We start from the raw sequence: 144179 nt of genomic DNA, 5'->3' as shown, positions 1-144179 counted from the left end.
ATAATATGGGCATGGACCCAGATGTCCAATTGACTCCTCCAGGGAGTGATATGCCTTTGCCTAATTACCTTATCCAAAAGCCATTTTCATTGTGACGCAATTACAATGGCTGTCAACATAGTTCATTTAGGCCATGCACTTTCTCTCTTCCTTAAACAAGGATGTTTCGTTTCATTCTGATTTTGAATAAACTCTCATCAATAACTAACCTACTGGAATGAATGGCTAAGCCATCTTGCAGCTCTTTCATGGTCTCCATATTTCCCTCCTCAATGTCAAAACTTCTTCGTTGCACTTGCTCAGATCCTCCTAAGTTGCATCTTGCTTGATAGTGGGGCAACTTAGCATAACAATTGTGCATTTTGTGAGGAAAGCACCAAATTTGGCACACTAGTAGACTATCCTATTATGAACAGATTTGGATATTGGGCCATCTCAAATTCAGCCCCTGATGGCTGTGGCAGCCATTTTCCAAAATGACACCTTCAGCTTGTTCCGACGAATTGCATCGTCAATTGGCTTGGTCCTTTCCACCAGGCATTCTCTGGGTAAAAGCCTGGAACTGCTCTTGGCCAATCTTCTTCACATTCCTGACAGTCTCAACTGCAGCAGGACCTGCAATTTCCTTTGTGTCAAGGACAACCAGATCCATGCTCTCTTCCTCAAAGGGGTTGCCAAGCTCTTCTATGATGCTGACAAGGGCCAGACATCCTTGGCGAAAGAGGTCTGCACACTTGGTGTCTGGTCGTGATGATGTGTGTCCTCTCGCCTAACCCAGTGTTGATGGCCATCTTAGAACTCTTCTATGGCCCTGGCAACTACTGGCCCGGCAATCATCCAACGCCGCAGGGCACTTGGGTTGTCAGTGAGGCCCACTGCTCCACCATCTCCTTTGATGCAGGCGTTATTCTGTTCATGCGCCTGGTCGATTGGGATCGAAGAGAACACCTTCGTCTTCTGTACAGTGAAGTTGCCAGCCCTGAATTCTCTGGCTACAACTGGGTGCTTCATTGGGAGTGCAACCATGTCCCTCAGGTGAACAGGGACCCACCTGGCATAGTGTGTGTGGTCTAAGGCATGGAACCATGGGACCAGTTCCGTCAGGGCATCAAGGTACATCGTGAATGAAGCCTGCCGCAGAGAACGCACGTAGACCAGTACCAACATCTGTAGTTCCAGCACAGTTGCCCAGTACTGAAAGTTGGGAATGTCTTCTCCTCTCTGGTGACACCAGTCTTCGAACTCAGGCAGGTATTCTGCATCATCAGCATATGTCATACAGTGACGTTCATACGCACGGTGTTGCAGGATGTGCAGTGCCGCTGCAGTGATTTGATGAGCTCTTCTTGTGCGGGTGACGTGGGCAGCTCGCAGGAAGGAGTCGGCCGTCCCTGGCGTTGCAATCTCAGCTTGCAAATCTGCAAAATCTGCAAATCTTGCAAAAATCAAATCTCTGAATCTGAGATGGCCCAATATCCAGATCTTTTCATAATATGATAGTCTACTAGTGTGCCAAATTTGGTGCTTTCCTCACAAAATGCACAATTGTTATGCTCCATTTAGCTTAGCTGCCGGACTATGAGGGAAACAGTTGTAACAAACTTTTTGCTCAACTTCCCTCTTCCTAAGGTGCTCTCCTTGTCAAAATGAAATGCCACAGGACATTATCAACGAGTACAGCACAAATAATGCATGGAAGTAAAAGGAAAAACCAGAGTGTCTTTTCTGATCATTAAGGTCTGACAAAAATGGGAATGAAAAAAAGGTGCTCACCTGCTGGAACATCAGATTATGCTTTGACTGGTGATTATTACTTTTACTTCGACTTGCCGCTCCATTCTTATCCATCGTAACCGAAGCCGGTCATTCACACAAGACATGTGAACAACCCAGGTGTTTGAATTTGTTTTCCTGTAGAAGCTGTGTGCCGACAACCACAGTCAGAAAAGATAAGAAGAGGCAAGTAAGGTGCAGACCTAGTGTCAAGAGTTGGGTTTTTTGTATACTTAGTATGGCCTCGTGTAAGAGCTAACACATATAACATATAATAAAGGGAGCGGGAGACAAGAGAGGGAAGTACAACAGTAGGGAACAGGGACATTTGTGGAAGAGAGGGCTGGGGTGGGATACACAGGATAAACAAGATGGACACTGCAGGGAGTTACAGGAAAGAAAATGGGGAATTTGAAGGAGGTGGGTTTGGAGTGGATTAACGGGGGTAGAAAAGATCAAGGTTTTGGATGGGGGAAGATATGAGATGGTGGTGAACAGCTGTTTTGAAGAACTGGAAATAAAAGTGGGATTGAAGAGAGTGAGGGAGTTTGTTCCAGAGGTGGGAGAAAAGAGGAATGAAGGAGTGAAGGTGAGCAGAGAGTCTTGATTTTGGCAATTTCACCAGAGGAGGGTTGCAGGCAGATCTTGTGCGACCTGTAGGAATATTTGGGGCACAGAGCACAGACGGAGCAGGGGGAGCAAGGCTGGAGAGGAGTCGGTAGAAGACAGAAAGACCACCGACCTGCCTGCAGAGTGAAAGGCCCTCAAAATCAGCTTCATCGTGGGAGATTCCAATGATCCTAAAAGCCTCTGTTTTGTACAGCGTGAAGCTGAGCTAGGTGTGAGGCAGGAGCACCGGCCCAGAGGGGAGAGCAGTACTCCATCAACCCGTGGATGAAAGCTTTGTAAGTGCTGAGGAGCTCAGGTGTGCCAAGGAAGAACTGGTGAGAGACTTCGCACGACGGAGGATGCAGAGTCGACGACTGGCTTTGGAGGCCAGCTTGGCAATATGGCTTTTCCAGGAAAGATGTACTGGGATACTCGCTCCATGCAGTTATTGCAGGAATATGTAACTTACCGTATTCTCAGACTATTTTAAATTATTCCTCTTTGCCCAGGTTAATTTCTGCTGATGCCATTAGCACACTTTTCAAGAGCGGCTCTTCGTACCTTCGTTTCTTGGGGGAGTCTTTTTCTGCTGTTTTGTGACTGCATGCCCTGCTTTTTCAGACATCCTTTTGTGGGCCCTTGTGCTCCGTAAATCTTCTGCTTCTTCACTGTCCTCTTACTCTTTATGAGAGTTTGCATTATCCTCTCATTCTCCATCCTAAGATGATTATGTTGCCTGTCTTTCATGTGCACAATTCTCTTCAGGTGCTTTACCTGAAAAACACATCCCGAATAGGCAACACGTATTTGTTATTTTTGTATTTCAAGTTTGTGCATTGGCATTTCCATTGTGCATTGGAACACAGATGGCGCAGTTGACACGCCAAACGGTAAGGTAAGGGTGTGTACCTGAACAGTCCCCGATGAGTGTTTATTGTGACAAATTTACGTGAAGTTTCCGACAAAACCAACTGCTGGTAGGCCTGGCTCAAGTCTAGCTTTGTGAAGGCTTTCACAAATTTAGGAACTGCATTTGGGTCAATATCTAGCTCGACCTCTGTTCCTTTCAGTTTTCCTAGCTCAGATGAGAAAATATCCCCATAGTCCGTGAGGAGTTTCCTCAATTGATCACTGGCATGGAGGTTGTTCACATCCTGCCAATCCAAGCGGATTGACGAGCCAATCCCGTCACAGCAGACTGGGCCCTGAACCTCTCACGACAATTAAGGTCAACTGTGTGCCACAAGTTACAGGGACTTCGAATTCTCCCACAATATCCACTGACTCACCAGTATATGTTCATAGTATGGGCTGACTGGGGCAAATTGTGGGTCTTTTTGGGTCGACTGCCTTCCATTTCTCCCGGGACATATAGTCTAGTAGGAAGACTAGGTCCCCCTGCACCCCCCGGAGATATACTTCTAATCAGTGTTTCTAGATTGGAAAAAATGTGTAGAAAATGACTAGCTATGGCCCCAAGCTGAAAAAATGTCCCACATACCATTTTTATGCAAATTACTGCTGCAAATTTTATGCAAAATTATGCAAATTTTATGCAAATTTTTGATGAGGAGTAGAGTTGAGGGGTCTTTGAGCGCTTCATCGAGGTGCTCTCGGTTGCAAGACTGGGTCATTCTGAGAAGCACAGCAGGGTCAGAGATCATGATGTTCTCCTCCTCAGTGAATCTCTCCATCAACAGCCTCTCCATTGCCTCACACACTGTTTTGAGGCAAAAGAGGGACTTTGCGTAGGCCTTTCCACTGAGAACACCTTTGAGAGATCCACTTGTTACTAGTTGTGCCTCAAAGAGAATCTCTGCATATCCAGAACCACGCATCTTGTGTCCAGTGAGCATCCCGATGTAGTTCATGGATGTGTGGAAGGGTCCAATCGTTACTACATGACTAGCAAATTCATTTGGCCAGCGCCAGATGATGGGAAGGGCTTTCATGCAGACACCCAGATCAAATGTATTCAGGACCCATCTCTGACCCACCTCAGCAGTTGCTGCCTCGGAACGCTTCAGTAGCTCACGAACAACTGCGTTGTCTGTGATCGGTCTGTGCCTGGTGCCTGCATGGCATGGCAATGGCCTGCAGCCTGTGCCTGGGCTAGGGGGTTTCACCTCTGCAACTGGTTCTCCCCCACCCAGCAAATCAACAGTCGACTACTGCACGCCTATCCACCAACCGATCACAGACAACGCAGTTGTTCGTGAGCTACTGAAGCGTTCCGAGGCAGCAACTGCTGAGGTGGGTCAGAGATGGGTCCTGAATACATTTGATCTGGGTGTCTGCATGAAAGCCCTTCCCATCATCTGGCGCTGGCCAAATGAATTTGCTAGTCATGTAGTAACGATTGGACCCTTCCACACATCCATGAACTACATCGGGATGCTCACTGGACACAAGATGCGTGGTTCTGGATATGCAGAGATTCTCTTTGAGGCACAACTAGTAACAAGTGGATCTCTCAAAGGTGTTCTCAGTGGAAAGGCCTACGCAAAGTCCCTCTTTTGCCTCAAAACAGTGTGTGAGGCAATGGAGAGGCTGTTGATGGAGAGATTCACTGAGGAGGAGAACATCATGATCTCTGACCCTGCTGTGCTTCTCAGAATGACCCAGTCTTGCAACCGAGAGCACCTCGATGAAGCCCTCAAAGACCCCTCAACTCTACTCCTCATCAAAAATTTGCATAAAATTTGCATAATTTTGCATAAAATTTGCAGCAGTAATTTGCATAAAAATGGTATGTGGGACATTTTTTCAGCTTGGGGCCATAGCTAGTCATTTTCTACACATTTTTTCCAATCTAGAAACACTGATTAGAAGTATATCTCCGGGGGGTGCAGGGGGACCTAGTCTTCCTACTAGACTAATAGCCTCACCAATCAGTGATACGGAAGATCCAGTATCTATTTACAGACTTGGCATTTAATATGGAATTTTTTTTTTTTCTTGACTTGGGTTTACTTTCTTAACTCATGATATCAATCTGGTGAGTTTCTTTTACACTTTGGTGATTTATTTGTTAAAAGAACCCTGTCACTGATTGTCTGTCGCAGCAAGAAGTCAACAACAGGATTATATCACAGGTGGCGTGGCAAAATGTACGGACAGGTGCATTTGATGATTGGCTTCACAGTCGGGTATACAAGGGTTGTTGCGTTCTGTATTAGTGGAAAACAACTGCTGCACGTCTCCAAAAGTTATTGCCGCTTCCTCTGGAGATGGTCCATCAACTCGACAATGCTGTTTGTCATGGAGTGGTGGCTTTACGAAATTACGGCATGAAACAGCGTGCTATTGCTCGGCAGTATGGCATCACTCAAGGTCATGTGTCAAAGATCCTGAAACGAAATGCGCAGAGGGGTGTCGCTACTCCAATACCGAGGCCAGGACGTCCCCGCAGAACCACAAGGAGAGATGATCGCCAGCTGCACCGGTTAGTCCGCAATGGCTGTACCAAGTCAGCTAATCGGCTTAGGGCTGAGTGGCAGCAACTGACAAATGTGCCTGTATCCAGAAGGCTAGTCCACCAACGACTGGTTCAAGCAGGCTATCGTGCCAGGTGTCCCCTGAGAAAGCCACGCCTGACCAGACAACACCGCCAGTGCCGATTGCAGTGGGCCAGAGAGCACCGTCAATGGCAGCCAGGACACTGGAATCACGTGATCTTCAGTGACGAGTCTAGATTTCTGGTCTATCGTCAAGATGGCCGCGTCCGACTGCGCAGACAAGTGCATGAAGCCTACAACAAAGATTGTATAGTGCCAAGAGTCCAAGCTGGAGGTGTTGGGGTGACCGCTTGGGCTGCTTTGCATGCAGGGGGCAAAACTGACCTGGTTGTTCTGAATGGAAACCTGAACCAGTTCAAGTACAGGGCCATTCTGGAAGAAACATTGCTTCCATTTTCTCGTGCAGCCTTTCGAGGAAACTTTGTCTTCCAAGATGACAATGCACGGCCTCATCATGCTCGCATGATCCAACACTTTCTTGCTGACCGTGGTGTAGAGCATATGGAGTGGCCTGCCATGTCCCCGGATATGAATCCGATAGAGAACTTGTGGGCAGAATTAACGCGTCAAATCGACCACTTGGACCAGCAGCCGACCTCTGCGCGTGAATTGCAGCAGGCTATTGTCACTGCATGGCAAGCGATTCCTGTCCAAACCTTGGCAAATCTCATGAACAGCATGCCTCGACGTGTACGTGCTCTCCTGAATGCTCGTGGGGGTTACACGAAGTACTGAACTGTAATTTTACTGTCCGTAATCCCAGTCGTAATTTAACTTTTGTTAAAATTTTTTTTGGCTAATGTGCAAAATAAAGAGATACTTCTGGAAAACGTACAGAAGTTTAACACAGTACTGTCCATGAATTGAGTTCGATATCAGTTTACATCACTTTCAAGGATCAATTTATTTGTTTCGAAATGTCAAATGTGGTTTTTGTTTCTTTTAAAGGTCACATTAACAAAATCTAGAATAATTTCAACATAATTCCAATGAACTTTTGGTTCTAAGACATCTTGAAAAGTAAGTTCACCCCCACGAAAAAAATATTCCATATTAAATGCCAAGTCTGTACATGGGAACTTCACTGCCTTGTATCTCTAACCTAACAATGAGTGGTCGGGATTTAGATCTGTTGCTCCGATTGACGAGAAAGACTGTACGTCGTGTCCTCTTCGTTTTGCTCCTCCAATTGCTACGTCTGGTATTTCAATTTTTTCCCCGTTCTCTGTGGAGAGCTGTTCCTGCTCCGAGGAATGATTTGGGTCTTGGGTTTCAACGACAAACTTCCAAAATGAGCCTTTTTTGCCACAGACAATGCAGTCTACATTTCTAGCTGAACACTCGCTAGCTTGATCATGAGCCGGCCGTCTTGAAGTCGATATTCCTACCATCTCTCCCCACACTCCATCATCACCTTTCTCAATCTCAGATTTTATTGCATACGTACTAAATAGATGGTTTCGATCTAAAAGGCGCGGCCAGCGTAATTGTTACCCAGAATTCATCAACATGAAGCGACCATTCTGAGGTGCCACCAACGTGACCGTTAGATTATACGTCATATTTTCCCTTTTTTAAAATCTCGAATAACGACGTTTCTTTCGGAGCAGCCTGACGTCACCGGAAGTTCGGCCGAGTGTTGTGCGTTGGAGCCGGCAGGTTACCTAGCAACCTGACGTCACCGGAAGTGCGGCCTGGTGTTTTGCGCTGGAGGCTGGAGCTGAGGTGGTGGGTTGAGGCACGATGACAACCATTCGGCCCTTCACTTGCGATGATCTGTTCAAGTTTAATCGAATGTAAGTCTTCCCTTTTGTTTTCGCCATTGGTCTTCGATTATACTTTAATACTATAAGACACCATTTATGTTCCTATTGCTTCAACGATTTACTTCACGGTTTCTCTGCCTTCAGTAACATGGATCAGCTGACGGAAACTGTATCCTTCTCACGTCATCCACGTAAACTGTTTCTACCTTTTTGGAGAAAGTGTTATAATCCTCACTGGAGCTGTGGAATGAGTTTGTAACTACCGTTTGCTTTTTACTTACTTCCTCGGGAACACTGTACGGCGAATGACTCCAACACAACACCCACCTTGGGCCTTGGCGCAATATCTTCTTAATTACTGTTTTACCTCAGGAAGTGCTCATTGACTACGTTCTTTTTAACTTTTTTTGGAAGTTTTTGCAATATTTTCCAGAATGCATTGTCATCTTCAGGATTGCTGAGCTCTTTCATGCTGAGAAGCTTTCTACGTGTGGAAAATTTTCACTTTCTTGTGGGGTCGGCCCAAGACTTTCACGAACCGGCTGGCAAGGCTTGACATTCGACGAGTTGATTTCGGCGGGAATTTGGAATTTGGCCATGGTGCTGGCGATAACTCGCCTACTATTCACAAAGCACACCATGGGATCGACGAAGCACACCGTGGTCCACAAACACCGCCGTGTCTGGTCGAGGGGTACTCTGGCTTTGGCCATGGTGCTGGCGATAACTCGCCTACTATTCACAAAGCACACCATGGGATCGACGAAGCACACCATGGTCCACAAACACCACCGTGTCTGGTCGAGGGGTACTCTGGCTTTGGCCATGGTGCTGGCGATAACTCGCCTACTATTCACAAAGCACAACATGGGATCGACGAAGCACACCATGGTCCACAAACACCACCGTGTCTGGTCGAGGGGTACTCTGGCTTTGGCCATGGTGCTGGCAATAACTCGCCTACTATTCACAAAGCACACCATGTAGTGGGGCGGCTTAGCCCAAATATTCAAAAGAATTGTGCATTTTGTGATACAAGCACCAAATTTGGCACACTAGTAGACTATCATATTATGAAAAGATCTGGATATTGGGCCATCTCAGATTCAGAGATTTGATTTTTGCAAGATTTGCAGATTTTGCAAGCTGAGATTGCAACGCCAGGGACGGCCGACTCCTTCCTACGAGCTGCCCACGTCACCCGCACAAGAAGAGCTCATCAAATCACTGCAGCGGCACTGCACATCCTGCAACACCGTGCGTATGAACGCCACTGTATGACATATGCTGATGATGCAGAAGACCTGCCTGAGTTCGAAGACTGGTGTCACCAGAGAGGAGAAGACATTCCCAACTTTCAGTACTGGGCAACTGTGCTGGAACTAGAGATGTTGGTACTGGTCTACGTGCGTTCTCTGCGGCAGGCTTCATTCACGACGTACCTTGATGCCCTGACGGAACTGGTCCCATGGTTCCATGCCTTAGACCACACACACTATGCCAGGTGGGTCCCTGTTCACCTGAGGGACACGGTTGCACTCCCAATGAAGCACCCAGATGTAGCCAGAGAATTCAGGGCTGGCAACTTCACTGTACAGAAGACGAAGAAGGTGTTCTCTTCGATCCCAATCGAATCGAAATCTTGCAAAAATCAAATCTCTGAATCTGAGATGGCCCAATATCCAGATCTTTTCATAATATGATAGTCTACTAGTGTACCAAATTTGGTGCTTGTATCACAAAATGCACAACAGGTTTGCTGTGCTGCTACACTAATGAGATCGACGAAGCACACCGTGGTCCACAAACACCACCGTGTCTGGTCGAGGGGTACTCTGGCTTTGGCCATGGTGCTGGCGATAACTCGCCTACTATTCACAAAGCACACCATGAGATCGACGAAGCACACCGTGGTCCACAAACACCGCCGTGTCTGGTCGAGGGGTACTCTGGCTTTGGCCATGGTGCTGGCGATAACTCGCCTCCTAAAAAGGACACAACGTTAAATCTCAAAATCGACCGAAAACAAAAGCACTGAGAGGGAGGGACACCCAAACAACCCTCCTCACCATACTTTTATTTTATTTTAGATTAGTTATCTCTGCTCTCATGACAGTACTGTACTTTTCGTCATGCTGAACAATAACACATAGAAAACAGGAGTTTGCATTGTAAAATAACCTTCAGCATTAATATCACGTGTTGAATGTGTGATACACTGACTGTTACCATAGCGAGTCATTGAACATGAGATGTCCAACACTGGAAAAAACATGCAGATAACTGTGTTGTTATCCTCGATGAAAAATGGTGGTAATCCATCAGTGGAGCTAATACAACAACAAAACAACAACATGCATTTTAAAGGCCATTTTCCCTGCTAGAGCGGGGGTTAGCCTTGCGGTCCCCATGACAATCTTCTCCATTTTGCCCTATTTTCTGCATCTCTCCTTGTTAACCCCCTTTCCCGCATTTCTTCTTCCACCATCTTTAGCCAAGTCTTTCTCGGTCTTCCCCGTCTTCTGCTTCCTTCTACATTCATTTCCATCACTCTTCTCAACCAGTCACTTTCATCCTTCCTCAACACATGACCAAACCATCTCAACCTGTTCCTCTTCACAGCATCAATCACAGGCTCTATTCCCATCATCTTTCGCAATTCATCATTTGTCTTCCTCTCTCTCAACGATACTCCGCACATCCGTCGAACCATTCGCATTTCCACCCTTTCCAACCTTCGTTGCTGCTCTATGTTCATTACCCATGTCTCGCTCCCATAAATCATAACACTTCTCACACATGCAGCATACACCTTTCCCTCCAGCTTCAACGACACTCCCCTCATCATCAGCACGCCACTCAGTTCCCGAAACTTCTTCCATGCACATCTCACTCGAGCAACCGTTGCCGAGTCTGATCCACCTTCTCCATTCAGCATGTCTCCAAGGTAGCAAAATGTTTTCACACCTTCCAGCTTCACGCCGTCTCCAAGATCCAACTCAACATCTCCTCCATCTGCAGCTCCCTCTGTGCACACCTTACACTTGAATGTAGCTGCCACACTGGTTAATGACCCTCTCTGACCACGACATTTTTGATGAACCCACTCAGCGCACATTGTACATTGAATGGAGTTCACTCCGACACCCTTCCTACACACAGCACAGGGCCACTTCCCAGTTCTTTCCACCTCACCACATGCTTTACCACTTGCCATCACCTTCGTCTTTCCGATATTCACCTTCAGACCTTTTCCTTCCACGTGTTCATCTTTTCCTTCAGTCCATCCATACTTTCTGCAATCAACACCAGATCATCTGCATACAACAACTCCCACGGTAAACCCTCCTTTACGTTCTGAGCCAAAACCTCCATCACAGCTACAAATAGTAGTGGACTTAGTACCGACCCCTGATGCACTCCCACCTTCACCTCAAACTCACCACTGTTCCCGTCCTTCGTCCTTACAGCTGTGCGCGCTCTTTTGTACATTGCCATCACTACTCTGATCAACCATTCCTCCACTCCTAACTTCCTCAATGCCCATGTCAATACTTTGCGTGGTACCCTATCGAATGCTTTCTCCAGATCAACAAACCCAAGAAACAACTTCTTCCTCTTCTCAATGTACTTCTCCTGCAACTGCCTCACAATGAAAAGCGCGTCTGTCGTTCCTCTTCCTGGCATGAATCCAAACTGCATTTCGTCGATCTTCACTTTCTTCCTTATCCTCCTCTCCAACACCCTTTCCAATACCTTCATTCCATGCTCCAATAACTTTATCGCTCGGTACGAGCCACACTCCAGAGGGTCACCTTTCCCCTTGTATAGAGGGACGAGGGTACTCAGTTCCCAATCCACTGGAATGCGGCCTTCTTTCACCACCAGATTACAGATCTCTGTCATTCTCTTCACACCCCAACTTCCTGCTGCCTTCAACATATCTCCCACAACTCCCGTCGGCCCTCCCGCTTTTCTACTCTTCATTGCTTTTACCGCTTCCTTCCGAAAGGGGACCGAAAAACAACAACAAACACAGTTCCCGAAAAAGGCCAACCCCCGCTTGCGGGGAAAAAATGGCCTCTAAAGGTGGGTTTTTTTTATTTATTGCTTTTATCGCTTCCTCAATTTCCTTCTCAGTTATCTTCTCTGCCGGTCCTAAAACTGGGTTACTCTCTATGTTGCCATCCCATTCATTCTCTGTATTCAACAGCATTTCCATATATCTTTTCCATCTTCCTTTAATTCCATCTGGGTCGACAACCATTTGTCCCACTTCATCCTTCAAGCAACTCACCTCCATCACATCACACCTCTCTTTCGCTATCTGCTTTGCAATCCTGAATACCGCTCTCTGACCCTCTTCCGAATCCAAGCGTTCTCCGAACATTTTCCTACATGCCTCCTGCGCCTTTGCTACCTCTTTCTTTGCAGCCTTCCTGGCTGCCTTATAACTTTCATGCTCTGCTGTTTCTGCTCTCGTACCCTTCACCTTCTGCCACTCCTTGAACTTCTTCCTCTTCACGTCAATCCTCTTTCCAACTTCATCATCCCACCACCATGTTTCCGAGTGCCTCGGTGGTCCTTTTGTCCATCCACATACCTCACCAACGGCTCCCAACAGAGTAGCTTTCATTGACATCCAACCACTTTCAAGCTCAACCACATCATCCTCGACCCTACCTCTCTTTTAATGCCTCCCTTACTGTCACCTCTTTCAACCTCCACACCTTCATTCTCGGTTGGTACTTCACCCGCCGAGCTCTCCTCGCACCTTTCACCCTTACGTCGCAGACAACCAAGTGGTGCTGTGAAACAGCCTCCTCCCCCGGGATCACCTTTGTGTCCCGGAGGTGCCCCCTATCTCGCCTACGCACCATCAGGTAGTCAACGGTTGTCGTCGACCCACCTGACGTGTATGTAACAAGCTTATTATCCTCTTTCTGGAACTGAGTATTACAAATCAACAAATCAGCTCCATCAGCAAACTCCAAAATCCTTTCACCTTCTCCATTTCTCACACCATATTCGTGACCCCCATGAACTCCGTCAAAACCATCCATACTCCTTCCCACATGTCCATTTAGGTCTCCTCCTACCACAACAACTTCCTCATCTTTCACGTTTTCCATCAGCTTCTCTAACGCACACCAGAACTTGTCCTTTTCCTCATCGCTTCGACCAACCTGCGGAGCATATCCCGAGATGACGTTCACCAAGAGCTTTCCAATCATCATTTTCACCATCATCAACCTATCACTCACTCTAGTCACACTCACCACACTGTCTACAAACTCCTCAGAAAACAGGACACCAACAGCATTCATGCCCTCCGGGCACCCTTGCCACACAAACTTGTATTTCTGTCCCTGCCTACCCTTCACCAATCTCACACCACTTCCCCTCCATCTCGTCTCTTGCACACAACATATGTCCACTCTTCTTCTGACCAATACTTCCACCACTTCTCCTGATCTCCCTGTCATTGTCCCTACATTCCATGTCCTAAACCTCATAAACCGATCTCCACTTCGGGCTGTACCCTGCCCATATGTAGTTGTAATTGTCATGGTTCCCTTTTTGAGGCAATGTTTTTATGGCCGGATGCCCTTCCTGCCGCCAGGAACCAGACCACAGACCTGGAGCTAATGTACATCATTATTTTTATTACAAATACATTGGTATATATATATATTAGTATCTGTAATCTGGTTCTCCAACCTAATGAGCGAACGTCACGACGTCATCGCCATGCATGTCCGCATTGACATGCATATATATATTTGACATATATATATATTTTTTTCATGACAAAGCTTCTGATCAGGGTCGTTTCATAAAAATGGTGCCTTGACTGAGTCCCGTTAGTATGGTATACCTTTCTACCTGCAGTATCTTGCACACTGGCCAGAATACTTCCTAGTGGCAGAGTCACCAACTGGAGACCTCATGGGATACAGTGAGTGCGTGCCTACAGCCCCGTGTGCTGAACTTACACTCTCACCCTAACCCCCTTTCATCGTCAACCCCAACTCTAACACACCGCTTTCCCCTCCCTGTTCTTGCCACGATGTCCAGTCATGGGAAAGGCGGAGGGTGCTGTTTCACGAGAAGAGTGGCACGGACACGTCACGGCACTTTCGGTAGCACCTGAGTACCGGCGCCTCGGTATCGCTGCCAAGCTCATGGACCTTCTTGAGGAGATCTCCGAAAGGTGATCTTGCGGTACTCTCACATTTCCTTTTATACACTTCATTTTGGTGATAAATGAACCTTTAACTTGCAGCATGAGATTTCAACGCATTGCAAGAAAGAGGGGATCATCTCGATATAAGTTTGCAGCCCATCGCTTGAGCTACTGCCTGACAAATCCTCAGCATTGGTTACCATGGTGACAAAGCTTTAATTGTTGCATACAGTCTCACTACCCCGGAGAGTAATCATTCATTGCACTTTTATTTCTCTCTTTACAATGGAGGTGCCACATTTGATATGACAGTGCAGCATACTCACCTTTAGTCTAGCTTGTAGTGCTGGCCTAAATGTAGTCTGTGACTATCAGATATGCAAATCTTGTTACAAGCACCACTCTTGTTGTTTTTTTTAAATATGGTACATAAATGCTGTAAATAATGTATTCCAATTTTTTTATGCGCCAGGAGTATAAATTATAGACCAGGTCTTGATGACATCATTTTCTCTCCAAATCTTAGAATGTTCTCGTTCATTTGCTTTCTTTGGTTAACTTTCAATCTTTCTGCCTCAGAATATATTACAGATGCTTGTTCTGATCTGCAATATAGGTAGAGCCCACAATCTGTCACAAATTACACATAACCTGATCATGTTTCCAAAGCCACAGACCAAAAATATTTATTTTCGTTTGCCAATTATTTTTAGATTTCCGTTCTATGTAATTTTTCACTCTCTCATACTTCTATAAGTTATGTGTAAACAAATCGAGAAAAAAATGCAACATTTAAATTGTCAATTCTTCAAGGCATCGTCTTCATCTGAAACAAATGGTTCTTTCTGGGTATGTCGCTGTTCTCAAAAACTTCACAAAAGAACATCTCCGTGCAGGTTATCTTATTCTTTTTAGATTTGCAGTGAAGTGCACCAAGAATATACGAAGAATTTGGATGAAAATGACATCAATATCTGGACTGCGTATGATAGATACCTCGAGCATCGACAAAATTGGAATACTGTCGGACCCTGCTATTTGTGGTTCCGCTATTTGCGGGTGATAAAATACGACCTGTTTCTCTGTTCGCAGAAAAGTGTCCCGCAAATTCACGGTTTTTTTTTTCTATTCGCAGCTGTGTTCCGCGAAATCACGCTTTTTTTCCCCCCTATTCGCGGCCGTGTTCCGCAAATTCACGGTTTTTCAGGGGCACAAAAAATACATTTCACGAGCCGTTAGCTTCACATACGGTATTTATAAAACCTTAGTGGATTATCAACAACATTCGTGGGATTGTGCCTCGCCATTCGTGGATATTGCCTCGCCATTCGTGGTTTGGTCCTCTATATTCGTGGATTTTTGTGACTCGGGCACCTACAGTGCATTCAGAAAGTATTCAGACCCCTTCACCTTTTTCACATTTTGTTATGTTGCACCCTTATGCTGAAATCGTTTAAATTAATTTTTTCCCCTCATCAATCCACACTCAGTGTCTTTCACGAAGGAGAGGCTTCCGTCTTGCCACTCTGCCATAAAGCCCAGATCGGTGGAGTGTTGCAGTGATGGTTGTCCTTCTGGAAGTTTCTCCCATCTCCACACAGGATTTGGAGCTCAGCCAGAATGACCATCGGGTTCCTGTTCACCTCTCTTACCAAGGCCCTTCTCCCCCGATTGCTCAGTTTGGCCGGGCGACCAGCTCTAGGAAGTGTCTTGGTTGTTCCAAACTTCTTCCATTTAAGAATTATGGAGGCCACTGTGCTCTTGGGAACCTTCAATGCAGCAGAATTTTTTTTGTAGGCTTCCCCACATCTGTTCCTCGACACAATCCTGTCTCTGAGCTCTGCAGGCAGTTCCTTTGACCTCATGGCCTGGTTTTTGCTCTGATATGCATTGTCAGCTGTGAGACCTTATATAGACAGGTGTGTGCCTTTCCAAATCATGTCCAATCAATTGAATTTACCACAGGTGGACTCCAATCAAGGTGTAGAAACATCTCAAAGATGATCAAGAGAAATGGGAGGCACCTGAGCTAAATTTCAAGTGTCATTGCAAAGGGTATGAATACTTATGTCAATGTGATATTTCAGTTTTTTATTTTAAATAAATTTGCAAAACTTTCTAAAATCCTGTTTTCTCTTTGTCATTATGGGGTATTGAGTGTAGATTGATGAGGGAAAAAATGAATTTAAACGATTTCAGCATAAGGCTGCAACATAACAAAATGTGAAAAAAGTGAAGGGGTCTGAATACTTTCTGAATGCACTGTATCCCCCCTTTTCCATTGAAACAATGCCCCGCTATTAACGGGTTTCACGATTCGCGGATTTTCCAGGAACGTATCCCCCGCGAAAAGGGGGTCTGAGGGTACATTTTTATTTTGATCATTAGGTATCATACTTTCAAAGAAAACAAGAGTTGTGCTTGTAACACGATTTGCACACATATTTACATTTACACCCAGACTACAAACACACAACAGGCAATTTAAGGCCATTTTCCCTGCTAGAGCGGGGGTTAGCCATTTACACCCAGACTATTGGGTTTGATTCTCTACCCGACTATAAACTGGCATCCTGGTGCTTCGCAAGCAGGGTCTGGTGTTCTCATGAATAATGGTTTAAAAACAGTTAGCACTAATGTAATTTGTATATATAATATATATATTTGACACCATCTATCTATAATTCCAGCAATCTCTGTGTGTGTGTGTGTGTGTCTGTGTGTGTGTTTGTTTGTCTGTGACCGCTGTTTCTCGACAACCACGGGTCCGATATACTTGCAACTTGCCAGGTATATTGCTGGGGACCCGAGGATGTGCCTTTTCAAGGTTTCATATTAATCGGACAAGTAGTTAGCGAGCTATGTCCAAAAAACGATTCAACCAATCAGAGAGCAGCGAGCTATCACTTGTGCCGAACGTGGCGAACAGACTCTGCCTCGGACGGCACATTTGAGAGCGTATTCATTTATTTCACGTTGGCAAACTATGTTGGCGTTAAACTATGTTTTAAAACTAATTAAAACTACTTTGCGATTCATCGTAACTGCGATATGCGACCTTCCGGACAGTCAAATGAGGACGTCACTTCCGGACTTACGGATAGTCATAGTGACGCTGAACGTGGCGAGCAGACGCTGCCTCGGACGGCACATTTGAGAGCGTATTCATTTATTTGACGTTGCAATCTGTGTTGATTGTTGTAAGGTACGATCGATTGTAGTACATACATATTTATATTTTGTACATATTCATTACGGGCACGTCACGGGTACGGGTACGGTACGGGTACGGTTCCGGGTACGGTACGGTTACGGGTACGCCACGTACGGGCACGTCCTAGTAACTGTAATTTCAACATCGGACCAACTGATTAATATGAAAATGATTTTTATTTTAAATGTCGGTGCACTCTGGAGCTTTACCACAAAAAATAGTTTGGGTGGTTGTGTATGCAGTAAAGGAGCATTCTTCGTTGACTTGTTTGTGCGAGTGTCGAACCAAGTGGCCGTGAACATGTACAAGCGGTTGGGTTACAGCGTCTATCGTACGGTGCTGGAGTACTACTCTGCAAGCAATGGAGAACCCGACGAAGATGCATATGGTAAGTTATGGGTGAAACTTCTTCTGCGTAGCACAGAACTATGTATTTTTGTAACGACCCATGTGGAGGTTTCCGTATTTTCGTCATCAGAAAAGCATGCCACAATTTTTGGGAATTGAGGTGCTATTCTGATTCGTTTCTTAACCGTGTAAATTTGGGTCGATCACGTGTCCGCCAGACAGCAGAACATCTGTACATCGGTAGATGCTGAAATAGCTTCCATTGTTGGAGTTTTGTATCGCCGTTCCCTCCTATGAACTTCACGGGAAATCCCGAAGTACTGTTTTTACATTACACAAAGTAAAGACGGGATTCTGCTGCACACAAATACAAAATCCGATAATGTCTGATGGTTTGTGAGTACTTTGATACTTGTACTTGTACGTGTGTGTGTGTGTGTGTGTGTGTGTGTGTGTGTGTGTGTGTGTGTGTGTGTGTGTGTGTGTGTGCGTGCGTGTGTGTGTGTGTGTGTGTGTGTTAGAATTGTGAGGAACAGACATGACCGAGATGTGTGTGGCATGTTTTGTTGTGGAGTTATATTGGAGCTTTGTGATGTGGAATGTGATACACCAAAATGATCGTCATGATCTCCTGAGTTGATTAGGATAATTCACGACAAATAATCCGGAAGAATTCCCATGTTTCTAAACACGCGCCATGTTAAGAGTGTATCGAGCAGCTTAATAGGTACTTCCACGACATGGCATTATAATTACAAAAAAAGAAAGAAAAATACTGATAACATTGTAACAATTCATTGATATAAATAACATTAACACCAATAATAATAGTAGTATCATTTGTCAATAATAACGAACGTATAATCCCCGCCCCCACCCTGTAGCAAGCATACCTGGGTTTGGTGAAAGGTAAGCTAATGCTCAAGCACTACAACAGGTAGGCATGCTACAAGTCCATGAAGACCAATGAAAAATTGGACCAACCGGCCCACTAGTGTATCAAAAGTCCTGGAAAGGTATTTATGTGGTATTCAGAATTAATTTGTTTTATAATAATGAACTGCTGTACTTATTGAAAATAATCTTCCAACAATGGATGTTCAGGTGAAACAAAAAATTTCCCCCAAATATCACTTTTTAACTTGCATAGTTTTTTTGTTACAATTTGGACAAGGTCACCCCCCAAAATGCAAATTTTGACATCAATTTTGCAACATTTTTCCAGGGAAGCATGCCCCCAGAGCCCCCCAACAAACGAGTGCTTTTCCTTTTTTTTGTTTTAAACTTGTGCAGTTTCACCCATGGCAAGGGTGAATGCACCATGATAATCAATCATTAAGGAGGTGGTGTCGCATTGACAGACTGATAAGGAGGTGGTGTCTAATCTGAGTATGGGTTTATTTTTCAATCCTGTTTGAAATGACATTCCAGTGAAAGCAGTAGTTTGTGACATGCTCTACTTTGAAGGTACTGGTTTTGCCAAGTTTTCTGTCACAGTATACGAGTCCTTTATAAATGGTCTCATTGCATTATATTAATGAGTCGATTCATCAATTTTCTCGATGTACAAAGTGGGAATGTTGAGGTTATTCATGGGAATGGCTTTTTGTGTACATTTATTAAACACAGGTAGACTGAATATAATAAGTATACCATATAATTTAAAATGCTCGCCTTGTGTGTTTTCAAATTCCCTTTCATTAAACTAGCTTTATTTTATATTTTTTAAAGAAGGAAAAATGACGCATTAAAATAACATTCCATCGAGCTTTAAAGCTTTGAGGCTGACTGATAGAGGGCAGCTGTCAGTGTTTAGTTGTGGATAGTTTTTATGTAATTTCAGACCGACCAAGTCCATAGTTGCAGATGGAGGAGATGTTGAGTTGGATCTTGGAGACGGCGTGAAGCTGGAAGGTGTGAAAACATTTTGCTACCTTGGAGACATGCTGAATGGAGAAGGTGGATCAGACTCAGCAACGGTTGCTCGAGTGAGATGTGCATGGAAGAAGTTTCGGGAACTGAGTGGCGTGCTGATGATGAGGGGAGTGTCGTTAAAGCTGAAGGGAAAGGTGTATGCTGCATGTGTGAGAAGTGTTATGATTTATGGGAGCGAGACATGGGTAATGAACGTAGAGCAGCAACGAAGGTTGGAAAGGGTGGAAATGCGAATGGTTCGACGGATGTGCGGAGTATCGTTGAGAGACAGGAAGACAAATGATGAATTGCGAAAGATGATGGGAATAGAGCCTGTGATTGATGCTGTGAAGAGGAACAGGTTGAGATGGTTTGGTCATGTGTTGAGGAAGGACGAAAGTGACTGGTTGAGAAGAGTGATGGAAATGAATGTAGAAGGAAGTAGAAGACGGGGAAGACCGAGAAAGACTTGGCTAAAGATGGTGGAAGAAGAAATGCGGGCAAGGGGGTTAACAAGGAGAGATGCAGAAAATAGGGCAAAATGGAGAAGATTGTCATGGGGACCGCAAGGCTAACCCCCGCTCTAGCAGGGAAAATGGCCTTTAAAATGCATGTTGTTGTTGTTGTTGTTGTTGACCAAGTCCATAGTTGCATCTCAATTTATTATCCACAAGAGGGCCATTTTGTGGGCTGTTCAGAAAGGTGAATATCATGGCTGTAGTTCCACAATAAGTCATGTGGTGGCAGGATCTTTCCACAGAATGATGTCATTAACAACAATCATGGTGAGACATGTTACTGCTCACCCTGAGAGCAACTCAAATTAGTACAAGAGCTAGTACAAGAGGAGCGTGTCAGAAAACTGTGGATGCACTTGGTTGGCAAGACAGGGTCTGTTGATACCCTCTGAGGATTAACGACTGACCGCATCAAAGCCAGGGATAAATGGGAAACTTGCACACCCATCCACTCGACTCTTCGGCTTTTAAGCCATGGGGACAAGTTTGGTGACGTGTTGGTAACTTTGAAATTGTGTCAAAGTTGAATAAGCTCCAGTACTTCATTGATGTTGCATACATAGGACCGAAGCCTGGCACTACCCTGTCTGCTCACCCCTCTCCCCACACAATATCTATTTCCACCCCCAGATCCTTCTCCTGTGTGACACGCTCCAAGCCTACCCCTTGCATTATGTAATCCCTATTTTCATTGTTTGGTACCCATCCCCAAACAAACAAACAAAACAAAGTATTGATCACTAACCTCCTGTTGATAGATAGACTTGAGTAACCCAAATGTGCAAAATAATCTTACAAAACAAATGCATGAAACTGTCTGGGCTTGCTGCACCTAATCATGAACAGGTTAGCCCCTACCCCACATAGCGGGAGAGGTGCGTGTGTCATTGGTTGTTATATCCATATGCGGGTTTCAGAAGATGGAACAGAGTCCTCCCAGGTCTTGGAAGTATCCACCTCCGTTTCAGTAAGGAATCATGTCCAGTTCATAAACCTCTTTTTAACTTTTTGTCATCAAATGTTCAACAAATCTTTATTATGAGAATATAGAGAACACCAAATAATAACGTTTACTTTTTTTTTAAAGCCGTTGTTTTCGTCATAATGTCGTTTGAGTATAAGGCAGATGCGTATAAGGCGTAGACGTGTATAGCTTTTGAATATAAGGCAAGGCGGTGAATTTTTTTAGATTATTTCTCGTTGTTTTTGGTTCTCTTCTTGTGCAAGGTGCTTCACGTTAAACATGCAACTACAGAACATTTACCCACGGATACATGAAGACTCCGATATTTTGGATCATCATTTAGAATGGATATAATTTGTTCTCTTAACTTATTCACACTTTTGACAAATCAAACATGAGCAAAGTAATTGCAAAGCTGCCCATTTTGTATTTACTGTAAATATTGTGGGTAGTGTGAGCAGTGCTACTGAAACTTCCTTTTTCCAAATGGCAGAAGGAAATAGAGCTTCCCAGGCCATAGACGCTGCTTCTTTGTTGCAGACATGCGGAAAGCTTTATCAAAGGATGTTCACAAGAAGTCGATCATCCCTCTCCCCCACCCTGTACGACCCGAGGACATAGAATAACAGCGATGCGGTTCCCTGGTCCTGGATTGTGGCGGTCCAAACGAAGATCCGTCATTCACTTCAATCTTCAAATCCAGCTGAACATTGAGGCGGTGGTTCACCTGGACATTGGATCTTTCGAGAAAATGGAAATGCCATTAAAGCCCAAAGGCTGTTTGGTGTTCGAGTTCTGGGGTACAATGCCATTTATCAAACCATTTGTACCAGGGGACCACGACTTGTGTATTTTTGTTGCTACGTTGATATTGAGTAATAAAATATAAAAAAAACTCCCATATGCAGAACAACACAAATTCACTTCTCTAGAGTGTGGTGCAGAAATTATTTCTCACATCGCCAATAATGTACGGTAAACCACAGAGAACCTGATTGCAAATTCCTCTTCTCCAACAGTTGGCCGAGCAAAGACCTGTCTGATCCCATCTCACATACAATCATTCTTGAATTGCGTTTCACCGCTCCCATTACAAAGACAATTGCCTCCACAACCGCGACGTGACGAGAGGAAACAGAATTCAGTGGAAGGGGCTGTTGTCAGCCCGAGGAAGCTGCTCATTTATTTACGGAACCATTGAATGAGAGGAGGGCCAAGCCGAGGGAGAAATCCTGAACGAGGATATTAAGATGGAAAGGAGAGCATAGGTGCAGTCGTGGCCAAAAATATTGGCACCCTTGCACTTGGTCAAATAACTCAAAATTTTCTCTAAAAATAAGTTGAAATTGACAAAAGTATTTAGTCTCCACAATTCTTTATTTCACTGTTAATATTACAGAACCTTTGCTTTTGATTCAGAACTTAATATATCCTTTTAAATCAGAAAAAAAGAAAGAAATGGCATTGACAAAATTATTGACACCCAAGACTTAATATTTGGTAGCACAGCGTTTGGACAAAATAACTGCAGTCAAGCACTTCCTATAGCTATAAATGAGCTTCCCACACCTCTAATGGCTGTTTGGCCCACTCTTCTTGTGCAAACTGCTCCAGTTCTCCCAGAAATTTTGAAGTGTATTTGGGGTCATTGTCCTGCTGCAAGACCCATGACCTTCGACGGAGACCCAGCTCTCTGACACTGGGTTGAACATTCCAAAATGCCTTGGTAATCTCCTGATTTCATGATGCCATGCCCACATTCAAGGCACCCAGTGCCAGAGGCAGCCCAGCAACCCCAAAACATCCCTCCTCCATGTTTGACTGTAGGGATGGTGTTCTTTTCTTTGAAGGCTTCATTTTGTTTTCTGTAAACATAGAGATGATGTGCTTTACAAAAAAGCTCTAATTTGGTCTCATCTGTCCACAGGACATTCTCCCAGAAGGATTTTTGCTTGTTGAGGTGTGTTTTGGAAAACTCCAGTCGGGCTTTCTCAGCAGTGGGGTCCTAATGTGTCTCCTACCATGGAACCCCTTTTCATTGATTTTTTTTTTTGTACACAAAATCGAGGCTCGTTTAAGAGCTAACGTTAATCACAAAAAAAAAAACGGACACACAAAACATACAATAAAGGGAGCGGGAGAAAATATGGGGAGAGAGGGAAGCACACAAATACAACAGCAGAGAACAGGGACAACAGCAGAGAGTTGGTGATGGATGGTGCGAGTTGAAACTGTCGTACTTGTGTCTGAAGGTCAGCTTGAATCTGTTTGGCAGTTGATTGAGGTGCTTTCTCCACAATTCAAACAATCCTTTGCTGCAATCTTCGATCAGGTTTTCTCTTGCGGCCACGTCCAGGGATGTTGGATACAGTGCCATGGGCCTTAAACTTCCTGATAACATTGCGTACGGTGGGCACAGGAACATCAAGGTCTCTGGAGATGGACTTGTCGTCTTGAGATTGTCCATGCTTGGCTAGAATCTTGTGTCTGACCTCAGACAATTCTCTGGTTTTCTTTCTTTTCTCCAATCTCATTGTGGTACACACAGTGACACAAAACAGCAAAATGACTCCTTTTATCTATTCAAACTGGTTGAATGAGTGATTTTTGTATTGCAGGTACCTGCAACTCACCACAGGTGAGTTCAATTCCAAAGTAAAAGAGAATCACCTGCTTGAAATCTAATTCTTTATAACAACTTCTAAAAGGTGCCAACAATATTGTCCGGGCCATTTTAGGATTTCTGTGTGGAATGAGCTAAGATTTAGTAATTTTTTCAGCTTTTTTTGTTTTGTTCCACTGCAAACCAAAGAAATACAAATGTGGATAGCAAACGATTTTTTTATTTCAACAATTTTCTGGAAGAAATGGTGCATTATTTGAAAAAAGTGCAAGGGTGCCAATATTTTTGGCCACGACTGTATGATGGATTATTTGAGAGATAACAGAAATGGATTGTTGCACCAAGTCACCCACAGGCTACAATTATCAGGACAATCCTTTGAAGGAAGCCATTTCTGAGGAAAAGTGTGCCAAAGTTTGATAAAAAGTACAATTCTTTTTTTTAAACTTCTTGTCAAATTGTAACAAAATGAATTGGTAAAAGATAATATCTTTTTTGTAGTTTACAGCTTCCATTTTTGGTGGTCAGGAATTGTTTCCAAAAATACCACAGTTCGGTTTACAAGATAGAATTTAAAAAAAGAAAGAAAAACCAAAGCACCTTTGATGGGCTGTCATAAAACAAAATCTAAATGCTGTCTCTTGCAGCTAACAAAGGGTTAATCTTGTAATATTTCTGCCATGGGTAAAGGGTATCTGATGACAATGATGAGAATAACGAAGCAGCAAGATGAATGGTTGCCATCCAAGCAACGACATTTTACATTATGGTATCATTCACTTCCATCAGTCCGCTCCATTTTTTCCCCATTTTCCTTTCCCCTCCGCTCTCTTCCACAACCTTCCTGTATGCTCTACATTGCACCTCCACTTCCACCCCTCCGCTCACTCTGTACACCCTTCAACCATCCGTTTTCTCTATGCCTCCTTTTTAACTTTGGTCAATTTTAATCTCATCACCCTCCCCTCACCCCATACCCAAGCACCGATGGCAAAAAACGACAAATTCCTTAAAGCATTTGGACGTTTTCACGATAACTTCTCCAACCCGACACCAATTGTTTGAATCACCTTGTGTACCGAATGCAATTTATATAGTAAATATTTATATAAATGTACATTATAAATTTATATAAATCTACATTTATAGTCGTTTCAAAGAAATAATCAATTTCAGGATAGTTTGTGATTCTTTTGCTTGACCCTCTGAGTATGCTCGACTCTGAATTCCTGCTTTCAACAAGTCATATTTTTAAGGGGAAAAACACGAATCACTGGAGTCAAATCAAAATCGGATGGAATATCTTTTAAATGTGGCCAAGAACCCCAAAATATGACGTTCAGAATATTTCCATTTTGTTACGAATCCAAGGAAGTACGTCGATTGAAAAAATATATATATATACACAAAGAATTAAGTTAAGCACCCCCCCGTTTTTTTACAACCTCGCACATTACAAGTTTGTTGTCGTCAAAACAGTGTAATATACCCATGATATTGCTATATTTTCTGGAGAAGTGATATTATGGTCACATAAAAACATAACAATCATGCCGTTTTCAATATTTTATTCTGAATAATTTAAGGTGAAAATTTTTGGGAATTTTAGGCATATTTTCACCTCAATTTAAGTATGGAGCTATAGGTCCATCACGGACAGTGTGGATGACGTTTATGTTTTCTAACGTACAGTCATTGTTCTGAGAAGACCTCTAGCGATCTTTGCGTCAATAACGTGTGTAGGACCCACGTGATCGGATGGAGCAAGGTGCTGTGACAACCATCCCCTGGCCTGCGTACAGTCCTGACCTGAACCCCCTCGAGCACGTTTGGGACATGTTGGGACGACAAATTGCGAAGATGGTCCCTCCAATAGCCAATCTGGATGAATTGGAACGTGCATTACATCGGGAATGGAACAACCTGCCACAGCAACGCATACGACGGCTTACAGGGTCTATGAGACGTAGGGTTGAGTCAGTGATCCGATCACGTGGGTCCTACACACGTTATTGACGCAAAGATCGCTAGAGGTCTTCTCAGAACAATGACTGTACGTTAGAAAACATAAACGTCATCCACACTGTCCGTGATGGACCTATAGCTCCATACTTAAATTGAGGTGAAAATATGCCTAAAATTCCCAAAAAATTTCACCTTAAATTATTCAGAATAAAATATTGAAAACGGCATGATTGTTATGTTTTTATGTGACCATAATATCACTTCTCCAGAAAATATAGCAATATCATGGGTATATTACACTGTTTTGACGACAACAAACTTGTAATGTGCGAGGTTGTAAAAAAACGGGGGGGTGCTTAACTTAATTCTTTGTGTATATATAAGAATATGAATCCATCTCCAACCTTTAATACCACAACAGGCACTTTAAGGCCATTTTCCCTGCTAGAGCGGGGGTTAGCCTTGCGGTCCCCATGACAATCTTCTCCATTTTGCCCTATTTTCTGCATCTCCCCTTGTTAACCCCCTTGCCCGCATTTCTTCTTCCACCATCTTGAGCCAAGTCTTTCTCGGTCTTCCCCGTCCTCTACTTCCTTCTACATTCATTTCCATCACTCTTCTCAACGAGTCACTTTCATCCTTCCTCAACACATGACCAAACCATCTCAACCTGTTTCTCTTCACAGCATCAATCACAGGCTCTATTCCCATCATCTTTCGCAATTCATTATTTGTCTTCCTCTCTCTCAACGATACTCCACACATCCACCGAACCATTCGCATTTCCACCCTTTCCAGCCTTCGTTGCTGCTCTACGTTCATTACCCATGTCTCGCTCCCATAAATCGTAACCCTTCTCACACATGCAGCATACACCTTTCCCTTCAGCTTCAACGACACTGCCCTCCTCGTCAGCACGCCACTCAGTTCCCGAAACTTCTTCCAACTTTTAAATGAGCTTTTAAAATTTTTAACAACTTTCTTCCAACCTTTAATGAGCAAAATAAATAAAAACATGAATTATTACTTGCTTCGAGTGATGGTGGTAATTCAAATCAATTTAGCTAAAAGGATATATTGTATACATAAATGTAATAGCATGAGATACCAGAACGACTGTGAAATGGTATTAGAAAAAGGGGGTGAGAGGTGGGAGTTGGTCGGGTGATGGAGGGGTGGGGCGAAATGTGGAGATGCATTTCAAGTAAGAATGTACATCAAAATGACAGCAAACGAGGTACTAATTTATATGCTTGGTAATACAGTTTCTCTGGTACTTTTCTGCATGAGAGGGACAAACGCTCGTAGTAAGTCAAGCACTTCCTCTGTGAGAGATACAACAGATTCCTCCACATGCCATGCCTCCAAATCTTCCCAAAATGCCATCTTTCCTGGGAAAATCACATTTCCAAGCAGGCCACCAAAGCCAGTCGCCGACTGGGCATCCTTCATCATGCGAAGTCCTTGGCACACCTGAGCTCATCACTTACAAGGCTTTCATCCGCAGGTGCTCCTGCCTCACACCAAGCTCGTCTTCACACTGTTGAAACCAAAGCTTTCAGAATCATTGGAATCTCCATCGATGAAGCTAACTCCGAAGGCCTTTCACTTACTCACCGCAGGCAGGTCGGTGGTCTTTCTGTCTTCTACCAACTCCTCTCCGGCCTTGCCCCCCCCCCCCCCAGCTCTCTCTGGGCTCTGTCCCCCAAATATTTCTACAGGTCGCACAATAACTGCAAGCAACCCTCTTCTGGCGAAACTGCCAAAATCAAGACTCTCTGCTCACCTTCACCCTTTCATTCCTCTTTTCTCCCACCTCTGTAACAAACTCCCTCATTCTCTTCAATCCCACTCCTCCCTCCAGGTCTTTAAAACACCTGTTGACCACCATCTCTTATCTTCCCCCATCCAAAACATTGATCTTTTCTACCCCCGTATTTTTTTTTTTTTTTTGTATACATAATCGAGGCTCGTGAAAGAGCTAACATTTATCACACAAACAAATTAAACAGACAAACAACCAAAGTATATAAAAAGGGGAGCGGTAGACAAGATGGGGAGAGAAGGGGAAGCACATAAACACAACATTTGTGAGGGACATCGGGAATGTGTGGGAGGGAGAGGGCTTGGGGGGGAGGTGGCGTGGGAAGGGGGGGGGGAGGTGGCGTGGGAAGGGGGGGGGAGGTGGCGTGGGAAGGGGGGGGGGAGGTGGCGTGGGAAGGGGGGGGGGGAGGTGGCGTGGGAAGGGGGGGGGGGGTGGGAGAAGTATAAACACAAGGACACCAAGGACTTCCAGGAAAGAAGCTGGTATTTCAAAAAAGGATTTGGGGTGAAATTAGTGGGGGTAGAAAAGATCAAGGTTTTGGATGGGGGAAGATAAGAGATGGTGGTGAACAGCTGTTTTGAAGACCTGGAGGGAGAAGTGGGATTGAAGGGAGTGGGGGAGTTTGTTCCAGAGGCAGTAGTGGGGCAGATATGTAACAAAAATTGCACGAGATGTTCACATCCGGCAGAAAGTTTGAAATTTTGCATACAGGGGTATTTTGACATGCTGAGTTCAAAAATTGGTGGATCCAAGAGGTCTGACCAATGGACAGGCCGCCATCTTGAATTCCAATATGGCTGCCAAGACGAAATGTTGATAATCCCTATCTTGGGTTCTAAATGACCTGTGGCGCTGAAATTTGGTACACAAGGGTATGTTGACATGCTGAGTTCAATAATGCAATAATTTGAAATGTCTGACAAATGGTATGGCCGCCATTTTGAATTCCAATATGGCCGCCAAGACGAAATGTTAAAAATCCCGGGTTCTTTGCAAAAGCAATACCAATTCAATGGATCCCTAGTTGACAAATCATATAACAAGTCAAAGAGCTCATTTCAAAGTATATTTCGTACCAGTTGGCAGCCGTAACATGCTGCAAGCTTTTTTCCATCCGTTTTACTTCTCCTACTGCTCATCTCGGAAGCATTGTCCAGAGCAGAAACATAGTTCTGTGCATGGTAGATTAGCAGCAAACATTTGCAATTTCCAGCACACCGTTTTTTACACTTGCACTTGATCAGCTCTCGGCACCCTTTTGACATTACTGTCCAAAATGGATGCCAGACATCATCTGCATTTTTAGACCATCCCCAATCTGCAGGTGAAGGCAGCTCTGGGTTAGCAATTTGGGACTGTCCCCAGATGTGACCGGCCTGAAAGACTGCCCTCTTCACATGTTGACGCAGTGCCTCTTTTGTCGGTGGAATATTTTCCGATTGCCGATTTCCCTGAGCAAACAGCTGCTTGCGTGCTTCGTTCACTTTCTTCAGAGGGGAAGTTCTACTGTACAGAACAACGAAGAACCTCTCTATGTTGTCCATGTCATCATCTGTTACTTCCGCTGGTGCATGTGAGAGATGATTGAAGACCTCCCCCAAGTTTGGCATGGAATTCCATATGCTCCACACAGTCTTTTTGCCAATCCCACATATGGCAGAAACAGTATCGCATCCGGAAACAGTATGCAGGAATAGAAGCCCCCATGAGCGTTCAGGGCCAATGTGAGTCGCAATAGTGTGAGCAGCAATGTGCCTGAAATAGTTTCCATGTCCAAATGCCAACCACATTGCACAACCGTCCATAATGCTTGCCATTGTGATAGCCAACACAACCACATCCGTGTCTGTTGCATGAATGACGATACTTCTGTACCCCTGCTGATATGCATGCCAAGCATGTAGCATCATTCGTGAATCAGCCTCTTCATGCGTACATGGTTGAATTTGAGAAACATCAGAAGGGGGCTTTGATTTAACCTCTTCTTCTAAGGTTGTAAGAAGTGTTTTTCCCTCTGGAATAGGCATCGTTTGCAGGGAATCAGCAAGGAAACTGAATAATGTCTTTTTGTTGGAATCTACACGAAGGAAGCTGCTCCAGTTTCGTGGCACGGATGTCTGTTCAGTCACATGGAGTGGTATGCCAGTGCCACGACCAAGCCTGGTGCCTTCTTTGAGACTGTCCGTTCTGTAGGTGTCCCACACCACATCAACACGCATCACAGTCCCCTCATTTAACTTTCGGGCAATGTACGGAAGGACCTGTTTCTGTGCATAGTCACCAAATGTCCTGATCACACTGTTGCACTTCTTAGGCTCCAAATGATGGACTAAGGCAGCCCCATCGAAAATACGAACTTCTCCTTTGGGCGCATCACGAGGACGTTGTGCTAAAGCTTCCAAACAGGGCAAAAGATCAGCCTTGCCGGTTGGTGGCCGCATTGTATTGATACCTTCAGCCAATGCAGGTGGCCACCCATGACACTCATCTATCTATAATTCCAGTAATCTCTGTGTGTATGTGTGTCTGTGACCGCTGTTTCTCGACAACCACGGGTCCGATATACTTGAAACTTGCCAGGTATATTGCTGGGGACCCGAGGATGTGCCTTTTCAAGGTTTCATATTAATCGGACAAGTAGTTACCGAGCTATGGCGATTTAGCCGTTCGCCGTTCGCTTTGGCTTTGCGAATGGACCAAACCATTTCATGTAAATAGAGGGGGGGGGGGGGGGTTCTGTGGTCGTTGCGAATGGACCAAACGGATGCTAATTGCGAATGGATGCTAATTCACCCCAGATCCACCTTGTTTGAAATTCCAACTTCTTTCCTGGAAGTCCTGGCAGTGTCCATATGTTTTATACCTCTCCCACTGCCCCCTTCCCACGCCCCCCCCCCCCCAAAGCCCTCGCCCTCTCTCAGATCTCTCGATGTCTCCATGTCTCTCGGTCCCTGCTCTCAAATGTTGTGTTTGTGTCCTTCCCCCTCTCTCCCCATCTTGTCTACCGCTCCCTGTGTTATATGTTTTATGTGTCGGTTTGTCTTTCTGTGTGATTAATGTTCGCTCTTTCACGAGCCTCGATCTTGTATACAAAAAAAAAAAAAAAAAAACCATTTCATGTAAATAGAGGGGGGGGGGGGGGGGGGGTTCTGTGGTCGTTACTGCCACGTGGTTTCAAAGTTTTTTTTTGTTGTTGTTGTTTGCACGCATGTTTTTTTGCACGCACGTACGGGCACCCACGTACGGGCACGTCCTAGTATTCATAAAATGTGTTAAGATCACCATCTCTAGTTTGGCAAGAAATGTACATTCGTGAGAAGAGCTCCACATTACTTTTCATACGTGTAATCTTCGCCTCAGACTTTCCAGGTGTTTTCTTGGGCTTCGATTTCAACAGTGGCAGATTGTTCTTTGAAATGCTATCTATCTATAATTCCATTAATCTCTGTGTGTATGTGTGTTTGTATGTGTGTATGTGTGTATGTGTGTATGTGTGTATGTTTGTCTGTGACCGCTGTTTCTCGACAACTACCGGTCCGATATACTTTAAACTTGCCAGGTATATTGCTGGGGACCCGAGGATGTGCCTTTTCAAGGTTTCATATTAATCGGAGAAGTAGTTACCGAGCTATGGCGATTTCTTTACCAAACACTGCAAGCCGTTCGCTTTGGACCAAACCATTGCATGTAAATAGAGGGGGGGGGTTCTGTGGTCGTTGCGAATGGACCAAACCATTCATGTAAATAGAGGGGGGGGGGGGGGTTCTGTGGTCGTTACTGCCACGTGGTTTCAAAGTTTTTTTTTGTTGTTGTTGTTTGCACGCATGTTTTTTTGCACCCACGTACGGGCACGCCCTAGGATGTTTACACACACACACCCCTATACAAATTTTTTTTTTTTTTTTTTTTTGGCAAGGAACGGGCACCCACGTACGGGCACGTCCTAGCTTATATATAGTACGGGCATGCCCTAGTCTATCTATAATTCCACTAATCTCTGTGTGTATGTTTGTATGTATGTTTGTATGTATGTTTGTCTGTGACCGCTGTTTCTCGACAACTACCGGTCCGATATACTTGAAACTTGCCAGGTATATTGCTGGGGACCCGAGGATGTGCCTTTTCAAGGTTTTAAATTAATCGCAGAAGTAGTTACCGAGCTATGTCCAAAAAACGATTCAACCAATCAGAGAGCAGCGAGCTATCACGTGTGCCGAACGTGGCGAACAGACTCTGCCTCGGATGGCACATTTGAGAGCGTATTCATTTATTTCCCGTCGGCAAACTATGTTGGCGCTATGTTGGCGTTAAACTATGTTTTAAAACTAATTAAAACTAATTTGCGATTCTTTCGCTTTGCGATGCGATTGCGTTAAACTCGCTCGGGCGTTAAACTATGTTTTTAAACTAATTTGCGATTCATTCGCTTTCCTGCGCATTTGTGCACGCGATGGCGATTTCTTTACCAAACTCCGCAAGCCGTTAGCTTTGGACCAAACCATTTCATGTAAATAGAGGGGGGGGATTGTCACCGTACTCGCAAGCCGTTCGCTTTGGACCAAACCATTGCATGTAAATAGAGGGGGGGGGGATATACTTTTAGATATATATATAGTACGGGCATGCCCTAGTCATAGAAATTGTCAGAAGGATCCTTGATTCGCTGCCCCACAAATCCGTCAAATTGTGTTTTGCCAGTGTCCTCCATGGATCGCACTGCGGCTATCACTTCATCAGGCATGATGACCTTTGTGTCAAGCACATACAAGTCATTACTGTCTTCCGCAAACGGGTTTCCAAGTTTTTCAAAGGAACTGATTGCATTATTGAGATCTGATGCAAAGGATTTCTGGACACTAGGCAATTGTTCGTGGTGGCGGACATCAGTTTGCCTCTGTCTTTGAAACTGGTCCTCAAACTCATTCAGGATTCTGGCTATTTCTGCACCAGCTACCATCCACCGGCGAAGAGCCCCTTCATTCTCAGTAATTCCAATGACTCCACCATCACCTTTCACATAAGCGTTCTGCTGTTCGTGTATCTGATCGTGTGCCATAGCAGAGAACTTGTGTGATGACTTCTGAGTGACAAAGTTCCCCTTGACAAATTCACGATGGATATCCATGGAATCGTTTGAAAGTTCCTGAAGGTCTGTTACATGCACTGTCAACCATCTGGCGTAATGGTAATGGTCCATGGCAAACATCCACGGAATGATCGCCGTGAGAGTCTCCACATAGAGCGTGTAGTTGGCTTCCCGTTGTGATCTTATGAATGCCAAGAGAAGACACTCCAACTGCAGGACTTTATTCCAGTAGCAAAACTGGGGGTACTTTGTAGCCATCTTCTTGCTCCAAAGATCAAATGATTGTAAATCTTCAGTTTCACATGTTTTCCAGTAGTCATCGTATGCCTTTCGCTGCAGAGCGTACAACGCCGCTACTGTGACTTGGTGTGCCCATTGTGACCTCGATATTTGCGAACCTTTGTGAAGACTATCTGCTCTTCCCTCTGTTGTTACACCAGCACTGGTCATTACACTTGCCCAGCCACTCCCCTCCAGGAAGCTGCCGATCGCTTTCAACAAGGCCATCTCTACATGAAGTCCTCCCATCATCACAACAAACTTGTCTTCACCATATATACCTGGCCAAGTCCATTGAATCTTCTTTGCAATTGCATAGAGTGGTTGATCAACGGTCAGAACTGGAACTTGTCCGGGGTTTACTAGTTCTGTCGCCTGCTTGATTAAATTCATTCCATGCTTCACCATTGCCAATGTGTGAGCACTCTCGCGGAACAGAGGTAGCAGTCCTGTAATTGCAGGAGGCCGAGGAACTTCAACCTGCAGATTTGCCATGTATGCTGACCAGGAGATATTATCTTCACTCTCAAGACCTTCCTTCTCCTGCAGACTTTGTACAAACGAAAGCCACTGACTTTCTTTGTCCTGTATTCCGGAGGACACACTTGGAGTGGATGGACCTTTTGGTTTTCTTGGAATGGGATTATTAGTTGGAAATGTTTCAGGAGGCACATCACTGTAAGATGCAGGAAGGGCGGCTATGGTTTTGGAGCGCTGTTTGTTCTCATTCTCAGTGACATTCTCATGATTTCGAATGCTGCCACTTTTGTCATGTGAAACATGTTGTGTCAGTGATAACGCGGTTCCATGAAATGAACTTTGTGCTGATGCTGATGATGGGTTGTGATCTATGTTGTCTAGGTTGCCTGTTGTGAATATTCCACTTCGCAATTTTGTTGGACACACAACGCCGTCATGTTTGTATATTTCTATGACTCTGTTGGCCTCATCTGTGGATACCTCCAGTATGCGATCATAGGAAACACACAAACCATGTTGAAAAAGAACGTCAACGAGATCCCGTTTCCTTGTTTTGCTATGAATGAGAAGACCCAGGTAAAGTGGCAGTGATGTTTCACGTTTCAAATTGTGACGTACTGCTGTAGTTTCCAACCTTCCTCGTTTCATAGTGTTGAATGTTACAAGTTGAGTTAAGGATTGCACAGAGACGCCTCCCTTGTTGTTTGCGTTTTGTTTTTGTATGTTTGTACCAGCAAGAATCATTTCCATCAACGCTGCCAATGATGGTGGTGAGTTGTTATATGATTCGTTAACTAGGGATCCATTGAATTGGTATTGCTTTTGCAAAATATCTTTGCGCACAATCTGGGCAGCTCTCATGAGAATGACCACGTCGTTGTCAGAGCTTTGTCTACAAGCATGCAATAAAGCTTCACCAATGTCCTCCTTGAATGACAGTGCCACTTCATGGTTGCTCTTATGTGCCTCAAGTTGCGGAAGGTGTCTGAGAAGCTCGTCTTTAAGGTGAGTTGAATTAATCCTCTTTGAGATATCACCTCCCAGTTGTGCCAGACGTTCTGTATAAAGCTTTGTGAGATCGGCTAACTTGAAAGTGTAACTGTCATCTGTACACTTCATTTCTTCCAAATAGGCTATCAATTCGGCCAAAGCTACTGATTCTGGTGGCATATTTTCACTTGAACTGGCTTCCTCATTCTTTCTTACAAATGATCTGTATCGAGTGTGGAGAACAGTCATGCACTTCTTGTGATAAACAGCATCTGATGCCGTCATATCACCTACAGACAATCTAGCCAGGAGTTTTGTATCCCTCAATTCTGTTGCCATCAATCGAACATTGGAATCTACATTTTTTGTTGCCGCTCTGTGGACTATTTCTTCATTACTGATAATGCTATCACAAAAGAAACATGTGCTAGCAGTACTCTGTTCAACGGATGGAGATTTGAAACTTGTTCTGAGTCTTTTCTTAACAGGCGAGTAAGTTTCTTCACCAAGTTTAAGGTCTGAACTTTGCTTTCTTTCCCTTGATTCAGCCCTGGCCACACGAGAGCTGCTGCACTGCACATAACAGTTTTTGTGCCATTTGGCAGCATGCGCAGCTAGGGTTTCTGCAATACCGCAACCATCATCTAGTCGGGAAATGTTTATCCCGCAAGGCAAGGCACCTAAATCATTCAATGCCTTGAGATTTTGAGCAAGATTCTCATAGACGTCTAGACACGACTGATTGCTGCCCTTACGTGCATCTCTTAGTGGTTCATTTTCAGAACGTTTCTGGCAAAGAGCGCAAATGTTCCAGTCTGTTGGCATTGGAATTGTTGACGATGTTTTCTTTGATTTCGACATTGGATCTGAAAGAGAAAAAACATAAAAAAAATAAATTATTGGAATGTCATGTGAATGTTCAGTTCCGGCAGAAAGTGTTAAATTTCACATACAGGGGTATTTTGGGGCGCTGAATTTCCCAAATTTCTACTGCCTTCGACAAAATTACAAACCCATCAGTAGATTTGAGATGCAACAATTTTCCAGTTATCATAATAATGCTCAAATGATTTAACATTATGACATTACCGTACACTGTGCTATTAAAGCAATGAAGACATCGATGTTTGTCTTGGCGGCCATATTGGAATTTAAAATGGCGGCCATACCGTTTGTCAGACATTTCAAATTATTGCATTATTGAACTCAGCATGTCAACATACCCTTGTGTACCAAATTTCAGCGCCACAGGTCATTTAGAACCCAAGATAGGGAATTTCAACATTTCGTCTTGGCGGCCATATTGGAATTCAAGATGGCGGCCGGTCCATTGGTTAGATCTCTTGGATCCGCCAATTTTTGAAATCAGCGCCCCAAAATACCCCTGTATGCGAAATTTCACACTTTCTGCCGGAAATGAACATCTTTTTCACATATCTGCCCCACTACAGGAGAAAAGAGGAGTGAAGGTGAGCAGAGAGTCTTGATTTTGGCAGTTTAACCATAAGAGGGTTGCAGGCAGATCTTGTGCGACCTTCAGGAATATTTGGGGGACAGAGCCCAGAGAGAGCTGGAGGAGCAAGGCCGGAGAGGAGTCGGTAGAAAACAAAGACCACCAACCTGCCTGCGGTAAGTGAAAGGCCCTCGGAGGTAGCTTCATCATGGGAGATTCCAATGATTCTGAACGCTTTGGTTTCAACAGCATGAAGACGAGCTAGGTGTGAGGCAGGAGCACCAGTCCAGAAGGGAGAGCAGTATTCCATTGCGCTGCGGATGAAAGCCTTGTATGTGGTGAGGAGCTCAGGTGTGCCAAGGAAGGACTTCGCACGACGGAGGATGCCCAGTCGGCGACTGGCTTTGGAGGTCAGCTTGGAAATGTGGTTTTCCCAGGAAAGATCATGGCAGATCGTGAGACATAAAAGCTTGAGTGACAGAACTTCTTGGAGAGGATTATTCAGAAAGTGGATGGGAGGGTTGTCCAGTCGGTCTTTTCGGAGAGACACCGTAAGAGTGTGAGATTTGTCAGGATTGAAGGACATGTTCCACTTGTTTGCCCAGTCATTGATTTTATCCAGGTCTGCAGAGAGTGAGGAGGCTGCCGACTGCCGATGTGAGGGATGAGGAATGGAGCGGCAGAGAGTGGAGTCATCAGCAAAGAGATAGAGAGGATTATCAAGAAAGTCGGAGAGATCATTGATGAAGACCAGAAAAAGCACAGGGCGCAGAACACTGCCTTGGGGAACTCCAGCCTGAACAGGAAGAGGAGATGAGAGAACCCCATTCAGGGCCACACGTTGACTACGACTAGAGAGGAAGTCCGCCAGCCATGCGTGGAGATTTCTATGGATACCAAAGGAGGAGAGTTTGGTCAGCGGAGCGGGGTGCCAGACCATATCGAAGGCACGTGATATGTTGAGGGAGACAGCTCTAATTTCCTGTTCGGCATTGAGGACCTCCATCCATTGTTGAGACAGCAGAAGCAGCATGTCCAGAGTAGAGTGACCTGGTCTGAAACCAAATTGATGATCAGAGACCAAGCCATTGGAGAAGAGGAAAGATTTCATATCCGAAGCAATGATGGATTCCATGACTTTGCTGATAATTGGGAGAAGGCTGATTGGTCTGTAGTTGCTAGGATCTGTTTTTGCACCTTTTTTGTGTAAAGCGGTGATGTTGGCTAATTTCTAAGCAGATGGCAGTTGACCTTGAGCAAAAGAGCGGGTGAAGAGAACAGAGAGAGGGAGTGAAAGAGAGGAAGAACAGGATTTTAGTACACGATTTAGTACAAAGAGAGGAAGAACTGGCCGTCAGGTCCAGTTGCACAATCAGAGTCAAGGGTTGACAGAAACTTTTCCACCTTGTCAGGAGGAAAGGACACAGAGTCCAGGAGCAGCTGAGTACGATTCACCCCAGATCCACTTTTTTTTTTTAATACAGACTTCTTTCCTGGAAGTCCAAGCAGTGTCCATGTGTTTTATAACTCTCCCACACCCCCCCCCCCTCCTTCCCATGCCTCCTCCCCCCAAGCCCTCTCCCTCCCACACATCTCCCGATGTCCCTGCTCTCCACTGTTGTACTTGTGTGTTTCCCTCTCTCCCCAACCTGGTGTTGGCTTAGCAGTTAGCGTGCCAGCTTGGGATCCTTGGATCCTGGGTTCAAATCCTGGCGATTGCTGAATTAACGCTCGGGGGGGTTGACTCAGCCTGTCATCCTTCCGAGGTTGGCAAATTGAGTACCAGTTCACTGGTAATTCCCTGTGTGTCGCAAAAGGCGACCAACAGGGTTGGCGGCAGGAAGGGCATCCGGCCATAAAACATTGCTTCAAAAAGGGGACCACAGTGCCTGAAAAAGGCCAACCGCTGCTCTGCGGGGGAAAATGGCCTCTAAAGGTGGTTCTTTTCTTCTCTTCTCTTTCCCCATCTTGTCTCCCGCTCCCTTTATTATATGTTTCATGTGCCCGTTTGTTTCTTTGTGATTAATGTTAGCTCTTACACGAGCCTCGATCTTGTATGCAAAAATAAAATAAAAAATCCTCCTGCGTTTACTGGGGGTTGCACCCAAAATGCTGGCATTATCCCACAGGGGAACATGGCCAGCCTTCAGACCGCTTCGGTGCCCGGCAATGACGTTATGCTGCGCCTGGAAATGGCATCGGAAAAGAGCGGTGTACAATAATGTTTGGTCTTGTGGGGGGGGGTGGTGTGTTGAAACATTTTGGAAATTGGCTTTCATTGTGTAAATAAAGTTTGAACTTTTATATCCAAGGTGGAGCCAGCGTTAAGGGAAGAATACAAAACCCATTAACAAGGGAAGAATATGATACCCGCTGCCTGCATTGGGATAATGAATCTTTATTTTAGGTGAGCATGATGTTTGAATAGGAAACGAACTGAGCTTTATAGAAAAGGCTCAGATTTCCTCTCATGAGCTTTTCCTTCTGGGCCAAGATTGAAATTTGCAACAATTTGATGCTTTGCCTCAAGCTGTGGTGAAATCGGACTCGTTGGCTGGCATTGAGCAATTACATATACTAGCAACGGTACCCGCCCTACTGGCGGGGCTCCAATTTGGAGGCCCAAATGAAAAGGCAAAATATCAGAAATTGAAGGTTTTTTTTATTTTAAACGATTCATATAAACATCTGTTGAATCATATCACACGCAAATCATCAAAATCTAAACAGTATCTTTAGAATTTCAATAAAAGCCACATCACTGTTCATATCGGTAAATATTATTCCATCGTGTTTCAAATCGTGATCGATACACTCTGATCGTGATGATCGTCATGGTGAATCGTGATCGATAATCGTGTTCACAATCGCTATGTCGTATGTACTCCCGATACGTGTACCAAATTCCCGATACGTGTAACTGTACCAAATCAACAGTTAAAAGGATTTTGAGCCGATAGCTGTTACGGCCTTGGCAAGATCGATGGAGACAGCAATCTGTTAGCGTATACACCACCCAAATAGCTATGTGGAATTCTCTCATGTGGAGATTAAACGTTACAGCTGTTACGGCCTTGGCAAGATCGATGGAGACAGCGTTTATTATACTTTTAATGAAGGACACCGTCTCAAGCCCCAGTCCCCATCACGGATGGGGCTCAACGGTTTACCCGAGCCTGACGGCAAAGGGCAAGGTACACGCTGGCCCGTCCATTGTAGCGCGTGTGCGGCCCCGGACATCGAAGGGCATTAAACGTTCATTAAACATTAAACGTTCATTAAACATTCAATGTTCATTAAAGGATTACGAAACGAAAACATTACGAAATTACGTTCACACCGTCACGTCAAACACTACCGTGAACATATACATCGTCACAATGAGAACATCGTCACAATGGACGTTATGCGAACGCGAATGTTATGCGGGAGTCCAAACCTGAGAATACTGGCGACTAAAGCTGAAATTGGGAAAGTAAATAGCCTATTTTACTCCTGGAGATCCCAGGATTATCCACACAAAACATCGTTTCAATCGGTTGAGCCGTTTTTGCGGTACCTTCGAACAGACAGACAGACAGACATTTGGTGAATTATAGTAAGATAATAAAAGGTCTTTGTCCGAGGTCACCGAGTTCGATAGGTGCAGCTGTGCAGCTGTGCAGCCGTTTGTGCAGCACCCAGGAAAGCAACATCGTCAAAATGAGAACAATGGACGTTATGCGAACGTGAATGTTATGCAGGAGTCCAAACCTGAGAATGTTGGAGACTAAAGCTGAAATTGGGAAAACTAAATAGTAAATAGCCTATTTTACTCCTGGGGATCCCAGGATTACCCACCGAAAATATCGTTTCGATCGGTTCAGCAGTTTTTGCGGTACCTTCGAACAGATAGAGAGACAGACATTTGGTGAATTATAGTAAGACGTCACAATGAGAACAATGAACGTCATGCAAACGCGAATGTTTTGCAGGAGTCCAAACCTGAGAATGCTGGAGACTAAAGCTGAAATTGGGAAAACTAAATAGCCTATTTTACTCCTGGAGATCCCAGGATTATCCACCCAAAATATCTTTGCGATCGGTTCAGCAGTTTTTAGGGTACCTTCAAACGGACAGACAGACAGACATTTGGTGAATTATTGTAAGATTGGGGGGGAAGGGGAGGGAAGGGAAAGCATCTGCTTCACAGGCCTGGCCTTGGTTTTAGATCCATAATAGGTTATTTCTTTTTAATGGCCATTTCTAGTTAATCTGGTGGCAGTCGATAGTTTGCACAGGTGATAAAGCTCGAGTCGAGATGAACAGATGCACAGGAGGTTGATATAGACTATAGAGTGAAAAGAACCAAAGAAGAACCTTCATAAAGTTGTTCATTTATTTATTTTTGAAAGCTTTTTAAAAAGCGAAGTATTGCAACAGGTACGGGATCCAAAAGTTGGCAATGCGAACCATCTTGATTCCCTCCTCCCTCACCCACCACCCACCACCCCAACCCCAATACAAAACAGGGCAGATTTTCTCATTCACATAATATATATTTACAAAAATGGAGTTCACCAACACTTCATTGGAGACAAATCCTTTTTACAATCAACAAAAAGAAGAAGAAAGTAACAGGATGTGGATAACACAGGTTTGCGATAAACACCGAAAAGAAAACCTAAATCGAGATGAATGAAGATATTCATTTCTGCACCGTGTTGGTCCGTCATCCTTTTTCTCCACCAAGATCAAGCTGCAACCAATCTAACCTTAAAATATAGGGAATTTCTTTGGCAACTGCCCATTTATTCAGGATAATTGGGTTCCCTCTTATTGCAGATATAAATACGAAAATCTTCCTATCATCCATTATTAAAGAGAACAAAATTCCTTTAAAGCAGAAAGCAACGCACTGACCCACACAAGGCTGGATAGGCTTTGGATTCCAATCAGGGGTGATGCACTTCTGTGGTGGCTCCCTGCGGTTTCACGGTGGTGAGCTCCTCGTCGATGCGTGAGTGCTCCGCAGTCACGAGTGCTTCAAACTCTTCCTGAGAGCGGGAATCGAAAGGTTTGATGCATCACCGTGTGTAAGCGATGTAGAGGGGGGAGGGGGGAAGGAATGTTTTGGGGGCAATACACGGCGCAATTGTTGGAATACTTTGAGGACTGTCGAGCACAAGGTCCAGATGGACAGGAGGGTATTCACCAAAAAAACACCCGTGCTCGAATAGCTATTACTCAAACTTTTATGGTGCAAAACATATAATTACCTTCCAGCCGAGCAATTCTGCAAGTGCCAAGCATCCATCATCACATTTTCCCAGCCACGCAACATCCCTGAAAAAAAAGTAATGTTAAAGTCAAAGCGGAAGGATAGAACCGCAAAATTTAAAATGTGCACCAAAGTTGAGCCAGTGTACGATGCTCTTCACACCTGTAAGCATTTTCTGAATCGAAGTCCATTCCGCTTCCAAGACCCAAAGCTGCCATGATTGGATCCGTCTGAAAAGCAAGAGCGAGAATTGTGGAATTAATCTACACTAGCGCGACTCGGTGCGCTCCGCACGCCTCACCACATGTCGTTTCAGAGGGATATAGTAAGGGCATTTTATGAGATATTTCACAAATCTGTTAACTAAATTGTTACCAAAAAATTTCTTCACCAATATGTTTGTAAAGGTGTGTAATAACATGTGTTAAAATGTTGAAGTTCAACTCCCGTGGGAAACCAAGAAAAAAAGCTGTTGAATTCGGGTACCGAAAAATTATTTTCGAGAATTTTTATTTTTTTAAATCGGCCCTTAAGTAACTTATGAGGGGTCAAATAAGGGTTTTTCATGATTCTGAGTTGATTGTTAACATTTATATTTTCACTTTTACATTTACACACAAAGTAGCTTTTATTTCACATACATATATAATACTCAAGAGTTATTTCTCATTCACAATGTCAGAAGTTTCAACAGTCATTGTCTATGTCTTCTTCAGACTCAACAACATCATGACTGCAGTTTCTGCATGTAATGCCATTACAGACTCCACAGGCCGAGATGCACGTGACCCCATTCTTCTTGCAGCTGCATCGCCGGTTGCTGCAATCTCCATGACAATTACAGCTCGTGAACTGTAATAGCTCCTCAGGAGCCGTGGGGTCCAGTGTTGGAACTGGCTCATACCCATGCACACCTATTGTCCATCCATAGTCACTGGGGTTCAGAGACATGCTCTGTAGAAGGATCCAGTCCCGGGTCTGCAGGTAGGCACGGAGTGAATGTTGTGCAGCTGCACCCTCTGTTGGTGGTAGAGTCTCTGGTTTGATCACCCATCCCGCTGCCCAGAGTGTGTCACCTGGAGTGAGGAGTGGCTGATCATGAGCCAGGGAGGAGGAAAGCTCAGCGAGGGGGAGAAACATGATCGCATTCGTTCCTATCTGTTTCCTGTTCATAAATGGAATAATCTTTACTTCAGTTCCTCTCAGGATCTTAGCTTTGTCGAGTGCCTTCAACTTCACCCGGGGGAAAGCTGCTGTTGTCTGTGGATCTGGCAAAGGTGGTGCCGGAGAGGTGACTTCGATCCAACCCATTGAGTGAAAGGGAGTGTTTCCGTGAATAGAGACAATGTTTAAATCTATATTGCCTCCAACAAACTGAGTGACTGCATTGTTTGTTTCCCCAACCTCCATAAAGACCACCTGATCATTACTTGACAATTCACTTTCACTGGCTGGCACTTTGGCTGTCATCACTGATTGATCCTCAAGCGCAGCATCAACCGCAACCTCATCATTGATCTGTTCATCGGTTTCCTCCACAATGGTGTCAAGAGTGCCAGAAGTATCTGGAACATCATCTCCACTCCTACTATTAAGGAAGCAGTATTTGTAGTTTTGTGTCTCCGTAAGACTCAGTGTATCCCAGCCGGTGGAACTTGTTGAGCATCCATTTTGACCCAAATCTATGATCAAGTTGTATGGCAAGCCCCATTTGGTGTGGCAATACTCCAGACCGAGGTCGACAGGCCTTAATAAAATTCTGCCCCCAAACGGCAACTCTTTCGTCTGTCTTGACAATCGGTCTCAAGAACATCTGAAGGCTTGCAGGAACAAGTGTCAGCTGACTATCGATGTCAGTCATACTGTGTGTGGTGGGGTATGACTTTGGACCTAAATCAATCAAGGCAATATCATTGGATATGAACTTGAGTGCCATCTTTATGATCTGAGTCTTCTCATCTCCATGGTCAAGATTAGCATGATGCGCTCGCAGAATATTGTCGGTGCCATCTTTGAGACAGAGTACATCTGCCCTTCTTTCCTGTGTTGTGAAATACAAGGTGTCTTCGTATTTCTCTAGAAGTTTTATCTTTAGCCAATGCTTTGAATAAGAAAGGCTCTTCTCTGGTGACTGATCAAACCCCTGCAGCTTTTCATGGACTTGGTCCATGTTCATTACCCCATGCTCTAATTCTGAGTCTAACCATTCGCAGAATTCAATAAAAACTGCCTCTCGCTCCTCATCAATACTCCTCTGTCCTCTCTTCCTTTTTCCTTCCTCATCAGTCTTGGACAAACTGTCACCTCTCGCAAACATAAGTTTGCATCGCAAATGGTACAGTGTTTCTTCTGCTACCAAGTCGTTGATCCCTTCCAGGCGTCCAGTGACTTCAGTGCCCCAGTCATCCCCGCGACTCCGTGCTGTCTTCAGCAAGCTTGCCTTCAGTGTATCTGCAGTCAAATTATCTGGCACTCTGTATTTCTTTCTAGCTTTGTGCTGGATTATTTTTGTAGAGCTGGGCTGGTTGGTTGCAAAGAATGCATACATCCTTATACAGGAGGTCAACTGACTGTGATCTTCTAGAACTGCAGCCAGTTGATGAACTGAACTCACAAGTAGTGCATCTTCTCTTCAACTTTGATGACTCTTTCTCTGCCTTTGATGCTTGAGCTGACTTCTTGGTGGTTGCAACAAAGTTGTTGTACAGATCATTTTTACACTTCTGGTGGTACCTCAGTTTTCCTTCCTTTTGAGCCTCCTTCATACGTTCCACAACAGTAACATTTTCGACAGTTTCTGCTTGTTTCAATAAAGTTGAGTATCCCTTTGGAGTTGCCTGTATGAGCCTTTCAGCTGGTGTATCCGAGCGTGCACAGATGAAGCAATTGAGCACAGGTGGAGTAACGTCTTCATCCATATTGCTAGACTCCATGTCCTGCAATGTAGAAAATGAGATATATTTAGAAATTATTTTTCCACAAAGGAGTGTCTGTGGTGAAATATAAATGTTAACAATCAACTCAGAATCATGAAAAACCCTTATTTGACCCCTCATAAGTTACTTAAGGGCCGATTTTAAAAAATAAAAATTCTCGAAAATAATTTTTTGGTACCCGAATTCAACAGCTTTTTTTCTGGGTTTCCCACGGGAGTTGACCTTCAACATTTTAACACATGTTATTACACACCTTTACAAACATATTGGTGAAGAAATTTTTTGGTAACAATTTAGTTAACAGATTTTCATATGTTTCCCTTACTAATAGGCATATTTGACTATTACAGTGTCTTTTGGGTCTTCATGGTGTTTTGGGTCTTCAGGGTGTTTTGGGTCCTCATGGTCTTTGGGGTGTTTTGGGTAGTCAGGGCCATTTGGGTCTTCAGGGTCTTTTGGATCCTCTGGGCCTTTAAGGGTATTTTGGGTCTTTGTTGTGTTTTAGGTCTTCGGGATCTTTGGTGTCTTAAGGGTCTATTGGTTCCTCTGGGTCTTTTGGTTAATCGGGGTATTTAAGGGTATTTTGGGTCTTCAGGGTCTTTTGGACTTCAGGGTGTTTTGGGTCTTTGGGGTTTTCATGGTCTTAAGGTCTTAAGAGTTGTTTCTTTTCGATCCTCTGGCCCTTTGAGGGTATTTTGGGTCTTTGTGTTCCCTTAGGGTGTTTTGGGTCGTCAGTGCATTTTGGGACTGGGTCTTCTGGGTTTTCACGGTGTTCCGGGTCTTCAGGGCGTTTGGGGTCTTTGGGGCCATTTGGGTCTTCAGGGTCTTTTCGATCCGCTGGCCGTTTAAGGGTGTTTTGGGTCTTCGGGGTCTTTGTGTTCTTCAGGGTGTTTTGGGTGTTCTGGGTCTTCAGGATGTTCTGGGTCTTCAGGGCGTTTTGGGGTATTTTGGGTCTTCAGGGGTCTTAAAGGGTCATCAAAGGTTTGAGGGGTCTCAGCAGTCTCAACGTAATTAAGAGTTCACGGACTGTGTTTTGTGTGTTAACTTTATTTGAAGAAGAAGAAGAAGACATTACTTTGGGGTAATTTGGGTCTTCAGGCTCTTTTGGATCCTCTGGGCCTTTCAGGGTATTTAGGGTCTTCGGGGTGTTTTGGGTCTTTGGGGTGTTTTCGGTCTTCGGGGCCATTTGAGTCTTCAGGGTCTTTTGGATCCTCTTGGCCTTTAAGGGTATTTTGGGTCTTTGGGGTGTTCAGGGTCTTTGTGATCTTCAGGGTCTTTTGGGTGTTTTTTGTATTTGGGGTGTTTTCAGTCTTTGGGGCCATTTGAGTCTTCAAGGTCTTTTGGATCCTCTGGGCCTTTAAGGGTATTTTGGGTCTTTGGGGGTGTTTTGGGTCTGCAGGGTCTTTTGGTTCCTCTGAGTCTTTAAGGATCTTTTGGGTCTTCAGGGCCATTTGGGTATTCAGGGTCTTTTGGATCCTCTGGCCCTTTAAGGGTATTTTGGGTCTTCGGGGTCTTTTGGGTCTTGGTGTTATTAAGGGTCTTGGGGGACTTAAAGGGTAGTCAAAGGCCTGAGGGGTGTCAGCGGTCGAAACGTAATTAAGTGTTAACGGACCGTGTTTTGGGTGTTAATTTTATTTGAAGAAGACGACGACATTACTTTGGGGCCATTTGGGTCGTCAGGCTCTTTTGGATCCTCTGGGCCTTTAAGGGTATTTTGGGTCTTTGGGGTGTTTTGCGTCTTCGGGATCTTTATGGTCTTCGGGATATTTTGGGTCTTTAGGGATTTTTTGGTCTTTGGGGCCATTTGGGTCTTCAGGGTCTTTTGGAGCCTTAGGGCCTTTAAGGGTATTTTGGGTCTTCGAGGTCTTCAGGGGCTTTTGGGTCTTCGGGGTATTTTGGGTCTTGGGGGACTTAAAGGGTCACCAAAGGTCTGAGGGGTCTCAGCAGTCTAAACGTAATTAAGAGTTTACGGACTGTGTTTTGGGTGTAAATTTTTTTGCAGAAGAATAAGACGTTTTGGTCGCACATAAACATAACCATATACGTTTGCTCTATTATAATAAGATGCATACATTGCCGACCTATCCATTAAAGGATACTTACTAAAAAGCAGAAAGCCTTTGGAATATATAAGCTGTAATGTATGCAATTTCCTGTGGTCACGTAATGTGATCCACTGGACCGACATAACCTGCGCAAGAATAGCATGAAATGATGTAAAAAAAAAAATTGTGAGAAAGCAGAATGATTTAATTTCCTTCAAAAACAGCAGGGCACGATTTCAATTCCTTCAGGCAGCATGTGTCCGACCGACCATGTAACGGATTCGTCCTTCACTTCCACGTCCATTTTCAAAACTTTCGTCAGGCAGCGGAGTTAACCGTGGAAATGAAGGACACGTATGGTGGACAAAAGCAGTTTGTGAACTTCACCTGTCCGCTTCTTTCCATGTTAAGCAGAAGCCTTGGTGTCGTTTCAGAAACTCTGAAAGGACAGGGGCAGGGGGTGGGGTAGAAGAATCTGATAATCTGGTACCTGACAACACCTCTGGATGAAAATGAGAAATCCTCTGGTTTCTACAGTTACCTGTTCGTGAGCGAAGAAAATGGTTGGACAACCAGTGAGGTGCCCATGATTATCAGGAGGTCACAATCCGAGCAGTCCTGTGTCAAGATAGCATGCCACAACAGAAAACAATGTTACTTTTATTTTCTCAAATATCAAGCCCTGATTGGTCATTCACATGATATATGTGTTGAACCAAAGCTTGCATTGAATCGCACTCAATATCCAGCGCTAATTTGGACAATCTAGATCAGGGGTCGGCAACCTTAGGCACGCGTGCCATCATTGGCACGCGGCAGCGTAGTCATTGCCACACTGGCGAAACCAGTGCCCTCTCCGCTGCATGCCAAATCACCTATTGAACAGCCATTGGCTGTTGCGCGTGTTGCACTATAACAGTATTCCGGTGTGATTGTGCAGGGTGATGAGGTAGATGGATCAGAGCAGAGTCACCATTCCAATTCCAAATTCTATTACTGGAATAATAATCAAAGATGCACAACATGCGATGCCGGCCTGGCGCATTCAAACACAATATTCGCGGCAACCGGATGTCCTGTAAGAACAGTGGTGTTGTTCACAGCAGATGGTCCGACGCTGCATCTCCACTCATTATTATTATTTGGACTGGTTTCTGAGTTTTAATATTATTAATCATCATTATTCTGAATTGTATAATAATCGCAGATATAAAACAGGAGATGCAGGCTTGGTGCCTTCCGATATGCCGTCGCGGCAACCTGAGGTGCTGTAAGAGCGACTGTGTGTTAACATCCGGTGGTCAGCGGTTGCATCTCCACTCTTTGTTATCATTCAGGCTGCCTTCTGCGTTTTAATATTGATCTCGTCATTATTTTGAGTTTTTATGGGGTGGTAGTAAGGAAAATGGGGGTAGTAGTTTTTCTCGTAACACGCGGCCTGTCTTATTAGTCCCCTACCGATGTACACCGTAGGGGACTATAGGTTTGCACTCCGTCCCTCCGTCTGTCAGTCTGTCGATCCGTCAGTCCGTCACGCAAAGAACAGCTTTCCAGACTTTTTTTTCCTAAACTCTTAACGCTAATGATTTCAAACTTGGCACAAGGTTTCGTCATGACAAGTTACAGATCAAGTTCCGACTTCACGACGTTTCGATCATTTTTGACAAAGTTATGGCACTTTGAACTTTGGGAATTTCCCCAACAGTTTTCCGGACTATAATTTGGAGTGCGGTGAGTCATAATGCTGGCTTCTATGACAGTCCTACCCAATGCCGGTAGGGGACATGTATTGCAGCGCAATACTCAGAATGCTTGTTTTGTTTGATTGACGGTACGGCCTCCCGCTCACATTTCCCACAGGAATTGCAGTGAAGCGGTTCAGGTTCGGCAGATGTTCGGTAAATGTTTCTTTAAAATGTTGTTGCTATGCATGTAGCCGATATGGATGGAATAAAATTCCATGTCTGTTGGAAACATTTTTTTGATGTGGTGTCAAAATTAAACTTAATGTTAAACTTAATGTTGATATGGCACACTAATTAACAAGAACATTTCAAACTGGCACTTCATGTCAAAAAGGTTGCCGACCCCTGATCTAGATGATCTTGATGGATGGTGTAAGAATATACTAGATGGGTAAATGGGATGGTGCAGATGCAGCGCATGGACCTCTGAGCTATCTAGTCCGGGTTCCATTCCTGAACCGACTATAAACTGTCGGATTGGCGCTTCTTGGGCAGAAGAAGCTGAACAAACTACAAATCCCTGTCCTGATTCCATCTGGGAAGGGTAACGGCAAACGACCCAGTATATTCTCTGCCTGGTATATAATTCGGCGACATTGATGCTCTGGAGAGATGCGCGCAGATGGAACCCCGACACAAGAGGGAAAGAGGAAACATATACATGATCCTTTTCAGAGACAAAGGAATTTACCTTCTGAATGCATTGGAAGAATCGCTGAGGGAGAGATTCGCCAAAAAACACGATATCTGCAAAAAAAAACATTTTTTTTAACCTTTGGAAACGAATATCTACTCGTATTTTTAATTGCTTTATTTTCTTGAAGAAGATCAAGGCTCATGGAAGAACAAGGTGATGGGGGAGGGAATTAGAGAGGGGGATCGGGGAGGGTGGAAGGACAGTCAACAATGCTTACCAGGCTTGACCAAACCTTCACACTCATCACACACTGGGACTTTGTCTTTGAAGATTTCCTCTAAATAGATAAAACAAAGACAATTATTAAACGTTAAAACGACAATTTATTGTTGAACACGTTCAAAGTTTAACATCGATTGAATTTGCATAAAGAATGGCAAGTGGGGCAACATGAAAGTCATGGTCGCAATCAGTTTGGTGTGCAGGTAATGAACACAAGAAGTATGACCCGAGGAGCCAACACCATGAAGAATGAATTCCTTCAACATTTATGGAGAGAAAAAGGACACACAGGAATAACTTTTGCTACTTGTGTGCAAACCTGTTAGCATTTGCACATTTATTGCTGCATGTGCCCTTCAAACTTTGGCCTTTGCTATGGGAATTTACTTCCACTTCCCCAGCCACCCCTCACCCCCTGCACAATGTTCCATTGTTCCAATAGGAATTATAAATAAAAAAAAGACGAGAACACACAAAAATTGAAGGAAAATTCAAACGATGAAGTTATGAATAAAAGATAAACTGAGAGCACCACCAACTAGTAAAGTTGCCAAGAAAGCAAGGTGCAGGTCCAGTGTTTCGGGTACCGAATGGTCTTTGCTAAGGAGGACAATCCTGGACGGGTCGCCAATCCTATGCAGTATACTCAAATGGCTTGTCAGCCCTGTAAGCTGGTACACATTTTGTCGACGACCTCGGAAGAATGACAGGCTGAGTCAACCCACCTGGTGCTTCTTCAATGGCATGGCAGGGGCTCAAACTGAAGACCCTAAGATCTAAAGCCAGCCACCTTAACAACCGTTAAGCCAAAACCAGGCATGCAGGCAACATGTGCCAGGAATTAATTATCCTCCCAACTGGGCACACGTGACTGCGATATACAGATGGTAAGACTGAACACTTTGCTCATGACATTCGGTGTGGTCGGCCTGTGTGTGGATGGAGTCACCGTATTAAATTAATGTGACGTGTTAAATAAGGTGGTGTGAAAGACGTTGCATCAACAGTGGTAAACTTCCGAAAAGATTTTTTCTACAACCTTTCTTCTGATGACGGAGCCGTTTGTGAACTTCACCTGAACTGCCATTATTATCCCACCAGTCTTGTGGGGTCGGCTGGGGGGAGTTTGGCCAGTCTTCACGAACCGGCTAGCCAGGCTTGACGTGAGATTAGTTAGGGCAGGAATTTGGAAATAGGCCATGGTGCCAGTGACTGCTCGTCTACTCTTTGCTAAGGACACCATGGGATCTTTAATATCCATCACCCTACTGCTGGCAGATGGGACACCGTTTAATGTCCTTCCAAGGGACGGCATACACAGTGATGAGAATCACCCTGCCTGTGAAACACCAGGAAGACAGTTTATAGACAAAACAGGCTAAATGGCTTAGAGGCAAGTGTACGTCCCTATAGTTCTAGGCCATCCTATCAGCCATTTTTTCTACAACCCAATAAAATCTTTATTTTATTAGTCCTCGTTGGATTTGGTACGAAACAGGGTCTGTCAGTCCGTCCATGCATGCGTGCGTGTATCCACAACCATATCTCGGACATGTATGGACCGATTTTGTTCATACTTGGCAAAAAGACAATACATGATGGTTATACATATGCACATCAGTTTGTTTCGTGGTGCGATCAAAGATGGCCGACTGGCAGCCACTTTAGTTGTAAAAAAAACCAACCCAACGTACGGTTAAACTTGGCCTCCCATCTGCCGGCATTAGTTGGTGGATTTAAAAGTTCCCACGGTGTTCTTAGCAAAGAGTAGGTGAATTATCACCAGCAACCTGAACAATACCCAAATTCCTGCTCTAACCTACAGGGGACACTTCATCAGCAGCACAGCCACACCCCCAGCAAATGAAACTATCAGCAGCCTTGTGCTGCATACTAAAGAAGAAGAACAGCGTTACATTCCAAAAGACAAAAAGGGAAGTGCTTGGAACATTTCTCTGGACCATTTATCAAGGTGCCACACAAGGTCGTTTCTACGGCACACCCTCAATAAATCATGAAGGTAAATCGACCTCACCTTTCATCCACGTCAGAGTGAAGACCTTTCCGCAGCTCAGGCAATGTGACGTGTGGAAAGATCCGTGGGCCTCCACAAGGTTATCGCCCGTGATTCCAGCCACTCGCTCCAGCGTGTCAATGTTCTGGTGGTGCGAAATATGGCTGCTGTGTTGTTTGGCCGAATAGAATCAGGAATAACCTAAGTGGTGCTCTGCTATTATTGCCAAATTCCGCTGCCACCAGAGTGTTTTTCCTTCCGTTCGTAATTATTGCTTCGATTATTTTCTTTTTCCAAGCATAATTTATCATAAACACTCAAGATTGCCTCAAACTAATGCGACAGCATGCACAATAACAGCCAATGTCTCCCACGACCTGAGCACAGACTTCAAATGAATGCATCAAATATTCAATTCGACAAACAGCGAATTCTGTCGATGTGGCAGAGGTGGTTCAACCCATAGCCATTGGTCACATGACCCTCACACAGTATGGTCTTCACAAATGCACAGTGAAAAGAGCATATGGAATTTGAACGTGCGATCTCCGCACCATGCTTGCACGGGAGGGAACGCCAAACAGGCCAACAACCAAAGGAACAGTGTTGGAATGCATACCTGGGTGTAGCAGCGAAGCAAGAGTCCCTTATCTTGCAGAAAACGCATAAAGTAGTGGCTGACAGTCGGCTGAAAATGAGATGCGAGGATGATGTTAATAAAACTTTATGCTTACGAGACTTTTATAAAATATCCATAAAACAAAGTCTCTTAAAACAAAACTAGAAAGGATCCCAAAATGCAAAGCCCATCCATATCCACTTTGTACTCAAACTGGTGGTGGTGGTTCGTATGCATGCCTGTCTGCCTTGCTGCATCATTTTCTGTGGGCGTTGCTGTGCCGCTGAGGCAGTGTCCGCCATTACCAATCAGCTGGTACTCATTTTGCCGACCTCGGAAAGATAACAGGCTGAGTCAACCTACCTGGTGTTATTTCAACAGCACGACAGGGGCTCAAACTCAGGACCATAAGATCAAGCGAGCTACCTTAAAACCGTTAAGCAAACACCAGGCTTCGTACTCAAACGAAACTTGACGTAAACAGATTTAATTTTTTTTTTTTTACTGCTCTCCATATTGTCATTCTAAAGGTTGTTTTTTTAAACTTGACAAAAGCTCCAATGGTAAAACCGTTATGGCCTGGACGGACAAACAAACAAGGGGTCATAGACCGGTACTTGTGAAATCAGGTGCTGCGACTTTGACCTTTGGACCTCAAAAAACAATAGGCTTCTAGCTTTTGATTGGTTTGCCAATTCAGTGACCAAATATGCAAACTTTGTTCAAATTTCCAGTCATTCAAATGAAGATTGACGATTTTATGAGCTTGACCTTTTCAACCAATTATTAATTGGTGTTCTCCATATTCTGATAATAAAGGTTTGTTGAAAGTTTGATGACAAAGCTCAAATGGTAAAATTAAGTTATGGCCTGGATGGGGTGGGGGTGGGACATGTACACACACGCGCACACACACACATGACATGAGAAGGATGTTGATAAAACTTTATGCTTACAAGACGAAACTTTATGCTTATGGGCAAAACCCTGGGTGCGTCAACGGGCTAACTAAGCAGCATCCCAAAGTCAATTGATTCTTAAAACGAACTCACCTTAAATTCTCCAGGATATAGCTCCTTTGCCAATGTGAAAAAAGGCTGTGGATTCATCTGAAACAAAATTGCGGGATCACATGAGGCGAGCAAATAGCATTGAACAACCTGGCCATGATTGAAAGTTGTTAGCGTGAGAGGCAGCGCCGAAAGCCATTAGCACAATATGCAGAGCAACAAAGCCAAAGCAGAAATATTCTCTTCCATGAAACCAACCAATTTTTCTCAAAAGTAATCCTGAATTAGTAATGCTGACCTCTCGACGTTTCATCTCCAAATTGGTTTATTTACGTTCATTTCTCTGAGCACAGTTGTTCCCATGCTGTGCGACAAGGCTAATGTGTCCATATTAAACTCAGGCACTTGAAACCAGTCCAAAGATATTTTTAAGGAAAACAAGTTGTAGCCAAAGTGGCGAGGATTTTGATCTGACAAACAATTTGGAACGGTTTGAAGCTCGGAATGACATGCGTGCCTTTCTGGAAATTTGATAGTGCGTTACAATCAGCATAAAGTAAACTCGGGGAGGAAGGCAGGTTGAAATCACACAAATCCAAACCTTGAAGTATGACATTTCAAATATAGCCTGCGGATGAGGAAGATTGTACTTTTGCAAGTTGTGGTAGAGTCCAGAGCCAGGGGAACGAAAGTCAGGAATTCCTGCAGCTGCGTTGAGAATGCAAAAAACCCCAAAGAAAAACAAGTGTACACGTATGTTGGAAAATGAATGGGATTTGTACTCCGTGACACAATACATCGTCAACAAAATTAATTTTTTGATTAATCGGTTCCGATAGGTAAAGCTGCCCTCAAGATTACAAAGTAGATGACTTCACTAATTGCATTCTCCACCAACTGGTCCTCCCATCCACCCTTTTCTGCCCAATGGCATATAAAGCATCAGACTGCCGAGTATGTATACACAATGATCAATGTACATGGGAATATGGATCTACATCATCCACTACCAGAGATAGATTTGAAAACACCTTCATTTGTCCACGTCTTGATATTAAGCTCGCACATTCCCAGGCGTACGAACGAGGCCACTGTAATCAGTCTGTGCATCAAAATGCCTTTCAGTTAAAGGCAAGAATGGGAAAGTAATTACTTCATCAACAACAACATGCATTTTAAAGGCCATTTTCCCTGCTAGAGCGGGGGTTAGCCTAAGTAATTACTTCATCCAAGGTAATTATTTCATCCGATGATAAGAGCAGCAGATGGGCTCAACACTTTCAGAAGGTGTTTGACGGACCACCTCCACATTTATGATGACAACACATGACTTGGCTATAGATACACATCATTCCAAATTTCTGAAATTAGAGCTGTCATAAGGAAAGTTAAGATTGGGAAAACATCAGGAGCAGATTTGATAACAGCAGAGCTGATATAAGTTGGTGGAGAAGACTTCGAAATGCAGCGACTGAAAATCTGTAATACTGCCTCGGAACAAGAAGAAAACCCCATAAGGATTGTAAGAGGGAAATTATTACGAAAAATCCCCCAAAACATGATCTACTGGACTGTAATAATTGGGGAGTCATTGCGCTTTTGCTTTTTCCGGGAAAAGTCTTCAATGTGATGCTGTGGACATGGAACTTTGAGAGGAGCAAGCTGGGTTTAGAAAAATCAAGATCATGTCCTAACCAAATTTTATCCTCGACAGGATCATTGAAGGAATCCTAGCTTTCCAGACAAATTTCACACACTTTCAAAAATACTTCAGAGCATTGATAGGAAATCGGACGGCATCACCTCACATGTCCGACAAACCTGCTGTGCTGCTCTTGCACATCCTCTCTCTGCCCTTTTCACCCTGTAATTTGCAGCAGGTCATCTTCAATCTGCTTGTAAATCCACCAATATCACAGCATTACATAAAAGGTGCAAAAACGGATCCCCTTAACCACAGACCAATCGGCTTACTTGCAATCGTCAACAAGGTCATGGAATCCATCATCGCAGTTCACATAAAATCATTCCTTTTCTCCAACGACCTCATCTCAGATCATCAGTTCAGATTCAGACCAGGTCATTCCACCTTGGACAAGCTGTTTTTGCTCTCCCAGCAATGGATGGAGGTCCTTAATGTCAAACATGAGATCAGCGCCATCTCTCTGGACATACCTCATCTCTTTGGACATATCTCGAGCATTTGATATAGTCTGGCACCCTGCATTGCTCTCAAAACTCTCTGCCGAAGCATCCAAGGCTTATGGACTTCCTCTACCGTCGTAGCCAATGTGTGGCTCTCAATGGGATGCTTTCACCTCTCTCTCTCTCTATTAAGGCTGGAGTGCCCCCAACGTAGTGTTCTGCACCCTATCCTGTTCCTAATCTTCATCGATGATCTTTATGACTATATGGAAAATTATCTTAATTTCCTGATTACTATACTGTCTGACATAGCATTTCTCAACTTCAGATAAGCATGCAGCAACCTGTCGGTAGACCTTGATAGGATCACAAGATGGTAAAGCACTTGCAATATGATTTTCAAATCTCACTCCCTCACTCTGTCCTCTCTGAAATGACCATCTGGCAACCCTTTCTTGAAGAAGAGGAAGTTCAGTCACTCAAACGTTTGGGGCAGACCACATGTCGTAGTTGGCCTTAAAAGCCAGTCACCAACTGGCCATCCTCCATTGTGCAGTCTTTCCAAATGGCATGCCTGAACTCTTACTCTTATCAACCTACAAGGCCAACTGTGGAACGAACTTCCTCACTCTCTTCGATCTCATTCATCCCTACAGGTCTTCATGACAGCTGTTCACCACCATCTCAGGTCATTCCCCATCCACAGACATGATCTTTTCCAAGCACATTAACCCTCTGCAAATCCACCTCTTTCCAAGTTTCCACTTCTGTGAATGAGAGTTTGCGGCAGTATCCTGCTTGTTCAGTGTTCACCCCGCGTCCTCCTCTAGCCCTCATTCTTCCCCACATCACTTATTTCTCCAAGTCTCCCTCTAATTTGTCTCTCAACCTTGCTGTTGGTGTGTTTCCCTCTTGTCTTTCTTCTCTTCATTTCATTTTGTTCTGTTATGTCCTGATCCATTCTGTGTTCTAGCTCCTCCACGAGCCTCGACTGTATACAAAAAATAGAAAAACTCTAAAATGAAAACTCTTGGATCCGTGTTAATCTATATACCCTAGCACAGCTTATTATTGTTAAATGCAATCTTGTTTTCTTTGTGCCATTTCCAAAATTGTTCTGTAGTTTAACAGATGTATTACGAGTACAATAGATGCATAAAAATATGCTATAAACAATAATTATACACAACAACAGGCATTTTAAGGCCATTTTCCCTGCGAGAGCGGGGGTTAGCTTATAAACATTAATTATACTAGGGCATGCCCGTACTATATATATATCTAAAATTATATCCCCCCCCCTCTATTTACATGAAATGGTTTGGTCCAAAGCGAACGGCTTGCGAGTACGGTGACAATCCCCCCCCTCTATTTACATGAAATGGTTTGGTCCAAAGCGAACGGCTTGCGGAGTTTGGTAAAGAAATCGCCATAGCGTGCACAAACGCGCAGGAAAGCGTAAGAATCGCAAATTAGTTTTAATTAGTTTTAAAACATCGTTTAACGCCAACATAGCGGCAACATAGTTTGCCAACGTGAAATAAATGAATACGCTCTCAAATGTGCCGTCCGAGGCAGAGTCTGTTCGCCACGTTCGGCACACGTGATAGCTCGCTGCTCTCTGATTGGTTGAATCGTTTTTTGGACATAGCTCGGTAACTACTTCTCCGATTAATATGAAACCTTGAAAAGGCACATCCTCGGGTCCCCAGCAATATACCTGGCAAGTTTAAAGTATATCGGACCCGTGGTTGTCGAGAAACAGCGGTCACAGACATACATACATACATACATACATACATACATACACACAGAGATTACTGGAATTATAGATAGATTAGCAAAAATAAACGGGGAAACAACTGAGACCGCAGCAGGAAAAATGAACCAAAAGGGTGATGAATCACGTGATGAGATGTTCTTTGGGTCTTGTAAAAGTTGTTTCCGTCGGGGACCTTAGGTAAGACAGTTTTCCCCGATTTAAAGCTGCCTGGGTGGTGATGCAATTCATTCTACTCACAAGAAATGGGTCTTTTATTGCGACTGTTTCTCAATTGAAACAACATCACCTTTAGTAACGCAGGGCCTCACCAGTGTACAAAAATTATGGCAGATCTGAGAACGAACGATCTGTATTAAAGTAGATCTGTGTTACCATACGCACGCACAAAAACTGCAATAACCTCCCCACAATGAGAAAGTTAATCTGTGGTATCTAAAGCATCAAATGTCACCATATTCAAATGTTGGGGGCAAATCCATTTGTTTCAAGTATTGTGACGTGTAGGAGAACAGACGCTTTGGGTATTCCTCCCACGAAGGGTTACCTCCTGAAACGTCAGGTTCGCCTTCCTTTCCACAGTAGTTAGGATACCTCTTCTCCGTTCGGATGTAGCACATGGCTGCAGGGTAGCATCATCAGCTGAAGGCATGGCTGTGCTGCTGATGCAAAGACGTCTGCCGGTTCAGCCAAGAATTTGGACTTTGGTCATGTGCCGGCGATGGCTCGCCTACTCTTCGTGAAGGACACCGTGGGATCTTTAATGTCCAACAAATGCTGGCAGATGGGACATCTGTTTAACGTCCATCCGAAGGACGGCACACAGATTGATGAATTACTCTGCCTGTGAATGGCATTTTATAGATGGGTCAGGATTCAAACCCAGTCTTGACAGCTTAGATGTTAGTGTCCATACCTCTAGGGGAGTCTAGGCTATCCTGTCAACCTAGATACCTGGAATGATAAAAAAATGACACCGGAATGATTAAAAATGGAGCCAAACATTGAAGGAACCATCTCGGGTATTTGATAAGCAGAGGCCACATCGCCCAATGTAGCCATTTGTATGTCAAACAAACCGTTTCAAATGAAAGAAAAATAAAATGACCATAAAGCTGCAGATTGAAGAAATGTGTACTTACACGTCGAGATCCCGGCACCAACCATACACAGGATACGTTTACCTGGCACACATAGCACAGCATTAGAATCATTTTAGAGCAAACCTGTAACAATGTCGAAGACTCTTTGGCAATCTGTTTTTTTAATGAAAGTTTAAAATACTTTGAAGGAGTAAGTGTGGAATCTGTGTGGGATGGCGGCCCAATCAGGTTTGTAAGCAAGCCAAGAAACTGTTTCGGCAGAACCGATGCTCTACATAGAGCATGGTACATGATGATAAATTTGGAATACAGCATTTCGGGAGTATATACGTTATGCAGATCAACGTGTGGATCATACTGGATCATTAGGCTTTCAAACAAAACAACAAACGTAATGGAAAGGGAGCACATGAAGAGCATTCAGGTAATTGACCATATAATGAACTCTATATACAAAGGATTGTTTGGCTTTTGTTTCTCCAGGATGGCTTAGAAAAGGAAACGTATAAAATCAAAGTGTTGGGGGATAATGTATCAAACAAAAGGGGACAAAATTATTTCGGAGCAAGGAGTGCTGTCTGATAATTGTCTTCATTGATTTATTTATTTGTATGCAGCCCGTGGCTGCCTAGTTGCATCGTTTTCTGGGGGCGCAGCTGTGCCGCTGAGGCATTGCCCCCTTAACAGCTACATGGTACTCATTTTGCCGACCTCGGAAGGATGACAGGCTGAGTCAGCCCCGGACAGTTCTCTCATACAGGACCGCAGCACGGAGGCCGATCAATCTTCCAGGAGCAACCCAGAGACCCCCCACATCCAATAATGGTCTATCCCCACCTTCGTGAACACAGGGCCAAGAGAGAGAGAGCGAGAGGGGGGATGGGGGAGAGACAGAAAGAGAGAGAGAGGTGAGGGAGAGAGAGAGAGAAAGAGAGAGAGAGGGGGGATGGGGGAGAGACAGAAAGAGAGAGAAAGAGAAAGAGAAAGAGAAAGAGAGAAAAAAGAGAGAAAAAAAGAGAGAGAAGAGAGAGAGAAGAGAGAGAGAAGAGAGAGAGAAGAGAGAGAGGAGAGAAGAGAGGAGAGAAGAGAGAGAGAAGAGAGGAGAGAAGAGAGAGAGAAGAGAGAGAGGAGAGAGAGAGAAGAGAGAGAGAAGAGAGAGAAGAGAGAGAGAAGAGAGAGAGAGGAGAGAGAGAAGAGAGAGAGAGAGAGAGAGAGAGAGAAGAGAGAGAGAGAGAGAGAGCGAGGGGGGGGGGGGGGAGGGGGGGATGGGGGAGAGACAGAAAGAGAGAGAGAGAGAGAGGTGAGGGAGAGAGAGCGAGAGAGAGGGAGGGGGAGGGAGAGAGAGGGAGGGGGAGGGAGAGAGACAGAGAGAGAGGGGGAGGGGGGAGGGAGAGAGAAAGAGAGAGAAAGAGAGAGAGACTGAGTGGGACAGAGACAAGAAGGAGTGGGCCGGTCCATTGGGACAGATTGGTGCTCAGACCATGGCCCCGCTACATTGACGAATCCGGGCAGCAGGGAAGAGCAGGGAAGATTTGGCCCCCGACTTGCGTCAGGGCATACAACTACCACGAAGAGTCATCCCTGATAGTTGCTGCAAAGTGTAATGTTGAATGGTACAAACATGTTGGCCACTCCTCTCATGCAAACCACAGTTACACTTTCAACTAGAATGGCACTCAGTAGAGCGCATACCTCTGCCTGGTTGGCAACATCACTCAATGGTGAAGAATCACTTAAAAAATTCTACTAGCGGGATCCAGATCCGAATCTTCACCAAAATTGAATCGCTTCTTCCTTGTCACACACACAACCTCTCCACCAGGTTTCATCCAAATCCGTCCATAACCTTTTGAGATATCCCGATATGTATAGTTTTTGGCCCGATCTCTCAATGGGGAAGAATCGCTTAAAAAATTAAAGAATTCTCATATCCAAATCCATATTCAGATCTTCACCAAAATCGAATCGATTCTTCCTTGTCACACACACACAACCTGTCCACAAAGTTTCGTCCGAATCCGTCCACAACTTTTTGAGATATCTTATTAACAAACAAATGGACAGACAGGGGTGAAAACATAACCTCCATCCACCTTCGGTGGCGGAGGTAAATATCCTTGCAGTACATTTTCTTAACCTCCTTTTATTGTCACAGGTCAAAATGTGGTTAGGCGATACACAAATTGGCAAGAAATTGAAAAGTTTGGTGTGGGGGATTGATGTGGGGGATCTCCGCGAGATCTCGGAGACGGTGGGAGGGATTTTCGAAGCTCCACACGGTCTCCACGTTTTTCGAAGTTAAGTCTGTTCACAATTGTATTTTGTCGAAACTGTATTTATCTTTCGGTGTGTGAAGTTATTGTGTGCAACTTTGGTTGTTTCTCGGTGTTTATCTTTCATAAATTGATCGTCTGTTTGCCGCGTCGCGAGCAAGGCCTTTGCCGCGTCGCGAACGATTTGAAATCGAAGTTAAGTGATTGTTCCCATTTGTATTTTCGTTAAAACGGTATTTATTTATGGTGTTGTACGTATATTGTGTCCCGATGAAGATTTTTCGGTGCAAATCTTTCATACCTGTATTGAAAATCGTGTTAATTCGTGTCGTGTCTTGAGGCCTTGTACAGTGTACACTGTACACCCTTGAGGCTTTGTTTTTCTCTCAGCGGTCCGTCGTTTGTGATCCAATAACTTTCGTTCTCTGTATTCCCAGTCTTTTCACCCATAGCCTACTTCCTTGTGTAAATCTCAACTCAAAAACACACAAAAAAAAAACATTTCCTTCTCTGTTCTCATTCGTTTATTCATTCTTATTCGTTCGTTCGTTCTTCGACCATGTGTTTCTCCCCCATTTCCCCAGATAGTTTTCACTGTTATTAACCTTCAATGTTTACACTTTCCCCTCAAGTTATGTATTCCGTCATATATTATAACACCTTTTTCTTCTTCTTCTTTAAAAGGCTGCTTTCAACTTGCTCACCAAATCAATTCATCCCCAAAAAAATATCCATCTCCTATAGTGCCTTTTTTCTACATTCCCTAAACTCTCCTGCACTCCATCCTCCATCCAGCGTCCTAAAACGTATTTTTAACTCGAAGGTCACAAGAAACTCATTTTGCAATAAATGTTCGTTTCCCATAAATCGTACACTTTCTAAAATCCAATCTCACCCCTCCCCTCCAAATCTGCCCCATAACCCCTCCCCTCCAAATCTTCCCCATCACCCCTCCCCTCCAAATCTTCCCCATCACCCATCCCTTTCAAATCTCCCCCCTTGCCCCCTCCCTCCTAAACTACCCCCTCACCCCTCCCAGCCAAGACGCCCCCTCGCCCCTCCCCTCCTAGACTCCTCCCTCACCCCTCCCCTCCACATCTCCCCCATATCCCATCCCTTTCAAATCCCTCCCCTTGTCCCTTCCCTCCCAAACTCCCTCCTCGCCCCTCCCCTTCAAATCACCCCACCCTCATTGCTTCTCAATTTCCCCCCTCTCACTCCCCCTCCTCAAAGTGTCCTCCCCGCTTCTTCCCCCTTCCAACTCTCACCTCCATCTCCCCCAACCTTCTGCCTCGCTCTTCCCCCTCCTCAAATAACACCTCATTGTGCCTCACCCAATCACCATCAAACCTTTTGTCCGCCCCATCCTTCCCTTTCTCCGAGCTATTCTGAAATCTCTGACACACCTTCAACAGCTCTCCCTACCTCTTCCACCTCTTCCACATCTTACCCTACCCCTCCTCCCCCCTGTTCTGTATCTGATGCTCCCTCTTCCTCTTCATTAACGGTATGGACCTCAAACATCCAGGGCCTTCGTTCAAACTTAACTGATCTCTCCATACAGGTTGCTTCTGTCAAACCAGACGTGATCTGCTTAACAGAAACTTTCCTCCTTTATGATGTCTCTGATTCCTTAGTATCTCTCCCGGGCTACTCCCTCCTCCGGTATGATAGACCTGAGCCTCGTCCTGGAGGTGGGGTTGCTATCTTTATCAAAAACTCTCTTCCTCACTCGCCCTGCCCTGCACTCTCTCCACCTCACCCCCAGGAATACCTCTGGCTACGGCTTCCCCTTCGCTCCCACCTCTTGTTCATATGTGTGTTGTACCGTCCACCAAACAGTGATGACTCCATCTACATCTCGCTGTCTGATAATATGGACCAACTTATATCTACTCATCCCAACTCTCTCTTCCTCATATGTGGTGATTTCAACTGTCATCATGCCAGTTGGCTGGGTGTGGGTACCTCTCTCACCAGCCATGGCTCCTCAGCAAAGGACTACTGCGACTCACTGGGACTGACACAATCTGTCAATTTCCCGATCCGGATCTCAGTCAACGGAACATCTTCTCTTCTGGACTTGGTTATGACTAACTTCCCTGAAAATGTCTGCTACTCTTCTTCTGCTCCAATCGGATCATCTGATCATGTCGTTGTTAAAGTGGACATCTCTCTGACCATCCTCAGGGAGCCTGCTCAGCGTCGACGAGTCTGGCATTTCACTCAGGCCAACTGGCACGGTCTTCAAGCAGCCATCAATCATCTGGACTGGTCTCCCATCTCTACCACCTCTGACATCAACTCATCCTGGGAATTCTTCCAAAGTAAATTGCTCTCTCTCATGCACAGATTTATCCCATCTCGTCTTCAGTTGTCATACCCTTCCTCCCGTCCATGGTACACGGAATCTTGTGGTGAGGCTGTTGCCCAGAAACAACTTGCCTTCGTCTCCTGGAAAGCAAATCCAACGAAAGGAAATCTCATTTCCTTTCACAAAGCCCAAAACAAGTGTGTGTCCACCCTCAGGAGAGCCAGGAAACAATATCTCTCCGTTCTCAAGACCGAACTCTCTTATCTGTCTCCCTCTTCCAAATCCTGGTGGCGTCTGGTCAAATCCGTTTCTGGTGTTTGTTCCCCCTCCATCCCCTCCCTTACCTCAAACGGCTACATAGCTGACTCCGCACGTGAAAAAGCTGAATGCCTCAACTCTGTGTTTGCCTCTAAATCTTGTGTCCCAAACCCATCCCTCTCTGTACCCACCATACCCAGTCGTACCCTGCTGCTCCTGGACTCCGTGTCCTTTCCTCCTGACAAGGTGGAAAAGTTTCTGTCAACCCTCGACTCCGATTCTGCAACTGGACCCGACGGCATCAGCCCACGGGTCCTAAAATCCTGCTCTGCCGCTCTATCTCACCCTCTCTCTGTTCTCTTCACCCTCTCTTTTGCTCAAGGTCAACTGCCATCTGCTTGGAAATCAGCCAACATCACCGCTTTGCACAAAAAAGGTGCAAAAACAGATCCTAGCAACTACAGACCAATCAGCCTTCTCCCAATTATCAGCAAAGTCATGGAATCCATCATTGCTTCGGATATGAAATCTTTCCTCTTCTCCAATGGCTTGATCTCTGATCATCAATTTGGTTTCAGACCAGGTCACTCTACTCTGGACATGCTGCTTCTGCTGTCTCAACAATGGATGGAGGTCCTCAATGCCAAACAGGAAATTAGAGCTGTCTCCCTCGACATATCACGTGCCTTCGACACGGTCTGGCACCCCGCTCTGCTCACCAAACTCTCCTCCTTTGGTATCCATGGAAATCTCCATGCATGGCTGGCGGACTTCCTCTCTAGTCGTCGTCAACGTGTGGCCCTGAATGGGTTTCTCTCATCTCCTCTTCCTGTTCAGGCTGGAGTTCCCCAAGGCAGTGTTCTGGGCCCCGTGCTTTTTCTGGTCTTCATCAATGATCTCTCTGACTCTCTTGAAAATCCTCTTTATCTCTTTGCTGATGACTCCACTCTCTGCCGCTCCATTCCTCTTCCCTCAGATCGGCAGTCTGCAGCCTCCTCACTCTCTGAAGACTTGGACAAAATCACAGACTGGTCAAACAAGTGGAACATGTCTTTCAATCCTGACAAATCTCACACTCTTACTATGTCTCTCCGAAAAGATCGACTGGACAACCCTCCCATCTACTTTCTCAACAATCCTCTCCAAGAAGTTCTGTCGCTCAAGCTTTTGGGTCTCACTATCTGCCATGATCTTTCTTGGGAAAACCACATTTCCAAGCTGGCCTCCAAAGCCAGTTGCCGACTGGGCATACTCCGTCGTGCGAAGTCCTTCCTCGGCACACCTGAGCTCCTCACCACATACAAGGCTTTCATCCGCAGCTCAATGGAATACTGTTCTCCCCTATGGGCCGGTGCTCCTGCCTCACACCTAGCTCAGCTTCACGCTGTTGAAACCAAAGCTTTCAGAATTATTGGAATCTCCCGCGATGAAGCTATCTCTGAGGGCCTTTCACTCACTCACCGCAGGCAGGTAGGTGATCTTTCTGTCTTCTACCGACTCCTCTCCGGCCTTGCACCCCCAGCTCTCTCTGTGCTCTGTCCCCCAAATATTCCTACAGGTCGCACAAGATCTGCCAGTAACCCTCTGATGGTTAAACTGCCAAAATCTCGGCTCTCTGCTCACCTTCACTCTTTCATTCCTCTTTTCTCCCGCCTCTGGAACAAACTCCCTCACTCCCTTCAATCCCACTCCTCCCTCCAGGTCTTTAAAACAGCTGTTCACCACCATCTCTTATCTTCCCCCATCCAAAACCTTGATCTTTTCTACCCCCGCTAATTCACCCCAGATCCACCTTGTTTGAAATTCCAACTTCTTTCCTGGAAGTCCTGGCAGTGTCCATATGTTTTATACCTCTCCCACCGCCCCCTTCCCATGCCCCCCCCCCAAAGCCCTCGCCCTCTCTCAGATCTCTCGATGTCTCCGTCTCTCGGTCCCTGCTCTCAAATGTTGTGTTTGTGTCCTTCCCCCTCTCTCCCCATCTTGTCTACCGCTCCCGATGTTATATGTTTTATGTGTCGGTTTGTCTTTCTGTGTGATTAATGTTCGCTCTTTCACGAGCCTCGATCTTGTATACAAAAAAAATAAAAATAAAAATAAATAAATAAATAAAGTTCATCAGCCTTATAATTTCTCATAGTTGTGAACTGCAAAATGTACGAGCGGAAGTCAATAACTGTCTAACACTAGGTGATAAAAGGGGAGAGTGGGGGGGGGGTAGGGGGGGGGGGGAGGGAGAGGGATGGGTTCAAAAATTTATTTCTTATTAATTAAAAAAAATTCAAATGACTTTCAAATTCATGACAATGTTTTTAAAATATCACTATTAAAATATTATCAGCATCCCGTCTGCCAGAATTAGGTGAACATTAAATATCCCATGGTATCCTTTGCAAAGATTACGTGAGCTATCCCTGGCAACATGAACAAATTGAAATTCCAAATTAATGCCCTAACCTACAGAGGGTACTGCATCAGTGGCATAGCTGTGCCCTCAGCAAATGATGCTACTCCACAGCCTTGTGCTGCATACGAAAGAAGAATAACCATTACACAGTCATGTATAACAAACAATACTTTGCATATTGAATCTTAGGCATATAAGCATTAACCTTGCACTGTACCAATGCACCGCAGACACAAATAATTTGTGACCAAGAAGGGGTTACTGGAAGAATGCATGTGCCTTAGAGTAGTTGCTGGGGAGAGTTGAAGGGCTGAGAGAGAGATAGAGAGATAGAGATAGAGATAGAGATAGAGAGAGAGATAGAGATAGAGATAGAGAGAAATAGAAATATTGGAAGAAATGTTGAGCAATTTTGGCACAAGAAACAAAGGGGGCAATATTGGAAGAAATGTGCCAAAAACAGGTTTAAAAAAAAACGTTCATCATCATAAAACCTAACTTCCATAACAAAGCTCTGCTCAACTAAATCGTATGGAAGATATTTTGAATCTGCGATACGAATGGAAAGCAACAAGCTAATTGTGATAAGTATTTTTCAAATCATGCTTAAAGGTCACAATAAAGTCATAATAAAAACTAGAGCAATGCGACTGCGTCGCCAATATACCTCCTCGTAGTCCCTGCCCGTGACAACAAGTAGATGCCCTCGTTGACTGTCCTAAAAATAATCAAGTTGGATTTAAATCCCTTTAAGCTCTTTTGAAGTATCATATTTTTACCAGACAGGACCGGTTTCACATTGATCGGTGACATGGTTTCGGAGAAGGTTTTTAAATTTTTTTTTAAATATCAGCTTTCAAACTAATATGGCTGCCAAACCACATGACATACGACATCAAAATGTACATTCTGCATATGTATGGGTTGGGGATTACGTTTGTGAAGTTTTGTGTTGATTGGATAAGGTTCGTTTTTCTATTCAAGATGGCTGCCAAACCACGTGACTTACGATGTCATTATTTTCAAACTTTATGCAGCAATGGTGTTAGATGACATTTATAAAATTTTGCATCGATAAGGTAAGTGGCTTCTGGATATAATTATTTAATATTTTCCTTCAATCCAATATGGCTGCCACACCATGTGACCAATGATGTTTTGGTGGACAACTTTTAATAGCTATGCCTAGTCGATAACACATGTACAGTTTTGAGTCGATTGCTTTGGTAGTTTTGGAGAAGATGTTTTTGTTATGTTTTAGATTAAATCCAATATGGCTGCCAAACCATTGACCGATGATGTCATAAATTTAACATTTCAATACAAATGGGTCAGAGATCATGTGAATGCAATTTCAGATTTTTAGGACAAGGCATTCGATTAAAACATTTATGGCTGGTATACCACTTCACCGATGATATCATCATTATCATGCCTTTGTTCCCCCATTGTAAGTGCTTGACAATATACCGAGTTTCAAATTTTTCCATTCAGCGGTTTCCAAGAAATATTTTTAAAACTATTTGCGTTAATCCAAAATGGCTGCCATACCATGTGACCGATGACATCGCAATTATCATAAAAACATTCTGCATGAGTGTCACTCCTACCCTGAAAGTTTCGTCTCAATCGGACATGTGGTTGCTGAGAAAAATGAGGTTTAGCCTGTACAGGGACGGACAACCCGAAAACATAATGCCTCCGGCCACCTTCGGGGGCAGAGGAATAAAAAACACTAACCCTAACCTACCAAACACAACATTTGATCAAGAAGTAAAGAAGACTAGAATTTGAAAACATGATCGTTTCACTCTTGCAGAGACAGAAATCAAACTTTTTGCAATTCCGACTCCAAGCACACTTGCCGACTACAAAATTAAGGGTCCGCAAGCGGGCCCACTTATGTTTTCTCTGTGTACCTTTGCCGCTTTGAATGTACTTCGCTATGCCGTTCAGTGTCATCTCCTCCAGTACAGGTGCATGATGTCTTGGTAATGCCATATTACGAGCAAACAGTGCTCGCAGCATGTCCACTGTGTGACACACATCATTTGTCATCGGATGACACAAGACAACAAATTACATGATTACAGTTGGAAAAGCACATCTGCATCCAAACGTGCCAGTTGTTACAAATTTTTATTCAGCACATTCTTTACGAAGTTTATCGGCACAGCCATTTTATTTTGCCATGCTTAATGATTCTGAACTATTCACAACTGATGAGATCCTGAGGGCAGAATAACTTTGATATGTAACATAACCCCCATTTTGATATGTAACATAACCCACTCACTCACACCCCCATTTTGCCTTGAAGGGTAAAAGCCATGCTTCCTGAACCTTACAGAATTGAAATCAACTTGGCCAATTTCCCTCAAATGGTGTATGCATGCTTGGGGTACCTAGGGTTAGGTCATGGGCACAAAATAACCACCACCCCTCCCTACCTCCCCTGAGGGTTGGTAACCAACTTGCAATTTTCACCTGTACACGTGGCATAGTGCAGGTGGTTTAACCACTGGCCAGAGGGAGGGGGAATGACGACAGACCTGGCAAAATACGAAGTGATTTGCTGACACTGCATTTCACTCCTGAAGGGAGCGGGTAGAACTCGTACTACAAAATACTTGGCATGACATGATTAACTCGACCAGGCATCATAATGGTGAGGGCATCTGCTCTGAATCTGGTAGGTTGGCAAAATGATTCAGACCATGGCCTCGACGTACCAAAGACTAGAAAACAGAATTTGACGCAAATGTGTCAATGAATATGCCTCTGCCCACGTTAGAGGTCAATCCATTGTTACATTTGATGTCAAATAAAGGTCACGTGAAAAACTAAAGGTCACATGATAGAGGGCACGAGAGAGAAAATGGAGAAAAGTAGAATGCTTCCAACTCGAGTTTTGATCTGCAAAATGAGTTTCAAAGGGCATGTGACCTTTGATCTTTTGAAACCAAAATGTATATCAGTTCATCTTTTTATTACAGTTCATACTTTGGCAACGTTTGGTTGGAATCCCTTTAATAGCTCACAAGTTATCGTGGTAACTAAATCTACGACGTGGGCACGGATGCATCCACGGAAAGACACACAGCCGGACGGACAACCCGAAAACACAATGCCTCCAATGCCTTCATCTGCAAAGGAATAAGAATCATACACGCTGCCCCCTTGCTCTATATATTCTATATATTCTCTATATATACTCTATATATTCAGCATATATAGAGGATAGAGCATGGAAAACACTATGGGTTGAAATCCATGTAAGGGGTGGGGGTAGGAGTATTTCTCCTTAAGGACAACAACAACAACAACAACAACAACAACAATTTCTCCTTAAGGACGATGGAAATAAATGTATGGAATTACAAGCGACCTCACGATGTTACACAGCTCCTTCACAAGCCTTAGACTATGTTAAGCTTCCTTCATCAGCCAATTTTCCTCAACTCACCTACTCCACAAGCTGCAGGAACAATGATCAAATCCGTAGCAAAAGAAAACCCAACATTAAGTCACTGGACTTACAGCGCATCCAAGGTACCAAAAACGTACTTTCCGAAAACCCCACAGCTCCTTCATCTCTGTCAGCATCTTCTTCTTCCTGAGAAACACGACCATTGTAACAATTAGCCAGGAGCTTCCTCATGTGATATCATTCCATCCATAGTGAAACAACCAAGGAGAGCAAAAAATATTTGTATATACATTAAACCCTTAAATATTGTGGGTTTGAATATTGCGGCATTTTCCAGGAACATAACCCACTTGATATTTAAAGCTTTACTGTACAGAAAAATATATATATATATATATATATATATATATATATATATATATATATATATATATATATATATATATATATATATATATATACATATTGTAACGGTTCTGAGAAGTGTAACGGTTTTTTTTTGAGAAGTGTAACAATTTTGGAGGAAGTGTAACGAATGTAAAAACGTTACAATGTGAACGTTACAAAAGTATGGTAACACCCTGGTAATGTAAATAATGGTCGCAGCCGTCCTCCTAGTTAATTCCATGAAACTTACACGCAGGTCACGATATATCTTTTTAAATAGTGTATTTCCTTATTCTATGTAGGCTAAATATGTGTTTCCCACTAGATTGACTTTGCATTGTATCAAACAAAATAAGCATAGGCCCTTGCAATTTCCCCAAACATCTCCGCTCTCCAAAGTCTTTTAAAAAGGGTGCGAGTTGTGTTCACTCCCGCAAGCCGCCATTGCCCATGTGCTAACCTCGGAGAAGAAAGGCGTGTCTCCACCTCGTCATAGAGGGGAGGAGTGAGCCAGCCCTAACAGCCAATCAGCACCGCGGTGAGCGACCCGGTAGGCGCGCCCTCACAGCCGGCGGCTTGATTCCGCCCGAGGTGATAAAAGCGACTGTAAGGGACTGCTTGATCAGATGACCTGGGAGGAGCAAAGAGGCGGCACCAAGAGGAGCGGTGAGATGCGAAACGCTCCAAGCCAAAGAGGAGAGGTACTCGGCAAGGAAACCAGCTTTGGAGAGACGCGCTGAAAGGAGGGAGACGGCTCCACCACAAGAAGAGGAGCAGGTGTGCCGAACCAGCGCGTGACGTCTACCGCAGCGGATACGCGACGGAGGGTGTTCCCGCCAAAACCGCGAGGAATTGCGAGCTGCTGCCTCCCGACTTTGCCTCCCTCTCAAGCAATCCACCTCAAGCCCTACCTGCCTGCAATATCCCCTGTGTAAGTGTGAACGTCCTGTCCTGCTCGTTGTCTTGGGGTTAAGTAAAAATGAATAGTGTAAGTTAATGATTCGCTGTGTTACTGCTTCTTCCATCCATTGCTTGTGTGTGTATAATAAATCTGTTCTTCCTCCGTATTCTTCTTCTTCTTCTTTTTCATTCTCTTTCGGTCGCTTTAGAGGTTTCCCGATTGAATATCTGTGGGGCGATCTGGTCAACGTCGGGTGGAATCGGGTTCTAATCGGGGAGTAACTGTTCGGACGCGGTTAAATACACCACCGCTCGGTCAATATAACATCTAAAGCCGCGTCTGTAACAATTGGTGTCGAGGAGTTGGATTCGGACCTGGGACTAAATTTGTTAGGCCCAAATTTTGGAACACCAATTGTACTATTAGAGTAACAATTGGTGTCGAGGAGGGAAATCGGACCCGAAGCGCGCTTAACGCGCTCAAAATTATAAGCTGCCGAAATTTATTTTGTTTTATAAAACCCGAATTTTGAGATCGCGCCATGGACAATCAAGGCGATCGGATGTCGGTGGGGGAAATAGACGGGTTAGGGGTAACCCAGGACTTAGGGAAAGAAAGGGAGGAGGAGAGCAATGAGGAGGCGGTTGAGGGGGTATCAGGCGTGCAAAGAGGCGCCTCGCACGAGCGCGCGGTAGCCGAGCCCGCTGTATCAGCGGGCTTTAACATGCAGCAGTTCATGGCACGGTTTAGCGAATACATGGCACAGTCGAAGTGCGACAACGAAAAAAGAGCCAGGGAAATGGAGGGAATGGAAAACAGAATGGGGGAGCGACTAGGAAATCAAATCGGGGAGTTAGACAAGAAATTTGGGGAGTTAGACAAGAAATTTGGGAAGTTAGACAATAATTTTGAGGGGTTAGACAACGGGATAAAATAGGTGAAAAATGGGTTAATGGGGTTAGAAAATAGGATGGAGGACAAATTGCGGGAAATAGGGGAACAATCTGCCAGGGAAATCAAACAAATGGGAGAGCAGATAGAGGAGGTGAAAATCGGGGTAGAAACCAAACTGGATGCTCAGAGGGATGAATTGGGACAGATGAGGGTGGCATCTACAAAAGAGATGGGGGAGATGAAGGAGGAGATACGACGAGGTGTGGGTGAGGAGGTTTCGGGGCTACGCGAGGAGGTAAAGCGAGGTGAGAAGCGTATGGAGAAAGAAGTGAGGAATAATACGGCTAGGTTACAGGGGGGAATAGAAGATCTGACGAAGGGAGTAGAACAGCTGACAGTCGGACAAAGGGAACTAGCGGACCAAGTGGAAAAGAACACTGCAATCATCGGGGGTTTAAAAGCAACACAAAAGGACATTAAAAACGAATTAATAGCAACACAAAAGGAATGTCAGATGGTACATGAGGGGTTGACGAAGAAGTTGGAGGAGGTGACAGAAGTGATGGAGACGAAGGACCGAGAGGTGAGGACGCACATCGAAACGGTTAAGGTGGCGTTAGAGGAAGAGATAGAGGGGGCGCACCGGGAGATGAAGGAAGTAAAGGAAAAATTAGAGGAGGTGGAAGAGGGGGTGAGTGAAATTAAGAGGAGATGGAGGGAAACTAAAAGGGAGATAAAGGAGGAAGTCATGGAATATGTACAAGGTCTGTGTTCAAATCATGATGAGGTGCTCACTAACCAAATAAAAAGTTTGCAGGTGGCAGAGGAGGTGCGACGACGAAGTACGGAGGTGAGTGGCAATGTATATGATGTGAGGGGAGATTCAGTCGGCTTGGGGGGTGGTGTAGACCCGGGTGTTCGTGAGGGACCAATGGTAAGATGTATGACTGGTCCGGAGTGGATGGACAGGGGAGGTGTGCAAGGAGGTTTGGCTATGGGGAGTGAGGGGGGTGCTGGTGAGCAAGGATGTGGGGGCATGGCGTGGGTAGCGGGTTGCGGAGGGGCGACCCAGGCATCGACACCAGGAGGGGTAGTGTTTGGAGGGACGGGGGACGCGCGGGAGCCCCCCGGGAATAACGTACTGTGGGAGCCCGAACGGGTTGGTCCCGCGTTGATCCCGCAAGGAGTGACGCGCGGGGTCCGACCTTCGGGCGCCCACAAGGTCCCACTCGCGCCGTATGACGGCAAGAGTGATTTGAGGGCGTACCTGGCGCAGTTTGAGTACGTGTGTAAAGGCAACGGTTGGAATCCGGACGAAGGTGGAGTACACCTGGTGGGGGCACTGCGCGGTGCGGCGGCGGAGGTGCTGACGGCTTTACCACCGGGTGCTCTCACCCTGCCAGCTCTCCGTGCGGCATTAATTAATCGGTTCGGCATTGAGCAGCAAAGCGAGCTTGTTAAAGCCCAACTTGCGCAGCGAAAACGCAAGCCCCAGGAGACCATCGGGGAACTTGCTCACGATATTCGCCGCGCGGTCGGGATTGCACACGCGGACATGGCAGCGAGTTCCCAGGAAAGCCTGGCGCTGGATCACTTTATTCAGGCCCTTCCGGATCTGGAGCTCCGGCAACAGCTCGCCATGTGGCGCCCGCAAACCACGAGTCAGGCGGCCGACGCTGCAGCCCGTTGGGAAGCAGCGAGGCCCCTGGCCCGGGGAGGCGAGCGCCACGCAGTGGCGGTGCGTCAGATGGGGCCCGTGATGGGGGGCGGCCCCCCAAGGGGGCCCGCCCCCGACGGGGGCCCTGACCTGGAGAGCATGGTCCGGAGGTTAGTGGATCGGCGCCTGGCGGGACCTGGACCATGGCAGGCGGCCCCAGCGGTGGCACCCGGTAGTCCCCGAAGAGTACCCCAATTCGGACATACAGGGGGGGGAATTTGGAATACCGGAGGCAAGCACCTTACCAGGTGAGGTGCTATAATTGTGCTCGGATGGGTCACCGTGCATGGGAGTGTCGAGCTCCGCGCCGGGACGTTTCCCGCCAACCGATGCCCTCAACTCCGCCCCGTATAGATCGGCCTAGCCGACCTCAGACACCCCCCCGCCAGGACCCGGGAAACTAGAACGTGCCGGGCATGCAGGGCGGTGTTCGGCAGTAGGGGATGGGGAGAAGCCCTCGTTGACGCGACAGGTCATTCATTGTGGCCGAATTGGGACGGGTAGTTTGACAATTCGGTGCAAAATTGCCGGCGTGGGGGTGGACGCCGTGGTGGACACGGGAGCCAGCGCCACGATCATCAGCCCCGTGGTCCTTAATTTGAGTGCAGACGGCTGGGGTAAAATCCAGCGTCTGGAAAATCATAGTTTGCAGTTGGCTACCGGGGCTACGGCTCCGATCATAGGGCGTGGTTTTGTGACCCTCAAGTTGGGATCGGTAAAGGAAGAGATAGAGGTTTGGGTGGCGGAGGTGTGCGACCCGTGCTTAATAGGGTTGGATTTGTTGACTGCCAGCGGTTGTAAAATCGACTTGAGTCGGGGGATCCTGCGATGGGGAGTGGAAGAGCTACCATTGGAGGGGGTGAGCACGGCCGAGAGGGTGGAGCTGGAGGCTCCTGAGGCCGTGACCATCCCTCCGGGGGCCGAGGCCATCGTGCCGGCCCGATGGTCAGCTCGCCCGACATGGCAGGAATCCTGCGGCCTGGTCGAACCGGTGGCAGCGCTATCCATACCTGGTTTAATCGTGGGCCGTACCCTTGTAAAAACGGACGGGCCGGTGGTGGCCGTCCGAGTAATTAATAGTAGCACAGAACCACGCACTATAGTAAGGGGCACGAAGGTAGCTGGCTGCACCCCAGTTAGAGAAGTCGCGTCAGTGAGGGGCGAGAACGTCCAGCCGAGCCGGCCCCAGGGGGAGCCTTCAATAAGTTCTAGGAATTGGCCCGATCCCATTTGCGAGATGGTAAATCGTAGTAGTGTAGAGTTGGGAGGTACCCAGAGGGAGGCCTTACACAAACTGGTTGGGTCCCATTTGGACCTCTTCTCCTTGTCCACCGAGGATATTGGACGTACGGGCCTGGTGAAACATCAGATCCACACCGGTGAGGCCCGGCCTATTCGTCAGGCCGCCCGACGGCTCCCTTGGAGCAAGAGGGCGGAAGCTGACTAGCAGGTTGAAAAAATGCTCGACGCAGGTGTGATCGAGCCCTCGGGAAGTCCTTGGATGTCACCTGTTGTGCTGGTCAAAAAGAAGGATGGGACCACGCGGTTCTGCGTGGACTATCGCCAGCTAAACAACGTGACACTCAAGGACTCATATCCCCTGCCAAGAATTGATGACACCCTCGATGCCGTTGCGGGCTCAAATTGGTTCTCGACTTTGGACCTCAAGAGTGGGTATTGGCAGGTGGAGATGGATAGGGCAGGGAAGGAGAAAACGGCATTTTCCACAGGTAAGGGACTGTATCAGTTTACTGTGATGCCGTTTGATTTGTGTAACGCCCCCGCCACCTTTGAAAGATTGATGGAGCATGTACTAGGCGGCATGCCATGGCAATCATGCCTGGTGTACCTGGATGACGTCCTAGTACATGCCAAAACGTTCCCCCAGGCAGTAGCTAATTTGGACCAGGTGTTCGGGTGCCTCAGACAGGCAGGGTTGAAGCTGAACCCGAGTAAGTGCACTTTGTTTGCAAGAGAGGTGGCCTATCTAGGTCACGTGATCGGCCGCGAGGGGGTAAAAACGGACCCAGACAAAATTAAAGCGGTAGAGGAGTGGCCCGCACCACGTACCATCAAGGAGGTGCGGGGATTTTTGGGACTCTGCTCCTACTACCGGCGCTTTGTGGCGAAATTTGCGGAGTTGGCCCGTCCCCTCCACCGGCTTACGGAGAAGGGGACGCGATTTAATTGGACACGGGAGTACCACGAGGCCTTCCAAAAATTGAAGGGGTGTCTAACATCCGCACCCCTTCTAGCTTACCCCACTAGTGACGGGACATTTACCCTGGACACGGATGCGAGCCAGGAAGGATTGGGCGCAGTTTTGTCTCAGACACAGGAGGGCGTGGAGAGAGTGATTGGTTACTATAGTCGGGCCTTAAGTAGGCCCGAGCGAAATTATTGCGTCACTCGCAAAGAGTTATTGGCCATGCTGGCTGCCATGAACCATTTCCACCCGTACCTGTACGGGCGGAAATTTTTGGTTAGAACTTACCATTCCTCCTTGCAATGGCTCCTTCGGTTCAAGGAACCGGAGGGCCAAATTGCAAGGTGGTTGGAAAAGTTGCAGCAGTACGATTTTGATGTGGCCCATAGGGCCGGGAAGGCCCATGGTAATGCGGACGCACTCTCTCGGCGTCCTTGTCTGGGGGAAAACTGTAAATTTTGTGCGAGACACGAGGAGAGGGAGCAATTGGGCGATTCCGCCCCGATTCTCGTCGTCCGGGCAACCCGGGTGAGAGGGCCAATTTTGCCACTAACCGCGGACGAGGAATTTGGAGAGTTGGCTTGGAGCACGGCCCAGCAGGAGGATCCTGTTCTGGGGCCGGTGTTCCAATGGGTCAAATTGGGGCAAAGACCAAAGGGGGAAGAGGTCACCCCCCTCGGGGCGCAAACAAAGGCGTATTGGGCTCAGTGGCAGACCCTGGAATTGAAAGGCAACATCTTGTATCGCAAATGGGTGGAGGTTCCCTCTGATAGAACTTCCTGGCTGGTGATAGTCCCTGACAAATTCAAGAACGTCATATTGCAACAGGTGCATGGTACCCGCTCCGGCGGCCATTTGGGCAGGACAAAGACAATATCTCGGGTCCGCCGGAGGTTCTATTGGGTGAATATGGGGCGCGACATACAGGACTGGTGTCGGAGATGCGACGCCTGTTCTGCCAAAAAGGGACCAGCAAGGAGGATGAGGGCCCCCCTTCAATTACATCAGGTGGGGGCCCCCCTTGAGCGGGTGGCTATGGATATTCTAGGACCGCTGCCCCGCACCCGCCAAGGTAATAAGTATATCCTCGTTGTAATGGACTATTTCACCAAGTGGCCGGAGGCCTATGCCCTCCCCAACCAAGAAGCAGGGGTGGTAGCACAGGCCTTCGTAGAAGGATTTGTATGTCGGCACGGGATTCCACAGGAGCTGCACACCGATCAGGGACGAAATTTTGAAAGTCAATTACTAAAAGATGTGTGCAGACTCCTGTCAATTCGAAAAACCAGGACCACGCCCTTGCGGCCACAATCTGACGGGATGGTGGAAAGGTTCAATCGAACATTGATCCAACAACTGGCATTGTTCACCACCACCCGTCAGGATGACTGGGACGAACATCTCCCGTACCTGTTGATGGCCTACCGAACTAGCCAGCACGGGGCCACCGCATGCAGTCCAGCGTTGCTTCTGTATGGGCGGGAGTTACGGGCTCCCGCCGACTTGCTATGCGGTCCCGTGCCAGACACCACGGACACACCGCCGAGGGAGGGTTACGCACGTCACCTGGAGGAAGGCATGGAGCGGGTCCATGCCTTCGCCCGCCGCCAGCTCCATCTGGCGGGGGCCAAGATGAAGCGCAGGTACGACGACCGGAGCCAGGGGAGTCAATACGCTCCGGGGATGAAGATTTGGTTCTTTAATCCCCGGAGGCGGAAGGGAAGGTGCCCAAAACTCACCTCCCCCTGGCAAGGCCCGGGAGTCGTCCTGTCGCAAATCTGTGACGTGGTCATTAAGATCAAAATGGGGCCACGGACCCCCCCTCGGATCGTCCATGCCGACCGGATAAGACCTTATGCCGGCGAGCAGGCGCCCTCATGGATCGCCTCGGCTCTAGATGCCGAGGCAGGACCCAGTACCTCTTGCGACGGGGGCTCGTAGCGTCAGAGGACTGGGGGGATGGTAGTGAGATGCCCCGCTGTGGTGGGATGGCAACGCTGTCATCCCTCACAGAAGGTGGGGGCAAATGCGCAATAGTTTATGGGGTGGCTATGACAACCGAGCGAGGGAGGGCTTGGATAATTGTAGGGATCTAGCGAAGATGACATTAGGTAACGTTAAGTTTAGTTAGTGACTGATACCTGTAGTGGGGACGCAGGTAGATTAGTGTGGATTATAATGACGTGGGAGCGCAATAGTTTAAAGGGACGACTGGGAAGCGCAAGTTTCAGAGGGGAGTAGTTAGCTGAGATGATGCCGTGTGTGTGAGGATTGAACAGGTGAGAATGGAACAGGTGTGATTGCACAGGTGTGCAACTGAACAGGTGTGTGGAGCCATGTATGAGGGAGTAGTGGTGATGCGTGTTGTGTTGACCAAATGGTCCAGGAAGAAAGGAGGGTGCAGGTGGCTCCAGGTGTGAGGGCACAGGTGTGCAACAACAGGTGTATGTGGCTGTGTGGAATAAATGGTAGTGTGGAATATCTGGAGTATTGGAATGGATGGTCGTGGAGTGAGAATGGTGGAAATTGTGGAGTGGAGTGGATGGTGCGAAGGTGTGAATGGGGGAAGAGTGGACCCCCATCACGGATACCCGGGGCGGGTAGTGTAAGTGTTAGGTAGAGGGTACAGGTAAATTGTGGTTGGATATTGGCATCTGTGGTGCGGATGCAGAATGGTATGTGGATGGGTGCATTAGTGTTGTGGAAATGGCTGGGCGTGTAGCCTGTTAGTGTGTGTAGTTGGTTTGGGCACTCCACCACTGTAAGGATGTCGGCCAGGTGAGGCCGCAGGTGGGCTCTGGGAGCCGGTAGTAGTTGTTGTGGATGGGGCCCGAGGATCCGGAGGACGGACCCGGGTAGCCCAGTGCCAGAGGGCACCGAGTGGGGTGCCAGAGCCAGGAGGGGCCTACCCCAGTTAGATAGGATAGGGTGAGGAGCTAGGTAAGCTCGGGTGGCAACTACAGTGGTGGAGGTGTGCAGGTGGGTAGACCTGTTGGGAGAGCTAGACGTCGCAGCCCAGAAATTGTGCGAGAGCACCGGGAGATGAATCGGGGGAGTGAGACCCCAAATTGAGAGGCACCACAGTTTGGTCAATGGGAATTGGTTTTTAGAACCCATAGTGTAAGTTGGCCAATGGATTGGCAGGGAGAGACCCCGGGTAGTGTAAAGTGTGTTAAAGTCATTTAGAGGATAGTTAGGATGAAGGATCTCCTCGCACCATCTGCATCCACTCACCTGAGGTGACAGGTACTCCACACCATGCCATGTTTTGATTATTTTTTATGATGCAAATGTTTGGATTGTGAGACGCATCGTGACGTGGGTGTGACATTGTGCGTAATTCCATCTCTCCCTCCTTATGAGAATTGATGATGAATTGGTGATGGCAAATTTTGAAGTAGAGGGATTGTGGTGACGAATTTGGTATAGGGGAAATATGGGGAAGACGTGACAGTAGTGACGAATTGGTAATGTGTAGATTTTGTACATATGGGGTAAGGGCAAGGGCAAGGGTAGGGTAGGTGACAGGGGGGTGACGTACGGTAGGGACGAGCTTTCTCACTTCGCCCTCCGTACGCATTTCGCCTTGCATTGCCTTATTGACGTGTACCCTTGTGACCTTACCCCTCGCTCAATTGTCTTTCTTTTGTCTCCCACATGACCTGTGCGCCATTGGGTGCCGAGGGGAGCGTGCGTGAGGTGGCCATTGTGCGCCCGAGATTCCCAGAACCAGCATGCATTGCGTTGATGTACCACTTTATGGACCGCTGTTCTGCGGCCAAGTACCACTTGATGGACCCCAGGTTCTGGGGCAGGGCACCTCTGTTGGAGACCGGTCATAGTGGCCAGGGAATCTTGCTTGCGGACCTCGGTAAGGTGGCACCTATGCCAAACAGGTGGACCACCCTTAGTTGGCCCCTGAGGCCCTAAATAAAAACGAACACAAGTTGTGCTTTTTATTATGTCCAAATAGGCCGCATGAAGCCAGATGGCGTCGGGAAGAACATCGGCCCAGCAGAGAAAGAGAAGACCACCACCAGTTGTTTTGTTGTGTTTATTATGAACCATGGTGACTGCGCAACGAGTGGTGCTTTTGGTGCTTTTGGTGCTTTTGGGTGCTTTGGTGGTATTGGTACTGGTGCATCGATGCAATGCGTGCTGTCTCCTCCCTCCCAACAGGAATTTCTTTTTTTTTCTTGTTCCCTAAAAAGAAAATAAAAAAACACAGGTCCTGGGTTGCGTTGTAAATAAGAAATCACGTCATTGTAAATCATGCTCCCCACCGTAAATGTATAGTTTGAGAATAATTCCGTAATTCGGTTAGCTGTGGGCTTGAGTCTGTTAGACAGGGTGCAATGCAATAGGGGGACATACTTATTGGTGTTTTAAGATTGTCACACTCAGGGTCAGGTTAATTGTAGAGGGAATTACACCTACGTGTCACACTAAGTTAAAGTTTAGTAGGCCCGAGTACGGGCCTGAAGAAAGGAGGGTGCAGTGCAACGGTTCTGAGAAGTGTAACGGTTTTTTTTTGAGAAGTGTAACAATTTTGGAGGAAGTGTAACGAATGTAAAAACGTTACAATGTGAACGTTACAAAAGTATGGTAACACCCTGGTAATGTAAATAATGGTCGCAGCCGTCCTCCTAGTTAATTCCATGAAACTTACACGCAGGTCACGATATATCTTTTTAAATAGTGTATTCCCTTATTCTATGTAGGCTAAATATGTGTTTCCCACTAGATTGACTTTGCATTGTATCAAACAAAATAAGCATAGGCCCTTGCAATTTCCCCAAACATCTCCGCTCTCCAAAGTCTTTTAAAAAGGGTGCGAGTTGTGTTCACTCCCGCAAGCCGCCATTGCCCATGTGCTAACCTCGGAGAAGAAAGGCGTGTCTCCACCTCGTCATAGAGGGGAGGAGTGAGCCAGCCCTAACAGCCAATCAGCACCGCGGTGAGCGACCCGGTAGGCGCGCCCTCGCAGCCGGCGGCTTGATTCCGCCCGAGGTGATAAAAGCGACTGTAAGGGACTGCTTGATCAGATGACCTGGGAGGAGCAAAGAGGCGGCACCAAGAGGAGCGGTGAGATGCGAAACGCTCCAAGCCAAAGAGGAGAGGTACTCGGCAAGGAAACCAGCTTTGGAGAGACGTGCTGAAAGGAGGGAGACGGCTCCACCACAAGAAGAGGAGCAGGTGTGCCGAACCAGCGCATGACGTCTACCGCAGCGGATACGCGACGGAGGGTGTTCCCGCCAAAACCGCGAGGAATTGCGAGCTGCTGCCTCCCGACTTTGCCTCCCTCTCAAGCAATCCACCTCAAGCCCTACCTGCCTGCAATATCCCCTGTGTAAGTGTGAACGTCCTGTCCTGCTCGTTGTCTTGGGGTTAAGTAAAAATGAATAGTGTAAGTTAATGATTCGCTGTGTTACTGCTTCTTCCATCCATTGCTTGTGTGTGTATAATAAATCTGTTCTTCCTCCGTATTCTTCTTCTTCTTCTTTTTCATTCTCTTTCGGTCGCTTTAGAGGTTTCCCGATTGAATATCTGTGGGGCGATCTGGTCAACGTCGGGTGGAATCGGGGAGTAACTGTTCGGACGTGGTTAAATACACCACCGCTCCGTCAATATAACATCTAAAGCCGCGTCTGTAACAATATATATATATATATACATATATATTGTTACAGACGCGGTGGTGGATGTTAGTTTACCGAGCGGTTTTGGTATGACCACGTCTGCACAAGTTACCCGATTATACCCGAACGTTGACTAATCGCGCTACGCTAGGTCAATTGAGGAAAATGACACACGGCTGGGATTCAAATGACACGACACCAGGGTTCAGTTCTCAAGACCTCCGGAGGAGGTTATATTAGGGCGGAAGGTCAGATTACAGGGACGAGAGGTACAGCATAGAAAGACAAGCACTTAGACACACTCTTATATTATTCCCAACAGACGACAGATAAACGGGACAAAAGGCTGACTCACACGGGGATTGATGGCAAGGAAAGGCAGGTAGCGATGGCTCCAGGTGCACCTGGGCTCAGGGCAGAATCGACCCGGTCCGGTCCAGAGATGCGGGAGGTCACAGCGCTCGGAAGGCGACGTTCTTTTTCCAAGCTGGGGGCGCATCTGACCTCACATCCGGTGAGTCGCTTCGTATATCCGGCGGGGAGTGACACGCCCTCGGCTCGTTAACTCCGCCTCGTGGAATCGGCACGTTGCTTCTCATTGGGTGCGTGCGGGGGGTTTACCAGGCTCCGCCCTTGACGAGGAGCTGACAGCCAGCCCCTTCGTGGTAACCCCGTGGAGCGCATGGTCATGGCGGCTAACCGAGCTGGTGGGAGGACGCACACTCCCCCCGCGCGCCGTGGTTGTAGTTGTTGTTGTAGCTGTAGTTGTTGTTGTTGTTGTTGTTTGGGGAAGAAGATGGAAGGAGGTATGGGAAAGGTCCTAAACTCACTACTGGTGCCATATAATCACATTCTGGTGCAACGAAGAGTCATAATTAATGGAAACGAGTCCTTAACTGACATAGACTAAGAATAACTAGCAAGATGTCCGAAAGTTGTCTACGTGTGATGCGGTGGACCTGGGCACGACATTTAATGGGGGAAAAAGGGGAAGGTCGGTTCTACAGAGTGTTATTTACCGGCAATGGGACTAGGGAATGGGGGATTGGGGATAGTTGGGGAGTATTGGGGAAATAGGGGAATATTTACAAGCGGATATGGAGGCCAAATTCCATATTCGCAACATTGCACCCTTCTCTACCCTCGGGGCGTCCCGACCCGATAAATTTTTACCTACTTTAGTGTGGCACGCAATGTAGTTCCCTCTACTATTAACTCTACCCTGAGTGCGACAGTTTTACAGATATTCACAAATGAGTAAATATGTCCCCCTGCGACGTTGCACCCTTCTCCTCACAGAAACACACCCACAGGATAACCGAATCCGGAAAGAATCCTCAAACTAAACATACAGCCGGTAGGGAGCATTATTTACACAAGACTACGCTGATATTTACACTACGATCCAGGACCTGTTTTTGGAGGAACACATGCAGATGTTATGCATAGAGAGAGCACGCATGCTAGCATCGATACACCAACCCACGAGTGCTCTGTGGCCTACGGCCTTTAATAATGTGCAGAGCACCCCTTCCAAGCATCAAGCACCACCCCATCACACAGTGAGCACCATCCGGTGCACCAATAAAGTGTCTATAAATCATTGTGTGGTGTCGCAGCCGGCCGATGTTCTGCCGCTGGTCTTGCCTTCGTGTGGTGCACTTGGTGTTCTTACTTCCTTAGAAAAATAAAGAAAGGCGCCAACCGCGTCCATTTCTTTATTGTGGCCGTCAGGGGGCCAACTGTTAGTGGTTCACCTTGTATGGCATAGGTGCCACGTTGACCCATAGGTCCATCCATGGGTGGTGCTTGGCCGCAAAAGAACTGCGGTCCATTGTGGGTGGCCACAAACATTGCGGTCCATATGGTGTATCGATCCAAGCAGCAAGCAGCGAAAGTGCAGGCCCACAACTGCGAAGCCAGCACCTCTCTCTCCTCTCTCTCTACCCCAAAGCCAGATCCTCGGAGGTGGGAGACAAAAGAAGCAGACAAGTGAGTAAGGTGGTAAGGGCGCAAAAGTGCACGCAATGTAAGGTAATGCACACTGGGGGCACATGGGAACCAGGTGAGACAGGTACGTTCCTACCGTACGCCCCCCCCCCCCACCAGGTAACCTACATGGCCCCTCCCTTACCCCTTACTGTATCCACAAAACACAACACTACCCATAAACATCTACTTTACAAATCAACAAACATCCCTACTGTCTTCCCCGTTCCTCCCATAAACCAAATTCGTCTTCTCTCCCTCCTAACCAATCAAATTTTGCCATTTCCAATTCGTCATCAGTCCCTCCTAGGGAGGGAGAGATGGAATCACCCCAATGTCTCATCCACGTCGTGATGCGTCTCACAAATCCAACAGCAGTCCTTACTTCCTGCAACAGAACAAAGAAAACACAGGTGTGGAGTCATCATCATCACCACAGGTAAGTGGCTGCGTATGGTGCGACAGGTTCATCAATCCTAACTATTTCCTAAATGACTTTAACAACTTTACACTACCCGGGGTCTTTCTCCGGCCAAACCATTGGCCCTCTTACACTATGGGTTCTAAAAACCAATTCCCATTGGCCAAACTGTGGTGCTTTTCAATTTGGGGTCTCACTCCCCCGATTCATCTCCCGGTGCCCTCGCACAATTTCTGGGCTGTGGCGTGTACCTCTCCCAGCGGGTCTACCCACCTGCACACCTCCACCACTGCAGTTGCCTCCGAGCTTACCTGCTCCTTACCCTAACCTAACTACCTGGGGAAGGCCCTTTGGCGCTCTCCCCACTCGGTGCCCTCTCTGGCACTGGGCTGCCCGATCCACACCCGGGATCCTCAGGCACCCACTCACAACTACCGGCTCCCAGAGCCCACCTGCGGCCTCACCTGGCCGACATCCTCACAGTGGTGGAGTGCCCAACCAACTACACACACTAACAGGCTACACGCCCAGCCATTTCCACAACACTAATGCACCCATCCACAACACCATTCTGCAACCGCACCACAGATGCCAATATCCAACCACAATTTACCTGTACCCTCTACCTAACACTTACACTACCCGCCCCGGGTACTCGTGAAAGGGGTCCACTCTTCCCCCATCCACTCCTTCGCACCATGCACACCACTCCGTACCACTTACTCCAACTCTCTCCACACACCTGTACCTGCACACCTGTGCTCTCACACCTGGTGCCACCTGCACCCTTCTCTCCCCAAGCGCATTCGCGCTGATCCACAACACTCACTACTCATACACTGCTCCACACACCTGTCCAGTTGCACACCTGTGCAATCACACCTGTTCAATTCTCACACACACACGGCATCATTTCAGCTAACTACTCCCCTCTGAAACTTGCGCTTCCCAGTCGTCCCTTTAAACTATTGCGCTCCCTCGTCATTATCATCCATACTAATCTACCTGCGTCCCCACTACAGGTATCAGTCACTAACTAAACTTAACGTTACCTAATGTCAATCTCTTCTAGATCCCTACAATATAACCTAACCCACCCGGGCTAGTTTTCACTGCCATACACCCCATAATCTAGTGCTCCTTTGCCCCCACATGGGAAGGGTGGCAGGGATGCCATCCCACCACATCGGGGGTCTCTCACTACCAATTTTGCACATCAAATTTCAACAAATTAAAAATTTGCCAATCACTACCCATCATCTGCCAATCACTACTGCCAATCCCTTGCCAATCATCAAATTTTGTTTTTCTCTAATTTTGGGTCCAAAACACTAACCTCATCACCCAGTCTACTCACTAATGCCTCTCGGTGCGCCAATTCCTGTCCAAAGCCCGGCTTCGTAAAGCCAAGCCATGAATGCGGGTTGTTCTGTGCCAGCGGCTGGATGCGTCCGGCATTCGGTGCAGGGACGGGGGCTTACCCGTGCCGAGATCCCACGCACCATCTCGGCACGGAGCCATCCAATGTCCCGATCTCGACCTGCCGGACTGCCTCAACAAAAAGTGGTCGCCATGACGACCCTTTCTATCGGGCTGCCCGCTCCGCCTAGTGGAGCACGGACGCGGCCGTTCAAAGCGAGGCCCAGCACGCACCGAGGGCCCGCTTCGGCTAAAAGTCGACCTAACCTCTAACCTGGTTACCGTCGATGCTTCACCTGGATTCTTACACCCCGCAGCCCGTTCCTTGCTCACACCTCCAGCCGTTTCCATGCTCCTCGTACCTTTCCTTCCACACCCAGGTACTCTCAGTCCACTCACAGACTTGGTCACACACCTGACCACCGAACACTTTGGCACACATTCGTTGGTCGCACACCTCACCAACACACCTCTTCGCACCCCCTCCTCTGTCACCTCCTCTGTGACAATCACAGGTGTGCCCTCATTCGCACACCCAACCACGTGCCTCACCACCAACTCCAGCGTGCATTCCCACTCACGCTCTACCATTCCAGGTGTGCATCCTTCCATCCCAGGTGTACATCCTCGCTCACCTGTCACAACCAACTCACTCTCCTTGTCACTCTCACTACTCTCACCTCCATTCTTGACAGCGTACTCACCCTTACTCTTGACAGCGCACTCTTTCCTCATGCACCCGTCCGTTACACACCTTTCTCGCGCACACTCTCCCGTTACACACCTTTCTCGCGCACACTCTCCCGTTACACCCTCTGTAACACTCACCACAGGCATGCATTCTTCCTTGCCTTTGACAGCGCACTCTTTCCCCATGCACCTGTCCGTCACACACCTTTCTCGCGCACACTCCTGCGCACACTCTCCCGTCACACCCTCTGTAACACTTACCACACCGCGCTTCCATGTGCTCCCTCGCACACACGCTACGACCGACTCATTCTCGCCAGCACCCTCACTCCTTGGCACGCACTTTTTCCTCACACACCCCAGAGTCGGACTTTCTCGCACACCTCTTTTTTCGCACACCAGATCTGTCGCACACTTCACCAACGGCCTCTCACGAACACCCGGGTCTATCTCGACCCCCAAGCTTCTTAAATCCCCTGGCGCATCATACGCACGACCATATTGGTCACCACTTACACCGGGTCCTCTTCCTCTTCGCTTCTCCTCCATCACCTGCGAATCCCTCATCCGGTTAATGAGCACATCATCACGATCCAAACACAGACTTTGGACCAATTCTTTTATCTCCTCTTTTATCTCTTTCTTATCCCCTCTCCGTCGCTTCTTAATTTCGCTCATCCCTTCTTCCACTTCTTCTAATTTGTGCTTCACCTCTTTTATTCCCCGGTACGTCTCCTCAAGCTCATCCTCTAAGGCTACCTTGACCGTTTCCAGGTGCGTCCTCACCTGCCGGTCCTTCGTCTCCATTACCTCTATCACCTCGTCCAACCTCGTTGTCAGTCCCTCACGTACCATCTGACATTCCCTCTTTGTCGCTATCAAGTCGTTTTTTATGTCGTTTTGTGTCGCTTTTAAACCTCCTAATACCGCAGTGTTCCTTTGAACCTGCTCCGTTAGTCCTTTTTGTCCCTCCGTCAGCTGTTCCACCTCCTGCGTCAGGTCCTCTATGCCCCCTTGTAACTTTACAGTCCCCTTTCTCACCTCCTTCTCCATGTGCTCCTTACAGTGCCTCACCTCCTCGCGCACTCCTCCGACCTCCTCACTCACTCCTCTTCTGATCTCCTCTCCCATCACTTGCATCTCCTGCCCAGATGCCACCCTCATCTGCTCCATTTCCTCCCTGTGAGCATCCAGTTTGGTTTCTACCCCCATTCTGACCCCCTCTATCTGCTGCCCCATTTGGTTAACTTCCCTTTCCGCTTGGTCCCTCATGTCCCTCAATTTGCCTTCCATACTGTTTTCTAACCCCTCTAACCCATTTTTCACTCCCTCTATCTGATTCTCCTGGGCAGCCATTCTATTTTCTACCCCCTCTAACCCCTTTTGCATCCCTTCCATTTGATTCTCTTGAGCGGCCATTCTGTTTTCTACCCCCATTAACCCCTCCTGTATTTCCCCTAATCTATTGTCTAATTTCCCAAATTTCTCGTCTAATCCCTTAAAATTATTGTCTAATCCCCTAAAATTATTGTCTAATCCCTCACCAGTACCCCTCGCTTCGTCCCTCATTACCCCCATTTGGTTTCCCATTACCCTCAATTGCTCACTCCGAGCATCCATCCGGTTCCCCATTACCCCCATTTGGCCCCCCAAGTCATTCCTCAGGTCTTCACTTGTCTGGACCATGAGCGCCTTTATTTGTTCCATAAATAGGCCCCAATCCATCGGCGGCGCTGCTACGGTCGCGGGCGCGGTGACCAGCGAGGCGCCATTTTGTGCGTTTGCTACCCTCGCTGCTTCGCTCTCCTCACGTCCCTCAATTTGGTCCTGGACCGACCCTGCCTCACTCTCCACTACCGGACCCCAGCTGTCTTGGTCTGCCATAGCGCGACTTTCAAAATTCGGGTTTTTATTTCCGTATAACAAATTCAAATTTCGCCGTTATAATTTCGCGCGGGAAACGCGCTCCGAATCGACTCTACTACAAATTTGGGCCTAATAAATTTAGTCCCGGGTCCGAATTCCACTCCTCGACACCAATTGTTACAGACGTGGCTTAGATGTTAGTTTACCGAGCGGTTTTGGTATGACCACGTCTGCACAAGTTACCCGATTATACCCGAACGTTGACTAATCGCGCTACGCTAGGTCAATTGAGGAAAATGACTAACGGCTGGGATTCAAATGACACGACACCAGGGTTCAGTTCTCAAGACCTCCGGAGGAGGTTATATTAGGGCGGAAGGTCAGATTACAGGGACGAGAGGTACAGCATAGAAAGACAAGCACTTAGACACACTCTTATATTATTCCCAACAGACGACAGATAAACGGGACAAAAGGCTGACTCACACGGGGATTGATGGCAAGGAAAGGCAGGTAGCGATGGCTCCAGGTGCACCTGGGCTCAGGGCAGAATCGACCCGGTCCGGTCCAGAGATGCGGGAGGTCACAGCGCTCGGAAGGCGACGTTCTTTTTCCAAGCTGGGGGCGCATCTGACCTCACATCCGGTGAGTCGCTTCGTATATCCGGCGGGGAGTGACACGCCCTCGGCTCGTTAGCTCCGCCTCGTGGAATCGGCACGTTGCTTCTCATTGGGTGCGTGCGGGGGGTTTACCAGGCTCCGCCCTTGACGAGGAGCTGACAGCCAGCCCCTTCGTGGTAACCCCGTGGAGCGCATGGTCATGGCGGCTAACCGAGCTGGTGGGAGGACGCACACTCCCCCCGCGCGCCGTGGTTGTAGTTGTTGTTGTAGCTGTAGTTGTTGTTGTTGTTGTTGTTTGGGGAAGAAGATGGAAGGAGGTATGGGAAAGGTCCTAAACTCACTACTGGTGCCATATAATCACATTCTGGTGCAACGAAGAGTCATAATTAATGGAAACGAGTCCTTAACTGACATAGACTAAGAATAACTAGCAAGATGTCCGAAAGTTGTCTACGTGTGATGCGGTGGACCTGGGCACGACATTTAATGGGGGAAAAAGGGGAAGGTCGGTTCTACAGAGTGTTATTTACCGGCAATGGGACTAGGGAATGGGGGATTGGGGATAGTTGGGGAGTATTGGGGAAATAGGGGAATATTTACAAGCGGATATGGAGGCCAAATTCCATATTCGCAACAATATATATATACATATATACATATACTGTATACATATATACATTTTTTTATTTTTTTATTTTTTTTGTATACTGAATCGAGGCTTGTGAAAGAGCTGACATTTACTTCACAAACAAATCAACCAGACAAACAAAATATATAAAAAGAGGGAGCGGAAGACAAGAGAATGGGAAGCACACAAACACTTGAGAGCACACAACATTTGAGAGCAGGGAGATGTGTGGGAGGGAGAGGGCTCGGGGGGAGGAGGCGTGGGAAGGGGTGGGGGGGGGTGGGGGGTGGGAAAAGTATAAAACACAAGGACACCAAGGACTTCCAGGTCAGAAGTTGGTATTTCAAAAAGTGGAATTGGGGTGAAATTATCGGGGATAGAAAAGATCAAGGTTTTGGATGGGGGAAGATAAGAGATGGTGGTGAACAGCTGTTTTAAAGACCTGGAGGGTGGAGTGGGATTGAAGAGAGTGAGGGAGTTTGTTCCAGAGGCGGGAGAAAAGAGGAATGAAGGAGCGAAGGTGAGCAGAGAGTCTTGATTTTGGCAGTTTAACCATAAGGGAGACAGCTCGAATTTCCTGTTTGGCATTGAGGACCTCCATCCATTGCTGAGAAAGACATATATAAAACAAAATGTACATATATACATATATACGTATATACACAAAATGTACATATATACAAATATACATATATAAATATATACATATATACATATATACATATTTTATATATATATATATATATATATATATATATATATATATATATATATATATATATATATATATATATATATATATATATAAATAAATAAATATATATATATATATACACAGACTTGGCATTTAATATGGAATATATTTTTTTTCTTCACTTGGGTTTACTTTCTTAACTCAGTATATCAATCTAGTGAGTTTCTTTTACACTTTGGTGATTTATTTGTGAAAAGAACCATGTCACTGATTGTCTGTCGCAGCAAGAAGTCAACAACAGGATTATATCACAGGTGGCGTGGCAAAATGTACGGACAGGTGCATTTGATGATTGGCTTCACAGTCGGGTATACAAGGGTTGTTGCGTTCTGTATTAGTGGAAAACAACTGCTGCACGTCTCCAAAGGTTATTGCCGCTTCCTCTGGCGATGGTCCGTCAACTCGACAATGCTGTTTGTCATGGAGTGGTGGCTTTACGAAATTACGGCATGAAACAGCATGCTATTGCTCGGCAGTATGGCATCACTCAAGGTCAGGTGTCAAAGATCCTGAAGCGAAATGCTCAGAGGGGTGTCCCTACTCCAATACCGAGGCCAGGACGCTCCGCAGAACCACAAGGAGGGATGATCGCCAGCTGCACCGGTTAGTCCGCAATGGCCGTACCAAGTCAGCTAATCGGCTTGGGGCTGAGTGGCAGCAACTGGCAAATGTGCCTGTATCCAGAAGGCTATTCAACCAACGACTGGTTCAAGCAGGCTATCGTGCCAGGCGTCCCCTGAGAAAGCCACGCCTGATCAGACAACACCGCCAGCACCGATTGCAGTGGGCCAGAGAGCACCGTCAAATGGCAGCCAGGACACTGGAATCACGTGATCTTCAGTGACGAGTCTAGATTTCTGGCCTATCGTCAAGATGGCCGCGTCCGAGTGCGCAGACAAGTGCATGAAGCCTACAACAAAGATTGTATAGTGCCAAGAGTCCAAGCTGGAGGTGGTGGGGTGACAGTTTGGGTTGCTTTTCATGCAGGCGGCAAAACTGACCTGGTTGTTCTGAATGGAAACCTGAAGCAGTTCAAGTACAGGGCCATTCTGGAAGAAACATTGCTTCCATTTGCTCGTGCAGCCTTTCGAGGAAACTTTGTCTTCCAAGATGACAATGCATGGCCTCATCGTGCTCGCATGATCCAACACTTTCTTGCTGACCGTGGTGTAGAGCATATGGAGTGGCCTGCCATGTCCCCGTATATGAATCCGATAGAGAACTTGTGGGCAGAATTAACGCGTCAAATCGACCACTTGGACCAGCAGCCGACCTCTGTGCGTGAATTGCAGCAGGCCGTTGTCACTGCATGGCAAGCGATTCCTGTCCAAACCTTGGCAAATCTCGTGAACAGCATGCCTCAACGTGTACGTGCTCTCCCGAATGCTCGTGGGGGTTACACGAAGTACTGAACTGTAATTTTACTGTCTGTAATCCCAGTCGTAATTTCACTTTTGTTTTTGTTCAAATTTTTTTTGCCTAATGTGCAAAATAAAGAGATACTTCTGGAAAACGTACAGAAGTTTAACACAGTACTGTCCATGAATTGAGTTCGATATCAGTTTACATCACTTTCAAGGATCAATTTATTTGTTTCGAAATGTCAAATGTGGTTTTTCTTTCTTTTAAAGGTCACATTAACAAAATCTAGAATAATTTCAACATAATTCCAATGAACTTTTGGTTCTAAGACATCTTGAAAAGTAAGTTCACCGCCAGAAAAAAAATTCCATATTAAATGCCAAGTCTGTATATATACATACTAGCAGAAGTACCCGGCGTTGCCGGGTGGTGGAGTGGAGGGGAACGGGGGGAGGGAGGAGGAGGGGAGGGGCAGGGAGGGGAACGGGGGGGAGGGGAGGAGAGGGGAGAGAGGGGGAGGTGGGGGGGGGGGAAGGAAGGGGGGGGGAAGGGTGGGGAGAGGGGGAAGGGGAGCAGTCAGAAGTGGAAGCACTTTTACAGAGAATTTATATCTTAAAGGGGAGGGGGAGGCAGGAGAGGAAGGGGAGTGACTCACGTTTCTGAGTGAATGTGGCGGCTCACGTTTCTGAGTGAATGTGGCTCACGTTTCTGAGTTAAGTGTGATGCCGATCAGGAAGAAGCCATACTACCAAATTTGTACACTTCCGGAATTGTTTGATTTATTTGTATTCAAATGTCTGGTAATTGTTTTGTATTTATTTATGTGAATGTGTACTTGTATGTAACTGTCATTCATTTAAAAAGGCTTCGGCACTATCGAGCGATTTTTTATATATATATTTTTAAACGTTTTATATATATATTTATTCTACCAAAAAAACGAACTTTTTTATTTTTATTTTTATTTTTTTGGCCTAAAACACTCCCAGGCACTCACTAATGAACCTCTGAAAGTTTGATGAAGATCCGTTCAGCCATCTCTGAATAAAACGCGGACACACAGACAACTCGCGTTTACATATATATATATAATATATATATGTATATATATATATATATGTATATGTATATACTATATACAGTGGGGAGAACAAGTATTTGATACACTGCCGATTTTGCAGGTTTTCCCACTTACAAAGCACGTAAAGGTCTGTAATTTTTATCATAGGTACACTTCAACTGTGGAAGACGGAATCTAAAACAAAAATCCTGAAAATCACATTGTATGATTTTTAAGTAATTAATTTGCATTTTATTGCATGAAATAAGTATTTGATCACCTACCAACCAGTAAGAATTCCGGCTCTCACAGACCTGTTAGTTTTTTCTTTAAGAAGCCCTCCCATTCTCCACTCATTACCTGTATTAACTGCACCTGTTTGAACTCGTTATCTGCATAAAAGACGTCTCCAGACCGTCTCCGACCACAAAGACCGCAAAGACCGACCGCAAAGCCGTCTCCAGACCTGTCCACACTCAATCAGACTCCAACCTCTCCACAATGGGCAAGACCAGAGAGCTGTCTAAGGACATCAGGGACAAATTTGTAGACTTGCACAAGGCTGGGATGGGCTACAGGACAATAGGCAAGCAGCTTGGTGAGAAGGCAACAACTGTTGGCGCAATTATTAGAAAATGGAAGAAGTTCAAGATGACAGTCAATCACCCTCGGTCTGGGGCTCCATGCAAGATCTCACCTCGTGGAGCCTCAATGATCATGAGAAAGGTGAGGGATCAGCCCAGAACTACACGGCAGGACCTGGTCAATGACCTGAAGAGAGCTGGGACCACAGTATCAAAGAAAACCATAAGTAACACACTACGCCGTCATGGATTAAAATCCTGCAGCGCACGCAAGGTCCCTCTGCTCAAGCCAGCGCATGTCCAGGCCCGTCTGAAGTTTGCCAATGACCATCTGGATGATCCAGAGGAGGAATGGGAGAAGGTCATGTGGTCTGATGAGACCAAAATAGAGCTTTTTGGTTTAAACTCCACTCGCCGTGTTTGGAGGAAGAAGAAGGATGAGTACAACCCCAAGAACACCATCCCAACCGTGAAGCATGGAGGTGGAAACATCATTCTTTGGGGATGCTTTTCTGCAAAGGGGACAGGACGACTGCACCGTATTGAGGGGAGGATGGATGGGGCCATGTATCGCGAGATCTTGGCCAACAATCTCCTTCCCTCAATAAGAGCATTGAAGATGGGGCGTGGCTGGGTCTTCCAGCATGACAACGACCCGAAACACACAGCCAGGGCAACTAAGGAGTGGCTCCGTACGAAGCATCTCAAGGTCCTGGAGTGGCCTAGCCAGTCTCCACACCTGAACCCAATAGAAAATCTTTGGAGGGAGCTGAAAGTCTGTGTTGCGCAGCGACAGCCCCGAAACCTGAAGGATCTGGTGAAGATCTGTATGGTGGAGTGGGCCAAAATCCCTGCTGCAGTGTGTGCAAACCTGGTTAAGAACTACAGGAAACGTCTGATCTCTGTAATTGCAAACAAAGGTTTCTGTACCAAATATTAAGTTCTGTTTTTCTGATGTATCAAATACTTATTTCATGCAATAAAATGCAAATTAATTACCTAAAAATCATACAATGTGATTTTCAGGATTTTTGTTTTAGATTCCGTCTTCCACAGTTGAAGTGTACCTATGATAAAAATTACAGACCTTGACGTGCTTTGTAAGTGGGAAAACCTGCAAAATCGGCAGTGTATCAAATACTTGTTCTCCCCACTGTATATATGTATATATATATATATATATATGTATATGTATATACTATATATATATGTATATATATATGTATATATATATATATATATGTATATTGTTGCGAATATGGAATTTGGCCTCCATATCCGCTTGTAAATATTCCCCTATTTCTCCAATACTCCCCAACTTTCCCCAATCCCCCATTCCCTAGTCCCATTGCATGTAAATAACGCTCAGTAGAGCCGACCTTCCCCTTATTCCCCCATTAAATGTCGTGCCCAGGTCCACCGCACCACACGTAGACCACTTTCGGACATCTTCCTAGTTATTCTTAATCTATGTCAGTTAAGGCCTCGTTTCCATTAATTATGACTCTTCGTTGCACCAGAATGTGATTATATGGCACCAGTAGTGAGTTTAGGACCTTTCCCGTACCTCCTCCCATCTTCTTCCCCGTCTACAACAACAGAGGGGCGCTGCGCGGGGGGGAGTGTGCGTCCTCCCACCGGCTCGGTTCGCCGCCATCGACAATGCGCTCCAGACGATGCGCTCCAGACCATGCGCTCCACGGGGTTACCACAAAGGGGCTCCTTGTCAGCTCCTCGTCAGGGGCGGAGCCGGTAACCCCCCCGCACGCACCCAATGAGAAGCAACGTGCCGATTCCACGAGGCGGAGCTAACGAGCCGAGGGCGTGTCACTCCCCGCCGGATATACGCGGCCCCGCGCCGGATGTGACGTGAGATGCGCCCCCAGCTTGAGCAGACAAGACGCTATCCGAGCGCTGCGACCTCCCCGCATCTCTGGACCGGACCGAGTCGATTCTGACCTTTGAGCCCAGGTGCACCTGGAGCCATCGCTACCCGCCTGTCCTTTCCATCAATCCCCGTGTGAGTCAGCTTTGTCCCGTTTATCTGTCGTCTGTTGGGAATAATATAAGATTGTGTCTAAGTGCTTGTCTTTCTATGTTGTACCTCTCGTCCCTGTAATCTGACCTTCCGCACGAATATAATCTCCTCCGGAGGTCTTGAGAACCGTATCCCTGGTGTCGTCATTTTAATCCCAGCCGTGTGTCTGTTCCTTCATTGACCTAGCATCGCGCGACTAGTCAACGTTCGGCTTCGGGTATAATATCGAGTATAATCTTGTGCAGACGTGGTCATCCCAAAACCGCTCGGTGAATAACATCCAAGCCACGTCTGTAACAATTGGTTGTCAGGAGTTGGATTCGAACCTGGGACTAAATTTATTTAGCCCAAATTTTGGAACACCAATTGTACTATTAGAGTAACAATTGGTGTCGAGGAGTGGAATTCGAACCCGGGACTAAATTTATTAGGCCCAAATTTGTAACAGTTAGAATCGATTTGGAGCGCGTTTCCCGCGCGAAATTATAACGGCCGAAATTTGAATTTGTTTTACGAAAATAAAAATAAAAACCGAATTTTGAAAGTCGCGCTATGGCGGATCAAGACAGCTGGGGTCCGGTAGAGGAGAGAGAGGTAGGGTCGATCCAGGACCAAAATGAGGGACAGGAGGAGAGCGAAGCAGTGAGGGCGGCAGGTTCGCAAAATAGCGCCGTCACGCACGAAGAAGCGGGCGCGCAAAATGGCGCCTCGCTGATCACCGCGCCAGCGACCGTGGCAGCGCCCCCGGTGGATTTGAACTTGTTTTTTATGCAAATGAAGGCCCTTATGGACAAGAATAATGAAGAAATGGAAAGCAGAATAATGATGGGAATGAGGGCTGATAGGGAACAAATGGGGAACCGGATGGATGCTCAGAGTGAGCAATTGGGGGTAATGGGGAACCAAATGGGGGTAATGGGGAACCAATTGGGAGTAATGAGGGACGAAGCGAGGGGTACTGGTGAGGGGTTAGACAAGAAATTTGGGAAGTTAGACAATAATTTTGAGGGGTTAGACAACAGGATAAAAGAAGTGAAAAATGGGTTAATGGGGGTAGAAAATAGAATGGCTGCCCAGGAGAATCAGATAGAGGGAGTGAAAAATGGGCTAGAGGGGTTAGAAAACACCATGGAAGGCAAATTAAGGAACATGAGGGACCAAGCGGAAAGGGAAGTTAACCAAATGGGGCAGCAGATAGAGGGGGTCAGAATGGGGGTAGAAACCAAACTGGATGCTCACAGGGAGGAAATGGAGCAGATGAGGGTGGCATCTGGGCAGGAGATGCAAGTGATGGGAGAAGAGATCAGAAGAGGAGTGAGTGAGGAGGTCGGAGGAGTGCGCGAGGAGGTGAGGCACTGTAAGGAGCACATGGAGAAGGAGGTGAGAAAGGGGACTGTAAAGTTACAAGGGGGCATAGAGGACCTGACGCAGGAGGTGGAGCAGCTGACGGTGGGACAAACGGAGTTAGTGGAGCAGGTTCAAAGGAACACTGCGGTATTAGGAGGGTTAAAAGCGACACAAAACGACATAAAAAACGACTTGATAGCGACAAAGAGGCAGTGTCAGACGGTACGTGAGGGACTGACAACGAGGTTGGACGAGGTGATAGAGGTGATGGAGACGAAGGACCGGCAGGTGAGGACGCACATGGAAACGGTCAAGGTAGCCTTGGAGGACGAGCTTGAGGAGACGTACCGGGGAATAAAAGAGGTGAAGCACAAATTAGAAGAAGTGGAAGAAGGGATGAGCGAAATTAAGAAGCGACGGAGAGGGGATAAGAAAGAGATAAAAGAGGAGATAAAAGAATTGGTCCAAAGTCTGTGTTTGGATCGTGATGATGTGCTCATTAACCGGATGAGGGATTCGCAGGTGATGGAGGAGAAGCGAAGAGGAAGAGGACCCGGTGTAAGTGGTGACCAATATGGTCGTGCGTATGATGCGCCAGGGGATTTAAGGAGCTTGGGGGTCGAGATGGACCCGGGTGTTCGTGAGAGGCCGTTGGTGAAGTGTGCGACAGGTCTGGTGTGCGAAAAAGGAGGTGTGCGAGAAAGTCCGACTCTGGGGTGTGTGAGAAAAAAGTGTGTGCCAAGGAGTGAGGGTGCTGGCGAGAGTGAGTCGGTCGTAGCGTGTGTGCGAGGGAGCACATGGAAGCGCGGTGTGGTGAGTGTTACAGAGGGTGTGACGGGAGAGTGTGTGCAGGAGTGTGCGCGAGAAAGGTGTGTGACGGACAGGTGCATGGGGAAAGAGTGCGCTGTCAAAGGCAAGGAAGAATGCACGCCTGTGGTGAGTGTTGCAGAGGGTGTGACGGGAGAGTGTGCGCGAGAAAGGTGTGTGACGGACAGGTGCATGGGGAAAGAGTGCGCTGTCAAGAGTAAGGGTGAGTGCGTTGTCAAGAGTGGTGGTGAGAGTATTGAGAGTGACAAGGAGAGTGAGTTGGTTGTGACAGGTGAGCGAGGATGTACACCTGGGATGGAAGGATGCACACCGGGAGTGGTAGAGCGTGAGTGGGAATGCACGCTGGAGTTGGTGGTGAGGCACATGGTTGGGTGTGCGAATGAGGGCACACCTGTGATTGTCACAGAGGAGGTGACCGAGGAGGGGGCGCGAAGCGGTGTATTGGTGAGGTGTGCGAGCAACGAATGTGTGCCAAAATGTTCGGTGGTCAGGTGTGTGACCAAGGCTGTGAGTGGAATGAGTGTACCTGGGTGTGTAAGGAAAGGTACGAGGAGCATGGGCACGGCTGGATGTGTGAGCAAGGAACGGGCTGCGGGGTGTAAGCGTCCAGGTGAAGCATCGACGTTAGACGGGATAGAGTTTAGAACGACTTATAGCCGAATCGGGCCCTCGGTGCGTGCTGGGCCTCGCTTTGAACGGCCGCGTCTGTGCTCCACTAGGCGGCTGGATAGGAAGGGTCGTTATGGCGACCACGTTTTGTTGAGGCATGCCGGCAGGTCGAGATCGGGACATTGGATGGCTCCACGCCGAGGTGATGTGTGGGATCTCGGCACGGGTAAACCCCCGTCCCTGCACCGAGTACCGGACGTGTCCAGCCGCTGGCACAAAACAACCAGCATCCATTGCTTGGCTTTACGAAGCCGGGCTTTGGACAGGGATTGGCGCACCGAGAGGTATTAGTGAGTCGACTGGGTGATGAGGTTAGTGTTTTGGACCCAAAATTAGAGAAAAACAAAATTTGATGATTGGCAAAGGATTGGCAGTAGTGATTGGCAGATGATGGGCAGTGATTGGCCAAATTTTTGATTTGTTGAAATTTGATGTGCAAAATTGGTAGTGAGAGACCCCCGATGTGGTGGGATGGCAAATCCACCATCCCTCACATGTGGGGGGCAAAGGAGCAATAGCTTATGGGGTGTATGGCAGTGAAAACTAGCCCGGGTGGGTTAGGATATTGTGTGTAGGGATCTAGAAGATGACATTAGGTGACGATAAGTTTAGTTAGTGACTGATACTTGTAGTGGGGACGCAGGTAGATTAGTGTGGATGATAATGACGTGGGAGCGCAATAGTTTAAAGGGACGACCGGGAAGCGCAGGTTTCAGAAGGGAGTAGTTAGCTGAGATGATGCCGTGTGTGTGAGAATTGAACAGGTGTGATTGCACAGGTGTGCAACTGGACAGGTGTGTGGAGCAGTGTGTGAGTAGTGAGTGTTGTGGATCAGCGCGAATGCGCTTGGGGAGAGAAGGGTGCAGGTGGCACCAGGTGTGAGAGCACAGGTGTGCAAGTACAGGTGTGTGGAGAGAGTTGGAGTAAGTGGTACGGAGTGGTGTGCATGGTGCGAAGGTGTGGATGGGGGAAGTGTGGACCCCTTTCACGAATACCCGGGCGGGTAGTGTAAGTGTTAGGTAGAGGGTATAGGTAAGTTGTGGTTGGATATTGGCATTTGTGGTGCGGTTGCAGAATGGTGTTGTGAATGGGTGCATTAGTGTTGTGGAAATGGCGGGGCGTGTAGCCTGTTAGTGTGTGTAGTTGGTTGGGCACTCCACCACTGTGAGGATGTCGGCCAGGTGAGGCCGCAGGTGGGCTCTGGGAGCCGGTAGAGTTGTGGATAGGGCCCGAGGATCCGGAGGACGGACCCGGGTAGCCCAGTGCCAGAGAGGGCACCGAGTGGGGAGAGTGCCAGAGGGCCTTCCCCAGGTAGTTAGGTTAGGGCAAGGAGCAGGTAAGCTCGGAGGCAACTGCAGTGGTGGAGGTGTGCAGGTGGGTAGACCCACTGGGAGAGGTACACGCCGCAGCCCAGAAATTGTGCGAGGGCACCGGGAGATGAATCGGGGGAGTGAGACCCCAAATTGAAGCGCACCACAGTTTGGCCAATGGGAATTGGTTTTTAGAACCCATAGTGTAAGAGGGCCAATGGTTTGGCCGGAGAAAGACCCCGGGTAGTGTAAAGTTGTTAAAGTCATTTAGGAAATAGTTAGGATTAATGAACCTGTCGCACCATACGCAGCCACTTACCTGTGGTGATGATGATGACTCCACACCTGTGTTTTCTTTGTTTTGTGCAGGAAATGAGAATTGCTGTGAGGATTTGTGAGACGCATCACGACGTGGATGAGACATTGGGGTGATTCCATCTCTCCCTCCCTAGGAGAGACTGATGATGAATTGGTAATGGCAAATTTTGATGTTGAGTTGGAGATGGCAAATTTTGATGAGAGTTGAAAATGGCAAATTTGATTGGTTAGGAGGGAGAGAAGACGAATTTGGTATATGGGAGGAACGGGGAAGACAGTAGGGATGTTTGTCGATTTGTAAAGTAGATGTTTATGGGTAGTGTTGTGTTGTGTGGATACAGTAAGGGGTAAGGGAGGGGCCATGTAGGTTACCTGGTGGGGGGGGGGGCGTACGATAGGAACGTACCTGTCTCACCTGGTTCCCATGTGCCCCCAGTGTGCATCACCTTACATTGCGTGCACTTTTGCGCCCTTACCACCTTACTCACTTGTCTGCTTCTTTTGTCTCCCACCTCCGAGGATCTGGCTTTGGGGTAGAGAGAGAGGAGAGAGAGGTGCTGGCTGCGCAGTTGTGGGCCTGCACTTTCGCTGTTTGCTGCCGGGATCGATACACCATATGGACCGCAATGTTTGTGGCCACCCACAATGGACCGCAGTTCGTTTGCGGCCAAGCACCACCCGGGGATGGACCTATGGGTCAACGTGGCACCTATGCCATACAGGTGAACCACTTTTAGTTAACACCAAGTGCACCACAAGAAGAGCAAGAGACACCTGCAGGGTTAGGGGTTGTCGAATTTATTTTTATTCCAATGAACAATGGTGACTGCACCGATTGGTGGTGGGGTGGTGCTTTTGATGCTTGGAAGGGGTGCTCTGCACGTTATTAAAGGCCGTCGGCCACAGAGCACTCGTGGGTTGGTGTATCGATGTTGGCAAGCGCGCTCTCTCTATGCATAACATCTGCATGTGTTCCTCCAAAAACAGGTCCTGGATCGTAGTGTAAATAGCAGCGTAGTCGTGTAAATAATGCTCCCTACCGGCTGTATGTGTAGTTTGAGAATTCTTTCCGGATTCGGTTATCCTGTGGGTGTGTTTCTGTGAGGAGAAGGGTGCAACGTCGCAGGGGGACATATTTACTCATTTGTGAATATCTGTAAAACTGTCGCACTCAGGGTAGAGTTAATAGTAGAGGGAACTACATTGCGTGCCACACTAAAGTAGGTAAAAATTTATCGGGTCGGGACGCCCCGAGGGTAGAGAAGGGTGCAATGTTGCGAATATGGAATTTGGCCTCCATATCCGCTTGTAAATATTCCCCTATTTCTCCAATACTCCCCAACTTTCCCCAATCCCCCATTCCCTAGTCCCATTGCATGTAAATAACGCTCAGTAGAGCCGACCTTCCCCTTATTCCCCCATTAAATGTCGTGCCCAGGTCCACCGCACCACACGTAGACCACTTTCGGACATCTTCCTAGTTATTCTTAATCTATGTCAGTTAAGGCCTCGTTTCCATTAATTATGACTCTTCGTTGCACCAGAATGTGATTATATGGCACCAGTAGTGAGTTTAGGACCTTTCCCGTACCTCCTCCCATCTTCTTCCCCGTCTACAACAACAGAGGGGCGCTGCGCGGGGGGGAGTGTGCGTCCTCCCACCGGCTCGGTTCGCCGCCATCGACAATGCGCTCCAGACGATGCGCTCCACGGGGTTACCACAAAGGGGCTCCTTGTCAGCTCCTCGTCAGGGGCGGAGCCGGTAACCCCCCCGCACGCACCCAATGAGAAGCAACGTGCCGATTCCACGAGGCGGAGCTAACGAGCCGAGGGCGTGTCACTCCCCGCCGGATATACGCGGCCCCGCGCCGGATGTGACGTGAGATGCGCCCCCAGCTTGAGCAGACAAGACGCCATCCGAGCGCTGCGACCTCCCCGCATCTCTGGACCGGACCGAGTCGATTCTGACCTTTGAGCCCAGGTGCACCTGGAGCCATCGCTACCCGCCTGTCCTTTCCATCAATCCCCGTGTGAGTCAGCTTTGTCCCGTTTATCTGTCGTCTGTTGGGAATAATATAAGATTGTGTCTAAGTGCTTGTCTTTCTATGTTGTACCTCTCGTCCCTGTAATCTGACCTTCCGCACGAATATAATCTCCTCCGGAGGTCTTGAGAACCGTATCCCTGGTGTCGTCATTTTAATCCCAGCCGTGTGTCTGTTCCTTCATTGACCTAGCATCGCGCGACTAGTCAACGTTCGGCTTCGGGTATAATATCGAGTATAATCTTGTGCAGACGTGGTCATCCCAAAACCGCTCGGTGAATAACATCCAAGCCACGTCTGTAACAATATGTATATACTATATATATATATATGTATATGTATATACTATATATATATGTATATATATATATATATATATGTATATGTATATACTATATATATATATGTATATACTATATATATATGTATATACTATATATATATGTATATACTATATATATATATGTATATACTATATATATGTATATATATATATATATATGTATATACTATATATATATATGTATATGTATATGTATATACTATATATATATGTATATGTATATGTATATACTATATATATATGTATATATATATATATGTATATGTATATACTATATATATATGTATATATATATATATATATGTATATACTATATATATGTATATATATATGTATATACTATATATATATATGTATGTATATATATATATATATATATATATATATATATATATATATATATATATATATACATACATACATATACATACATACATATATATATATATATATATATATATACATATATATGTATATGTATATACTATATATATATGTATATATATATATATATATGTATATACTATATATATGTATATATATATGTATATACTATATATATATATATATATGTATATACTATATATATATATATATATACTATATATATATATATATATATATATATATATATATATACATACATATACATACATACATATATATATATATATATATATATATATACATATATATATACGTATATGGATTTTAATTTAATTCAAAAATTGATCCAGACGTCTATTCTCTTTCAAACATTCAAACCGACAGAGGTAGTTATTTATCACAGCATCTGTAGAATTTTCAACCTTTTACTCAACTCCGTTTCGCTGTTATTTGGTGCAGCAAAAAGTCAACTGAGCTTTATCGATATTTAGATATATACATATATATGTATATGTGTGTGTATGTATGTACAGTCGTGGCCAAAAATATTGGCACGCTTGCAGTTTTTTCAAATATTGCACAATTTCTTCCAGAAAGTTGTTGAAATTAAAAAATCTTTTGGTATCCACAAATGTATTTCTTTGGTTTGCAGTGGAACAAAACAAAAAAAGCTGAAAAAATTACTAAATCTTAGCTTATTCCACACAAAAATCCTAAAATGGCCCAGACAATATTATTGGCACCTTTTAGAAGTTGTCAGAAATAATTAAATTTGAAGCAGATGATTCTCCTTTACTTTGGAATTGAATTCACCTGTTGTGAGTTACAGGTGCCTGCAATATAAAAATCACTTATTCAACCAGTTTGAATAGAGAAAAGGACTCATTCTGCAGTTTTGTGACACTGTGTGTGAAGGGTGTTTCCCTAACCCTAAAGAATGCCTTTTTCCCCGACCGGATTTTTTTTTTTTTTTTTGTATACAGAGTCGAGGCTCGTGAAAGAGCTAACATTTATCAAACAAACAAATCAAACAAACAAGCAAACAAAGTATATAAAAAGGGGAGCGGTCGACAAGATGGGGAGAGAAGGGGAGGAAGCACACAAACACAACATTTGAGAGCAGGGACATCGGGAGATGTGTGGGAGGGAGAGGGCCTGGGGGGAGGCAGGATAGGTATAAAACGCAAGGACACCAAGGACTTCCAGGAAAGAAGACAAAAGTCACCTCAAAAAAGTGGATTTGGGGTGAAATTAGCGGGGGTAGAAAAGATCAAGGTTTTGGATTGGGGAAGATAAGAGATGGTGGTGAACAGCCGTTTTAAAGACCTGCAGGGAGGAGTGGGATTGAAGAGAGTGAGGGAGTTTGTTCCAGAGGCGGGAGAAAAGAGGAATGAAGGAGTGAAGGTGAGCAGAGAGTCTTGATTTTGGCAGTTTAACCATAAGAGGGTTGCAGGCAGATCTTGTGCGTCCTGCAGGAATATTTGGGGGACAGAGCCCAGAGAGAGCTGGGGGAGCAAGGCCGGAGAGGAGTCGGTAGAAGAGGGAAAGACCACCTACCTGCCTGCGGTGAGTAAGTGAAAGGCCCTCGGAGATAGCGTCATCGCGGGAGATTCCAATGATTCTGAACGCTTTGGTTTCAACAGCGTGAAGACGAGCTAGGTGTGAGGCAGGAGCACCAGCCCAGAGGGGAGAGCAGTATTCCATTGAGCTGTGGATGAAAGCCTTGTATGTGGTGAGGAGCTCAGGTGTGCCAAGGAAGGACTTCGCACGACGGAGGATGCCCAGTCGGCGACTGGCTTTGGAGGCCAGCTTGGAAATGTGGTTTTCCCAGGAAAGATCATGGCAGATAGTGAGACCCAAAAGCTTGAATGACAGAACTTCTTGGAGAGGATTATTCAGAAAGTAGATGGGAGGGTTGTCCAGTCGGTCGTTTCGGATGATTCGTTTCGGGAAAAAAGGCATTCTTTAGGGAAGCACCCTTTACCATAATGAGCATAGAGAAAAGAAAGAAAATCAGAGAATTGTCTGAGGAGGTCAGACACAAGATTGTAGCCAAGCATGGACATTCTCAAGGCTACAAGTCCATCTCCAGAGACCTTGATGTTCCTGTGTCCACCGTACGCAATGTTATCAGGAAGTTTAAGGTCCCTGGCACTGTAGCCAACCTCCCTGGATGTGGCCGCAGGAGAAAACTTGATCAAAGATTGCAGCGAAGGATTGTTCGAATGGTGGAGAAAGCACCTCAATCAACTGCCAAACAGATTCAAGCTGACCTTCAGACACAAGGTATGACAGTTTCAACTTGCACCATCCGTCGCCAACACAATGAAAGGGGGTTCTATGGTAGGAGACCCTGGAGGACCCCACTGCTGAGAAAGCACGACTGGAGTTTTCCAAAACACACCTCAACAAGCAAAAATCCTTCAGGGAGAATGTCCTGTGGACAGATGAGACCAAATTAGAGCTTTTTTGTAAAGCACATCATTTCTATGTTTACAGAAAACAAAATGAAGCCTTCAAAGAAAAGAACACCTTCCCTACAGTCAAACATGGAGGAGGTTCAGTGATGTTTTGGGGTTGCTTTTTGCACAAGAAGAGTGGGCCAAACTGCCAGTAGAGAGGTGTAGGAAGCTCATTCATGGCTATAGGAAGCGCTTAACTGCAGTTATTTTGTCCAAAGGCCGTGCTACCAAATATTAAGTCTAGGGTGTCAATAATTTTCCCAATGCCATTTCTTTTTCTTTTCTGATTTAAAAGGATATATTAAGTTCTGAACCAAAACAAAGGTTCTGTAATATTAACAGTGAAATAAATAATTGTGGAGACCAAATACTTTTGTCAATTTCAACTTATTTTAGAGAAAATTGGGCATTATTTGAAAAAAGTGCCAACATTTTTGGCCACAAGTGTGTGTGTGTGTGTGTGTGTGTGTGTGTGTGTGTGTGTGTGTGTGTGTGTGTGTGTGTGTGTGTGTGTGTGTGTGTGTGTGTGTGTGTGTGTGTGTGTGTGTGTGTGTGTGTGTGTGTGTGTGTGTGTGTGTGTGTGTGTGTGTGTGTGTGTGTGTGTGTGTGCAGTGTATACACAAAAAAGGCCAACCTCATGTACATCCACTGTCCTCACGTCTGCAAAACAGATACAGTACAAGCAAAAAATCAGTCTAGGTATGTGCTCTCAATTTCACTTAGTACTTACAAAGCAATTTTTGTTTCATTTATCGTTTACGAACACTCAGATTCTGCAGAAGCCTCTTTTCCAACAGCAGATCCTCTCTATACTGCCCAGGGAAATGATACATAATGAGCTGGTAGCATAATAGCACATAGAAAATGACAAGCAATGGAGGCAATTTTGAAAGCAAAATCGTATCTCACAATTTGCATGAAAACGGCGGCCGTATACAATGTCAACTCTCCCGGATTGCTGAAACCTTTACAATTTAAAAAAATTGAATAAGGTGATTTTTACAGATTTAAGAAATTGAGAGATTTTTTCCATCCCAGCTTGACCTTGCCAGACAGTATTGACAAGGATATTCTATTACAGCTCGGCATTTTGTGCTCGACATTTTACAATGTATTCAAAACCAAGCTTCAACAATTGTTCACTTTTCAATAGAACCAAGGAATGAATGATGTGATATTGGTTCTTTTTTGTTGTTATTTCTATTATTTTTTTTTTAACATTGTTTAAGGCTGGCAGGATGGCCGTGAGGTATGCCCACTCGCCTCTATGCTGTCTAGCCTGGGTTCGAACCTCGGCCCAGCTATAAACCGTCAGCTGTTCAATCATATACCTACTAACTTGCAGTAAAATAATACGAGGACAATTTTAATGTTTGCTGAAGAAAAATGTATTCACATATTAACCAATTTATTGTGTTTTCCAAAACAATTCTTAGCTCTGCACAACTTTCAGCTATTAGTCAGGTTCACTATGTTTTTTTGTTCAAAATTTTTGGAGATTAGCAAAACTATACATTTTTGGAATATTCAGAGCATGAGGAATCCAAAAATTAATGTTGGCATTTGCGTAGACACCTTTGTGAAAATGACACTCAGGACAGTGATGAAGATCTGTAAAAGCATATTCCTGAACGGTATAGACCTCGTAGATCCTGTGTATAGGACTTATAGTTCAATCTGATACTAACAAGGCTGCTTTCTTCCTTTATAAAACCATACCTATAACTTCAAAGGACTTGCAATATCATGTATTATGTAATACAGTTATATCACAAATATAAAGACAATGGTTTTCAATTACCTTTGTTTGTTGCTTTTCTATAATCCTGAGCACTATTTTGAGGCCTTTATTGGATTCCTTGACCCAGAAAACATAGGATTAGCATATTTAATTAAGTTTCTGGGTTGACTAGAAGCCGAGATAGCGCAAAATATGCATTTTATGGCGGCCATTTTGAAAATCCAAAATGGCGGCCATGCAAGTGTCTATGCAAATGCCAACATTGATTTTCGGATTCTCCATGCTCTGATGATTCCAAAAATGTACAGGTTTGCTAATCTCCCAAAATTTTGAACGAAATTATATTTGTTAACATAGTGAACTTGACTATATTGACGAGATACTTGTAGCCATGAAATCTCGAAAATAGTACTAAAACACATCACTGTAAAACATGAGTACGGTATATTTATTTGATGAACATTCAGTTTCAAAAAATATTGGGTCAAACTTTGATGTAAGGAACAGTTAATTTCACACAGTATGAATTTGTGTGAGTAGCATGCGGCTGTCGATGTGATGCATGCATATTGCAAGTTCACGGCCTTGCTTCTATATCCCGAGGCAGCGTTAGGGAAATGCAAATCAAGCTCGGTCTCGCACATGTGCCGAGATGTGTTCACCGAGCTGTATATAGTATATACAGCTGGGGCGCAGCTGCAGCACGTGCTCGCAGGGCAAGCAGCCACCATGTTGGAATACCCTTCCCTCGCTAGAACGCGAGAGGTACAGGCCGAGTGTGAAAAGCATGAATGCATATGGACTTTATCGGGTTCCCTTGACAGATTGATTCACATTTGTTTTACTTGTTTGTTTGTTTTCCTTCTGAACCTTGTAATAAAGCTACAAAGGTGACTGACAAAACTGAGAGTCTGATTTTAGTAAGTCAGAAGCGTTAGGTTGAGTTGGTCTGCGAGAATAACGGAGTCTCAGTGCCCCAATAAAATGGAATTAAAGTGGGGTGGGGGTAGGGACAGTGGGGCGAGGAGGGGGTTAAACTACAAATTGATAAATCGTCCAGAAACAATTCCTGCTTTGAATGTCTTTTTTAAGCATTAAGAAAAATAAGAAAACGCAACTATCACATGATAAATTAAACACATCACTATAGACACAAGCCGAATCGGCGACTCTGATCAGGCAAATACAACAGAGTTGAAACTTCACCGCTGAGAAACGAACAATATCAAAATAATAATCATAATAATAATAAAATCTTTAATTTTTTTAATTATAAATTCATCTATATACAGTGCGTATCAAAAAAAGGTAATCCGAATTCAAGGGATTCGCTCAATATGCAATATGCAATTGCAAAGTCGCTCAATATGCAAAGGTTATTTATTTTGACAATTTACATGTAGTTTACAAATTAAGAGGAGATCCTCAGCTTTCCATTGATACCTTCCATGCATCATTGCTGTCACACATGACCGAGTACATGTTCATTGAAAATGACAAGTTCAAATCGCATTTTTACAAGTTTGGCTAATCGATGCAAGTCAGGATAATTGGTGCAAAATGAACGTCAGATGTGAACTTTTCTCAGGAATGATTGGCCTTTTTGCACCCACACCTTCAACATGTCCACCTCCCCTTTCAACACAAAGCTCACAGCGGCGGAGCATGCCCTGAACTGCTCGTCTCACCATAGCTGGGTCATTGCGCAAAGCATCCACTTCATGTCGAATACGGCCCTGCAATTCGTCAAGATCACGGGGAGGAGTTACGAACACCTTGTTCTTTAAATGTCCCCAAAGGAAATAATCACATGGTGTGAGGTCAGGTGATCTTGGCGGCCATCCCACTGCGTGGTTGAGGGCGATGACTAGGTCTCCAAAGAGTTCCCTCAGTCGATCTCGGACAGCGATAAGATGATGTGCTGGGGCGCCATCTTGGGCCCACCAGAGATATCTGAAGACACCACGAACCTGTAGCTCAAAGTTCTCCTCCAGCTGGAGTAAAACTTCATCATTGATCATCTGCAGATACCTGTTACCATTGACATTCCTTTGAAAGAAAAATGGTCCAATCACCTGACCACTTCCACAAAGTCCCAACCAAACAGTCCACTTTTGTCGATTCATGTTGGTGTCAAAATTATATTCCGGGGGTTGTCCTGTCAGTGCATGTTCAAGAACATTATGGGTATTGACTTTGCCGTCCATGGCGAAAGCAGCTTCGTCGCCGATAACGAGATACCGCAGGAAATCGACATCTGCTTCACAACGTGCTATCAACCATCCGGCAAGCACCAGCCTCCTGGCAAAATCCCCTGCCGCAAGTTGATGCCGGATGTGAATCCGATATGGATGTTGGTGGAGGTCCAGTCTTGTGATTCGGTTGAATGTTGCTGAAAGCAATCCCGTCCCATTTCGTCTTGTGCTGGTATCCATAGGATGCTCCAAAACTTACTGCCTTATAGCTGCAATGTTCATTTCCGATCGCTCAGTGCGTCTCTTACCAGAATTCTCCTTGTTGCGGTTGAGGCTAGTGCCATGCTTTTGGTATTTTCTAACATTCCCCCATTGGTTTTGGCTGCTGGAGGCTCCCGTTCTGGGAAACGTTCCCTGAACGCATCACGAGCTCCCAGCAAACTTCCAGTTTGGTGAAAGGTTGTAACCACGAAGGTCCGCTGTTCAGTCGTAAGTTGAACCATCTTTTCAATGACTCAGACTGTCTCTAAACCCATACACTGTAGGCCCATCTTAAATACCCATCTTAAACAAAGGATGACGCAACTGACGATTACCAGACCAGCTTAACAATTTTACCTAATCAACTTGGCAGTTGACAAGTAATGCGTCCATTTAAAACTGTATTGCACCGATTAGCCAAACTTGTAAAAATGCGATTTGAACTTGTCATTTTCAATGAACATGTACTCGGTCATGTGTGACAGCAATGATGCATGAAAGGCATCAATGGAAAGCTGAGGATCTCCTCATAATTGGTAAACCACATGTAAATTGTCAAACTAAATAACCTTTGCATATTGAATGAATGAATGAATGAATGATCGTTTTAAGGCCATTTTTCCCCGCTAGAGCGGGGGTTAGTCTTGCGGGCCCCATGACAATCATGGTTCCCTGTTTTTTGAGGCAATGTTTTTTGTTTTTTTTTATAGCCGGATGCCCTTCCTGACGCCAACCCTTGGTCACGCTCTTACGATGCGCAGGGATACAGTGTGCCCATTCTGAATCGGGGTACACACCGTGATCATTCATCCCAGCAAGCTGGTACTCAATTTGCCGACCTCGGAAGGATGACAGGCCGAGTCAACCCCCATGGCGTTAATTCAGCGATCGACCGGGATTCGAACCCAGGATCCTAGGATCCCAAGCCGGCACCCTAACCGCTAAGCCAATGCCAGCCTTTGCATATTAACCCCTTGAATTCGGATTACCTTTTTTTTGATATGCACTGTATATAAAAGAAAGTTTTTGTTTGTTTGTTTGTTTGTCTGCACGCGCTAATCTCCTGAACAGTGAAAGATAGGAGGAAACCTAAAATACAAAAAATGTCGGGATGGGCCCCGGTTATAGGCTAGGTTATAGGCTACGTGGCGAAGCCGGTCGAGGCCCACCTCGGCCGGGCTGGGCCCATTTCGCAATTAAAAGCTGAGCTGAATTATAGTGGTCAATCGTCTATGGCCACGAGTAAAAGCTGAATTATAGTAGTCAATCTTCTACGGCCGCGGGTGTAAAAGCTGAATTATAGTAGTAAATTCATTCAAAAAGAACTAAAAATGTCAGGACGGGCCCCGGGAAGGTTATAGACTAGGTGGCGAGGCCGGTCGAGGCCACCTCGGCCGGGCTGGGCCCATTTCGCAATTAAAAGCTGAGCTGAATTATAGTGGTCAATCGTCTATGGCCACGAGTAAAAGCTGAATTATAGTAGTAAATTCATTCAAAAAGAACCCAGGCAACGCCGGGTGCATTCGGCTAGTTTCATATAAAATAAAGTTTCCTTACTTGTGAAAAGTGTTCAACTCCAAGAACTCCTCTCCAAGAAGTTCTGTCGCTCAAGCTTTTGGGTCTCACTATCTGCCATGATCTTTCTTGGGAAAACCACATTTCCAAGCTGGCCTCCAAAGCCAGTCGCCGACTGGGCATCCTCCGTCGTGCGAAGTCCTTCCTCGGCACACGTGAGCTCGTCACCACATACAAGGCTTTCATCCGCAGCTCAATGGAATACTGTTCTCCCCTATGGGCCGGTGCTCCTGCCTCACACCGAGCTCGGCTTCACGCTGTTGAAACCAAAGCTTTCAGAATTATTGAAATCTCCCACGATGAAGCTATCTCTGAGGGCCTTTCACTCACTCACCGCAGGCAGGTAGGTGGTCTTTCTGTCTTCTACCGACTCCTCTCCGGCCTTGCACCCCCAGCTCTCTCTGTGCTCTGTCCCCCAAATATTCCTACAGGTCGCACAAGATCTGCCAGCAACCCTCTGATGGTTAAACTGCTGAAATCTCGGCTCTCTGCTCACCTTCACTCTTTCATTCCTCTTTTCTCCCGCCTCTGGAACAAACTCCCTCACTCCCTTCAATCCCACTCGTCCCTCCAGGTCTTTAAAACAGCTGTTCACCACCATCTCTTATCTTCCCCCATCCAAAACCTTGATCTTTTCTACCCCTGCTAATTCACCCCAGATCCACCTTGTTTGAAATTCCAACTTCTTTCCTGGAAGTCCTGGCAGTGTCCATATGTTTTATACCTCTCCCACCCCCCCCCCTTCCCATGCCCCCCCCCCCAAAGCCCTCTCCCTCTCACAGATCTGTCGATGTCTCCATGTCTCTCGGTCCCTGCACTCAAATGTTGTGTTCGTGTCCTTCCCCCTCTCTCCCCATCTTGTCTACCGCTCCCGATGTTATATGTTTTATGTGTCGGTTTGTCTTTCTGTGTGATTAATGTTCGCTCTTTCACGAGCCTCGATCTTGTATACAAAAAAAAAGAAAAAAAAGTGATGGTTTTGGTCACTTTCAACTGACGGGAATTCCTAAGAAGTGATTGCAGCCGAAATCACAGCAGAACACGGAACATGAACACCATGTTTTTAACTGAAACCAGTGAGATGAACAGCCTACCTGGACTATGGTAATCCAAGGTGGAGGTAATGACGCCACTTGCTAACTAAATATCACCACAGTGGGATTTGCTCGTTATAGATACTGGGATACCGCTCAGTCGGTGTGTTCCATTATCAAGCAGCTTTTAGAGTGCTCACAAAGTGGCTTAAGCACTCAAGCTAGCAGTCGGCTCCATGGAAACGGTTGACAAGAGATGACTGGATTGGCAACTGAATGATAATGCGACACACCTGATAAGCTGTTTGCACGAGTTTCTTTATGGCTGGCCGTGTTGGTTAGATTAATCATGATTATGGGATTACCGTTATTATAATGGAACCCCAAAAAATATATATATACAGTCATACCCCGTTTTACGCCATTTCGACCTACGTCAAATCCGACTTGACGCCACTCTTCCAGAGTAAATTTCAGTTCAGCGAACGTCATTATGTGCGACTTTCCGTCACTCCTACGGATGTGAAAAAAATTAAACAATTTAAACAATTGGATGTTTTAACGTTTTAACGATCGTTGATCGTTGTTTTAACGTTGATGTTTTAACGATCGAAACAATTTAAAATACAATAAAAAGCACATTAAAAAAATATATAAATGTACGTACAGTATACGTACGCGTAGCTGCTGGTTCTCATTCAAAACAAAGGCGACGGCATATGCATTTTGTCCTGTGCTGCGGTCGCGTGCTTGCTTTGCCTTTCGCTGGTATTTTTGTGATTATTCCTTTACTGGGTAAAGGTTCCTTCACTGTGTAAAACAACCAATGTAATGTGGCAATGGCGAAACACGACGATGCCGGCTCGGACGTACTGTATACGTTTGTATATATATATATAGGCAGGACCCAGTACCTCCAATGACGGGGGCTCATAGTGCGAGAGGACTGGGGGGTGATAGTGGAAGATAGTATCCGATGTAGAGGGATGGTAGCTCTAGCATCCCTCACGTTGGGGCAAAGGAGCAGTAGATTTATGGGGTTTGGCAGTGTGAACTAGCCGAGGGCGGGCTAGGATATCGTTAGGGATTTAGAAGGATGACAATAGGAGACCGAGATTTAAGTAGAGACATTGATACAGGTAGAGGGGACGTAGTCAGATTAGAAGGATGTTAATGACGAGGGAAGTGCTTAGTATAAGGGAAGACAGGGAAAGCACAAGTATTAGAGGGAAGTAGTTAGTTAGATGATGCTGTGTGTGTGTAATTGTGGGTGCCTCTTGGGCTTGGTGAAATGAGGCATTGGTCGAGAATGGTTGTGTGTGTGAGAATCTGGTTATCGTTGAACTTGGTGAAATGAGGCAATGGTCTGGGATGACGGGAGAAAGTGTATGAGTGGTGTATGGAGGACATGTGTAATGGTGTTGAGTGATTGACTTGCATGGGGTGCAAGTGGATAAATGGAGAGAATACTTGGTGTGTGGGAATAAATGGTGTGTGGAGTGAGTAGTGTGGATTGAGTGGTGTGGAGTGCATGGTGCGAAGGAGTGGATGGGGGAGGATGGACCCCTGCACGAATACGCAGGGAGGGTAGTTTAAAGTTAGGTAGAGGGAGTAGGTAAATTGTTTGGAAATTGACATCTGTGGTGCAGGGAGTAGCAAGTTGTTGCTTTGAGGGGTGCATGAGTGAGTTGAATGGCTGGGCGTGTGGGCTTAATTAGTGAGTATGGTTAAATGGGCACTCCGCCACTGGTAGACTGTTGGCCAGGTGAGGCCACAGGTAGGCTCTGGGAGCCAGGTAGCGTTCAGTGTAGAGTTCAGTGGGGCCCGAGGATCCTAAGAGAGGACCCGGGTAGCCCAATGCGAGAGAGGGCATCAGCGGGGTGAGAGAGCCAGGAGGGCCTTCCCCGAGTTAGGGTAGTTGAAGGAGCTAGGCAAGCTCGGGTGGCGACTTCAGTGGCGGAGGTGCGCAGTTAAGTAGGACCTGCTGGTAGAGCCACATGACCCAGCCCCGAAATTGTGCGAAGGCACAGATAGAAAAAGGGGGGAGTGAGACCCCAAATTTGGTTGGGCACCACAGGGTGGGTCAATGGGAATTGGTTTTTAGAACCACATAGTGTAAAGAGGCCAATTGATTGGCAGGGCAAGACCCCGGGTAGTTTAAAGAGTTAATGTCAATTAGAAGGATAGTTAGGATGAAATCTCTTCCCACCATCCATATCCACTCACCAAGGTGACAGGACTCCACACCAGGTTTTGCAGATGACTTGGAATGAAAGACGCATCATGACGTGGGTGAGACATTGTGTTTATTCCATCTCTTCCTTCTTGGGAGGGATTGGAAACGAATTTGGCATAAAGGGGGATAGAAGAGACAAGACGGTAGATACGGAATTTGTAAAGTGTAAATACGGGGAGGGGCAAGGGTAGTGTAGGTTGACATGGGGGGTGACGAACGGCTAGGGACGAGCTTTCTCCGCTCGCTCTCCTGCGGCCCTCATGCTGCATTACCTTGTTTTGACGTGTACCCTTGCGCCCTTTCCCCCCCCACCCATGGACCCCTATCCTTTGTTGAGGGGAGTGTGCAGGAACCCTGAGCTGTGCGGCTGCACTTTTGTAGTAGATATACCAAGTAGATACCCTTGATGCATATCCTTGTAAAGAACCGATCGACGTGTGCATGTGCACATGTGCATGGATTTGCAAATGCCTGCCTGTACGTCATCGTTTCTGCGTATATCGCATCGTCCAAAAATAAAGAAGCAAGCAACTTCGGCCGCTCGAGGAAAGACGGGGCACGCCTACGACTCGGAGGCGAGCGTCGATCCCCGGGGCGGCCGGGTTCACGGAACCCTGAGCTCGTTCGTTCGTCACAGACGACACGACACGACCACCGGTGAAACTGCTCGGACACGTTGGGTAAAGCACGCCGTGGTGAAGCGGGCCGCGGAGCCACTCGGCACACAAGCCAGCTCACGGTCGACACGTCCGTGCCGGTCACCCCGTTCGAGGAGAAGACCCGACCGATAGAAAACAATGGAGGGACTCCCGACGGGGAGCGGCAAAGATTCAGGGCGAAGCCGCAGCCTCCTCCAGTTATTTACTCTAGTTTTACGAATTACGGTGTTTGTCTTCATTTTAAGGCATTTTAAAGACATTACGCCCGGTTTACGTCAAAAACCGAGTTACGTCATGGCTTATGGAACCAATTAATGACGTAGGCCGGGGTATTACTGTATATATATATTCACAAGAACGGTCAGGGAGGATCACTTTATAATTTTTAATACTGCCAATTATTTTACTATTTTATTGTACCATTTGAATCGGCCATAGGAAAACGTCACAAGGTAAAACGGCAGCTCAAGCTGCTATATATACACCTTCCAAAGGTGGGAATAGGCGATAAAAACGGGAATTCCTCCGGTTTTTTTTGCAGTCAAGTGAAGTCTAAACCAACGTAGGTTAAGTGAATGTGAAAATTAACACGGAGTCCTCTTACTCGGGACCAGGCTGACCAGGGGTCCCGTATTTTACAGGATCGTCCTGTTTTTTTACTCAAATGTCCTGCGTCCCATTTCAAACCTTCCCGGGACACCATTTGTCCCGTATTTTTCGTCCTCCGAACAATATTTGAAAAGGGAAAGGAAAGGCGGCATGCCGCGCTTGCAAGGACGCTTCCGCCATGGCACCAATATGCCAATAAAGCCAAGAAGCAGCCGAAAACGAAACACAGTCATGGCGTCATGGGACTCGTCACACGGGATTGGGGGTGATGAAACTTTGAAAGGGCCAAAGTGCACTGAAAAACAGGAAGGCGACCACAAAAAGGATGTGTTTCTTTCTAAACCATGTCCAATCAATTGTATCCGCCACAGGTGGACTCCAATCAAGTTATCGAGACATCTCTGGGATGATCAAAGGAAATTGGATGCACCTGAGCTCAATTTGGAGTATTGAGCTCAAATGGGTTGAATACCAATTGATTCAAGACATTTCAGCTTTTCATTTTTAATTATTTTGCAAAAGTTTCTAAAAAAAAAAAAAAAAGAAGAAATTCTGCTTTGACATTATGGGGTATTATGTGTAGATCAGTGACACAAAATCTCAATTTAATCCATTTTAAATTCAGGCTGTAACACAAGGAAATGTGAAAAAAGTCAAGGGGTGTGAATACTTTCTGAAGGCACTGTGTATATTGCTACGGTTTTGAGATTTGCACATATTGATCATTAAAGGTTAAAGGGTTTCCCCCCATAGTTAGTCCACGAGCAACAAGTAGGCCACCTGTAGTATTAGTTATGTCATAGTATGTGTAAGTATAGGGCATTTCCCCATGTAATATCTGCGTTGTGTAAAGACATGAGTTTAGGTCCTGTTCATTTTTGCGTCCACCCTCCAATTCCACCTCTATGGGCATAATTGATCCCGCACCCCATTTGGCTGACCCACTCAGTTTGTTACGCTTTGGCTGCCTGCAGCATTTGTTACGCTTTGGCTGCCCGCAGCATTTGTTACGTTTTGGCTGCCCACAGCATTTGCTGCCCTTTGCTCGCTCACTAGTCGAGCAACACGAGGTAGGCCTAAGAAAGAGGAGCGCGGGTCTGGGTGGGGCGGCGTCAAGGCGGAGCGTCAGAGGCGATGACGGTAAGAGCCACCAGCCAACCAGGGCTATAACGGCATGGTGTGAGGGGCGTGGAGGCGCGTCTGATGAGTTCTAGAAGGTTCGCGGGGCGTGCCTATATAAGTCATTGCACAAAGCCCTTGAGAGGACTTATGCACAGAACCTTGAGGACTGCACAGGTCTCACAGAGAAAAGGACTCGCCAAGGACTTACCAGCAGAACTTTAAGGACTGATGAGAAGGACTGACCAGCAGAACTTTGAGGACTCGCAAGGGGAGAGCACACGTGAGAGGACTTGTTGATCAAGAGGACTTTGAAGAACTTGATTCGCATCACTGCTTGGGAGGCATTGAACTGTAACTCACGCAGTATAACGTACGCGCCAGAGGAGAGGAAGAAGAGGCGTTGAGTACACGGCTGCAGCCAGACGCGCCGGTGGTGAATAGCGTATACCTCAGCCACACGAGTGAACGCGGTAATAGCCGCCAGTGATAACCGCTAACCGCCGAAGTCCGCTCCCTACCAAATCGCCCCGTATTAACCCTTGTGCGCCAATCGACACGCGGAGAGCTCCTGCCCCTCTACTTACCATCTGTACGGGACGAGCCAGAGACCGGAGGGAGCTGCACGAGAGCCATCCTTGGACGCGGACCATCACCCTGCAGCTGCAAGCCCCGTGTGAGTGTGTCTGTGTGTGAGACGGGCCCGTTTGTCCTGGGTAGTAAGTTAAGACTGTTTTAAGGCTGCACTGTGTCCTCTTTTCTCTGAACCATTGTAAATAGTGCAAATAAACCTGTTCTTCCTTTTTCCCATTCGACCGCTTTTGTGATTTATCCATTTGACTAAGCGTGGCACGAATAAGATCGCTAGAACCGTGGTCACAATATAAACGGCACGGATCGCGTGTACGCACCGCTCGGCGTCTCAACAAGCGTGATTTGTGCAGGGCTTATTTCCTCGTTTCAGGGCAGCGCGAGTAATTAGGTAATAGCGATTCTAGTCCTAATACCCTATTTCGCGCTGTCCGGGAAGGACGTCATAGGTCCCGGGTCCCGTCGGCCAGTCAAAGACAAGGGGACTAATCCCCCCTTGGTAAGGGGAGAAGGCCGGCGGCGAGATCCGCAACAATTGGTGTCGGGGAGTGGGATTTGGAACCCAACCAAATTTTTTTTGGACAAATTTGGTCAAAATTACGAGCGGCCGAAATTTAGTTTTAAGACCCAATTTTAATTCGTGCCATGGCTAGCCAAGACGGTCGGATGCCTGTAGGGGTAGAAGAGGAGGTAGATAACGAAGAATCGATAACCCAGGACCCCCGGGAAGAATGGGAAGAGAACATTAATGAGGGGCCGGCCGTAGAGGAGGAAAATGGCGGCGCCTCGCACATGGCGGCGAGAGCCGAGCTCGCGGTGCCAGCGGGTTGGGACCTGTATGTACTCGTAGAGCAACTACGAGCATCTATAGAAATGCAGAGGGATGAAGCAAGGCGTAAGAGTGACAAATCCACCCGGGAATTGGAGAGGGCGAAAAATGAATTGGGAAGCAAAATGGGGGGCCAATTCAAGGAAATGGGGGGCCAATTGAAGGAAATGGGGGACAAATCCGCCCGGGACATAAAACAGATGGGGGGTCAATTGGAAGAGGTGGAAAAGGGACTGAATGCAAAAATGGACACCCGAGGGAAGTTAATAAAAGAGAAGGGGAAAGACATAGGGTGCAGGTCGAGCGGGAAAGTCGCATTGGTACGCGACGGGGTAGCGCGACATGAGGAACGCGTGGAGAGCCGGGTAGAGCAGAGCGTAGTTAAGTTGACCGGAATAGAAATCGCGACTCGGGATGTGGAAAAGCCGACGGCTGCCGAATTGGAAAATTTTATTTTATGTACACTGGCGGTCGTTGGGCTAGAAAAAGAAAAAGAAATTATAGTGGAAATTGGGGACGAAGAGACGGCAGAAGCAGAAATTAAATCGGAGATGGTGATGGAATATGTGCAAAGTCCGTGTTCGCATCGTGATATCGTGCTGCCTAACCCCAATAAAGGTTTGCAGGTGCGGTTGGCAGAGAAGAGAATCCCGAAGGTGAGTAGGAGCGTGTATGGCGCGAAAATGAATGGCGCGAAAATGTTTGGCGCGCGCTTGGGATCGCGCCGTAACCCGGGTGCTCGTGGAAGGTCCGTGGTGCGATGTGTGAAGGTGAATGGCGCACGTGTGCGAATGGCACCGAAGCGCGCGTGTATAACGGAGTGTGACACAGAGTGTGCGATGGCCGAAGAGAGTGAGAGTGGATGCACACCAGAGCGTGTCGAGGAGAGTGTGCGAAAATGCACACCAGAGTGTGTTGTGGACAGTGTGCGAAGGAAGTGTACACCAGAGCGTGTGATTGGGTGTGCAACAGGAGATTGCACACCCGTGGGTAAGTGTGTGCTGATTGGGTGTGTACCCGGAGGGTGCACACCCGTAGTTGTTACTGAGTATGTAACAAGAGAGTGTGCGTGAGGGTGTGCGGTGATGATTGGGTGTGTGCAGGAGTGCACACCCGTGGGTGTTACAGAGGATGTAACGAGAGAGTGCACGAGAGGAGTGCGTGGAAGAGAAGTGTGTAACGGAGTGTGCGAGTGGTATGAGAGCGCCAGGGTGTGCGCGAGGATGTGTAATAATGGAGTGTGTGAGGGGCGTGAGTGCGCCTGAGTGGTGTGCACGGAAAGAGAATGCACGGAGAGAAAGTGCAATAACGGAATGCAGGGGGTGTATGGGAGGCGCTGAAGCGCCTCGGTGTGAGAATGCGACTCGGGCATCGACGCGGACCGGGGCAGCGTTTAGCGCGACGAATAGCCGACGCGAGCCCTCGGTGAGTCGGGTGCTTTGTGTGCTGTGGGAACCGGTGGGGATCGTTGCCGCAGCGGTCTTGCAAGGAGCTCCATGCACGATTCGTCATGGGCCCTGCCCTGTATGGTCGGTGCCGTGCCTTCGTGGGAAAGGCGATCGGCACGGTTCGAGGGGGGGTAGGAGAGGTCGGGCCTTCGCCCCCTGGCGGGCGCGGTGCTCCAACCGCGGGAGGTTGGGCCATCGTGCCGGGGACCGAAAGGCTCCGCGTAGGGATGGCGCCTGGAACCTAGGCCCAAGCATGCCTCCTCGCCTGAATCGAAAATGCCGGACGGACCCAACCAACAGGCGACCAACGACCCGCATGCATTGCTCGGCTTTTCGAAGCCGAGCTGTGATGACAAAAATGTATTTCCGCACCGAGAGGCTCAAGCATAGTGACAAATGGCAGTAGTATTGGGGAATGGTACCCGGTGTGGGGGGATGGTCGTTTTACCATCCCTCATTTAGTGGGGGCACATGAGTTCTAGATTATGGGGTGGCAGTGTAAACTAGCAGAGGGCGGGCTAGGATATTGTTAGAGATTTAGAAATGACGGTAGATGACATGAGATTTAAGTAGTGACTTTTGTACAGTTAGAGGGGATGTCGAGAGATTAGAAGGATGATAATGACGAGGGTGTGCTAGTGTAAGGGAAGACGGGAAAGCATGAGTATTAGAGGGAAGTAGTTAGATGATGCTGTGTGTGTGTAGAAGTGTATAAGTGGTGTATTGAGGACATATGGCTTTGTGTGGTGTGAATTGACTTGCATGGGGTGCAAGTGGAGAACAGGTGTGTGGAATAAATGGTGTGGAATGCTTGGTGTGATGTAACAGGTGTGGAGTGCATGGTGCGAAGGAGTGAATGGGGGAAGATGGACCCCTTCACGAATACCCGGGGAGGGTAGTTTAAAAGTTAGGTAGAGGGTTTAGGTAAATTGTTGGATATTGACACCTGTGGTGCAGGTAGTAGCAAGGAAGTGCTTAGATGGGTGCATGAGTCTGTGGAATGGCTGGGCGTGTGGGCTTTGTTGGAGCGTATGGTTATTGGGGCACTCCGCCACTGGTAGTTTGTCGGCCAGGTGAGGCTGCAGGTAGGCTCTGGAAGCCAGTCAGAGTAGTGTTCAGTGGGGCCCGAGGATCCTAGGAGAGGACCCGGGTAGCCCAATGCCAGAGAGGGCATCAGAGGGGTGAGAGAGCCAGGAGGGGCCTTCCCCAGTGCAGGGTAGTCGCAAGGAGCAAGGTAAGCTCGGGTGGCGACTTCAGTGGCGGAGGTGGGCAGGTAGGTAGACCTGCTAGTGGAGCCACCCGACCCAGCCCCAAAATTGTGCGAAGGCACAGTAGTGAAAAATTGGGGAGTGAGACCCAAATTGGAGGGCACCACAGGGTGGGTCAATGGGAATTGGTTTTGAGAACCACATCGTTTAAAGATGCCAATTGGCAGGGCATGACCCCGGGTAGTGTAACTGAGTTAATGTTATTAGAGTATAGTTAGGATGAGAAATCTCTTCGCACCATCCACATCCACTCACCAAGGAGACGGAACTCCACACCAGGTTTTGCGAACGATTTGAGTGGGTAAAGACGCATCATGACGTGATTGGACATTGTGTGTAATTCCATCTCTTCCTTCTTGGGAGGGATTGGACGACAAATTTGGAGTAGAGGGGGATATGGGAGACAGGACGTAGTGACGGATTTGTAAAGTGTAAATACAGGGAGGGGCAAGGGTAGTGTAGGCTGACATGGGGGGTTACGAATGGCTAGGGACGAGCTTTCTCTGCTCGCTCTCCCGCGCCCCTCATGTTGCATTGCTTTGTTTTGATGTGTACCCTTGCGCCCTTTCCTCTGTTAACTGTGCTTTGTCTAATATTGGTGTACTAGCGGGGTCACCCGTGGGAATCCCACGGGCATGGATGTGTGTGACATTTCGACATATTGAGTTATATGCTACACATTCATTTTTACAAAATGGTTACTGGCAAGTCATCAGATCCAGAAATGGTGTGATGAACACAATTTATTTATTTCACATAATATGTGACCCCTCACTCCTCTCCACCTGACACTCTCCTGTCTCCACCTGACACTCTCCTGTCTCCACCTGACACTCTCCTCTCTCCACCTAGCACTCCTCTCCTCTCCAAACCCTCACATCCCTCTCCTTTCCAATCCCTCACCTCTCCAATCCCTCACACTCCTCTCCTCTCCAATCCTTCACATGCCTCTCCAATCGCGCCTCACACTCCTCTCCAATCGCGCCTCACACTCCTCTCCAATCGCGCCTCACACTCCTCTCCAATCGTGCCTCACACTCCTCTCCAATCGTGCCTCACACTCCCCTCCAATCACGCCTCACACTCCTCTCCAATCGTGCCTCACACTCCTCTCCAATCGCGCCTCACACTCCTCTCCAATCGCGCCTCACTCGCCTCTCCAATCGGCTTTCCCCGTCTCGTTTCTCTCCTTTTTCTCCCGTCTCGTTCTTTTTCTTGCTCCAAATCGGCCCGTCGGAATCGGAAATCGGCCCGTCTCGCCCGTCGGAATCGGAAATCGGCCCGTCTTGCTTTTGTGCTTGTGCGTAAATAAATTGTGTTCATGACACCATTTCTGGTGTTGGGCTAGCGGCTAGGGTGCCGGCTTAGGATCCTGGGTTCGAATCTCGGTCGATCGCCGAATTAATGCCAGGGGGGTTGACTCAGCCTGTCATCCTTCCGAGGTCGGCTAATTGAGTACCAGTTCACTGGTAATTCCCTGTTTGTCGTTGAAGGCGGCAAAAAGGGTTGGCGTCAGGAAGGGCATCCGGCCGTAAAACATTGCTTCAAAAAGGGGACAAAAAAACAACAACTACCACGGTCCCCGAAAAGGCCAACCCCCGCTTTGCGGGGAAAAATGGCCTCTAAACGGTGATTTTTACACCATTTCTGGATCTGATGACTTGCCAGTAACCATTTTGTAAAAATGAATGTGCAGCATCTAACTCAATATGTCGAAATGTCACACACATCCATGCCCGTGGGATTCCCACGGGTGACCCCGCAAGTTTGCATTGACGTTCGTCGATGGACTCGTTCGCCCGTCTCATTCGTTTTCTTGCTGCATCCTGTTCAAGTCTGCGTTCTTCATCGATCGTCTCATTCATTTTGGAAATAGAAGTTTCCACGCAGCGCATGAATTGTCACGATCCTCAAGAGGAATTTGTCTCGTAATCATCAAATGATAAATGGCAAGTAAATTATATTGTGGAAAATTAAAGATTTCAAATAAACCTATTTAAAGTGTATTCGCACATAACTAATTTTAAAAAACGAAGAAATATCTCTCGGTAATTTCCTGAAACATATTTTACTTCCGGCTAATAATGTTGAATTAAATAAAAACGAAGAAATATATGTCGGCATCATTGTTGACGTTTTTGTGACGACTGTCATCAAACGAAAAAGTAATATATCTTAACGGAAAAGCAAAAGCGAATTTTTAATATATATCGACACGTTGCCGTCGGTGTCATGTTGGGCAGTGTATGATACACCATGACGCGATTTTAAAAAATATATCTCTGCATTTTCCCGCGTGTGTGGAATGTTCTCAATTATTGCTGACACCGAGTCCAAAACCATCGATAAAAATGAAATCATATGGTGAGTTAGATTGGAGATAAAGGCGTGAGAGAGACTCAATGGCCTTGAAGTTGAAGTTACAGGCGTTTGAGAATTCATTTCGTTCTATAAACGGCAACTTTCATTGGATTTCCTTCCCGTTTTTTTTCAACCGAGTCGAAAACTATGTTAGCGACTGTGAAAAATGAAATGATATATCGAATTTTTAATATGTATCGACACGTTGCCGTCGGTGTCATGTTAGGCGGTGTATGATACACCATGACGCGATTTTAAAAAATATATCTGCATTTTCCCGCGTGTGTGGAATGTTCTCAATTATTGCTGACACCGACTCTAAAACCATCGATAAAAATGAAATCATATGGTGAGTTAGATTGGAGATAAAGGCGTGAGAGAGACTCAATGGCCTTGAAGTTACAGGCATTTGAGAATTCATTTCGTTCTATAAACGGCAACTTTCATCGGATTTTCTTCTCGTTTTTTTTCAACCGAGTCTAAAACTATGTTAGCGACTGTGAAAAATGAAATGATATATCGAATTTAAAATAGATATCGACACATTGCCGTCGGTGTCATGTTGGGCGGTGTATGATACACCATGACGCGATTTTAAAAAATATATCTCTGCATTTTCCCGCGTGTGTGGAATGTTTGTGGAAAATTAAAGATTTCAAATAAACCTATTTAAAGTGTATGCGCACATAACTAATAAAAAAAACGAAGAAATATCTCTCGGTAATTTCCTGAAACATATTTTACTTATGTTGAATTATGTTGAATGAAATAAAAACGAAGAAATATATGTCGGCATCATTGTTGACGTTTTTGTGACGACTATCATCAAACGAAATAGTAATATATCATAACGGAAAAGCAAAAGCGAATTTTTAATATATATCGACACATTGCCGGCGGTGTCATGTTGGGCGGTGTATGATACACCATGACGCGATTTTAAAAAATATATCTCTGCATTTTCCCGCGTGTGTGGATTGTTCTCAATTATTGCTGACACCGAGTCTAAAAGTAAAACCATCGATAAAAATGAAATCATATGGTGAGTTAGATTGGAGATAAAGGCGTGAGAGAGACTCAATGGCCTTGAAGTTACAGGCCTTTGAGAATTCATTTCGTTCTATAAACGGCAACTTTCATTGGATTTTCTTCCCGTTTTTTTTCAACCGAGTCTAAAACTATGTTAGCGACTGTGAAAAATGAAATGATTTATCGAATTTGATTTGAAATAAAACTGGGGGAGAGCAAGACACCACGGGCCTACAAAACAGGACTCAAAGCTATGCGAGTTAATAAAATGGTGGATATTTGTTTATAGCCACTCCCAGAATGGGTGGAGCTATGGGTGGAGCTACTCTGCAAACCGAGTAAGCCACACCCCGGACAGACACCCAACAGATAGACAGACAGACAGACAGACAGAATCATCTACGGCTATTATAATATAGATTGGTACCCATGGACCCATTTTGGAGGGGAGAGTGCAGGAACCCTGAACTGTGCAGCGGCGCCTGGCTACACTTGTGCGGCGCGCCTGCTACCTTTTGCTGCACCAATGCACCTTATGGACCACACGTTCTGTGGCCTGGCATCTTTGCTGAGCAGACAATTGCTGCAAACGTTACCTTGCACCTGCGGACCACTGGTTCTAAATGCCGTCGATGTCACGCAGTCAGACCACCTAAGATTGACCCTGCTAGCAGATAAAAACGAACACGGTTTGTGCATTTTATACTTTGGTGTGTCAGGAAAGAAGACCTTTAAGTTTTTATTATGGCACACCGAAGACGAAGCAGGAAGCAAGAAGATGCAGCCAAGCAGCAAATATGACAATTGAAATGGTGATTGTGCATTTTTGTGCATTTTTGTGTATTGGTGTATTGGTACATTGTTGTTTTCTCTCCTCCAAATTTCTTTCCACAAAAGAACAGGTCCTGGGTTATAGAGATGTAAATAATTAGTTTAGTGTTGTAAATAACATGCTCCCCACCGGCTTTATGTTTAGTTTGAGAATTCATTCCGCAATTCGGTTAGCTGTGGGTGTGAGTCTGTTAGTTAGTACACAACGCAGTAGGTGGGACATATCTAGTCTTGTAAAACTGTCACATACAGGGTGTTAGATTAAATGTAGAGGGAAACCACATCTAAGTGTCACACATAATTTAAAGAGTAGTCCTGAACCTTTCTCAAAACCGGTCGTTCTCACCTGTGTGGGTTCGACTCGGGGACGAGTCTGGCAAGGGAGGGGGTCAGTGCTACGGTTTTGAGATTTGCACATATTGATCATTAAAGGTTAAAGGGTTGCCCCCCCATAGTTAGTCCACAAGCAACACGTAGGCCACCGGTAGTATTAGTTATGTCATAGTATGTGTAAGTATAGGGCATTTCCCCTAGTAATATCTGCATTGTGTAAAGACATGAGTTTAGGTCCTGTTCATTTTTGCGTCCACCCTCCAATTCCACCTCTATGGGCATAATTGATCCCGTGCCCCATTTGGCTGACCCACTCAGTTTGTTACGCTTTGGCTGCCCGCAGCATTTGTTACGCTTTGGCTGCCCGCAGCATTTGTTACGCTTTGGCTGCCCGCAGCATTTGCTGCCCTTTGCTCGCTCACTAGTCGAGTAACACGAGGTAGGCCTAAGAAGGAGGAGCGCGGGGTCAGGGTGGGGCGGCATCAAGGCGGAGCGTCAGAGGCGACGACGGTAAGAGCCACCAGCCAACCAGGGCTCTAACGGCATGGCGTGAGGGGGCGTGGAGAGGCACGTCTGGTGAGTTCGAGAAGGTTCGCGGGGCGTGCCTATATAAGTCATTGCACAAAGCCCTTGAGAGGACTTATGCACAGAACTTTGAGGACTGCACAGGTCTCGCAGAGAAAAGGACTCGCCAAGGACTTACCAGCAGAACTTTAAGGACTGATGAGAATGACTGACCAGCAGAACTTTGAGGACTCGCAAGGGGAGAGCGCACGTGAGAGGACTTGTCAATCAAGAGGACTTTGAAGAACTTGATTCGCATCACCCGCTTGGGAGGCATTGAACTGTGACTCGCGCAGTATAACGTATGCGCCAGAGAGGAAGAAGAGGCGTTGAGTACACGGCTGCAGCCAGACGCGTCGGTGGCGAATAGCGCCTACCTCAGCCACGCGAGTGAACGCGGTAATAGCCGCCAGTGATAACTGCTAACCACCGAAGTCCGCTCCCTACCAAATCGCCCCGTATTAACCCTTGTGCGCCAAACGACACGCGGAGAGCTCCTGCCCCTCTACTTACCATCTGTACGGGACGAGCCGGAGACCGGAGGAAGCTGCATGAGAGCCATCCTTGGGAACCATCACCCTGCAGCTGCAAGCCCCGTGTGAGTGTGTCTGTGTGTGAGACGGGCCCGTTTGTCCTGGGTAGTAAGCTAAGACTGTTTTAAGGCTGCACTGTGTCCTCTTTTCTCTGAACCATTGTAAATAGTGTAAATAAACCTCTTCTTCCTTTTTCCCATTCGACCGCTTTTGTGATTTATCCATTTGACTAAGCGTGGCACGAATAAGCTCGCTAGAACCGGGGTCACCATATAAACGGCACGGATCGCGTGTACGCACTGCTCGGCGTCTCAACACGCGTGATTCGTGTGGGGCTTATTTCGTTTCAGGGCAGCGCGAGTAATTAGGTAATAGCGATTCTAGTCCTAATACCCTATTTCGCGCTGTCCGGGAAGGACGTCATAGGTCCCGGGTCCCGTCGGCCAGTCAAAGACAAGGGGACTAATCCCCCCTTGGTAAGGGGAGAACGCCGGTGGCGAGATCCGCAAAAAAATACACACACACACACACACACACACACACACACACACACACACACACACACACACACACACACACACACACACACACACACACACACACACACACACACACTAGCTGGAACACCCAGCGTTGCCCGGACAAGGTCCCGGGAGTGGGGGTGGGGGGGGGAGGGGTATTGGGGCACGGAGGGGGGGGAAGGGATGGGGAGGGAGCTGGAGGTGTGAGGGAGGGAAGGGGGAAGTGGAGAGAGAAGAGGAAGGCGAGAGATATACGGTTATATATATTTTGCGGGCGGCTTTGACCGGACCCTCCGTTTTGGGTAGGTGGGAGGGAGAAGGGAAAGAGGACAAATTTACCCATGCGAAGTATGCTTTAACCTCAGCGTTGCCCAGGTAAAAAAGGAAAATTGTAATACCCTCTGCCAACACCACCCGGTGGCGCTACACGTATTTACATGGAGCATTTACGCCACACCTCCCACCCCCACAAACCTGCGTGAGGCCACGGACACATAGCCTATATTGCCATAAAGTTGTATTTGTACACTAAATTTGGAATTTGTAACTTAAATGATGTGGCCATGCATAGAACACACACAAAGAGAGAGAGTTACGCCTTTTATAGGTCGCTCGCTGCGTTGCCCTGATGATGACCCAATGAGGGCGAAACCAAGTCGGTAACTGCGAGTTTTCTATGCACTTGTCACAGTATCTGAAACAACATCTTTATTTGTCTCTGCGGGATGGCTTTTACGGAGCTTAGCAGACAGTGTGGATATCGTGGCGGTGACGTCACAACGTTCGGTCATAGGTTGGAGCACTAATTATATATCACACACACACACACACACACACACACACACACACACACACACACACACACACACACACACACACACACACACACACACACACACACACACACACACACACACACACACACACACACGGTTGCATGGGAACCTACTCCTATTGAGTGGTGGTCCTATTGTATGGTCATGCATTCTGGCCTTTCGGGGTTAGGATGTGTGTGTTTGATTGACCATTTGCTTTAGCCTCCGGGCTGAGGTGCTCACAGGACAGTCTGGTTGGACTGCATACCTTTGCCATGTGGTTAGTGCGCATGCCCCAAGCTGCTTAAATGTTTTGATTTTTTTTAAATCTTTTTTTATGTAAGAAAGGCTTCCTCATAAGGCCGGAGGGAGGTGCCTAGTTTGCGCCTCCACACTTCCGTGTTCGAAGGCGATTTTTTTCCATCGGGAATCAAACCATTTTGAAAATAGGCGGTGTATAGATACCAGCCCAGAGAGGTACAATTTGAGCTGTCCATTTCCTCACCATAACTGCGATGGCTCATATATGGGGCAACAACAAAAAAGGATTCCTGGGAGATCCTGCCTTCCGTAAAGCGGACAACCCACGCCACAATCAGGCATTTGCAGTTTGACCACGTGTGACCAGACACAAACCTTCCTGTGAGTTCTATGAATCTACCGTTGTCTGTTTCATTGAAATCTGTTAATCCATTCTCAAGCTCCAAAACACGACAGACAGACAGACAGACAGGGCTCCTTTTAGATAAATAGTTCTGAATGTAGAATGGAAATTAATATACAAAGGATCCAGTCTCTGTGGGACTACACTTACAAGTAGTGCAAGAGAGTGGTCGCAACCTCCGATAATATGAGCTGAAACAAGAAAATGAGGCCATTTGGCCCGTCATTGCAGTGTTGCACTCCCGCGGTCTAAATCATTTTGGCTGCAGAGTTCATCATCAATCTTCTTCATGTTTTACTGAAGCATAACTAGAAGTAATAACCCCATCTCGACATCGCGATTACTCGGTGTCGGGGATAAAACAAACACAATTTCGTTTTGAGCGAGATAATGACAGATACATTACATCGGTTACTTGTCGTGAAGCTTCATCCGACACAGCCCTCCTCCCTCCACCCCCCTGTATGAGGGCGCAGGGTTTAAATGTTTCCATCAAAACAGCGACTCGAAGCCCTCTGTTTTGATGGTTCTCACATCCCCACAGTATTCGGGCCTTTTTGAGGCCTAATCTAGGCAAGCACAGCCGGAGACGATTACCTTTTTCCTCAGACATTCTGTTGGTAATTTTGGCCACCAAAGTGAGGTAGCACAACGACGGTGAGAACAGTTTAAACTTGGAATGGAGACCATTCGATGGACGCGAGGAAGACTCCAACGAACCCGGATGGAACGGCCTCTGGAGGAATGTTTTTTTTTTTCTCCCCTCTTTTTTCATCCTTATTCCACATCCACATTATAAACATCCTTATTCCACAATTTTCCCTCAATTATGGTTTGTATATCTTCTCTTCAACCAAATATTAGTTTCAATTGCATAAATCGCACGTCATTGAGTTTAAAATCATATACTTTGGGATTTATTTCGTATTTTTTTTCCCGGGGCTTTACTTTTCGTATTTTTTTGGTCGATTGCAACATATTCGACACTTTCCAGTGAAAAATGCGCAGCGGATATTTTATTATTTGTTTACAGATTTACTAACGACATACTGAACTTGAGAGAACAACAAGCCTTGGATGCTTTTTATTTAAATATTTTCCCTTTTGTTGATACCATACACCGCCTAATAGTCTTCATGTAAGTTTATCGCTTAAAAGAGGTTTCACTCATGAGCATATTCACAAAAAATTATAGACTATATAGAATACTTGCTAAGAAGTTGAAGTTACAATGAAAAAGAAACATTAGCCGAATCGTAAGACAATGAATCCTCCATGCGTTTACATACACCGCCTATAGTTGAACAGCGGCTCCTTTATTGAATACATACTCAGCCTCCATACGCATATATACACCGCCTACAATTGAAAAGCGTTTCGTCTATTTATTACATACATACTCATCCTCCGAGCGCATACACATCGATCGCCTGGAGTTGAAAAGGTACACATATATATTACCGAGTAATACGTGTACAGTACGTAAATTAGATCACGTTTTAGTCGGTTTACTAACACGATAGCAACTTTTGTTTTGCTGCCTCAGTGTGGAAATTTAGTATTTCTGTCCATGTTTTCTTAATAATGTTGCGTCTTCAGCAGACGTATTTTGTGAATTTGTGATCTCTGGGGTTCACCATTTATAGAATATCACGTGGCTGCTTCGGCAGTCAAATCATGTAAGATCTTAATTTGAGACAATCCCATACAATCCAAGGATACAATCCAATCCCATACAATCCAACACGGGCTGACAGGATGGCGAGAGGTGCTACACGCTCGTCGAGGCTAAGCTCTTGAGCTTGGGTTCGAATCTCGACCCAGCTACAAACTGTCACTCTGGTGTTTCATCACGCAGTGCTTCAATGTGTGTGTGTGTACCGTCCATCCATTCCCCTGGTTATTCCTCTCTGCTTTAAAACTACAGTCGGGATTTCCTCCTGGATTGATTCATTCTCGTCGAGCTTTGTAATCTATCTATAATTCCAGCAATCTCTGTGTGTCTGTGTGTCTGTGTGTCTGTGTGTTTGTTTGTCTGTGACCGCTGTTTCTCGACAACCACGGGTCCGATATACTTTAAACTTGCCAGGTATATTGCTGGGGACCCGAGGATGTGCCTTTTCAAGGTTTCATATTAATCGGACAAGTACTTACCGAGCTATGGCGATTTAGCCGTTCGCCGTTCGCTTTGGCGTTGCGAATGGACCAAACCATTGCATGTAAATAGAGGGGGGGGGTTCTGTGGTCGTTGCGAATGGACCAAACCATTCATGTAAATAGAGGGGGGGGGGGGGGGTTCTGTGGTCGTTACTGCCACGTGGTTTCAAAGTTTTTTTTTGTTGTTGTTGTTTGCACGCATGTTTTTTTGCACCCACGTACGGGCACGCCCTAGGATGTTTACACACACACACCCCTACACAAATTTTTTTTTTTTTTGGCAAGGAACGGGCACCCACGTACGGGCACGTCCTAGCTTATATATAGTACGGGCATGCCCTAGTCTATCTATAATTCCAGTAATCTCTGTTTGTACGTTTGTACGTTTGTCTGTGACCGCTGTTTCTCGACAACCACGGGTCCGATATACTTTTAACTTGCCAGGTATATTGCTGGGGACCCGAGGATGTGCCTTTTCAAGGTTTCATATTAATCGGACAATTACTTACCGAGCTATGTCCAAAAAACGATTCAACCAATCAGAGAGCAGCGAACTATCGCGTGTGCCGAACGTGGCGGACACACTCTGCCTCGGATGGCACATTTGAGAGCGTATTCATTTATTTCACGTTTGCAAACTATGTTGGCGTTAAACTATGTTTTAAAACTAATAAAAACGAATTTGCGATTCATTCGCTTTCCTGCGCGTTTGTGCACGCGATGGCGATTTCTTTACCAAACTCCGGAAGCCGTTCGCTTTGGACCAAACCATTTCATGTAAATAGAGGGGGGGGATATAATTTTAGATATAGATATAGTACGGGCAATGCCCTAGTAATAATAATAATAATAATTCATTTATTTTGTATAGCGCTTTTCAAGAAGCCCAAAGGCGCTTTGACAGAGTGGAAAACATAATGCATAACAATACATGAAAACAACAATTGCAAAAAGACAAGAATCAATAGGGAAATATTTAAAGCAAAAGGAGGGAGAAGGACAAGTGATAGTCAGGGGTTAAATGCTGTGGGTTGAATGTTGAATGCAGTGTTGAACAGGTGGGTCTTTAGTGATGTTTTGAATGTGGTGAGTGAGGAGGAGTCTCTGATGGTGTGAGGTAGTGAGTTCCAGAGGGTGGGAGCAGCGATGGAGAAGGCCCTGTCCCCCCAGGATCGGAATTTGGTCCGGATGGAGGGGATCAGGAGGTTGGTACCAGCAGAGCGGAGGCTGCGGGTGGGAGTGTGTCTGGAGAGGAGGTCAGCCAGGTAGGATGGGGCCAGGTTATGGAGGGCTTTGTATGTCAAGAGGAGGATTTTGTACTGGATTCTCTGGGGGATGGGGAGCCAGTGAAGCTTGTAAAGGGACGGGGGTGATGTGGTCACGGGTCCGGGGAATGGGTGAGTAGACGGGCAGCGGAGTTCTGAATGTATTGGAGTTTATTGGTGATTGTTGAGGGTGAACCATAGAGGAGGCTATTGCAGTAGTCCAGACGGGAGGTGATGAAGGCGTGGATGAGGGTTAATGCAGCCGTGGAGGAGAGGGATGAGCGGAGACGGGCAATGTTTTTTCAGGTGAAAGAAGGCTGACTTTGTGATCTGTTTAGTGTATTTGTCGAAGGAGAGGGTTTGGTCAAAGATGACGCCAAGATTCCGGATGTGAGGGGAGGTGGATACTGGGATACCGTCGATGTTGAGGGAAAAGTTATGGGTGGATTTTGTGAGCGTTTTTGGGCCAATGATGATTATTTCAGATTTATCACAGTTAAGCTTGAGGAAGTTGATTTGAAGCCAGGATTTTATATAATAGCCATCCGAATTCAATAAAAGTGGTTCATTTACTCATAATACTAATTATTATATTATATGTACAATATTCAAAGAAGGTGAAATACATTAAATTACTTAATGGCTCAATTATTTATTTACTAGCAGAAGTACCCCGGCATTGCCGGGCGGGGGAGGGGAGGGGGGAGGGGAGGGGAGGGGAACGGGGGGGAGGGGAGAAGAAGGGGATGGGGAGGGTGAGGGATGGGAAGGGGTGGAGGGGGAGGGGGAGATGGGAGGGGTAGGGGAGAGGGGGGGAGGGGGAGGGGGAGGGGAGGGGGAGGGGGAGGGGGAGGGGGGGAGGGGGAGGGAGAGGGGGGAGGGGGAGGGGGGAGGGGGGAGGGGAAGGGGTAGGGGGGGAGGGGAAGGGGGAGGGGGAGGGGGAGGGGCGGGGGGAAGGGGGGGAGAGGGGGGAGGGGGAGGGGGGGAGGGGGGAGGGGAGGGGGAAGGGGGTGGAGGGTGAGGGATGGGAGGGGAGGGGGTGGAGGGTGAGGGATGGGAGGGGGAGGGTGAGGGATGGGAGGGGGAGGGTGAGGGATGGGAGGGGGAGGGGGAGGGGGTAGGGGGAGGGGTAGGGGGGAGGGGGAGGGGGAGGGTGAGGGATGGGAGGGGGAGAGGGGAGGGGTAGGAGGGGAGGGGGAGGGGTAGTAGGGGAGGGGAAGGGGTAGGGGGGGAGGGGAGGGGGTGGGGTGGGGGGAGGGGAGGGGGGAGGTTACATTACACCGATTTACATTGAAAACTGCTGAAATATGTACGCAACTTCAACTTAGCACAGTTTAGTAAATACTCAAGATAAATCCATGCGGTAAAAGATTGCTGAGAGTTGCTAAGACCTACGACTTAGAAATTCCACCTGGACACACTTCAGGGGGCACTTTCAAAGGGGAGATGTGCTTATTCTTTCTAAAAAATATTTTAGGTGTGGTATAGACACGATATTGGCATGCATCGGTTTCAAAAATCGAGCAAATATGGTAAATATTACTCACGTGAAACCAGGATCCGTCTCGGTGGTAGCCATGAGTGTGTAGATGTCACATGATCAGTCATGAAGAGTGGTTAAGTCCAAAATATGACATACCATGGCATAAAAACGATTTGCCCGCAAAGCATTGCACCGCAACGGCGGTCACAGAGTGCCATGCACAGCGTGACGTAAGTCGTGCGCTCACCGCCCCTGGCGGAATTACCGGTCCCTATCAAAGACATTTAATTCATATCGCACAAAATCGACAAAAATCGCCACAGAACACGATCGCTTTTCGCTCTGAATTACGTGCAAACGTGTGACGGAAATCACCATCGCCCAGCATCGAATGCCAACCAAGATGGCGCCCGGCCCGGTAACTGCATCTCCACCGATGTGGAGTGAATGGCGATGGTCACATCACGTGATCGCTCTGAGCGAATCAGTCTAGCGGCGGATGGAACATCACGTGATCGCTCTGAGCGAATCAGCGAGCTGCTCGCACTGGCTGAGATAGCGGGTACTTCGCTGAAATGCGCTGAGGTAAATATGAATAAAAAATATGGATCGTCAAATATTTTGAGTTGGGCCATGTTCGTCCCACGCTCAATGGCCATGTCTATGCCAAATATCAAGCACGTGAGCCTCTCCGTTTCGGAGTCTATCGGTAACATCACACACACACACACACACACACACACACACACACACACACACACACACACACACACACACACACACACACACACACACACACACACACACACACACACACACACACACACACACACAAACTGTGTTTTATATATATAGATTTTCTTTACTTTCACATTTATTTCTTTGCTTTATTTTCTCATTTCTTTATTTATTTTATTTACTTCATCATTTATTTATTTATTTTCTTTCCTTTCACATCTATTTATTTGTTTTCTTTACTTTCTCATTTTTTTCCTTTATTTTCGATTTTCTTGACTTTGACATTTATTTATTTATTTTCTTTACTTTCACATTTATTTATTTATTTTCTTTACTTTCACATTTATTTATTTATTTTCTTTACTTTCACATTTATTTATTTTCTTTACTTTCTTATTTATTTATTTATTTTCTTTCCTTTCACATCTATTTATTTGTTTTCTTTACTTTCTCATTTTTTCCTTTATTTTCTCATTTATTTATTTCCTTTACTTTCTTATTTATTTATTTTCATTACTTTCTCATTTATTTTTGATTTTCTTTACTTTCTTATTTATTTATTTTCTTTACTTCATTTATTTTCTTTACTTTCTCATTTACTTAATTCTTTATCATTTGATTGTTTATTTTCTTTACTTTCTTAATTAATGTCTTTACTTTCTCATTTATTTATTTATTTTCATTACTTTCTCATTTATTTTCTTTACTTTCTCATTTACTTAATTCTTTATCATTTGTTTATTTATTTTCTTTACTTTCTTATTTGATTTCTTTACTTTCTCATTTATTTATTCATTTTCATTACATTCTCATTTATTTATTTATTTTCTTTACTTTCTTATTTATTTATTTTCTTTACTTTTTTATTTATTTATTTTCATTACTTTCTCATTTATTTATTTTATTTGCTTTCTCATTTAATTAATTCTTATCATTTGTTGGTTTATTTTCTTTCCTTTCTTATTTAATTTCTTTACTTCCTCATTTATTTATGTATTTTCTTTACTTTCTCATTTATTTATTTATTTTATTTGCTTTCTCATTTATTTATTTCCTTTACTTTCTTATTTATTTATTTTCATTACTTTCTCATTTATTTATTTTCTTTGCTTTCTCATTTATTTTCTTTACTTTCTCATTTACTTAATTCTTTATCATTTGTTTGTTTATTTTCTTTACTTTCTTATATAATTTCTTTACTTTCTCATTTATTTATTTATTTTCATTACTTTCTCATTTATTTATTTATTTTATTTTCTTTACTTTCTTATTTATTTATTTTCTTTGCTTTCTCATTTATTTATTTCCTTTACTTTCTTATTTATTTATTTTCATTACTTTCTCATTTATTTTTGATTTTTTTTTACTTTCTTATTTATTTATTTATTTTCTTTACTTTCTCATTTATTTATTTATTTTCTTTACTTTCTCATTTCTTTATTTTCTTTACTTCCTCATTTATTTTCTTTACTTTCTCATTTATTTTCTTTACTTTCTCATTTACTTAATTCTTTATCATTTGTTTATTTATTTTCTTTACTTTCTTATTTGATTTCTTTACTTTCTCATTTATTTATTCATTTTCATTACATTCTCATTTATTTATTTATTTTCTTTACTTTCTTATTTATTTATTTTCTTTACTTTCTTATTTATTTATTTTCATTACTTTCTCATTTATTTATTTTATTTGCTTTCTCATTTAATTAATTCTTATCATTTGTTGGTTTATTTTCTTTACTTTCTTATATAATTTCTTTACTTTCTCATTTATTTATTTATTTTCTTTACTTTCTTATTCATTTATTTATTTTCTTTACTTTCTCATTTATTTATTTATTTTCTTTGCTTTCTCATTTATTTATTTATTTTCATTACTTTCTCATATATTTATTTATTTTCTTTACTTTCTTATTTATTTATTTATTTTCTTTACTTTCTCATTTATTTTCTTTACTTTCTCTTTTTTTCCTTTATTTTCTCATTTATTTATTTATTTATTTTCTTTACTTCGTCATTTATTTAATTATTTTCTTTACCTTGTCATTTATTTGCTTTACTTTTTCATTTACTTAATTCTTTATCATTTATTTATTTTCTTTACTTCCTCATTTATTTTCTTTACTTTCTCATTTACTTAATTCTTTATCATTTGTTTATTTATTTTCTTTACTTTGTTATTTAATTTCTTTACTTTCTCATTTATTGTTTTCTTTATTTTCTTTACTTTGACATTTATTTATTTATTTTCTTTACTTTGACATTTATTTATTTATTTTCTTTACTTTCACATTCACTTATTTATTTTCTTTACTTTCATATTTATTTATTTGTTTTCTTTACTTTCTCATTTATTTATTTATTTATTTTCTTTGCTTTATTATTTATTTATTTACTTTCTCATTTTTTTTCCTTTATTTTCTCATTTATTTATTTTCAATACTTTCTCATTTATTTATTTATTTTCTTTACTTTCTTATTTATTTATTTATTTTCTTTGCTTTCTCATTTATTTATTTCCTTTACTTTCTTCTTTATTTATTTTCATTACTTCCTCATTTATTTATTTATTTATTTTCTTTACCTTGTCATTTATTTGCTTTACTTTTTCATTTACTTAATTCTTTATCATTTATTTATTTATTTTCTTTACTTTCTTATTTAATTTCTTTACTTTCTCATTTATTTATTTATATTCATTACTTTCTTATTTATTTATTTATTTTCTTTACTTTCTCATTTATTTATTTCATTTACTTTCTTATTTATTTATTTTCATTACTTTCTCATTTATTTTTGATTTTCTTCACTTTCACATTTATTTATTTATTTTCTTTACTTTCACTTTTTTTTTGCTTCTTTACTTCACTTTTGTTTATTTATTTTCTTTACTTTCACATTTATTTATTTCTTTTCTTTACTTTATCATTTATTTATGTGTTTGTTTTCTTTACTTTCTCATTTTTCTCATTTATTTTCTCATTAATTTTTTTCTTTATTTTCTTTACTTTGACATTTATTTATTTATTTTCTTCACTTTCACATTTATTTATTTCTTTTCTTTACTCCCACATTTACTTATTTATTTTCTTTACTTTCACATTTATTTATTTATTTTCTTTATTTTCTCATTTATTTATTTATTTTCTTTGCTTCCTCATTTTTTCTTTACTGCCCGTCTACTCACCCATTCCCGGACCCGTGACCACATCACCCCCGTCCTTTACAAGCTTCACTGGCTCCCCATCTCCCAGAGAATCCAGTACAAAATCCTCCTCTTGACCTACAAAGTCCTCCATAACCTGGCCCCATCATACCTGGCTGACCTCCTCTCCAGACACACTCCCACCCGCAACCTCCGCTCTGCTGGTACCAACCTCCTGACCTCCCCCCCCCCCCCCCCCCATCCGGACCAAATTCAGATCCTGGGGGGACAGGGCCTTCTCCATCGCTGCTCCCACCCTCTGGAACTCACTACCTCACACCATCAGAGACTCCTCCTCACTCACCACATTCAAAACATCACTCAAGACCCACCTGTTCAGCACTGCATTCAACATTCAACCCACAGCATTTAACCCCTGACTATCACTTCTCCTTCTCCCTCCTTTTGCTTTAAATATTTCCCTATTGATTCTTGTCTTTTTGCAATTGTTGTTTTCATGTTTTGTTATGCATTATGTTTTGCACTCTGTCAAAGCGCCTTTGGGCTTCATGAAAAGCGCTATACAAAATAAATGAATTATTATTATTATTATTTATTTATTTATTTACTTTACCTTGTCATTTATTTGCTTTACTTTTTCATTTATTTATTTTCTTTACCTTTTCATTTATTTATTTATTTTCTTTACTTTCTCATTTCTTTATTTTCTTTACTTCCTCATTTATTTTCTTTACTTTCTCATTTACTTAATTCTTTATCATTTGTTTATTTATTTTCTTTACTTTCTTATTTGATTTCTTTACTTTCTCATTTATTTATTCATTTTCATTACATTCTCATTTATTTATTTATTTTCTTTACTTTCTTATTTATTTATTTCTTTACCTTTTCATTTATTTATTTTCATTACTTTCTCATTTATTTATTTTCTTTGCTTTCTCATTTAATTAATTCTTATCATTTGTTGGTTTATTTTCTTTACTTTCTTATTTAATTTCTTTACTTTCTCATTTATTTATTTATTTTCTTTACTTTCTCATTTATTTATTTATTTTCTGTGCTTTCTCATTTATTTATTTCCTTTACTTTCTTATTTTTTATTTTCATTACTTGCTCATTTATTTTTGATTTTCTTTACTTTCTTATTTATTTATTTTCTTTACTTTTTCATTTATTTATTTTCATTACTTTCTCATTTCTTTATTTTCTTTACTTCCTCATTTATTTTCTTTACTTTCTCATTTAATTAATTCTTTATCATTTGTTTGTTTATTTTCTTTACTTTCTTATATAATTTCTTTACTTTCTCATTTATTTATTTATTTTCTTTGCTTTCTCATTTATTTATTTATTTTCATTACTTTCTCATATATTTATTTATTTTCTTTACTTTCTTATTTATTTATTTATTTTCTTTACTTTCTCATTTATTTATTTTCTTTACTTTCTCATTTTTTCCTTTATTTTCTCATTTATTCATTTATTTATTTTCTTTACTTCGTCATTTATTTATTTATTTTCTTTACCTTGTCTTTTATTTGCTTTACTTTTTCATTTACTTAATTCTTTATCATTTATTTATTTATTTTCTTTACTTTCTTATTTCTTTATTTATTTTCTTTACTTTCTCATTTATTTATTTATTTTCTTTGCTATCTCATTTATTTATTTCCTTTACTTTCTTATTTATTTATTTTCATTACTTTGTTACGGATTCGTCACTTCCGTTGTGGTGGCTTTCATCCACTTGAGACATTTCTGGTTCCATGTATTATTATTATTGTTGTTTGAGGGAAATAGCAATTATTATTGTCAAAAGGTAAAAGTAATGTTTTTAAAATGAAAGCGGATCGGGAACTGGAAGACGAAGAAGAAGGAGAGAAAAAATGGCGGAGCGAATGAGTCGGACAAGAAAGCCGAGTTGCTCCGGGTTCTGAAGCGAACGTTGGCGAGCCAGAGTCACTAGCGAACTTTCGGGTTTCCGGGAGAGGAATTCCTACGACGGAGTTGTCATCGCTGTGACCGGTCAACCTGCATGTCAGGTTTTGCGATCGATTCAGGAGAGAATCATCGCCGTGCCGTGCGCCACGAGACCGGGTCGTTGGCCATTTTGACTCGCACAGGATTTGTGCTTCGCTCGCGGTTTCGTTTCTTTTCGACAATTCTCACCGCATTCAGACGTCGATCTGGGGCGTGTGTGTGACGCGGATTTTTGAAGGATAATTCGTCCATACCCGAGGGTGTGATCTCTCGGTCGCCTGTAGGGCGCTTTTGGATTTCCCAGTCGCCTTGAGGGCGCCTTTGTACAGCTTCGGCTGTGTGACTGCCATGGCCATCCGCACGGGATTCTGGTCGTTTGGACATCCTTCTCGCGATCGCTGGAGCGAAACAACTTCGTCTTGGAGCTGGGAATAAGAGAAATTGGGGAATGTTCTTGTTACACTCACTTGGAGCACAGTGAGTTATATATTGCAAAACTGATGGTACCATCATAGGACATATTGATTGTACTTTTGAATACTATTGTTGTTGTACCATTATTCTTGTGTGATCTCAATACAATATTTGTTTGTGAGTAACAATTGGGGTGGCTTCTCCATTGATCTTTTACACACAGAATAACACATTTTTCTGCCGTGACTCCTCTCCGGGCTCGGAGGTACACTGTGACCAGGGGGTCGGGGAGGAGCACATAACAACTTTCTCATTTATTTTTGATTTTCTTTACTTTCACATATATTTATTTATTTTCTTTGCTTTCTCATTTATTTATTTCCTTTACTTTATTATTTATTTATTTTCATTACTTTCTCATTTATTTATTTTCTTTACCTTGTCATTTATTTTCTTTACTTTTTCATTTACTTAATTCTTTATCATTTATTTATTTATTTTCTTTACTTTCTTATTTAATTTCTTTACTTTCTCATTTATTTATTTATTTTCATTACTTTCTCATTTATTTATTTATTTTCTTTACTTCCTTATTTATTTATTTATTTTCTTTATTTTCTCATTTATTTATTTATTTTCTTTGCTTTCTCATTTATTTATTTCCTTTACTTTCTTATTTATTTATTTTCATTACTTTCTCATTTCTTTATTTATTTTCTTTACCTTGTCATTTATTTGCTTTACTTTTTCATTTACTTAATTCTTTATCATTTATTTATTTATTTTCTTTACTTTCTTATTTAATTTCTTTACTTTCACATTTATTTATTTATTTTCTTTACTTTCACATTTATTTATTTATTTTCTTTACTTCCACATTTACTTATTTATTTTCTTTACTTTCACATTTATTTATTTTTCTTTACTTTCTCATTTATTTATTTATTTTCTTTACTTTCTCATTTATTTATTTACTTTCTCATTTTTTCCCTTTATTTTCTCATTTATTTATTTATTTATTTATTTTCTTTGCTTCCTCATAAAACTAGAACGGCACTCAGTAGAGAGCATACCCCCGCCAGGTAAAAAGTTTACGTTTTGTATCCCAGAGTTGACCAGAAAATCACAATACAGAATCACATTTAATCTATTTTCTTAGTCCCCAAGCCCTCTCCCTCCCACACTTCTCCCTGCTCTCAAATGTTGTGTTGTGTGCTTCCCCTTCTCTCCCCATCTTGTCTTCTGCTCCCTCTTTTTATATATTTTGTTTGTCTGGTTGATTTGTTTGTGAAATAAATGTTAGCTCTTTCACGAGCCTCGATTCAGTATTCAAAAAAAAAAAAAAAAATCAAAATCATCCGTCCATAACTTTTTAAGATATCCTGCTTTGTATCGTTTTTGGCCCTATATCCCAATGGTGAAGAATCACCTAAAAGTTACACTAGTCAGATCCGGATCCTGATCCGGATCTTCACCAAAAATTGAATCGATTCTTCCTTGTCACACATAAAACCTGTCCACCAAGTTTCGTACAAATCCGTCCACAACTTTATGAGATATCTTGTTCACAAACAAACCGACAGACAGGGTTGAAAACATAACCTCCATCCACCTTTGGTGGCGGAGGTAAAAAGTCAAGCACCTGGTTTTGGAAGATGATGTTGTAGTCTGGGTGTTGATATAGGAAGAAAGAGGAGATGGGAGTGGCTCCCTGATGGTCTTTGCAAAGCGTATTGAAAGGCCAAACGTTCGGGCTGACGACGGGTGACAGCATTTCCTGAAATGGAAGTGAAATAGAGGATTGTTTGATGCAAGTGGTGAAGGCAGAGTGGGACAACTGGGACATAGTCCAGAGTGAGGTGTAAGTATTTTGGACGATTAGAATATTGTCTCGTTTGTATAAATTTGTGAACAGCCCAAACTATTTCAGTAACTTTACTTTCCTTGTGCGTAAAACTATTTCACCAATCCACAAGGATAGCCAAGGAAGTTTGGTACAGGAGGCCATTCGGCCCATCATGCCTGTGCTGGACGAACCAAAATATTGAAGTGAAAAGATCCTGGAAACTGAAGAGTTCCAAAATTGTACCAGTGATAATTGGGGCAACGGGAATTATAGAGAAGAACCTTACAGAGATCTTATAAACCTTCCCTGGGAATATTACTACAAATGAAATACAGTTGGAGGCTGTACGGGGCTCAGTGACGATCCTGAAAAGACCCCTTGGAACAAAACTCTGAGAACAACACAACTTCAGAACTTAGCCCATGAATCGCAATCCTTCACCAAAGCGGGGGTGGATACTTCGAGTCCTGGGAGGACTCCGTTCCACCTTCTAAAACTCAAATTATGGAGGTACACAAGCCAATATCCCCATATCCAAAACCTCCATCTTCAATGCATCTAAAGTATACCTTTCTAATTCACATTTAAACCTATCCGCCCTCCACTGCCACTGCCTGTCCAGAGAGACCATTCCATGCATCAACCACTCGCCGACAGAAAGATCCCTTCCTTAAAACTGTCAATTTTATTCATCTCCACATTTTCGTTGCACAATCACAGTTCAATTGGCTACAGTTGGTCAATTCCTGAACAACTTTAGGGGCATTTACTGTTTCTGCACTCGACTGCTTTTCCATGTCCTGTTCTCACCAAAAGGTTTAATGCACCACATAATGAACCAAAATAATTGGTGACTTTCATCAAAGTCTCAGCCCCCATGCTTTTCTTCTACATATTTGATGCACTTCAGGTAATCCGTGAAGAGGTTAGAGGAAAGTGCTCGCATGTAGCGGTTGCAAGTTGTCCTTAAATTTTAATAAAAAAGGCATTACAAATTTATTTCGAGCTGAAAATGGTGTGGCGTCCTGATTACAGAAGTAAAGGCAACATAATAGAAGGTAGATTAAGGACGTATTGCTTCAATTTGGAACGCTGTCTCCGCTTGACCACCTAATTCTCAACTTTGATGCACTTTACCGAGGACATGCCTTGCATACCCCCATTGTGTCCTGTGTCTAAACACTTTTGCCTAAAATACTGAGATAGAATCTTTTATATTTGGGGTTGTTGGCTATGGAGAGACCGAAAGGTAGTGTACCTCATTCGGTAACATTCTTTCACTCTTGAAGGGACGTCTTGCGTTTCAACCCAGAACACAGTCAGACATAGCCCTTACTCGGTGCCCTCTTTTCCCCCAAAACAAAAAGGTTCAGACATGCAGCATTTACGTTTAAATCAGCTTCCACATTCTCTTCGATCTCATGCTTCCCTCCAGGTCTTCAAGACAGCTAGCTGTTCACCACCATCTCAGATCGTCCTCAATTCAAAACCATCATCTTTTCTACCCTCGTTAACTCCCCTTAACACAACACCCCAATCCCGCCTCCTTCCAAATTTCCAGTTTTCCCTCCTGAGAGTTCCCTTCTGTATCCATTTTGTCCATCCCATGCATTCTCTCCTGCCCTCCCCCCCCCCCCACCCTCCATTCCCCCCCCCACAACCATTGTTTGTCCAAGTCTCCCTCTATGCGCGCCTGTGGCAAATATCCCTACAGGTCCCCCAAATATCCCTACAGGTCCCCCAAATATCCCTACAGGTCCCCCAAATATCCCTACAGGTCTTATGCCTTTGGCTCTGCTGTTGGTGTTTTTCCCCCTCTCCCAACTGTACCGTATGTCTTGTTGTGTCCTGATCCATTCAGTGTAGTAACAGGTTTTCAAAAGGACCCAGACAAATTTGGTTGTTAATATATTTAGAACTACAAATGGTAAAATGATCCTGGTTTCACCCCTTGCATCAAACAATGGGTAAAACCCTTTATTTATATGATACAGAAACTCATAAACTTTTGTGTACACAATCAATACACTTCAAGACCGTTCCTGACCGACTTCTCTCCGCTCCCCCAGCTCTCTATGTGCTCTGTCCCCCAAATATCCCTACAGGTCGCACAAGATCTGCCAGTAACCCTCTTATGGTTAAACTGCCAAAATCAAGACTCTCTGCTCACCTTCACTCCTTCATTCCTCTTTTCTCCCGCCTCTGGAACAAACTCCCTCACTCCCTTCAATCCTACTCGTCCCTCCAGGTCTTTAAAACAGCTGTTCACCACCATCTCTTATCTTCCCCCATCCAAAACGTTGATCTTTTCTACCCCCGCTAATTCACCCCAGATCCACTTTTTTGAAATTCCAACTTCTTTCCTGGAAGTCCTGGCAGTGTCCATATGTTTTATACCTCTCCCACCTCTTCCCAAGCCCTCTCCCTCCCACAGTTCTCTCGATGTCCCTGCTCTTAAATGTTGTGTTTGTGTCCTTCCCCCTCTCTCCCCATCTTGTCTACCGCTCCCTTTATCATATGTTTTATGTGTCAGATTGTCTTTTTGTGATTAATGTTAGCTCTTACATCGATGTTGTGTTGTGTACAAAAAAGCCTCGATGTTGTGTTGTGAGCCTCGATGTTGTGTACAAACAAAAAAAAAAATTTATCACGTGGGGGTTTTCAGAGCCCCGGATCCTCACATTGTGCCAATTCACCTTTCCTGATACATAAAGCAAGCTTCGTCTGTGAACATAACCCTTTTCAGGTAATCTTCGTCATCCTCGATGTGACTGAGCATTTCCAAGGCATTTGGGTCCTTAATTTGGTTTGAGTTCGTGCAGAATCTGCACCTTATAGGCATAGAGCTTCAGTCTTTTATGCAAAATCCTATGTACAATGGTGGTTGGTAGTCCCGGTTATCTGGATGCTCGTCGGATTGATTTTCTGGGACTTTGGTTTTAATGATTCACACACTTGGTCAACGTCTGCTGCACTTGTGCTTGGTCGACCGGTGCCATTCTGTTTCTGAAAACGTCCAGTCTCCTCAAACCTCCTGTACCACTCTCTGATACTAGTCCACTGTGGCGGATTCTTTCCATACCTTGAACGGAAATAACGCTGAACTTGCGTGTCGGACCTTGTCACGAAGAACCATTTGACGCACTGAGTTTTCTCCTGTGGAGTCGCCATTTAATTTTACGTTAAACCACCAGATCTGCAAATAAAGAAAACTTTACGAATTTCTGTATCATATAAAATAAAGGGAATCATTGCATCATTTGTGGCACCAAATATATTAACAAACAAAGTTGTCCAAGTCCTTTGGGAACAGCCCATACACACTATATGACCAAAAGTATGTGGACACCCGAACATCGAACATCTCATTTCCAAAATCATGGACATTAATATGGAGTTGGTACCCACTTTGCTGCTATAACAGCCTCCACTCTTTTGGGAAGGCTTTCCACTCATGTTGGAACATTGCTGTGAGTATTTGCTTCCATTCAGCCACAAGAGTATTGGTGAGGTTAGGCACTGATGGTGGGCGATTAGGCCTGGCTCGCAGTCGGCGTTCCAATTCATCCCAAAGGTGTTTGATGGGGTTGACGTTAGGGATCTGTGCAGACCAGTCAAGTTCTTCCACACCGATCTCGAAAAAAAAACATTTTTGTATGGACCTCGCTTAGTGCACGGGGCCATTGTCATGCTGAAACAGGAAAGGGCCTTCCCCAAACTGTTGCCACAAAGTTGGAAGCACACAAAATGTCATTGTATGCTGTGTCGTTAAGATTTCCCTTCACTGGAACTAAGGGGCCCAGCCCGAAGCATGAAAAACAGCCCCAGAATATTGTTACAGACACGACTTTGATGTTAGGGTGGGCCGAGCGGAATGGCCGCCGTGTCCGCACAAGTTACCCGATTATACTCGAACCTTGGCCGAGTCGCGCTACGCTAGATCAATGAAGGAAAAGGACACAACGGCTGGGATTAAAATGACACGACACCAGGGATACGGTTCTCAAGACCTCCGGAGGAGGTTATAATATTGCGGAAGGTTAGACTACAGAGACGAGAGGTACAGCATAGGAAGATAGGCACTTAAACACGGTCTTATACTAGCCCCGACAGACGACAGATAAACGGGACAAGGCTGACTCACACGGGGATTGATGGCAAGGAAAGGCGGGTAGTCGATGGCTCAAGGTGCACTCTTGGCTCAGGGACAGAATCGACCCGGTCCGGTCCAGAGATGCGGGAGGTCTCTCTCTCAGCGCTGGAAGGTGACGTTCTTTCTCCAAGCTGGGGGCGCATCTCACGTCACGTCCGGTAAGTCGCTGCGTATATCCGGCGGGGAGTGACACGCCCTCGGCTCGTTAGCTCCGCCCCAGATGGAATCGCCCCGTTGCTTCTCATTGGGTGCGGGGGTTACCGGCTCCGCCCTTGACGAGGGGCCGACAGGCAGCCCCTTCGTGGTAACCCCGTCGGCGCACATGGGTAATGGCGGCTAACCGAGCCGGAGTGAGGACGCACACTCCCCGCGCCGCGCCGCCCCCATTTCCTCTGTTGTTGTAGTTGTAGTTGTTGTTGTTGTTGTTGTTGTAGTTGTTGTTGTTGTTGCATGGGGAAGATGGGAGGAGGTAAGGGGAGGTCCTAAACTCACTACTGGTGCCATACAATCACATTCTGGTGCAACGAAGAGTCAGAATTAATGGAAACGAGTCCTTAACTGACATAGACTAAGAATAACTAGCAAGATGTCCGAAAGTTGTCTACGTGAGATGCGGTGGACCTGGGCACGACATTTAATGGGGGAAAAAGGGGAAGGTCGGTTCTACAGAGTGTTATTTACAGGCAATGGGACTAGGGAATGGGGGATTGGGGATAGTTGGGGAGTATTGGGGAAATAGGGGAATATTTACAAGCGGATATGGAGGCCAAATGCCATATCCGCAACATTGCACCCTTCTCTACCCTCGGGGCGTCCCGACCCGATAAATTTTTACCTATTTTAGTGTGGCACTCAGATGTAGTTCCCTCTACTATTAACTCTACCCTGAGTGCGACAGTTTTACAGATATTCACAAATGAGTAAATATGTCCCCCTGCGACGTTGCACCCTTATCCTCACAGAAACACACCCACAGGATAACCGAATTGCGGAAAGAATTCGCAAACTAAACATACAGCCGGTAGGGAGCATTATTTACAAGACTACGCTGATATTTACACTACGATCCAGGACCTGTTTTTGGAGGAACACATGCAGATGTTATGCATAGAG

At 45.3% G+C, this 144179-nt stretch overlaps 2 protein-coding genes across 5 annotated transcripts; one reads left to right on the top strand and one right to left on the bottom strand.

The window, feature by feature from the left end:
• The first annotated feature begins 7554 nt into the window (after window positions 1-7554).
• NAA20 (N-alpha-acetyltransferase 20, NatB catalytic subunit) lies at window positions 7555-21712 on the top strand. The gene is made up of 6 exons (XM_068115502.2): window positions 7555-7696; window positions 7811-7835; window positions 13535-13625; window positions 13745-13880; window positions 17310-17455; window positions 21352-21712. The coding sequence occupies exons 1-6, from the start codon at window positions 7644-7646 to the stop codon at window positions 21435-21437; spliced, it is 537 nt and encodes a 178-aa protein (XP_067971603.1). The 5' UTR covers window positions 7555-7643; the 3' UTR covers window positions 21438-21712.
• An 18164-nt stretch (window positions 21713-39876) lies between these two features.
• SIRT2 (sirtuin 2) lies at window positions 39877-126849 on the bottom strand. 4 transcript variants are annotated; one of them, XM_078779105.1, is made up of 17 exons: window positions 126462-126648; window positions 103283-103308; window positions 67878-67953; window positions 66257-66370; window positions 57128-57169; window positions 53092-53178; window positions 52662-52768; window positions 52103-52159; window positions 51051-51119; window positions 50453-50576; window positions 48413-48472; window positions 48190-48245; window positions 46295-46371; window positions 46141-46192; window positions 40935-41002; window positions 40771-40837; window positions 39877-40548 (listed from the first exon to the last, which is right to left on the bottom strand). In XM_078779105.1, the coding sequence occupies exons 1-17, from the start codon at window positions 126637-126639 to the stop codon at window positions 40447-40449; spliced, it is 1362 nt and encodes a 453-aa protein (XP_078635231.1). In that variant the 5' UTR covers window positions 126640-126648; the 3' UTR covers window positions 39877-40446. The 4 variants fall into 4 exon arrangements, with proteins under 4 accessions (XP_078635231.1, XP_078635232.1, XP_067971604.2 ...); XM_078779106.1 differs by having other exon boundaries at window positions 67905-67953; XM_068115503.2 differs by lacking the exon at window positions 53092-53178 and having other exon boundaries at window positions 126462-126849.
• Window positions 126850-144179: the final 17330 nt, after the last annotated feature.

Source organism: Myxine glutinosa, chromosome 5 (genome assembly GCF_964187855.1).
Source record: "Myxine glutinosa chromosome 5, kmMyxGlut1.1, whole genome shotgun sequence".
In the NCBI taxonomy this organism is placed as follows: domain Eukaryota; kingdom Metazoa; phylum Chordata; class Myxini; order Myxiniformes; family Myxinidae; genus Myxine; species Myxine glutinosa.
Note: the sequence above shows the minus strand (reverse complement) of the source record. Positions and strands in the feature narration are given on the sequence as shown.

What these genes read in the sequence shown, in the direction of transcription:
- NAA20 (XM_068115502.2), top strand. Translation starts at nt 7,644, where the DNA reads ATGACAACCATTCGGCCCTTCACTTGCGATGATCTGTTCAAGTTTAAT. An exon ending in CTGTTCAAGTTTAATCGAAT is followed by an intron (nt 7,697 to 7,810) that starts GTAAGTCTTCCC and finishes CTCTGCCTTCAG; the next exon opens with TAACATGGATCAGCTGACGG. An exon ending in CTTGAGGAGATCTCCGAAAG is followed by an intron (nt 13,881 to 17,309) that starts GTGATCTTGCGG and finishes TTGTGTATGCAG; the next exon opens with TAAAGGAGCATTCTTCGTTG.
- SIRT2 (XM_078779105.1), bottom strand. Translation starts at nt 126,639, where the DNA reads ATGAAAAAAGAGGGGAGAAAAAAAAAAACATTCCTCCAGAGGCCGTTC. An exon ending in TATATCCTGGAGAATTTAAG is followed by an intron (nt 51,120 to 52,102) that starts GTGAGTTCGTTT and finishes TCTCATTTTCAG; the next exon opens with CCGACTGTCAGCCACTACTT. An exon ending in TCTTCCAATGCATTCAGAAG is followed by an intron (nt 46,372 to 48,189) that starts GTAAATTCCTTT and finishes ATCTTGACACAG; the next exon opens with GACTGCTCGGATTGTGACCT.